This window comes from Ovis aries, chromosome 3, assembly GCF_016772045.2.
Source record: "Ovis aries strain OAR_USU_Benz2616 breed Rambouillet chromosome 3, ARS-UI_Ramb_v3.0, whole genome shotgun sequence".
In the NCBI taxonomy this organism is placed as follows: Eukaryota; Metazoa; Chordata; class Mammalia; order Artiodactyla; family Bovidae; genus Ovis; species Ovis aries.
Genome location: NC_056056.1, coordinates 75,973,537 through 76,085,031, shown reverse-complemented (window position 1 = coordinate 76,085,031; position 111,495 = coordinate 75,973,537). Strand labels below are relative to the sequence as shown.

Sequence of the window (111,495 nt, the reverse complement as noted above, 5' to 3'; positions counted from 1 at the left end):
ATTGTATTTCAATATAGTAGCAACAAGATTTTGGAAAATGAAGTTTTAAAAAAAATTTATTTACATTAGTATGCAAGAAATGAAGGAGCAAATGTAATGAAATGTGCAAGACCCGTGCAATAAAAACTATAAAGCCAAGTTGAGAGAGCTGCTGCTGCTGCTGCTAAGTCGCTTCAGTCGTGTCCGACTCTGTGCAACCCCATAGACGGCAGCCCATCAGGCTCCCCCGTCCCTGGGATTCTCCAGGCAAGAACATGGGAGTGGGTTGCCATTTCCTTCTCCAATGCATGAAAGTGAAGAGTGAAAGTGAAGTCGCTCAGTCGTGTCCGACTCTTAGCGACCCCATGGACTGCAGCCTACCAGGCTCCTCCACCCATGGGATTTCCCAGGCAGGAGTACTGGAGTGGGGTGCCATTGCCTTTTCCTTGAGAGAGCTAAGGACATCTAAATAAGTGGATAGATATACTGTGTTTATGGATCCAAAGACTTAAATATTGTTACAATGTCAGTTCTCTCCAAATTCACCTATACATTCAATATACATTAAATTCAATACCAATCAAAATCGAATAGGCTTTTCTGAGGCAAATGGAAAGCTGATTATAAAAATATATGTGGAAATAGCCAAATGCATTTTAAAAAGTTGAATGGCTTATACTGCTGCTGCTGCTAAGTCGCTTCAGTCGTGTCCGACTCTGTGCGACTCCATAGACGGCAGCCCACCAGGCTCCCCCATCCCTGGGATTCTCCAGGCCAGAACACTGGAGTGGGTTGCCATTTCCTTCTCCAATGCATGAAAGTGAAAGTGAAGTCACTCAGTTGTGTTCAACTCTTAGCGAGCCCATGGTCTGCAGCCTACCAGGCTCCTCTGTCCATGGGATTTTCCAGGCAAGAGTACCGGAGTGGGGTGCCATCGCCTTCTCCAATGGCTTATACCACCTGATTTCAAATTTCAGTATAAAGGTATGATAATAAAGAGTATGCTTTAATATATTTCAGTGAAACAGGATAGTCCTGAAACAAAATCCACATATATAGAGGCAGTTGATTTTTTTATAAAAACTTTTTATTTTGTATTGGGGGTATACCCATTCCAGTATTCTTGTCCGGAGAATCACATGGACAGAGAGGCATAGCAGGCCATGGGGTCACAGAGAGTCAGACACAACTCAGCAAAACAAGGATAGCTGATTAACAATGTGATAGTTTCAAGTGAACAGTGAAGGGACTCAGCCATACTTATACACATATCCATTCTCCCCCAAAGTCCCTTCCCATCCAGGGGGCAGTTGATTTTTGACAAAGGTGCTGAAAGGACTAAGGATAATTTTTTTTTAACAAATCGTGCTGGACAGTTGGATATACATGTAGAAAATGGTGAATCTTGACTCCTCTCTCACCATACATGAAAATTAATTTACAATCAGTATTACTGACCTAAATGTTAAAGCTACCTTGTAAAATTTAGAAGTGTTCTTTTAAAACAGAGGGAAACTTTTTTGACCTCTCAGAACAAGCAGATTTTTTAGAACATACAAACCACAAGAGGACAAAAGGTTTATAAACTCTGCTGCTCTGCTCCGCTAAGTCGGCTGATCTTCATCAAAATTGAAAACTTGCTCTCCAAAAGACACCATTACGGAAATGGAACAGCAAACGCCACACTGGGAGAAGATACAAGTATATCTGACAAAGGATTGTATTCAGGATATATAAAAAGCTCCTACAACTCAATATTAAAGAGACATAAACAGAGTAAAGAATGGGTAAAGATTTGAACAGACTGTTAACCAAAGATATATAGGAACAGCCAATAAGACCATGGAAACATGCTCAACATCATTAGCTATAAGAGAGATGCATACTAAAACCCCAATGAGATGATACTACACATCCAACAGAACGTCTAAAATTAGAAAGATTGACAACACCAAGTGTATTTAAAAATACAAAACCAGTATAAACTTCATAGTTGCTGGCAGGAATATAAAACGGCACAAACACTTTGAAAACCAGTTTGGCAGTTTCTTATAAGTTCAACATACACTTATATAGCCCAATGTACTAGTCGGCTAGGGCTGTTTGCTACAATAAAATGCCACTGACTGGATGGCTTAGAAACAAAATTTTATTTGCTTACAGTTCTGGAGGCAGGAAGTCCAAGATCGAGGTGTGGGCAGGAAGTCCAAGATCGAGGTGTGGGCAGGAAGTCCAAGAGCAAGGTGTGGTTCCTTCTGAGGCCTCTCTCCTTGGCTTGCAGATGGCTGCCTTCTCACTGTACCCACGTGGCCTTTCCTTTGTGCACTTGCATCCCTGGTTCTCCCTTTTTGTCCAAATTTCATCTTTTCACAAGGACACCAGTCAGATGGGGTTAGGACCCATCTTCAATGGTCTTGTTTTAGGTTAATTCCTCTTGTAAAGACCCTATGTCCAAATACAGTCACATTCTGAAGTACTAGGGGTTAGTGCTTCAAGATAAGAATTTGGGAGGGGGGCACAGTTTAGCCTGTGACACTCAGAAATTTTGTTCTTAGGTGTCCCCCCAAGAGAAATAAAAGATTTTTTCCTAAATATTCATGGCAGTAAGCTTTCATAGCAGTCATATTCAAAATAGCTCCAAAAATGGGAAACAAAGCAAATGTCCATCAATAGGTAAATATTTATACATTATGAGTTCCTGCAATAGAGCACTACCCAGAAATAAAAAGAAACAAGCTGCTGATACTAGTAACAGTGTAGATGAAAATAGTCTCAAAAGAATACACACTATGTGATTCCATTTACATGGAACTTTAGAAAAAACTAACTGGGCTTCCTTGGTGGCTCAGCGGTAAAGAATCCATCTGCCAACGCAGGAGACAAGACTTCAGTCTCTGGTCCAGGAAGATGCCCTGGAGAAAGAAATGGCAACCCATTCCAGTATTCTTTCCCGCAGAACTCCACGGACAGAGAAGCCTGGCAGGCTACAGTCCATGGAGCGCCAAAGAGTCAGACAGGACTTCACGACTGAACAATAGTAATGGAATCTATAGTGACAGAAAGTAGATCCATATACCTCCCGACGGGCAGGCAGGCAGGCTGGGTGGACTGAGAGCTAAGAAACATACACTGTCAAGAGAAAAGCTCCTTGACATTCTCATTTCTGTTTTGCAAACCAAAAATAAGCTGTCCTATTTGAACTGCAGAGTAAGGGAGTTAATAAAAATTTGTTAGTAAGGAGCAAATGAGAAGTTGAAATAAATTCAACAGCTTCAGAGCTGAGAGTTGAATAAAAACCCTTCAAGTCAGACAGGTGGCTCCCCTACCGAATATGAGATAGATTGGAGAGAAAGAAATATTCTCTGGGGAGGGTTGGGTGGGTATGGAAAGTCACTTGCTGGGAGTTCAATGGCTTTTTAATTTTAATTAAGAGCTATCTGAATCTGATTTAGTAATCTATGAAGGGTATTACCTGAAATGTTATAACTACTTACTATTTTCTACTTGACAGACTTGGCAAGTACTAAATCAAACATTTAGCTAGCTTATTTCATTTAATTCTTACATCACATCATGAGGTTAATGTTGTTGTTGCTGTGTTTAGTTGCTAAGTCGCATCCAGCTCTTCTGTGACCCCATGAACTGTAGCCTGCCAGGCTCTGTGCAGTGGGATTCTCCAGGCAAGAATACTGGAGTGGGTTTCCATTTCCTCCTCCAGGAGATCTTCCCGACTTAGGGATCGAACCTGTATTTCCTGTATCTTCTGCATTGGCAGGCAGATTCTTTACGACCTAGCCACCTGGGAAGCCAAGGAGCCTGGTGGGCTGCAGACCATGGGGTCGCAAAGAGTCAGACTCGACTGAGCGACTTCACTTTCACTTTTCACTTTCATTCACTGGAGAAGGAAATGGCAACCCACTCCAGTGTTCTTGCCTGGAGAATCCCAGGGACGGGGGAACCTGGCGGGCTGCCGTCTATGGGGTCACACAGAGTCGGACACGACTGAAGCAACTTAGCAGCAGCAGCAGTGCCTAAACTTGTGCTTTAACTGCCAGGTTTTACCGCCTCTAGTTTACAGAACTAATCACGCACAAGAAGAATGCTTGGCCTTTTCTTCATTTATTCAACAAATTTTTGCCTAGGCCCTCATGGTTTGGCAGTGAGCAAAACAGATGAAAGTCTCTCTGCCCTCATGGAGCTTACATTCTAGTGGGAGGAGACTAGCAAAACAAAAACTTGAAATAAAATACTGAAAGTGCTAAGTGCTATGAAGAAAAACAGGTAAGGAAGGGGCAAGGTAGACAGTTGCCGTATGATCAAGCCCCTTAAGATGGCTATTCTCCTGCTCCCTTGCACATCCTGCTGTTTGACTAGTGCCTGCTTCGCCTGCACCAGTCACACGACTGACCTTCTACATACTTGCTCCCTGCCCGCTAGTCATTGTTCTATCAGATCAGATTATCTCCACTAGGATAGCTTATCAAAGGGGTAAGAGGAGCATGCCCCTTGGCTAATTTCCCTGGTAACCAATGCGTCAACATGATGTCAGTTCCCCTGTAACTGGTAACCTCACCCTTCCACCGGGAACGAAGAATGCCACCATGTCCAGCCAGTCACCTGCCGCACACAGTGGGAAGTCGCTCCAGGACCTTGTTTCAGACAGGTAGCCTCCCCATCTATTAAACCAGCCGTATCTGTTGCTGACTCAGAGCTCTTGAGTCTTGAAGCTAGGCAAGTCCAGGACTCGCAGGCCTGCAGGATGTAACCCAACAGTTCGCCTTTTTTAGATGGGGAGGACCTCTCACCTAGGTGGCTCTAAGCAGAGATTAGAAAGGACGATGTGCAGGAGTGACACGCAAGTCTCCGGCAGAAAGGAACAGTGAAGGCTAAATTAGAGGCTGCAGCTCTTTGATGTTTTTACAGCATTAGCAAGAAGAATAGCTATTTGCCTGGAGCATCCCTTACAAAGGAAAGACTGGTAGGAGGTGAGGCCTGCAAAGTATTTCGGTCCCCAGGGCCAGATTGTAACAGAGTTCTGTGGCTACCATGGTAAGAACTTAGAATCCAAGATCTAGACGCAGTGGAATCAAACTGCATTTTCTAAGGATGGCTACCACACCTTGAGATTTGGAGAGTGTCCATAGCAAATTTTTAATACAATACAAATTAACAAATTATTAATCAAATATTTCTGACAAACAGGACATCTCTACACTATCATCTTCTACAGTTACCCTTCCAGCTAAAATAACTCCAAAACCAAGAAATGTACATAACCGTATTGTTCAGTTGCTCCCGACTCTTTGTGACCCCATGGACTGCAGCAAGCCAGGCTTCCCTGTCTGCCACCATCTGCTGGAGTTTGCTCAGATTCATGTCCATTGAGTCAGTGATTCCATCCAACTATCTCATTCTCTGTCATCCCCTTCTTCTCCTGCCTTCAGTCTTGCCCAGCATCAGGGTCTTTTCCAGTGAGTTGGCTCTTCACATCAGGTGGCCAAAGTATAGGAGCTTCAGCTTCAGCATCAGTCCTTCCAGTGAGTATTCAGGGGGTATAAAATCTACGCAGTTAAGAAAGAAGTGGTATTTCTCTAAACTGCTACATAGATTACAGTATCTTATTAATAAGTTTCATGGGTAAAAATCTTACTTCTCATTAGTATAAAGGTCAGGCTGCATTACTGCAGTCTATTAAAATATATATTTACTAGTTTTAAGTGTAATTGGTTCTAAACCATCCACATTTTTTATGGCATTAAGGGAATAGAGAAGAATAATCTTAGAATCAGCCTGTCTGAGGGGTTTCTGCAACACCTAATTCACTGTTGTTTCCAAGCAAAGACACTCTAAGAACTAAGACATTAATTAACACTCTAAGAACCCAGACATTTGGTATCTTTCTGGTCAAATGAGCAAGAACTGTGTTACAGTAGACTCTGCTCCTCAGATCTATTAAGATTTCACTTAAAAGAACTCCTACCCACTTTCTGCTTGCACTTACACACCAATCTGAATTCTTAAAGAAAATTATATTACAAATGAAATTGGTTTTTCCTGAATTTATATTGTTTGATGATAATTCTGAGATGAAGTGTTTCCTTATAACTTGATTCTGTGTAAATACTCTCTCTCCCTTCTTTTAAATAAATTCTCCCCAGGAATGTATGGTCAGCTTTAATTCACTCTAAGAAAAATGTTGATTATTCAAATAAGAAATTGCAATCTTCAAATACTTGCAGACAGCTCTTGGGAGAGGCAGTGGTGTATTTACACATTTTAGCTGACACACTACAGATTCTTTATCAGCGCAGGTAAAAGCAGGACCATATATAATTTATTAGTACTCTCTCTCTAATTGCTTTCCAGGAGAATTACAGAAAGGAATTCTCACTCTCTGTTTCCCCAGGAGGGGGTTGCTTTTGTTACAGCTTAACTCTAAGCTTTATATGGAATTGCAGCTTTCGAAATAGAGCATCAATTGGAAGTAATTATCCAATTATAACAGCTGTGACTATGCTATATACCAAATATTTACCAAGAAAAGAACACATTTAACAGATGATTTAATATAGCAGTCTGGCATAATGAATCTGCAACCGACACTCCAGTCATATAGCTAATGTCTTCGATGGCTGAAATATTCAAGAGTACACACGTAGCTCAAGTCAGTGCAAAAAACAAAGACTTATCAAGCTTGATTTTCAAAGCAGTGCAAATGCATGATGTAAATTTTTAAAAGTGATCAAAGAACTTATGTTTGTTTATTATCTAAAATGCGTGAGAGTTTTCCAACTGCTTGGTTTTAAAAGTAGGTGTGCTTTCCAGTTCAATCGACTTTCAAAAAACTTTTTTGGTGTCTGGTGTTTGTGTGCTGAAGGAGTATTACAGGGCTGTCCTTGAAACTGATGCTTTGAAACTTCTTCAGGTACTTTTCAGATAAGCACCCAGAAGAATCTGCCTTGTGTGAAATTCCACACTGCAACCAGTGGTGTGATAATGAGCTCCGGGGTACTCATTTTCTGCCTGTAATCTGTTCAGCTTCTCAAGTGCTGACCAAGTGCATAGGGGAGAAAAGACTTCAGGGGGGGACAGTGTTGATTAAATGGATGGGAAGATAATCCATACACTATCAAGAAATATCTTTATGGGTAAAAATTCACTACTAACACCTGCAAAATTGGCTCGGCAAGAAAAAAGGAAAATGTTTCATCCAGTTTGTTGGCTCTATATTAAAGAAACAAAACAAAGGAACCAAAACCCTTGGCCACCAACTCTTGAGTCATCTCATTGGTGCTGTCTTGACAAAGAGATGCCGATGCCGTTCCTCTCTGGGCTATGATGTCAGCTTTGTCCAATCATAACCTTCCTTATGAGAGTGGGGGATAATTCTCTGGAGACAAGGTGAGTGACAGCAGCAAGCAACGCAGCAGTCACTAGGCAACAAGATCAGCCTTCAGTGGAAGAGAATTTTCAAACGCTTAACCCTACGCTGTCAGGGCTTCTTGTTGCTGACATGGCAATGATCTCTGGACAAAAGGCCTAATAAGAATACGACAGCTTGTTTTTTAAGCTGTGTTTCCAAGGGCAATGAGAGGAAACTTCCTGTTTAGACCAAGGACCTTACTTGGTTTAAAAAGACCGATACATTTGGAAATTTTTTTCACAGGGGTCATGATTTAACTCACATGATTATCCCCTTGGTGTCTTCAGACTTTATATTCTCTTGCTCACTGTAAGCCAGACTGTCACGCAGGTGTGTGGTCAGTGCCCAACACAAAACCCAGGGGATGAGTGGAGCTGAAATCAGCCCAGCCTCCATGCGTCCGCACACACTCTTGTTGAAGTATTCTCAAGAAATGCGTCTTTATCTGATTTGTTGCCCTGTGGGGGTGCCGTTTTGTAATTTGTCTGCCTGGAGGGGTACTTTTTTCCTGATTTGCACAGAGTTGCTCTCTGAGCTCTTGGGTGGGGAACTTTGCAAGTATATCTTATTTCTCCAAACAGAAAGTTCGGCAAGATTGTCCCTCCTCTTTTGCCCTTGACTCTGCTAGAGAATTTATCATAGGGCTTGACAGACCCACATGTGAACTGGTGGTATTGCTTCCAAACTAGATTTCCAGAATCATCTTGTTCAGACTGCTTCCCAGACAAGCAAATTCTTTTTTAATTTCTCTCATGAAACTAATCTTTTGTTAATTTGAGAGCTCTAATTGTTTAACATTTTTTCTGCCCCCCCCCCTCCCACTTTATACAGTATAATGATTTCCTTAGGAAGGGAAATCTTTCTTTAACTTGAGGTAGAGTTGATTTACAGTGTAGTATGATTTACAGTGTTATCAATTCTGCTATACAGTAAAGTGATTCAGTGATACATGTATATATACTTTTTCATTATGGTTTCTTACAGGATATTGAATATATTAATAGTTTCCTGCACTGTGGAATAGGACTTTGTTGTTTATCCATTCTATATGTAATAGTTTGCATCTGCTACTCCCAAACTCCCAATCCAACCCTCCCCTATCCCCTTCCCCCTGGGCAACCACAGGACTGTTCTCTATGTCTGTGAGTCTGTTTTTGTTTCATAGATAAGTTCATTTGTATTATATTTTAGATTCCACAGATAAGTGACATCACATGGCCTTTCTCTTTTTCTTTCTGACTTACTTCACTTAGTATGATAATCTTTGGGTCCATCCATGTAGCTGCAAATGGCATTTTTTCCATTCTTTTTTATGGCTTAGTAAGTATATTCCATTGTGTGTGTATATATATACGCACACACACACATCATCTTTTTTATCTGTCGATAGACGTTTAGGTTGTTTGAGACGTTCCTATGTCTTGGCTATTGCAAATGGTGTTTCTGTGAACATATTATGAATTATAGTTTTGTCCAGATATATACTCAGGAGTGGGATTGCTGTATCATATGGTAGCTCTATTTTCTAGTTTTTTGAGAAACCTCCATACTGTTTTCCATAGTGGCTGCACCAATTTGCATTCCCACCAAGAGTGTCGGAGGATTCCCTTTTCTCCATGTTTTCTCCTGTATTTGTCATTTGCAGACTTTTTTATGTTGGCCATTCTGATTGGTATGAGGTGGTACTTCATTGTAGTTTTGATTTGCATTTCTCTAATAGGTAGTGATTCTGTGCATCTTTTCATGGGCCTATGGGCCACCTGTATGTCTTCTCTGGAGAAATGTCTATTTAGGTCTTCTGCCCATTTTTTTATTGGGATATTTGTGGGTTTTGTTATTGAGTTAGATGAGCTGTTTGTATATTTTGTAAATTGAGCCCTTGTCGATTGCATCATTTGCAAGTATTTTCTCCTAGTCCATTTTTGTTTTGTTTATGGTTTCCTTTGCTATACAAATGCTTATAGGTTTGATTAGGTCCCACTTGTTTATTTTTGCCTTTATTTCTATTGTCTTGAACTAAGAAAACCTTGGTATAGTTTATGGCAGAGAATTTTTTGCCTGTGTTCTCTTCTAGGAGCATTATGGCGTCATGTCTTACATTTAAACTTTTAAGCCATTTGGAATTTATGTTTGTGTATGCTCTGAGGGTGTGTTCTAACTTCATTGATTTACATGCAGCTGTCCAACTCACCCAACACCCCTTGCTGAAGAGATTGTCTTTTCCCCGTTGTATATTCTTGCTTCCTTTGTGAAAGAGTAATTGACCTATGTGGGTTTAAAGAACAGAAATCTTTATTATTATTGTTTTAGTCAGACAGTAAATGAATTAGCAGACACTTACTGAGTTTCATGAGGACAGTTTGTACCATGTTTTCTCTTGCAGTGCCTGGCACATAGTGAATGAACATATATCTTTGCATAATTAATTAATGGTATTCACTTGGGGGACCCAGTAGAATTATATGTAATTCATTAGCATTGTAAGAAAACGTAGAAGTTAACTAGTATAATACTCATTTTTTAATTCAGGAAACTGAGACTCAAATAGCTAACCAATTCATACATCTAATTAAAAGTGACCAGGTTTCCTTATAACTAGGTCAGTGTGGAGACTAATTTAGATTGTAATCATGCAGAAGGCAAAGTTCATTTTCTACTGACTTGTTCTATGCCTTATGTAGTATTGTTAAATCTGTCCTCAATATGTTGGTGCTCATATATTTAAAGACTATACTGAGGTTAAGAGAATAAACTCAGGTCCAATTCGGAAGTAAACAGGCTCATCAAGGCCACAGACACCAAAACTGTCTTCAGAGTTCTGTGTCTCTAGGGATTGGTGCAATATCTGGCTTATGACAGGTGCTCTGTAGGGCTTCCCAGGTGGCACCAGCGGAAAAGAATCTGCCTGCCAATGCAGGAGATGGAAGAGATGTAGGTTTGATCCCTGGGTTGGGAAGATCCCCTGGAGGAGGGCATGGCAACCCACTTCAGTATACTTGCCTCAAGAATCCCCATGGGCACAAGAGTCTGGTAGGCTACAGTCCATAGGATCACACAGAGTCGGATACAGCTGAAGTGACTATCACGTGTGCAGGTGCTCTATTGTTGAAAGAATAAAAGGGTAAAATAAAAGAATATAAATTAAAAAGTGCTTTTAAATTTTTTAAGCTCTTATTCCATGGGAGATTTGCCTGTATTTTAGTATTAAAGAGTAGCAGACTATAGCCATGTGAACCAGTGAACACAAGGGCCTTTGAAGCCCTGAGAGCAATTTAAAGCAGCAAATGGATATCTAAAGTAGCACTTGTGCAAACCAATCCCAAGGGAGTGTGGAACACTGCCTAAAGGCTATTAGTGGGTGGATCAAATATAGAATATGTTCCAGTTTCATTACTTTGAGTCTGGTCAACTAAACACTCTTAAAAGTGAAATTTGTAAGAAAAATAGAAAAATAAATGCATAAAATGAAATCCAAAATACCAAAACTGATGGGATGCAAACTCACAGATGTAGAGAACAGACTTGTGGTTGCCAAGGAAAAGAGGGGACAGAGGAGGGAAGGAATGGGGGTCTGGAATTAGCAGAGGTGAACTATTACATATAGAACTGTGCTACACAATTAGATCCTACTCTATAGCACAGGGAATCTATTCAATATCCTGTGACAACCATAATGGAAAAGAATATGAAAAATTATATGAAAAAATATAACTGAGTCATTTTGCTTCATGTCTGAAGGAACTAACACATTGTAAATCAGTTCAGTTCAGTTCAGTTGCTCAGTTGTGTCCAACTCTTTGTGACCCCATGGACTACAGCACGCCAGGCTTCCCTGTCCATCACCAGCTCCCAGAGCTTACTCAAACTCCTGTCCATCGAGTTGATGATGCCATCCAACCAACTCATGCTCTGTCGTCCCCTTCTCCTCCAACCTTCAATCTTTCCCAGCAACAAGTCAGTTCTTTGAATCAGGGGCCAAACTACTGGAGTTTCACCTTTAGCATCAGTCCTTCCAATAAATAATCAGGACTGATTTCCTTTAGGATGAACTGGTTGGATCTCCTTGTAGTCCAAGGGACTCTCAAGAGTCTTCTTCAACACCACAGTTCAAAAGCATCAATTCTTCAGCACTCAGCTTTCTTTATAGTCCAACTCTCACAACCCATACATGACTACCAGAAAAACCATAGCTTTTAGATGGACCTTTGTTGGCAAAGTAATGTCTGTGCTTTTTATATGCTGTTTAGGTTGGTCATAGCTTTTCTTCCAAGGAGTAAGTGTCTTTTAATTTCATTGTTGCAGTTACCATCTGCAGTGGGAGCCCCCCAAAATAAAGTTTTTCACTGTTTCCACTGTTTCCCCATCTATTTGCCATGAAGTGATGGGACCAGATGCCATGATCTTAGTTTTCTGAATGTTGAGCTTTAAGCCAACTTTTTCACTCTCCTCTTTCACTTTCATCAAGAGGCTCTTTAGTTCTTCTTCACTTTCTGCTATAATGGTGGTGCCATCTGGATATCTGAGGTTCTGGATATTTCTCCCAGAAATCTTGATTCCAGCTTGAGCTTCATCCAGCCCGGCATTTTGCATGATGTACTCTACGTATATAAGCCGGGTGACAATATACAGCCTTGACATACTCCTTTCCGGATTCAGAACCAATCTATTTTTCCATGTCCAGTTCTAACTGTTGCTTCTTGACCTGCATACAGATTTCTCACGAGGCAGGTCATGTGGTCTGGTATTCCCATCTCTTTAAGAAATTTCCACAGTTTTGTTGTGATCCACACGGTCAAAGGCTTTGCCTTAGTCAATAAAGCAGATTTTCTTCTCTTGCTTTTTAGATGATCCAGCGGATGTTGGCAATTTGATCTCTGCTTCCACTGCCTTTTCTAAATCCAGCTTGAGTATCTGGAAGTTCATGGTTCACGGACTGTTGAAGCCTGACCTGGAGAATTTTAAGCACGTCCTTCTACTCCGCCATTTTCCAGGTGAGGCAGCAGCCGCCGTCGCTCCAGGCAGGGATCAGGACCATCGGCTCAATGGGGTTGCCACGTTTCCTCTCGGACTCTCAGGCCGGGTGGGCAAGTGAGGGGGATGAGAAAGGCACGCGATGCCCCCGACGCTGGGCTCCTCGCTAGCCGCAGCAGCGTGTTGCCCCAGCTGGCTGCCCACCTGTAGCAGCCACGGTCTGGGGCATGTCAGTCCGCCGCACTGTCAATCAACTATATTTAAATAAAAACTTTTAAAATGTCATTTTCCTCTAATGTTCAAATAGATAAAGTACAGATAAACAGAGAAAAATAATTCTGTGATCCGAAGAGAACTGATAGCATTTTTAAATGAAACCTTCAGATATGTGCATTTATTTATTTATTTATGTATTTATTCGGAGAAGGCAGTCTCACCCCACTCCAGTACTCTTGCCTGGAAAATCACATGGATGGAGGAGGCTGATACCTTGCAGTCCATGGGGTCACGAAGAGTCTGACACGACTGAGCGACCTCACTTTCACTTTTCACTTTCCTGCATTGGAGAAGGAAATAGCAACCCACTCCAGTGTTCTTGCCTGGAGAATCCCAGGGGCGGGGGAGCCTGGTGGGCAGCCATCTCTGGGGTCGCAGAGTCCGACACAACTGAGGCGATTTAGCAGCAGCAGCAGCATAATTTTGGCATGTAATAAAAACTATATAACTGTTAACTATTATTTTTCTTAATAATAAGAATACTTACATTCTAACCTGCTTAAAAAAATTTTTTTTCCAAACCTGAAGCTTTTTATTTTGCATTGGGGCATAGCTGGTTAACAATGTTGTGATAGTTTCAGTGAACAGTGAAGGGACTCAGCCATATATATATACATGTATCCATTCTCCCCCAGACTCCCCTTGCATCCAGGCTGGCACATAATATTGAGTAGAGTTCCGTGTGCTATACTGCCTTTTAAATTTAGCAGTATATTTTCATGTTAATAAACACAATCATGGCACATTACCAGAATGTTGAGATCCACATTGTCTGTTTTATTCGCTTATGTTCTTCTATCTACAATAGTGACTGGCACACAACAGGTAATCAATACACAATTGTTAAATGAATCATTTCAAGTGGCTATAATGTATTGTATGAAATGCACTATATTTATTCATTGATCTCCTATTATTGGTTAGAAAACGTTGGAAACAACCACATCTATCATCTTTCACAACAATAGACCAAACTCTAATAAACATCCTTATTTTTGGATCTTCCTCTATATCCTTCATTACTTTCTTGGTTTAAGTTCTTAGAATTGCTGAGTCAAAAGATATGAATGTTTTACTAAAACTTTGAAAATTGTTGCCAAATTGCCCTCTGGAGGGATTCTGAGGCTATGGAAGAATTAGAAATTTCCAAGCACAGAGATTATTTTTATTATCTTTGCATATCACTGATATTTCCCAGTTCAAAAAGGTTTGGCATGGCTTCAACCAAGAAGGCTTTCTGCAAGTTTGAAAAATTAAAGCTATATTTTGGGAACTTTTTCTAGGACATAGCTGACTGAATGAAGTGGAAGAGAAAACAAAGCAATTCAGCTGTGATGAATAACTCCTCAGCCCAGGAAGTCTCAGAAGAGAACAGATTCCTCTCCAAGTATCACAGAGAAGAATTTTAAATAAAAAATACAGCTAACTATTTATTTTCTTTTATTATTTATTTGGCTGCCCTGGAGCAGGATCTTTTTAACTGTAGCAAGTGGGATCTAGTTCCCCGACCAGGGATCGAACCAGGGCACCCTGCATTGGGAGCGTGGAGTCTTAGCCACTGGACCACCTGGGAAGTACCCACAACTATTTATTGAGCATCCATTAGGAATGGCAGGGTGCTGGCTGCTGCAGACACACGATACCCAGGACATGCCTTTCCATAGCACGGACCACTTCAACACTCTCTGCTCCCCCTGGCCTTCCTTCCCTGCCTTCTCCCTCCACACCCAGAGTATAAGATTTTCAGGGAAGCATCTTTGTTGGTTTTATCTTGCATCCCTGTCACACAGCAGGAAAAACAAGTAGATGCAGTGCATGTTTGTGAGCCAGAACAGAACTCCCCTAGGAAAATTTAGAGGGGCTGGCCCAAAGTCTGGAAACACACACGTGTGTTTGAATGGCTAATGCCAGATATGAACAGCTCAACCACTGTCATCTTGAATCCTCACAGTAGACACTCAGGCAGATTTTGAGTTTTGAACCCCTTCTCAGATCTGTCTGCTGACCCAGATTTGTTCAGTGCCAGGATCTAGTCAGAATAGATCACTGTGATGAAGGGTCACACTGCTCCCGCGCAGGGAATAGCATACAAATATTGAAGCCCACATAAGCTTGAGGTCCTGAGCTAAGCAACCCGAAAGACCACATGCCCTTCTCAGCACCTGTGTCTTACATCTGCATTTGGGGTTTTAGCAGGATCTCTGGACATTATCAGTGGGTGATATGGTAGAGATGACTGGCTGCCTAGCCAGTGTCCGTTCACTCCTGCTTCTTCACTATGGAACTCAGTATTATTAGAGACAGCAAAGTGCCTAATTACATTTGTAGGCCTCTTTGAGGACAGGGGTAGCTAATGAGATATAAAGGTAGTTGTTGGGAGAGACTTCTAGAAACATTTCTAAAGGAGCCTTATTCAATTACTACATGGCTTTGCTCTTCCTGACTTTCTCCCTTCTTTCTTCATCTTAACTAAATCATGGATACAGTAGCTGGGGCTCCAGCAGCCATTCTGTGACCATGAACTTAAGGATGGAAATCAGTACTAGGAATGCTGGAAAAGAAGAGATAGGAGACTTGGGAAAAATCAGCCCAAGACTGCCTGCTTCCAGATTTGTTTTACCTGAGAGAAAAACGAATCTCTATAGTGTTTAAATATTGTCTCTTGACTCTGTTAGTAGAGGCTAATTGTAATTGATAATGGAATGACTTGCTATTGAGGGAAGGGCACAGTACTACCCCAGGAGCATTTGGGAATTTTTTGGGGGGTAGTTGTATTTTTTTTGTTGTCACAATAAATGACACTACTTATAAATACAATAAAATAGTAGATAAGAGCCAAGGGATGTCCTGTCTCAGATGCTTATGTAGCTTTAAAATAACAACAACGACAATGTTTATAATTACCTGTGCCTCAAACTTAACTACATTTTACACATAAATAAAATGTATATTTGCATATTTTCAGAGACACTTAATTTTCCAAGAATGCAGCTGCCATATGAAGCAAAGTAATCTGGTACTTTGGTTTTTGGAAGTTTACTAGGATTTGTTTATGGCACTAACTGTGTACAACATGATACAATTGAATTGATCTACATTTATAGTTGTCCCATTCATGGTGAATATATGAATAATTACATTTGACTCCTTCATCTTATCTTCTAAGATAGTTGCGCCCAAGTGTTTCCATACTGAAATATGTATTACTTTATTAGAAATTATCTCTGTCTTATTTCTCCTTTGAATCTTTCCAGTCCAGGCAATATATTGATTTTATTTTTGAGAAGGTAGGGACTTATGTAGATAGGAGCTTCCCAGGGAGTTCAGTGGTGCAGAACTCCAAAGCAGGAGATGAGGGTTCGATCTCCAGAAGAACCCTGGAGGAGATTCCCTGGAGGCGGAAATGGTAACCCACTCCAGTATTCTTGCAGAGAAAATACTATGGACAGAGGAGCCTGGTGGGCTACAGTCCATGGGGTTGCAAAGAGTCGGACACGACTGAGTGACTGAGCCCAGCACTGCATGTGTGTACCCAGGTTATATTATCTTACACATTTCACCCCAGGGGCATAGTATTTATTTCATATAATGGAGGAAGGCACTGAACTTGACCTTGTGTCCATTGTCCTAACTGACCAGACTAACACACATTCAGCCTTTGTCTACCTTCTTTGTTTTCATGCTAAGAGGCAGAAAGGCCTGGCCTTAGAGAGCTGAGTGTTTGCGGTTTGTATGTCAAAGCAAAAGAGGCATGACTTTTACATTCATTGGTCACAAGCCTGGCTTTGGGCATAAATACAGAAGATGCCTCATGTGCAATGTCATTTGAGAGTTACTTATTTGTGAGAAACTTTAAGTATTACTGTTTTTTATGGTAATACTTTAAAGTATTACCATGCCGTTAACCACTGACAACTCTATACATGTTAGTTTATCAGAGGACACAAAATTAGGACAGAACTGTCCATTGATAGGGGAGGAGCCAGGGCAAGGCACAGTTCTGGAACTCCAGGGACTCAGAAAGGAAGGAGCGGGGAGGGGAAGAAACCACAGAGGCCATCTGGGGGTAGGAAGCATGCCAGGGGAAGCAGCACGGCCAGGGGCACCGGGGGACTTGCAGCCAGCATGCAGCCCCCTGTTCGCCCTTGTCACCCTACTGGAGTGACTGAATTAACCACATCTCACACGCCTTAACTGGAGCAGATAATTGGCGAGTTGGCTTTGTGGAGAGGAAATGTGTTCAGATTAACTTGGCGGAGTGGAACAGGAAGAATGGGACCACCTGATTTCATCTTGTGCCAAGAAGGAAGACACAGAGCGGCGGTGTCTCCTATGCAGCCTGTGCCGGGCAAGGCGAGGTGGGGAGACCCCTGTGTGTACTGCAGGTCAGTGGGCTCCTCCTGCAGCAGCGGGTGCTCAGAAGCGCCGGGACTGGGACGGGGGTTAAGCTGCTTTGGGCAAGTAACTTAACCTTTCCAGGTCTGTTTCCTCACCTGTAAAAACAATTGAGGAAAAAAATGTTATGATATCCTTAAAGTCATGTCACTTCATTCCATCTAATCACAACTGTGGCTTGATTGCCTCCTCTGTGGGTGAGGCTATGCCAGGGGCTATGCCTGCTTCTTCTAACCTTATGGGAGTAAAAATGGATATAAAACCAACAAATTTAAGCATTTTTTTCAGGGCAGTGAAAATCTTTACCTTTTCCCCAGATACATCCTAACCACCTTGCACTTCAGGCTGGGCTATATCTTGATCAAAACTCCTGACGCCACCCTTTGGGCAACTTCTTTCTGGGGTGTTTGGAAGAGGAACTGTTTAGAGATGACATTGCCAGGACAACAGAACCCAAATGCAGGCAAAGGTGTCATCGTTTCTGAGGATGGGATGAGTGATGTTTGCCTGATGACTACCCCAGGACTGTCCAGGGCTCTTTTCCAGGTACATTTTGGAATCTTCATTCTTGGAAAACCCTTCGTTTTGAAATGCTCTCAGGTCCAGAAAGGAAGTGAAGATCACTCAGTAATGTCACCAATGTGAGCTCTGGAATAGCACCTTCTTTTGAAAGATGTATCCTTTTTTGCTTTTGGCCTACAATTGGTTTATGATGACTGTTTCCTGGGGATTTCCAACCTGAATGGCAAGGATCCCAGCCCCCAGCTTGTGCCCACATGGAGAGCAGAGACACCTGTATTTCACTCATGACTTTCTCTGTCCAGCCAGAGGCAGACAAAGGGCACCTAGAGACTGAGCTTGTGTGACCCTGAGCAAGTCTCTACTTTTTGGAGTATTAGTATAGCAACTGAGGCACTTAACAACTTGTGTCCTTAAGGAAATATTTAGAGCAAGTTATCAAAGCACACTGAATACCCGTTTGTCATGAATATTATTATTATTTTGCTTTTGGCTCAAGATTTATTCTTCATGATCTAACAGTTACTTAAGTGAGCATTTTCATTTAATAAAATCACTTGACTTAGAACTGTTCACAAATACTACTACCACTCATTAAAAATGTTGAAATCCTGAAATACATTATTTTTTTTCTAATTAAACTTGGTTATCATGCATAACTTAACCTGAATTACAGGCAGCATAGTCCTATAAAAGTGGTTAAGTGGGAAAAAAAATTGACCTTGCTGTAAAAATCTTCAAACATCTCCAAAGAGAAAATGTATCAGAAAGTCTTATGTCATTCCCAAGACTAGTTTGTAACAGATTTATTCATCAGAGGTTCTATAATAACATTTTCCTCACTGGGTTGTGAAGATTTAATGAGAGTATTAAATTATTGGTGCCCAATGGGAATATAACATAGAGTAACATAGTTATTAATAGTTAATAACATAGTTGATAATAATTAATAATATAGATATTAACATGTTTATGGGCTTCCCAGGTGGCTCAGTGGTGCAGAATCCACCTGCCAAACAGGGGACACAGGATCGATCCCTGGGTTGGGAAGATTTGCTGGAGTAGGAAATGGCAACCCACTTCAGCCTTGCCTGGGAAATCCCATAGACAGAGGAGCCTGGCAGGCTACAGTCCATGGGGTCACAAAGAGTCAGACATAACTTAGTGACTAAATGACAACAAAGACAACAATATGTTTATTCTCTCAAACATAGATACACACCTACATTCAGGCACGTGTGCATACAGAAACACACACACACATGCACACTCTTCCGTCCTCTTCAGAGAGCCCAACTCTAGGAGAGACAAATGGATACACTCCTCACAGTCTAAGCATGAAAGGTGGCATCCACTCTTTCCTTTCTGGGGTGCAGGCCATTGTCTGAGAAGAGTAAATACCCCCAAGAGCCTCTGGGAGTCGAGTCCTGAGCTCACACTTGCAGGCTAACTACGAAAACGAAGCTTACTAAAAAACAACCCCCGACTGTCACTGAGGAAGTAATCACTGGTTTTGTGGAGTAGGCAGGCTTCGGGCTGCTGATCTGTTCAGAACAGTCTACAGGTCTGTAGCTGCACGTGTTGTGGAAGGGGTACATGCCTTGTGGAAGGGATACACATGTGCCCTGTGCATGGAGGAGAAGCTATCTGTGGGGTGGGAAGAGATTTGAAGGATGGAAAAGTCAGCTTCCTCCCAGATAGATGGACCAGATTGCTGATGACGAGGCTGTGCTATAAAAAAATGACGCCTTGGGATGATCCTATACAGCCTTGTTAAGGCACAACTTTCAGAATTTTCAGGCAAGTTTGTCTTGTGTTGTTGAGTCAGCCACCAAGTCCTGACCTGTTCTTTCTCCTCCCATCACACACACCTTTTCTAAGGTGTGACGTCAGGGGAAAGATGTGGATGTTACTGATAACCCTGGCCACGTGAATTTTCAACAGCAAACAAGCAGGTAAAGTTATAGTCTCTTGTGTTCTGCACATTCTGTCCTCACCCAATACTCTTGGCCTCTTGTCCCTTCTGGAAACAAGGGCTTGGTCTAAGGAAGGGCTCTGTGTTCTGTCAATTATGGGTAGAGTGAATCATGGCCAACCAGTAGGTATGTACTCATACCCAGTTGAGTGTGCATCCTGCCTTGTACGGCCTAAGGATTACCCACACAGTCACCCCTTGGATTGACACTAAGAATTTCCCAGCCCCCTCAGAGAGGCATGTGCATTTAAGCTACATTTCTAATATAATAAATTCATTTGTCCTCTGGAAAAGATATCTTTGGTTGGGAGATAAGTGGGGGAATGGGAGGAGATTTGTAAAGGTAAGACTCACGTCAATCAGCTGATCAGTTAACTTACTGAACAAACAGGTATGACATGCCCACAGTACTCTGCGGAAGATGTGCAAGGATGGCTTTGGAACCGGTGCCAGGCCCTCCCTCCTCTTCCCTCCTCCTCCCTCCAGCCTCACCACCACTATCCAGGGGAGATGCCAGCTCTCTGCTGGGCTGATCAACGCTACAGCTTCCTAACTGATCTTGCTACTTCTGGATTCTTTAGTTATTTCGTCTTATTATGAACCTAGGCACATGCTTCTCTGTTAAAATCCCATTAGGGCCTCTGCCCTGGCTACAGACTGAGTCCTGGCTCTCTCTGGTGGGGGGCACTCTTCTGTCCAGCCCCAACCACAGCCTCTGCACATGTAACTGGCTCACTAACCACAATCCTTCCTCGTGTTTTTATTTCCCCAAATGCAACATGCGCTCACGACATGACTCTTACGACTGTTCCCTGTGCCTGGAATGCTTTTCCTCTCATCACCCCCAAACCTTCCACTAAACCTCAGCGCCATCCTGTTTTGCTTTCTTTCTCTCACACCCCACAACCAGTCCACCAAGAAACCATGTGGATTTCAATATACTTCCTTCAGAATACACCCACAATCTGTCCAGGACTCACGGTCTCTGCTGTCCTCTCTCAGCTTGATCTTGGCACTAGCTTCCAACGCGGCCCCTGCTTTGGCCTTTGCCCTCCCTCCCACCCATGGGTGCTCTCAATACAGCAGCCAGACTGACCTTCTTAAGACACAAGTCAGATCGTGTCACACTTTTCTGAAAACCCTCCAAAGCAGCGGTGGGCTGGAGGAGCTGGTCCCGGCTGGTGGGAAGCCACCCTCACACACCTTCTCTACTGTGTCACATCGGTAGCTTAGAACAAGCATGGTGGGAGTATTTATACCACAGACATTGGCAGATGCTTAAAACAAAAAAGCGTTTCTTTTTTTGAGACTCAGTTTGCCAGCACACCATTGCTCCAACAGTGACCCGTTTCTCTCAGAGCAAAAGCCAAACTTGTCACAACTACCTGCAAGTCCCCCTGGAAACTGATTCCTCCTCGAAGTTCCTCTGCTTTGCTCCAGGCACATGGGCCTCCTCGCCTTCCAAGACAGTCTCACTTCCAGGGACTGGCCCTGCCTGCTCCGCATGCTTGGAACAGTCCCCACAGAGACCCAGGGGAAGGGGGGCTTATTTCTGCTCTTTTGGAAGTCCTTGCTCAAATCTCGCTTTCTCAGTGAAGCTCACCTCACCCCCTCACCAAACTCCACCCAGCAGCCCTGTGTTCCTTTCATTCCAACCTGGAGGTACTGATTATGTTTACTAATATTTACACATGCTCTGCGTCTCCCACCCCAATGCCACCTCTACAAGAGTATGGGTTTGGGACTATTTTCTTCCTCATGAGTCCCAGTACCCAAAACAGTGTCCGACGCACGAGACCCTCAGTAAGCATTTACTGGTTGACCGGCTGACTGAATCTCCAAATGCCCACTCCTCTGTAAACCTTTCCTAATCTCAGTACTTTCCTCATCTCCATTCACAAAAGGTCCAGATTCTTTTCCTCTGTGTTAGTTCCTTGTATAACACATTGTGTAATACATGTGGCTTAAAACTCAACATTCAGAAAACTAAGATCATGGCATCTGGTCCCATCACTTCATGGGAAATAGATGGGGAAACAGTGGAAACAGTGTCAGACTTTATTTTGGGGGGCTCCAAAATCACTGCAGATGGTGACTGTAACTATGAAATTAAAAGACGCTTACTTCTTGGAAGAAAAGTTATGACCAACCTAGACAGCTTAGTAAAAAGCAGAGACAACAAAGGTCCATCTAGTTAAAGCTATGGTTTTTCCGGTAGTCATGTATGGATGTGAGAGTTGGACTATAAAGAAAGCTGAGCGCTGAAAAATTGATGCTTTTGAACTGTGGTGTTAGAGAAGACTCTTGAGAGTCTCTTGGACTGCAAGGAAATCCAACCAGTCAATCTTAAAGGAAATCAGTCCTAAATATTCACTGGAAGGACTGATGCTGGAGCTGAAACTCCAATACTTTGGCTACCTGATGTGAAGAACTGACTCATTTGAAAAGACCCTGATACTGGGAAAAATTGAAGGCGGGAGGAGAAGGGGGCAACAGAGGATGAGATGGCTAGATGGCATCACCGACTCAATGGGCATGAGTTTGAGTAAACTCCAGGAGTTGGTGATGGACAGGGAGGCCTGGCATGCTGCAGTCCATGGGGTCACAAAGAGTCAGACACAGCTGAACAACTGAACTGAACTGAAGAGCTTATGCTGTATCCCTATGATTTTATGATCTGCCTCCCCCAGCAGATGGCTGTTGGTGGGCTCTTTGAGGTACTTCCAACACCTATCCCAGTGCCTGGCACACACCACTCCCACTAATATCAGTGAACTAGTGTGGGTTGCCTGTTCCAGGGGCTCTTCCTGACCCAGGGATTGAACCTGTATCTCTTGCATTTCCTGCATTGGCAGGCGGATTCTTTACCACTAGTGCCACTTGGGGAACCCCCTCAATGAACCCATGAAGGTATAAGTGAATGGTGACCAGAATGTAATTCCAGTGTAATTACATTCTGGAACGTAATCCCAGAACGGATTCCTCTTCTCATCAGGGACACCTTTCTGCTGATGGCTGTGTTGGGAAGGCCTGCAGGTGAGAGAGAGTCGGCCCTCCTTTTCTCATCCTCTCCCTCAAGCCCCTTGTCCTCTGGGGCCTTGCACAAGGGGCAGGAATGTGGCCTTGAATCCACTGGTCTCTTGGAACGTGGCTGGAAGGAACAGGAGTACCTAGGATGTGCTGGAGAACCTGCTTCCGGGGTTTGTAGAACACATGGCACCACCTCTTCGGGCTCTTCTCCAGCCCAGAGGTTCCTAAGGCTACATCTCCTGGCTCAGGAGGCTGCCAGAGAGGCCCCCTGTCTTCCCACCGAAGCCCTGTCCATGAAGGCCAGCCTACCCAGAACAAAGGAGAGGCTGCGCCCTGTTGAGAGGGGTGACTTGTCTCCTTTCCCAGCCATCAGGTGAGGAGGAAGGGTCCACACCCTAACTCTAAGCCTCAAGGGAATACCGGATGTCCCAACGCATTCTGCAGAAAGACTTAGTAATTTTCCAGTTACTAATTTGCCTTGCCTGTTCTGTTCAAACAGGCTACTTGTTTCCTCAAAAAGAATCAGGTATAGTGGGATGAGGTCACTAGAGACGTGCCTAAACAACTACAAACACTGGCCATAGTTCGTGCGGAAGCACTCATAACCAGCCACTCGGACTGTCTGTCGTCTGATTTTTACCTTTTCTAAACAAATTCGGTGAGGGCGCGCCCCCTGCTGGCAACACGAGATTATATCAGGCAGAAACCTCTGCTGGAACAATTAATTGGGCGTCAGTTCAGTTCAGTTCAGTCGCTCAGTCGTGTCCGACTCTTTGCGACCCCATGGACTGCCGCACGCCAGGCTTCCCTGTCCCTCACCAACTCCCAAAGATTACTCAAACTCATGTCCATCGAGTCGGTGATGCCATCCAACTATCTCATCCTCTGTTTTCCCCTTCTCCCGCCTTCAATCTTTCCCAGCATCAGGGTCTTTTCAAATGAGTCAGTTCTTTGCATCAGGTGCCCAAAGTATTGGAGTTTCAGCTTCAACATCAGTCCTTCCAATGAATAGTAAGGACTGATTTCCTTTAGGATGGACTGGTTGGATTTCCTTGCAGTCCAAAAGACTCTCAAGAGTCTTCTCCAACACCACAGTTCAACGGCATTAATTCTTCAGCGCTCAGCTTTCTTTATAGTCCAACTCTCACATCCATACATGACTGCTGGAAAAAGGAAAGCTTTGACTAGATGGACCTTTGCTGGCAAAGTAATGTCTCTGCTTTTTAGTATGCTGTCTAGGTTGGTCATAGCTTTTCTTCCAAGGAGCATGCGTCTTTTAATTTCATGGCTGCAGTCACCATCTGTAGTGATTTTGGAGACCCCCAAAATAAAGTCTTTCACTGTTTCCGTTGTTTCCCCATCTATTTGCCCTGAAGTGATGGGATTGGATGCCATGATCTTAGATTCTCTGTGCTATATAGTAAAGTTTTATTGCTTATCTATTTGATGTATAGTAGTTTGTACCCATTAATTCCATACCCCTAATTTCTCCCTCTATCTTTCCCTCTCCTTATTGGTAACCATAAATTTGTTTTCTATATCTGTTACTCTGTTTTTATTTTGTATATATATTCATTTGTATTAGTTTTTAGATTTCACATATGAGTGATATTGCTTATATTTGTCTTCCGCTGACATATGTCACTAAGCAGAATATTATTTAGGTCTATCCACATTACTGCAAAAGGTAGGATTTCATTCTGTTTTTATGGATGAGTTATAGTTTTATATATACTGATCTAAGAAAATATTGCCATGATTTATGTTAGACTGTTCCAGTTATGTTCTCTTCTAGGAGTTTCATGCTGTCATATCCTACATTTAGATCTTTAAACCATTTAAACTTATTTTTATGTATGGTATGAGGGAATGTTCTAATTTCATTTAACATGTAGCTGTTCAGCTTTCTCAGCTCCAATTGTTAGAAATTTTTAAAAGGCTAAGGTAAGAAAAGCTTTTATAATTAAGTGCTATTCAAAATGTAAATATAAGAATTTGCTCACCTGGCTTTAAGAAAAAATGTCCCTAATATAGAAGAACATTGATATATCAATGGACTTGGATAGATAGTGGGCTAAAAGTAACACCGTCCATTGGATTTTCCAGGCAAGAATACTGGAGTGGGTTGCCATTTCCTTCTCCAGGAGCTCTTCCAGACCCAGGGATTGAACCCGGGTCTCCTGCATTATAGGGAGACGCTTTACCGTCTGAGCCACCAGGGAAGTCTCTTGCTTAATAATAGTAGCTGCTGCTGCTGCTAAGTCACTTCAGTCGTGTCCAACTCTGTGCGACCCCATAGACGGCAGCCCACCAGGCTCTCCCGTCCCGGGTAGCTACTAACATTGTAATGATAGTAGCTACTAATGTTTATGAAACATTTCCTATTGAGTTAAGTTAATTGTCTAACAATGATAATCTATTAGTTACAGAAGAAATAAGAGTGCCAGTTGTTCTGAGCATGGGCTTCAATTGTGGCATGCGGGATTTGTTGCTGCATGGCATATAGAATCTTAGTTTCCTGATCAGGGACTGAACCCACATCCCCTGCACTGCAAGGCAGATTCTTAACTACTGGACCACCAGGGAAGTCCCCAGGAGTCATTTCTTAAGTGCTCGCTGCATTAGGAAAATAAAGATGAATTAGACCCAGACTCTGTGAGACCTCAGTGGCCTAACAGATGAGTTTTCCTTCAGTAGTTCCTGGGTCTTGCCTCGCACAGTCAGGAGTTCCTGGGTCTTGCCTCACACAGATGTTTACAGTCTTTGTTGTGAAAATAAAAAGAGCACCCTGAAGCTGTAGGGAACACTCCAAAGTTAGGTATCCTCTGTCCTATACACAGGTGGCACACTTGTAACCAGCTGTGGAGTGGGGGGAGCCCACATTTGTAGCATCTGCCTATTTCCACAGTGTAAATCCTCCATCATGGCCAGTTTCAAGCTACCAACATGATGTCACTGAATGCAGAGTTGCCAAGATAGGCATAGCACATCACTGTATTGTATTACATAGATACAGTAAAAGTAAATAATTTCAAGAGCTTAGATAATAGTTATATATAGCAAATATAGTGAAATAAGAAAGTGATGAATTTAGAGTATTTATGTTTGTAATATAACTTATTTAACACTCATATAGTTTAATCTTCAGTGATGGCTGTGTTCAATAACTAATTTGCACAGCTCCTGAAAAGTTAACAAATGGTTCTTTCAAGCTAGTAGGAGCCTGCTCCCATGCACCACTGATTTACCTGTCACAATACTGCAGTGTAGCCACGGTCATATACAACATGTGGCTGGGAACTGGAAGCAAAGTGGGTGGGATGACTTCAACCCATGGATGATCAATGACCTTGGGTCACAGTAGAAGGAAGGAGCTGGGTGTAGCACTATGAGTTACCTCAGTTATGCAGGTCATTTAGTTTCCTGTTAATGGTGTATTAAATTTCTCCAAACTTAGTGGTTGAAAATAACACATATTTGTCATCTCACAGTTTTGGAGGTTATTAGTCAGAAAGGGGTCTCACTGAGCTAAAATCAATCTCTTGGCAGGGCTGTGGTCCTTTTGGAAGCTGTGATCTCTAGCCTTTCACCAGCTTCTAGAGACCATCTGTATTCCTTGGCTTTGTGGACTCCTTCTCCATCCTCAAAGCCAGCAACGTTGGTCTGATTCCTTTTCATGCTCCCATCTCTTTGGTTCTCTCTTTGGAAAGCTGATTAGCAAACTTAATTTCATGTGTAACCTTAATTTATGTAACTGAAGGTATACATACAATATAAATGTGAGAGACTAGAACATGGTTATCTTTGAGAGGCTATTTTTTCTGTCTAACCTAGAATGTTATGTCTGCAGCTAGTTCTGCACAGACAGGGCCCCCAAACCCTTCTGGAGAAGTTGCTTAGAGTCCTAACAGGTGGGATACATGAAGGATTTCATGAAAGCTGCTGATTTGCCTCAGGTAATTTCAAATGGCAATAAGTTTTATGGTGACAATAAAACAGAGCAGAGAGAGATGGGAAAGGGAAATATCTAAGTAGATGCTCAAGAAATGTCTCTCTGAATTGGCAGTGTGTGGGCTAGCACCTGAGTGTTGAGAAGGATGCAACTGTACTCAGTTCTGGGAAAGGCCAGGCTAAATATAATGAGCAGCAGCACCAAGGAAGGGCTGGCGGTATCTAGGGTTTAGCTCGTTTAGCTCCCCCCTTGAGCTCCCTTGAACCATCCTAAATAAGTACAGTGGGTTCACTATCCAAACTCATTTCTACATGTCTCCTATTCCAACTAGATCTAGCCTTGTAAATTCTCCCTACAGAGAAATTCTGGAGTGCCACTGGAAAAAAAACAGGTACAAAGTTTTTGAAGACTGAGGAACTGAAAGTATAGGAGGTGAGGGGTGATCAGTCAGGCGTTCAGTCACTCAGTCGTGTCCGACTCTTTCCAACCCCATGAATCGCAGCACACCAGGCTTCCTTGTCCATCACCAACTCCCGGAGTTCATTCAGACTCACGTCCATTGAGTCAGTGACGCCATCCAGCCATCTCATCCTCCGTCCTCCCCTTTTCTTCCTGCCTTCAATCTTTCCCAGCATCAGTTCAGTTCAGTCGCTCAGTCGTGTCCGACTCTTTGTGACCCCATGAATCGCAGCACGCCAGGCCTCCCTGTCCATCACCAACTCCCGGGTTCACTCAGACTCACATCCAATTGAGTCAGTGATGCCATCCAGCCATCTCATCCTCTGTTGTCCCCTTCTCCTTCTGCCTCCAATCCCTCCCAGCATCAGTCTTTTCCAATGAGTCAACTCTTTGCATGAGGTGGCCAAAGTACTGGAGTTTCAGCTTGAGCATCATTCCTTCGTAGATTGTTCTAATATAAGGCCCTCAGTAAATCAGGCTTCTCTTTGTTCATACTCTTTACAATTGACCTTCCTCCTCCTTCTGTCAAGAGGCAGTGTGTATTTCTCCAGTCCCTTCAATCTAGTCAGCCAGACTGATGATCTGGCCATGTGATTTGCTTTGATTAACAGGATGTGGCAGGAGTGAGGTACAAACTCTAGAGCCTAGACCTTAGGAAGGCTCAAGGCTTGGCTATTTGCCCTTTTGGAACATGAAGTGGGGAGGTCACAGCAACTAGAGTATGTAAAGCCTTAGTAGCATGGTAAGGAATATGGACTTTGTTCCCAGTGCTCTGTGGGTTCTTGAAGGTTTTAATAAGAATGTTATGCTTCAGAGTATCACACTGGGTGCTCTGCGGAGGAAAGATTGCAGCTGGGCAAGGATGGAAGAAGGGATACCAGTTAGAAGCCTTTCTGAGGCATCTAGACAAGAGATGGTAGCAATGGAGGTGAGAAACAGTGGACAATGGATTGGCTTGGGAAGAAAATAGTGAATAACAGTCTTCTTTCTAAAAATGCAAGGCCACATAAGTACATATAGAATAAAGTTATAAACTTTAGAAAACCTAATAGGTTAATATGTAGGTCAGGAAGCAACAGTTAGAACTGGACATGGAACAACAGACTGATTCCAAATAGAAAAAGGAGTATGTCAAGGCTGTATACTGTTACCCTGCTTATTTAACTTCTATGCAGAGTACATCATGAGAAACGCTGGGCTGGAGGAAGCACAAGCTGGAATCAACATTGCCGGGAGAAATATCAATAAACTCAGATATGCAGATGACACCACCCTTATGGAAGAAAGTGAAGAGGAACTAAAGAGCCTCTTGATGAAAGTGAAAGAGGAGAGTGAAAAAGTTGGCTTAAAGCTCAAAATTCAGAAAACTAAGATCATGGCATCCAGTCCCATCACTTCATGAGAGATAGATGGGGAAACAGTGGAAACAGTGTCAGACTTTATTTTTTCGGGCTCCAAAATCACTGCAGATGGTGACTGCAGCCATGATAGTAAAAGACACTTACTCCTTGGAAGGAAAGTTATGACCAACCTAGATAGCATATTCAAAAGCTGAGACATTGCTTTGCCAACAAAGGTCCGTCTAGTCAAGGCTATGGTTTTTCCAGTGGTCATGTATGGATGTGAGAGTTGGACTGTGAAGAAAGCTGAGTGCCAAAGAATTGATGCTTTTGAACTGTGGTGTTGGAGAAGACTCTTGAGAGTCCCTTGGACTACAAGGAGATCCAACCAGTCCATCCTAAAGGAAGTCAGTCCTGGGATTTCTTTGGAAGGAATGATGCTGAAGCTGAAACTCCAGTACTTTGGCCACCTCATGCGAAGAATTGACTCATTGGAAAATACTCTGATGTTGGGAGGGATTGGGGGCAGGAGGAGAAGGGGACGACAGAGGATGAAATGGCTGGATGGCATCACCGACTCGATGGACATGGGTTTGAGTGAACTCCGGGAGTTGGTGATGGACAGGGAGGCCTGGCGTGCTACGATTCATGAGGTTGCAAAGAGTCGGACACGACTGAAGGACTGAAGTGAATAGGTTAATGTATATAAATCTGGATGTTGTATGTGACCATTTCCTCCAGTAAGACTGGTGACAGAGAAAACCAGAAGAGAAATAGTAATTATGAAGCAAAAGCACAGAGTGGAACAGGGGTGAGACATGAGCTCTTAGCAGTAAAGTGTTACTACTTCCCACCTACGCATCCCCTACCTCCTGGACCTTGCCCTTGGGTTCAGTGAGAGAGCTCTGGGTAGACTAGCCCCACCCAAACAGCTCGAAAGGTACCTATTTTGTGAAGGTGCAAGTCCAGATAAATGCCAAGGAACATGACTCACCCTTTGCATCCTCACACCTAATCTAGGACTCATTCACTGTATTTGAACTAAACATTAACGGTTTCCTACATGTGAGTACTTGACCTAAGGGACAAAAATACAGTCTGCAGTGAAGGCTGAAGGACTTGGTTCTAGTTTTGCTTCTGTCAGTGTTTCCCATGTGACTTTGGACAAGCTACATCAGGGCTCTGGGCTTATTCTGTCATTCTTTCTTGCTGTGACGGAAATAGGCAAAGCATGAGTTTGGTCAAATGAAAAGTTATAAAATTTCAAGCCCAGAATTCTGATTTTTAGTAGAGCTCCTCAGCTACAAATCTTTAGATTTCACCTCACTGATTACTCTTTACAAAATATAAACTTTGGTGCTAACTGCTCAGGAAAACTCATGAGAAGGAAAGTTCTTTTCTTTCTTTTATTCCCTCCCCACTTTTTAAAATGTCACTGTAGCACGATATACATTTTCTGACTGGATTAACATAATAAATAATAACAAAGACAATATGTTATCATAAAAGATTCATAAGTTGCTTTCTTTAATCCCTTCCTTATGTCCACTCATATAAACACTCTTTGTTGTCCATTACCTCAATAATCATGTGTGGTGACTGGGCACAGGAGTGTGAAACCAGGCCAGAGAAAATCTTTACTTAGCTTTCGGAATGACTGTATGGGGAGGTGCTAGTGGGGGTAGCTGAGCTCCCAATGTCACTCTAAGACCTGCTGCACATAGCAGGTTATGAAGTAGAATGGGTGGAGCTTTGAAGCTTGAAGGAAGTTCTTGATTTTCAGATGTATGCAAGGACAGAGAGCGCATGACTCTACTCTACCATGAAATGATGTTTACTCAGAGATTGACAATATCATCTAAGTAACCCAACGTCAAGTCTGGTCATTGTCCATATGACCAAAGGAAGTTCCACACTGTTCTCACTGTATACACAATCGATTCGCTTTATTTGGAGAGTTGTATTCTATAAAATCATCACATACACTGAATTAGTGAATAGCATTGCTCCTCGGGAAAACACAGGGTTAGGATCATGAGAGCCTCTGGTCTCACTTTTGTCAACCAAACAACATATAACATAGTTTTCGGTGTGTTTCTATTTAAAAGCACCTTACTTAATATATATTGTTGATTCACTAACACTGAACTAATGGCCAGCAACTCTGAACTTGAGCTCTGCAGCTCCTGTTTTCTTCCTGCTGTTCTCCGAGCTACCCACACATACTTCTAGGAAAGTACTCCTTTGGAGCCAAGATAGTTTGAGTCAGTTCCTGACACCTGCAACTGAAAAAAATTTCTAAAACAGTATGCTGTTAAATGTTTTAATGATCATCACAGTGTTTGCATATTTATAATAATTCCAAGTGACTTTCATTTATGCCACTCCCTACAAGTAAATCATGGTTACAAGTTGAGAACCATCACTGGCAAGCATATGAGTTAACAGAAAAAATAAAAAATTTTGTTATTGTGAAATGTAACATCCATACGAAAAAGGTGCACACAGAAAAATGTACCTCATGAGGAATTAACACAAAGTTAACACCTTTGTAACTATCACACATAAATAGAACATTGCCAATACTACTCGAAGCCCATCTCATGGCCTCTTCCAGTCGTGATCATCCTTTTCCACCCAAAAACAATGAAGCTCCTGACTTTCATGGTTGCCACTTTCTTAATTTTCTTTCTAGTTTTAATACTTAGGCATGCATCCTGAATCTTATAGTTGAATTCTGCCATTTTTTGAGTGATATATAAATGAGGTTATATAGTATATTTTGGGGGAAATTTGGTTTCTTTTGTTCTGTATTATTGTCTGAGATTCATCCAGTAGTTAATTGTAGTTGTAGTTCAGCTTTTTTCATTGCTGTTTAGTATTCCATGATACGAATATACACTTATTTCTAATAACTATCTATTTATTGATAAGCTTTTTTGGCTATTATGACTGATACTGCTATGAATATTCTTGGTGAATACATGCACACACTTTTTGAGTGTATACATGAGAATAATTGTTGGATCCTGAATATGTATCTTTTCAGGTGAGTGGATAATACCAAGGTCTTTCCTAAGTGGCTCTTCCTGGTTATATTCCTAGCAACACTTTAAAATTTTATTTTATTTTTGGCTGTGCTGGGTCTTCATTGCTGCGGTTGGGCTTTCCCTAGTTGTGGAGAGTGGGGGCTACTTTCTAGTTGTGGTGGGCAATCTTGTCGTGGTGGTGGCTTCTCATACTGTACAGCACAGGCTCAAGGCATGCAGGCTTCAGCAGCTGCAGCTTATAGGCCCTAGAGCATGGGCTTCAGTAGTTGGCACATGGGATTAGTTGCTTCATGGCATGTGGGACGTTCCCAGACCAGGGATCTAACCCACGTCTGCTGCATTGGCAGGTGGATTCCTACCCATTGCACCACTAGGGAAGGCTCTCATCAATATGTTATGACAGTTTCTCCTTTTATATTCTCATTCACTCTTGTCAATCTTTTAAATATTAGCCGTTTGTGTGGGTGTGTATGGCATTGCACTGCGGTTTTAATTTCACTTCCTCCTGGTTGCTAATGAAACTTAACACCCCCTTGCACGTTTAATGGCCTGTTTGTGTATTTTCCTTTGTGAAGTGCCTGTTGGAAGTCCCTTGCTCATTTTTCTATCTGGTTGCTGGTCTTTTTTCTTATTGATTTGTAAGAGCTCTTTATATATCTGGATAAGGGACACCTTTGTTGGATACATATATATTGCAAATGCCTTTTCACTCACTTAATGGTGTCTTTTGAGGAAGAGATTCTGAAATGTGTTCAATTTAGCAGTCAGGATTTGGAAACAATTTTTTGCAACTGACAACAACTAGATTAAGCAGTAGAAATATAAATTTCTCAGGTTAGTACATAGGCTCTCTAACCAAAGTTGCACGTTCTTTCTTTGGAATGTTAGTTCTGAAATAACATTTTATTTTTAAATAATTGAAAATTCCATTACATTACAAACTACAGAAATACGCTTAAAAATATTTAATTCTGCCGCTTGGTGGTGCCATGGAAAACTAATAATAATAATTTTAAAAATTCTGCAAGTTTGCTGGATAGTAGGGCTTGGCTGTTAGTCAACTGAAAACTATAAACAACATTTTTAAGTTTGTAATCCTTTCCTTACATTACAGTGGCTGAAAAGTGCACATACCAGCTCATGCTTTCACTTTAAAATTCCAGGCATACTCATAGTCGAATGTCAAAAAGGAAAATAGGAGGTGTTTTTTAATCATGGAAAATAACAAACATTTTAAAATAACAATATAACTAACATCCCTTTCCCTATTACCTGGATAATAAACGTTAACTTCCAGTCACATTCACTTCAAAAAATTAAATAAAAATAAAATGTATGCTTCTTTGTTCTTTTTCATTCCCCTTTCTTCGTTTTCTCACTGGAGGCAATCACAAGCCAGAATTAGATGTGTATCCTTCCAGTTCTTGTTTCTCTATTTTTAGTACATGTTCATGTGTCCATGAGCAGCACAAATGTTGCTTTATATTCTTCAAATGTATCTTTTCATGCTCTAGTATACTGCAATTTGCTTTTTACATTTAACAGTGTTTTGTCATGTTGATAGACACAGATTCATTAGTTTTGTTAAACTGCAATGCTTTAATTTATGGCAAACAAGTATCCTAAATTATTTATTCCTCTATGAACATTTCAATGTTGCAATAAATGCAATGCTTAGAATATCTAACATATAATACGTCCTCAAATCATATTTAATGAGCAAAGCGGCATAAAGTATTTCAGGCAGACTACTATTTGCTTCAATTGTCCAGTTACATGTCGTTAACGTCCACCCTATATGCATGCGTGGCAGGGATCATTCCCTGAAATTTCCTAAAAGCTTTTTACCCAATTCTCTGAGAAAACGCTCTGATGCAGTGCCAGTATGGGGGCAGGGCTGGGCGGGTGGAATGGGTAGAGAATGGATACAAAGACATCCCAACGTCAAAATATAAGACAAAGAGGTTTGTCTGGGGCATAACAGGGTGACAGCAGCGCGCGTTATAAAAGTGGGGGAAAGTTTACAATGCAGGCCATGTCCGGTGCTACCATATCCGGATAGCAGGTAGTGGAATACAGAGGTCTTTCTCTCCGAGCACCTTCTGAAAGATGTAACCATCAAACGACAGACGGTTGCCATGGGAACCAGTGGGGGAGGACGGTGTGTTCGACCAGAATTCTTGATGCGCTTAGAATGTTTCTTCTTCCGGTCCTCGATTCTTCGCACCACCGCCCCTCTCCGTCGTCCCCCGCCCATTCTGTGGGCTCTTATCATTTCCCCTTTTAATGCTCTCCTTCCCTGTTCTGGGTCGCCATCTTGGGCCATGCGTCAAGATGGCGCCCCCTGCTCCAGCCAGAGGTAGACCCCAGGAGCGCCAGCGAGTCTGCGCGCGTACGTGCTCGGGCGCGGGAGGGTGGGGCGGTGATGTCAGACGTCGCCCCGCCCCCGGTGGTCGCTCCGCCCCTGGCCCCACTCCTCCTTCCTCTCACCCGGCGAACCCGGAAGTGGAGGAGGAGGCGCGGCGGCGGTGGCAGAGCGGGCAGGAGCTGGTGGATCCATACCCGGCAGCGTGTCTGGGGTTGGGGGCGGGGGGTGGGGCTGAGTGGCCTGGGCAGTCTGGCCTGGACAGGGCGGGGGAGGCCATGGCCTCGGCAGAGTTGCAGGGGAAGTACCAGAAGCTGGCTCAGGAGTACTCTAAGGTACCCGTCGTATGCGGGGAGTAGGGGGTCCCCGGTCCTGCGGCCCCGGGTTGCCTTGGCAGCGACTTGTCGGGACAGAGGGAGAAGGCAGAGGGGGCACGCGAGCGCGCCCCTCCTGTCTCCGCCTTCTGTATCCACCATTACCGAGCTTCCACCTGCAGTTCCCAGGAGATGGGGCCGGGCGGTGTCTGGTCGGTGTGCGTTTCTGCGGGAAGGAGCAGGAGTTTGATTCTTCCTTCTCATTGAACTAGCGGGCTTGGAGAGGGATGTCAGAAATCCTGGCTTCCGCCTCTGGTGCTGGTCGGGAGGGGCAGGGAAAGGTGAGGACCATCGCTTTCCTGCTGCTTCCTCAATTTTCCCAGCCTGGCGATGGGAAGGATCAAGCTTTCTCCTTTCCCACAGGGATGATATGAGGATAAAGAGATTTATCTGCCTCCCCCCCACACCCCCCCCCCAATTAAATTAAAGTGTGAATAGAGTCATGCGTGTAAACTACTTCACCAGAAATAGGTGGTTACGAATGGATTCAGTGCTTTGGAAAGACGTTGTCTGAAAATGATTTTGAAAGCTGGAGTGCTAGGGCTATGTCCTTTTCTCTCTTTTTCTTGGGTCACCTGGAGTGGGGCAGAGCACCCAGAAGATGCTCAGGACATGTTGAATTAAGCAAAATAGTGACCTTTCCCTTTGTCATATTTACGGCATCAGTCTTTTAACTGGTGGGACCCTTTTCTTGGAAAAGGGCGGTGCTGCTTTTCTGTGTAGTGTGGTTCTGCCTCAAGAATATTCTACGGAAGTTCTAAAAGCAGAATCTTGCATCTTTGGAAATAGATTCAGTAGTCATTAAATTTGGTTTTCAGTGATCTTGGCATTCGAGAGAGCATGGGGAAGCTTAGACTCCTTTTTACTTTGGAGAAACTGAGACACACTTTAAAAAATTTCATATAATGGATATGCAGCAATGTGAAATGCATTGTTTTGTGAAAAATAAAACCTGTGCCTAAACATACACACTTAAGTCTTCAGAATCACATGGAGGCCTTTTGAGATACTATTATTCCAGTGGTACTACTATTGGCAAGGGCTTCCCCAGTAGCTCAGAAGGTAAAGAATCCACCTGCAATGTGAGAGGCCTGGGTTGGAAGATCTCCTGGAGGAGGGCATGGCAACCCACTCCAGTATTCTTCCCTGGAGAATCCCTGTGGACAGAGGAGCCTGGTGGGCTACAGTCCAAGGGGTCGCAAAGAGTCGGACAGACTGAGGACCGACTGAGGTCTAAGCACGACCACTGGCAAAGCTTCTGCATTTCCATTTGAATTTGTCTCTAAGAGCCTCTGGCAAGATGTTAGTGATGGCAAGTTTTTATCCTTTGAAGGCATTTTTTGTTTGTTTGAAAGGTCCAGAAATTATTTGGAACAAATCCATGTGATGAAGTGTGGTGGGTAGAGGATGGCAGTCCCGACACTTGGCTCTCCTATTTTGGGGTGAAAATGTTTCATGAGTATAAAGTAAGGGGATTGATTTTCTTTTCCAGAGAGTAAACAAGCTCAGAAGGCAATTCCAAATGGCAGAAGAGAGTTCCAGAAATATTTTGAGCAGTGACCGCACTGCTGAAATAACAGCCTCGCAAAAGTAGGGGAAACTTTGAAAAGATTTTATTCTTTTGACTTTGTAAGCTCTTTTGTTCAGCAGACAGTTATATGCCACCTGTAAACAGTCTGCCAGGCCCCACTGAGTGAGGCAGAGTTCCACCTTAAGGAGAACCCTTTAATAGAATATTCAAATGTTGTACGTAAAATTAATACAAGAGGACAAGTGTTAGATCAGTAGGCGGACAGAAGAAATGGCAGGTAAGAGTAGAAGTTACTCAGATTGGGGAGTAGTGGATAGGGAGGAAAGGATGGATGGTAGTATTCCAGGCAAAGGAGACAGTCTCTGCTGACATGAAGACATGGTCAGATAAATGACAGAGAGTGGTGAAGTATGGTTGGAGGGATAATTTGGACCCGTTTGTGAAGAGTTGTGGATGTTGAGTAAGAAGTTTGAACTTTGAATAAATGGAATAGACACTAAAGGTTTTCAAATGGGAGAGTGACAGTGCTTTAGAAAGATAACTGGTAGCTATGAGGAAGATGGACAAATTGGGAAAGACTGGTGAAAAGGAGACCAGACTGCAGGCTCTCTGAATAGTATCAGGGGGAGTTATATAGGGTTAAATAAAATTTGTGACTGTTAAGATGGAAAGGGCTTAAATTTAGGAATTATGGTTGACAAATATGGTTTAGTTTATCTGTTTTTTGAGTGCCTGCTTTGCACGTAGCTGCAAACTTATGAAGCATATGGAAGTGTCAAGGCACTCATCCGTGTGTCTCATTCATTCTGTGGGATGTGATGAGTGAGGGAAGACTGAGAGTTGACCCTGAAATTAACCCACGGACTGCTCTGACAGAACACCACTGCCAGCTGACAGAGGAGGGTGGGTCAGAAGGCACGCCAGTTTGCCGTGAAGGTTAGATGTAATCATAGTATTATGGTTGGAAGGCATGCTGAGGCCATCTGATTCACATAGTAGGTTGAAGTAATGTTGGGGTCACTGTTGAAAATTTCTAGTGGAAACAGACTGGCTAAAAGTCAGGACAAAGGCCAAAACTTTTAAAATAATTCCCCTAAAGATGATAGTTGAACTTTGAGAGTTAATCACTTTAGGTAGATTTTTTGGGGAACACCTGTGGGAAGGCTGTGACAACAGGAGGCGCTAAGGGTACTGTAGGGGGTCTGCCAGACTTGAAGTTGTCTCCCTGTTGGGCCAGACCATTTTTCATCCTTTTAACTGCAACGTGATGGAAATTTCAGAATGTGAGAACAGGGATTGGTCAAAAGATTTCATGTGCTTTTTGTTCCCTGTCGATTCTAGGGCCAAGCAATTTCTAGATAAGATTTGTGCTACCAACTAAGCCTACTAACTTAGCGGTAAAGAATCCACCTGCAATGCAGGAGACCGGGTTTGATCCTTGCATCAGGAAGATTCCCCTGGAGAAGGGAATAGCTACCCACTCCAGTATTCTTTCCTGGAGACTCCCATGGACAGAGGAGCCTGGTGAGCTGCAGTCAATGGGGTTGCAAGAGTCAGACTCAAGTGAGTGACTGAGCGTGCAGTATACATGCTTCCTTCAGCCCTGTGCCTATGGAAGGGGGGTATTTTACCTTTTTGTTAGCTTCCCTGGTACAGACTTAGTGGGCTGATGTTGAATTTCAGTTATGTCTCCCTTTTTCCTTATCTAGGATACAAAGAAAAATGATGTCCTTTTAAGCTATAGAAGGAGGCCTCAATATCAAGAGAGCAGCAAGGATGATCCCTCAACCAATGACACTTACAGAATCTTCTCATTCTTATTTAATGCAGATCTCAGTCTGTGTGCCAGGAAGGGGCCCATTTCTCCCTCTATAACTTCTGTCATTATCTTTTTTCCCCCTGAGAAAGAGCAAAATCAGTCTGAGGAGCTTCCATTAAAGAGACTGAGAGTTTCGTTAGATAAAAGATGAACCATGGAGGCTGAAGCAGATGAAAATTTCTGAGGCAGACAGGTTGCTAAAACATAAATTGTAATGGAAAGGCCAGTTAAAGTGGAGATTAAGACATTAGTGGTTTGGGCAATTAGGCAATCATTGCAGGCTTTTAAAATTTCTGGTTTAACAGTTTGGGGGCGGGGAAGGGGTTAGAAGCTGGTTTTCAGAGATTTATGAAATTAGTAGGTAATAGATGGAGGCTGCCTCTTTGAGATTTGAGGGAGAGTTAATCAGGGCCTCAGTTTGACTACACTGTTGACTTAAGAATCAGAGACCATTTCTTACTTGGTGTGTATCTTTCTGGAAAAGAGGCTGAGGGCACACAGTCCTGACCCATTTGATTTCAATCTGCTTTCTCTGCACAGGCTTCTGCACTCTTGCCTGGCACAGTGTCCCTGTGGAAACAAGTGTCAAGTCTAAGCATCTTTCCATTGTTTGTGTTACCCTGGGTCAGTGGTTCAGTGTAGCCCCGGGATCAGCATCATCGGTGTTGGGAATGGGTTGCATCTACCTTGGATTTACTGAATCTGAAACTGGTGGTCAGGCCTGGGAGTCTATGTTGTAACAAACCTCTCCAGTGATTTGCGAGCACACCAGAGTTTGAGAACCACCAAGAAATGGTGTCAGTATAGTAGCTTTTGCTCAGATAAAGGTAATCTTTTTAAAGCTCTTTTCAAAGCTGTGAAAACCAGTGGGAAAGCTGGATCCTATTTCCCTAATGGTTTACCTTGCAATTGATGCTTCTTGTAGTTATGAAGGAGATTGCCTTTGGAAACTTTTTAGATTGATACTCTTAGATCTGCTCGTTTTAGGAAAGGATCAGTTTTGCTTACCGGAGAGCAGGGCTTGGCTGAGCCTGATAGCTTCCTCTTGTAAAAGAAGTAAGACTCAGGAGCTGGACTAAAGTAAAGCGGAGTATCAGCTTTTTCTACCCTAATGTATTGGGTTCACGACTAAAGGTGGATTGAAAAACAGCCTGTGTTCAGTGCTGTGGACTGGAGCTTTTCAGGAGAATGCAAATGTTCTGCATGTTTGCTGTCCAGTAGGGCATCCACTAGCATGTGGGGCTGTTGAGTACTTGAGACATGGCTAGCTCAGCTGAGGAACTGAATTTTGGACTTTATTTAAGTCATTTAAATTTATTTTTTATTTTATTTTTGATTGCATCCGATCTTAGTTGCAGCATGCAGGCTCCTCTTTGCACCTCAGAGGCTTTTCTCCCATTGTGGCATGGGGGATCCCAGTTCCCCAGCCAGGGGTTGAGCCCTTGTCCCTTGCACTGGAAGGTGGCTTTCCATCCACTGGATCACCAGGGAAGTCCCAGTAATTTAAGCTTTAATAGGAGCATGTGGCTATTGACCACCCTGCTGAACTGTGCTAGGTTAGCCCCTAGGTCAGTGCATCACAAATGTAAATATCCATGTGACGCACCTGAGAGGTGAAAGTGGTAGTCACTCAGTCACGTCTGATTCTTTGCGACCCCATGGACTGTAGCTCGCTAGGCTCCTCTGTCCATGAAATTCTCCAGGTAAGAATACTGGTGTGGGTTGCCATGCCCTTCTCTACGGGATCTTTCTGACCCAGGGATTGAACCTGGGTCTCTTGCATTGCAGGTGGATTCTTTACCATCTGAGCCATCAGGGAAGCACCTTGTTAAACTGCAGATTCTGGTTCAGTAGGTCTGGGGTGGGGCCTAGATTCTGCTCCCAGATGATCCTGCTACAGCTGTCCCTAGACCACACTTTGAATAGCAAGGCCTTAGAAAGTCAAGGGGTGTCCTTCTCTTTTAATTCAGCTGAATTGCCAAGCAATCACTGATGAGGCAGACTGTAGAGTTGGAGTGGGGGTTTTATTCTACTGAATTTCCCTACATGGGCGCAGGGACAAGACAGAGTTTTGTTTGAAGGCAGGTCTGAAAGAAGGTTTTTTTCCCAACTCAGTGACAAAAGGATCTCAGCCTTCAGTACACAGTATGTAGCCTACAGCTACTTTATGCTTTTCCAGGGCAAGGAACAAGTTAGTAGGCAGAGAGAAAGACTGAGTGGTATTCCCACAGCTGTAGAATACCTACAGTGTTACAACTAGGAGTTTTTAAAAAGCTCATCCAGGCTAGAGACACTGAAACGGTGGTCTGCTGGTGACTTAAGTATTCTGAAATCAGGGTTTTTGGTGAGGCGTAGGAATGGGCTTCAGGTTGCCTTCTGCATACATTATTTTGTAATAGAGAAAAGCTAGATGTCTGAAGATTGTTTTATAGGGTTGTAAACCAGGTATAAGGGCTCCCCAGATGGCTCTGTGGTAAAGAACCTGCCTGCCATTGCAGGAGTTGCAGGTTTGATCCCTGGGTCAGGAAGATCCCCTGGAGGAGGAAATGGCAACACACTCCGGTATTCTTGCCTGAAAAATTCCACGGACAGAGAGGCCTGGCAGGCTGTAGTCCATGGGGTCACAAAGAGTTGGACTGGGCGCGCACAAAAACATGTATAAACGTCACAAGGCCCATTGTATGGAAGCAGTTATGTAAGAGTGAACACAGTCTTGTTGAGGATTAGATGAGAAACAGCATATAGGCTATTCACCTCTTTCCGCACAAACTCTTCTAGTAGTTTGTGATAGAACGTAGTAAATCTCTAATCTTGGGCCAGTTATTCTACCACACGTTGGCAGAGTGGCATGAAAGAGGTCATAGGCGGCTCACCCCACTCTCTGTGTCCCTGGAGAAACAGCTTTGTGGTAAGTCTGACTGAAGCCAGGCTGTTCCAGAAGCAGAGTCACACAGAGCAGTCCGGGCACTGGTTGTCAGAGAGTTAGGCTCAGGACTTTAGAAGGTGCTTGGTGTCCAGTAGGGCCATGAGGTTCAGATCATTTGCAGAAGGGCTTTAAAGAGGGACTGTTGACGTAATGGTGGTCTCTTGCAGAATGCATTACACTTATTGTTTATTTTTGGCTGTGTTGCGTCTTAGTTGCCGCATGCAGGCTCTTGCTGCATGAGGGCTTCTGTCTCGTTGCAGCGCCCAAGGCTTAATGCCCCCGCGGCATGTGGGATCTTAGTTCCTCGACCAGGGTTTGAACCTGTGTCTCCTGCACTAGTGGGTAGATTCTTGACCACTGAGCCACCAGGAAAGTCCCTACGAAGGATTACATTTCGACCCCTTTTAGGTACATCCGCGGTCCTCAGCCTTTTTGGTACCAGGGATCGATTTTGCGGAAGACAGGTTTTCCACAGACTGGCAGAGGGGAGGGGTGGTCTCAGGATGATTCAGGCATATTACACTTATTGTGCACTTTGTTTCTGTTGTTATTACATTGTGATATATAATGAAGTAATTATATAGCTCACCATAATGCAGAATCAGTGGGAGCCCAGAACTTGTTTTCCTACAAGTAGACGGTCCCATCTGGGGGTGTTGGAGGGCGATGCGCAACAGCTGTAAATATGGCCACAGCTTCACTCCCTATCATGCAGCTCACTCCCTGCTGTGTGGCCTGGTTCCTAACAGGCCACTTAGCAGTAGTGGAAGGTGGCCTGGGGGTTGGGGACCCCTGATATACAGCATTTAATTTGATAATTAAACATATATTGAATGCTTTCTGTGTCCATAGCATTGATCTTTCATTGTAGGCTGGAGATATAAGGGATTATACTGTAGTCTCTACTGTGAAGGACGGTTTAATTGGCAGATGGGACTTGAGTGTAGAAATCATACATAAATTAGTGAATGTAAAATGTACTTAAAGACCGAATACTTTTATAAGTGATGTCTTGTTACTAGTAAGTGCCCAGGAAACTGAAGGCATGGTCTCTGTGGACCATAGGGGCACTATAGAGAATGGCTGGGAAAAATTTATGGAACTAGGATCAGAGTAGGAAGTAGTCTCTAGAAGAACAGTTGGGGTTTGGTTGGTCAACATGTGAAAAGGCTGTGTTTTTGAGTTAAGGGAAAGCTGAGCGCTGAAGAATTGATGCTTTTGAACTGTGGTGTTGGAGAAGACTCTTGAGAGTCCCTTGGACTGTGAGGAGATCCAACCAGTCCATTCTGAAGGAGATCAGCCCTGGGATTTCTTTGAAGGGAATGATGCGGAAGCTTAAACTCCAGTACTTTGGCCACCTCATGTGAAGAGTTGACTCATTGGAAAAGACTGATGCTGGGAGGGATTGGGGGCAGGAGGAGAAGGGGACGACAGAGGATGAGATGGCTGGATGGCATCACCGACTCGATGGACGTGAGTTTGAGTGAACTCCAGGAGTTGATCATGGACAGGGAGGCCTGATGTGCTGCAATTCATGGGGTTGCAGAGAGTCGGACACGACTGAGCGACTGAACTGAACTGAACTGAAAGCTAGTCAGAAGATCACAAGACCATGAAAAATGAGTTTGAAAAGACCAAGAGGGTTTCTGAGTTGGGATTCAGAGGACCAGTTTTCTACTGAATGGAACAGTAGTGCATGGCACAGCTGCTGGAAATAGGCTTTATCATCTCCTGGAGAATTTCCCTGTTCTAATGGAGACTTCAGGGCAGTTGTTTCTCAGTTACGTCCACGTCCACTGGAGTCTCCACACTCGTCTCCTAGAGGCATTAGTGACCATCTGTAACTGTTTCTAAGACAAGCACTGCATTTGCCTTCCCACTGTGGTGAATGCTGATGAGGAGAAAGATAAGATTCTGAAAGACCAGACTGGTCACAGCAGTATCTGCGTTTGACAGGATGCTGGTCAGTAATGCAGAGATGTGGCAGTGGCTGAAGTGCAGGGAGATGCCAAATGCCAAGTGTAATTAACAAGCAGTGGAGTCGGCCGAGCTCATCCTTTTCTACCTACCAATTACTAGAAGGGGATTTTAGATAAATATTTCTAAAAGCTGCATTTTTCTGTTGAGTGGTACCATTGAAACACTGTATTTGAATTGTTATCAATTCAGCCAATAGTATTTTGCAAAGGAAAATCAAAATCATTGTTCTTGATGATCAGATTAACTTCCAAACAGCAGTAATTTGAAAAATTTAATTTTGCTTTTTTTGACAAAGTAGGCTGTTTGGTTTGCTTTAAGTAGCTTCTAAGTGTGCCTTAGAAATTACAGGGAGGTTTTCCTGTTTGCCCACTTGTTTTAAAAATGGATGCAATTCTGGTCCTATAGAGAATTGTCAGTTCAGCAAATTTCAGACTTCATCCCTAGTCTTTGAGGCAGTCAGTAAGAGGTTCTAAAGACCGCACAAAGGAGATGATCATAGATCAAAGTTAGAATGGGGGTATGAAATGAAACCTAAGCCCTCAAGTAGTACTGCTGTCCTTTGGCCATATGAGTTTGAAGGATTTTGAGCCTTACCTGGCTAGCATGTGAAGTGAGTACAATTGTGCGGTAGTTTGAGCATTCTTTGGCATTGCCTTTCTTTGGGATTGGGATGAAAACAGACCTTTTCCAGTCCTGTGGCCACTGCTGAGTTTTCCAAATGCACTGGCATACTGAGTGCAGCACTTTCACAGCATCTTCTTTCAGGACCTGATGATCTGAACCACAGTTAGCTCCTGGTTGTATGGCAAACTAGAAGTGTATCTGTCGTCCCTTTGATTCTGCTTTCTTAATAAGAGCTCTGTTACTGCTTGTGGAGCATGATATCATTTAAAAAGTGCTTTGACATACATTTCTTGTCTGATTCTCACAACCACCTCAGAAGAATGAAGATAGGGTAGGTGTATTGCCCCACTTTGTAGACCATATAACAGAAGATTAAGTGAGTATCTCTAGTTTACATTGTCTAGGAAGTGACAGAGCAAAATTTGGATCTTCTTTTGTGGTAGTGAACCCTGATCTCTAACTTTCTAAAAACAGAAGCAGCTCATCCTTTTAGTCCGTCTTGCTCAAACTGAATATCCTGCAGTGTTCCTGTTTTTCTTAGAATCTTAGCTCAGTTTTCTCTTGAGTGTCAAATGCTCAGTTTAAAGTTTAGCATTCAAATATTCCTATTCTTTTGGCACAGAAAAGGGTCATTTCTGTTTTCAAGACACAGATGTGAGTTGCATGGAATTAGAAATAGATTTTTTTTTTTTAAGCTCATAGATAAAATCATCCCATTCATTTAGTTTCTCAGAGAAGAACCTGGTCTTTCATGGTCTTCGTACTGAGTCCTGAGACTGTTTGTGTGTAACCCTTTGGTGTCAGCTACTCTGTGCTGGTGTATTTGTACTTACATGCTCTGTGTTGTACTTGTTGATAATTACAGAAGGGGATTACTACAGAAGATTTATCTTTCAAAACCCTGCTGGTGATGGTGATACAGATGTAACCATGAATAAAAACTCATCAAGCTGTATAATTTTGCTTTGTATATTTTAAGATAAAAGTCGACCCCAACTTAAGAAAGTTAACTACAAAAGAAACCCAAGTCCTGCCTCCCCCAAAACTTCTTCCATCTCACCAGCCTACTACTGTTCTCATTTCTATTTAGCTTTATAAAACAATAGCCAGTATTGTCTAAATGGCATTACGCCTGGAGTCAAAACTACTGGAGTCTGACTCTCAGCATTGCCACTTAACTTCTCTGTACCTTAGTTGGCTCCTGTGTGCAGCGGTGGTAGTTGTAGCAGCTATTTCAGCAGGTTGTGAGGAATGTTGAGGTAGTATATGTAAAGTGCTTAGGACAGTGCCTGGTATGTAATGAGGATCCCAGTGCTAGCTGCTGCTGTTATTAATTTCTGAATTAAATTTGCTTCTCAGTTGCTTTTGTACACTGCTTCCGCTGATGGCTGATTGTAAGTCCTCCATTCCTGAGGCTGAAGTGAGTGATAGTTGCATGGCTAATATCAGGCACAGTATCCTGCTGGGTGTGTTGTTGCCCTACACTTTGGTTCTCTGTAGAATTCTTATTCCATACTTAGTCAAATTGTATGTATTTTACAGGTGAAGGGTATGTCAGAGTTACAAGGAAAATGGCATACTTAATACCCTATTGTATACTGTATAGTTTTTATTTAGGGAGGTGATTGGTTTCATGGAAAGAACCATGAATATGGGAAGTCAAGAGACCTGGATTTTAGTCTTAATTTTGCATTGCTTAGTTTTATGTCATTGGGCAGCTCAGCCTCTATGTCTTTATTTGTTGAATGGCACACTGGTGATCTCTGCTTTCCTCTTGAGGGCTCGTTTGTATGTGAGCTGATAGTTATACTCAGTGTACAGGTTCCTATAAAGTAATGGTAAGTGATTTCCTTGCTGTAAGTGGTTGCTTTATATTAAAAATTAATTATTACTTCCTCTGTTTTCAGCTTCGGGCTCAGAATCAGGTCTTGAAGAAAGGTGTCGTGGATGAACAAGCGAATTCTGCTGCCTTGAAGGTAGGCTACTGAGTGTTTGTGTTGTGAGAGTTAGGTTAGTGTTTGGTGAAGCTTACAGCAGGGAATTCAGCCCATTTTGTGGGTTAAACTCCCAACTCTGACACTGATTCACTAGGGATAGGGGAAGGTAATGGAATTTTTTGTGTGTTTAACTTTCTTACTTATTTAGGTATGAATGTGATGTGCTTTGACTTCTTAACTGGAGATTACAGAAATGTCTTATTGGACTATATCTAATGCATTTCTCTCATACCCAGCTTCTTTCATAGCTGAATTCATCAGGATTAATGGGACTTCTTATCTGGCTTGATCTGATAGCATTCTGCAGGGACTGGGTCATATTCATGTTTATATCCCTAGCATTCAGCAGATTGTCCCCTAATAAATGGATCTGAAAGTGTGAATCATTTAGTGCCTTAGTCTTGCTTTGGGTTGAGCTGGTTAATAGTAATAAACTGTGTTAATGATGACTGTTTGAGTGATCCATCAGCACCTTTAACTGAGAGGAGACATATGATGGGAGAAGAAGAATTTGTTTCTACCTCATTGTAGCAGGCGTGTAATAAATACTGCTTGAAAGTGTTAGTTGTTCAGTGAACTCAGGCCAACTCTTTGTGACCCCAGGGACTATATAGCCTGCCAGGCTCCTCTGTCCATGGGATTCTCCAGGCAAGAATACTGGGGTGGGTTGCAGTTCCCTTCTCCAGGGGAGTCTTTCTGACCCAGGGGTCGAACCTAGGTCTCCCACATTATAGGCAAATTCTTTACCATCTGAGCCACCAGGGAAGCCCAGATATTGCTTAGTGATACTCTTAATTGGATAAATTGATTCTAGGATGTGGATTCCTTCTTGGCCAAGTTTCAGTAAAATATACTGCCTGCCTCATTCTTTCACTTCCTCCCTTGCTCCCTCTTCAGAGAAAAGGGCTTAGGAGTCCCTTTGCTTTTCTGTCTTTCTGGAGTAGCCCGCAACCAGTGACACAAGAACAGTCACCAAGGTCGTGAGATGCGTCCTTGCACTTGGCTAGTGTTGGCCCCTTCTGCAGAGAAACCTGTCTCTTGAGTGGTGCTCCTCCTTGGGTGCTGTTCCACAGACTCAGGGCTGAGATGGTTCAGAGTACCTTACCCTAAGCTGTCTGCGCTTAAGCTGAGATGATTAAAATTAAGCTTTATAGTCAGGATTTGTTAGCTAAGTTACTGTTTTGTTTAAATCACTGAAGAAATTGATCATTATCTATCTCCTTATGATGTTTAAAACCTATCCCTGGGGAAAGGATTTCCTAACTCATCTTAGTCTCCCACACTGGTATTTCACACCCTCCCGTGGCTGATTGTGTTTGATTAACGCTGATAGTGGCTGTGGTGGTGACTGCGGTGGCGGGGTCAGCAGGCCCTCTCCATTGAGTGCTCGCTGTGTGTCAGGCAGGCATTGCACTCAGCACCTTACGCCCATTTTCCCAGTTTTCACAACAGCCCTGTGAGGGCACATGCCACCGTCATCATTGTCATCGCAGGAACTAGGATTTATAGAGAGATTGGGATGGATGTCTTCTGAAATCAGTGATTGGTTAATGGGATTGGAGTATTAGTCACCTAGTGATTAATGTGGAGAAGGAAATGGCAACCCACTCTAGTATTCTTGCCTGGAGAATCCCAGGGATGGGGGAGCAATTAATTATAAGGATGTAAAAAGATTACTTTTAACTGAACCATTCATTGCAGTCAGCATTTTGATTATATTAGGTTTGTCTCTTCAATGAGTTGTTAGATACAATGAGCATTTATTGATTTGAATTTCCTTAAGTTGAAATATATAATAATTTAGACATGGGCTGGGCCTAAGTTTACCATTGAACTGCAAGTAAACATTAAGGATTTACTAAACAAACAACAGAAAAGGAAATTTTTTTTCTCTTCAATGGAAACATGTTCTATCCCTCTAGCCATGCCCTCAACATGCAAATAATGTCAGCAGATTGCAGAACCAGCCTCTGGTTTTTAGGTTGCTGTTTCAAAATCCACTGTTCAAAATTGGGAAAGTAGCATTGACATATATATACGCTATCCTGTGTAGAGTAGGTAACTAGCAGGAAGCTGCTCTAAAACACAGGGAGCCCAGCCTGGCGTTCTGTGACAACCGAGAGGGGTGGAATGGAGTGGGAGAGGGAGGCTTACGAGGGATGGGATATGTATATGCAGTTATGACTGATTCAGTTGATGTACGGCAGAGACCACCACAACATTGTAAAGCAATTATCCTCCAATTAAAAAAAACCCTGTTCATTAAAACTTGACCTCTTCTTAGCTTATAGTGGTTTTTCAGTGAAGGTAAAGTAAACGTATAGATCTTTCAGTTTATGGTGGTGTATGGCCATTTGTGTTTGATTACCAGTGGACACAAAGTTACCAGAATATCGTAAGGAAAATATAGTTAGAATAAGAATAATATTATTTTTAAAAATAGAGTGAAACTAAATACTTCTCTTGTTTCCCATTTTCTTGCCCTGTTGTGGTGTAAACAGTACGGCATGGTCAGTAGAGGACATGTTGTTTACATTTCAGATTTTGTTCCTATTTTCACTTTAAAGTGAACTGAGAATATTCTTTGATATCTGGAAAATACTCTTTGTTAGGATAACATTGATTTTTATCTTTGACAGATCAGAATAATTTAAAGTTAAGGGTATTGAAAAGACTTCATTTTGACTGACTTAAATTCAAGGAGGGTTTATAGGAAAAAGTGAATACAAATATATTTCTTCCATTCTTGCTTACCTGAAGGGCATCATCAGTGAATCTGAGGTTCTCTTTAAAATTTCAAATTTATAAAATTGTAGCCTCAGACTTTGTGACTCCTTACCACCAAACACATGAATAACAACAATCTATAAAAACATGTTGATGTGGGTGTTTAAGTTGATCAGTGTTACTTCAGTAGTGTACTCTTTAGCTTTATATTTTAACTTCCTTGGTTGGACCAGAAAATGATTTTGTCACCAAACAGAGCTAAAAAACCATAGGAACTGGAATTATGAACATATAAGTTTAATTCCTTAAATAAAGAGGTTTTGATTATATTTTGGTGAAACAAAAACATTTTTTTTTATTATTTTTTAAGTGTTAAGACTAAATTACAAGGAATGGTCTGTTTCCACTTTGATGTAGGAACAACTGAAAATGAAGGATCAGTCACTGAGGAAACTGCAGCAGGAAATGGACAGTTTGACATTCCGAAATTTGCAGCTTGCCAAAAGGGTCGAGCTACTTCAAGATGAACTGGCTCTAAGTGAACCCCGAGGCAAGAAAAACAAGGTAGGTCAAGTCAAAACAAGGTAGGGTGACCTTGCCATTAGGTGCAGACATCTCCAGGCCATCCTGGTTTTAGCAGAAGACCTCACCTCCAAATACTCTAAAGGTCTATTTATTACACCTGGTTATTGGGTCCAGAAAGCAAAACATTTATTATTAATATATACTAAGTATTTATTAGAGCCATTTTCACATGAAAGTGAGTTTTCAAGAGTTTATGAGAAACCAGCATGCACATAGTTGATTTAGTGGCCAAGAAAAATGAATGGTGTATCTCATGTTGGTAAAAATTAAACTGTTGTATTTATAGTAAGTTGCCATTTAACTCAAGGTACGGCAGATAGAATGAGAAGCACTATCCATATGAACCACTGTCTATGGAAGTAGCAGTTGAAGTACTCATACATGAGGCTTGTAAGTTTGCTACAGATGTATTTTCTTTGTTTTTATTCTTAGGAGTTCAGTTTGTGTGTGTTTTGTTTGTTTGTTCGTTTGTTGTTTTAGAGAAACATTGTATTTAATGGTAAAGCTTAGCACACTCCAGCACTGGGGATGGCCTGGAGTCTAAGCAACAGGGATGGGTAGGTGACCTCCATGGAGGTTCACATGGCAAAGATGATGAGAAAGGCAACCATTAAACAGAAGAGCTCCTCACACAAGGCAAAGCCCAAAATAGCCTAGGAGAAGAGCTGCTGCTTCAGAGACGGGTTCCTGGCATAGCCAATGATCAAGCTGACAAACAGTGCTCCAGTGCCAGCCCCTGAGCCAGCCACACCAACTGTGGCAGCCCCAACGCCAGTAAACTTGGCTGCTGTGTCAATATCCCAGGAGAAAACACTGGTCTGGTACTCCTGCCTGGCCACCTGGAGTGGGACACTGCTGTGGGAAGGCTGTTCAGTTGAGATCTCTGGCCTACTCAGGAAAGAGGCAGACAAAGGCCTAATGGGACCCCTGGTCGAAGAGTGGATCAGAGCAGGAGGAATGCGTGGTGCCCTGGTGCTCTGTTTTCTCAGTCTCCTGGCTTTGCTCTTCTGTCTGATGCTCGTTTTACTCATCCTCTCCACTACATGAAGCTCCATGGAGGTCACCTACCCACGCCTCCTGCTTCGACTTCAGGTCATGCCCGATACTGGAGTGTGCTAAGCTTTACCTTTAAACACCATGTTTCTCTTAAAAAAAAAAAAAAGTCCCAAGGTGTAAATATAAGTTTCTTTCCCTTCTGGTTTTGTGTAGTGAGGTGAGATTCTGATTGATCTAAGATGGATGATCTGATACTTTTGATCATTCTGTGGTTAAGAAGTTACTGCTTTTTTCAAGGGCATAAGCTAGTGATTGAGTCTTTAAAAGTCCTGTGTGTTTGTTGGACAGCACCCCAAAAATGTGTGGACTGAGGCAATGATGACAAAATGGTTGGAGGGAAGAAGGGTCACAGCAACTGAAGCGGTGCGTAAGGAGGAAAGAGTGCAGGCTTTGGAGCTGAGCCCAGATTTCAATTCTTTGTCTTCCATTTATAGGTCTATGACCTTAGGCAAGTTTTTTTAGCCTTGCAGCCTCAGTTGTGGGAAAGACTTTCATGGTTGTTGTCAGGATTAAATGAGATCATATAAAGTACCTAGGACTGTATGTGCCTACGATGAACATGTTGACTTAATTGTGTCTCATTTCCCCTCCATGGAAGAATTCTCCAGAGTGGTAATTTTTCAAGTAAGTGGGGAACAGTTCAGTTCAGTCACTCAGTCGTGTCTGACTCTTTGTGACCCCATGAACTACTGCACGCCAGGCTTCCCTGTCCATCACCAACTCCCGAAGCTTACTCAAACGGATGTCCATTGAGTCGGTGATGCCATCCAACCATCTCATCCTCTGTCATACCCTTCTCTGCCTGCTTTCAATCTTTCCCAGCATCAGGGTCTTTTCCAGTGAGTCAGTTTTTCATATCAGGTGGCCAAAGTATTGGAATTTCAGCTTCAACATCAGTCCTTCCAATGAATATTCAGGACGGATTTCCTTCAGGATGGACTGGTTGGATCGCCTTGCAGTGCAAGAGACTCGAGAATCTTCTCCAACACCACAGTTGAAGAGTATCAATTCTTCAGCATTCAGCTTTCTTTATAATCCAACTCTCACATCCATACATGACTACTGGAAAAACCGTAGCTTCGACTAGATGTACCTTTGCTGGCAAAGTAATGTCTCTGCTTTTTAATATGCTGTCTAGGTTGGTCATAGCTTTTCTTCCAAGGAGTAAGCACCTTTAAATTTTATGGCTGTAGTCACTATCTGCAGTGATTTTGGAGCCCAAGAAAATAAAGTCTCTCACTGTTTCTATTGTTTCCCCATCTATTTGCCATGAAGTGATGAGACTGGATGCCATGATCTTAATTTTCTGAATGTTGAGTTTTAAGCCAACTTCACTCTCCTCTTTCACTTTCCTCAAGAGGCTCATTAGCTCTTTGCTTTCTGCCATAAGGGTGGTGTCATCTGCATATCTGAAGTTATTGATATTTCTCCCAGAAATCTTGATTCCAGCTTGCGCTTTATCCAGTCCAGCGTTTCTCATGATGTACTCTGCATAGAAGTTAAATAAGCAGGGTGACAATATGCAGCCTTGACGTACTCCTTTCCCGATTTGGAACTAGTCTGTTGTTCCATGTCCAGTTCTAACCATTGCTTCTTGACCTGCGTGCAGATTTCTCAGGAGGCAGGTCAGGTGGTCTGGTACTCCCATCTCTTTAAGAATTTTCCACAGTTTGTTGTGATCCGCACAAAGGCTTTGGTAAAGTTCATAGAGCAGAAGTAGATGTTTTTCTGGAACTCTCTTGCTTTTATATGATCTAATGGATGTTGGCAAATTGATCTCTGGTTCTTCTGCCTTTTCTAAATCCAACTTGAACATCTGGAAGTTCACAGTTCATGTACTGTTGAAGCCTGGCTTGGAGGATTTTGAGCATTACTTTGCTAGTGTGTGAGATGAGTGCAATTGTGCGGTAGTTTGAGCATTCTTTGGCATTGCCTTTCTTTGGGATTGGAATGAAAACTGACCTTTTCCAGTCCTCTGGCCACTGACATGTTGCTAAATTTGTCATGTGTTTTATAAATTTGCTGGCATATTGAGTACAGCACTTTAACAGCATCATCTTTTAGGATTTGAAATAGCTCAACTGGAATTCCATCACCTCCACTAGCTTTGTTCGGGGATGCTTCCTAAGGCCCACTTGAGTTCACATTCCAGGATGTCTGGCTCTAGGTAAGTGGTCACACTATCGTTGTTATCTGGGTTGTGAAGATCTTTTTTGTATAGTTCTGTGTATTCTTGCAACCTCTTCTTAATATCTTCTACTTCTGTTAGGTCCATAGCATGTCTAACCTTTATTGTGCCCATCTTTGCATGAAATGTGCCCTTGGTGTCTCTAGAGATCTCTAGTCTTTCCCATTCTATTGTTTTCCTCTATTTCTTTGCATTGATCAGTGAGGAAGGCTTTCTTATCTCTCCTTGCTGTTCTTTGGAAATCTGCATTCAGAAGGGTATATCTTTCCTTTTTTCCTTTGCATTTAGCTTCTCTTCTTTTCTCAGCTATTTGTAAGCCCTCTTCAGACAACTCTTTCGCTTTTTTGTGTTTCTTTTTCTCGGGGATGATCTTGATCATTGCCTCTGTACAGTGTCACAAACACCCATCCATAGTTCTCTGTCTATCAGATCTAATTCCTTGGATCTATTTGTCACTTCCACTGTATAATCATAAGGGATTTGATTTAGGTTATAAAGCTCAACATTCAGAAAACTAAGATCATGGCATCTGGTCCCATCACTTCATGGGAAATAGATGGGGAAACAGTGGAAACAGTGTCAGACTTTATTTTTCTGGGCTCCAAAATCACTGCAGATGGTGACTGCAGCCATGAAGTTAAAAGATGCTTACTCCTTGGAAGGAAAGTTATGACCAACCTAGATAGCATATTCAAAAGCAGAAACATTACTTTGCCAACAAAGGTCCGCCTGGTCAAAGCTATGATTTTTCCACTGGTCATGTATGGATGTGAGAGCTGGACTGTGAAGAAAGCTGAGCACTGAAGAATTGATGCTTTTGAACTGTCGTGTTGGAAAAGACTCTTGAGAATCCCTTGGACTGCAAGGAGATCCAACCAGTTCGTTCTAAAGGAGATCAGTCCTGGGTGTTCATTGGAAGGAGTGATGCTGAAGCTGAAACTCCAATACTTTGGCCACCTCATGTGAAGAGTTGATTCATTGGAAAAGACTCTGATGCTGGGAGGGATTGGGGGCAAAAGGAGAAGGGAACAACAGAGGATGAGATGGCTGGATGGCGTCACCGACTCGATGGACATGAGTTTGGGTGGACTCTGGGAGTTGGTGATGAACAGGGAGGCCTGGCGTGCTGCGATTCGTGGGGTTGCAAAGAGTTGGACATGACTGAGCGACTGAACTGAACTGAACTGAACTGAATGGTCTAGTGGTTTTCCCTACTTTCTTCAATTTAAGTCTGAATTTGGCAATAAGGAGTTCATGACCTGAGCCACAGTCATCTCCCAGTCTTGTTTTTGCTGACTGTATAGTTTCTCCATCTTTGGCTGCAAAGAATATAATCAGTCTGATTTCGGTAATGACCATCTGGTGATGTCCATGTGTAGACTCTTCTCTTGTGTCATTGGAAGAGGGTGTTTGCTATGATCAGTGAATTCTCTTGGCAAAACTCTGTTAGCCTTTGCTGTGCTTCATTCTGTACTCCAAGACCAAATTTGCCTCTTACTCTAGATATCTCTTGACTTCCTGCTTTTGCATTCCAGTCCCCTATAATGAAAAGGACATCTTTTTTGGGTGTTAGTTCTAGAAGGTCTTGAAGGTTTTCATAGAACCATTCAACTTCAGCTTCTTCAGCATTAGTGGTTGGGGCATAGACTTGGATTACCGTGATACTGAATGGTTTGCCTTGGAAATGAACAGAGATGATTCTGTTGTTTTTGAGCTTGCACCCAAGGACTGCATTTTGGACTCTTGTTAACTATGATGGCTACTCCATTTCTTTTAAGGGATTCTTGTCCACTGTAGTAGATATAATGGTCATCTGAGTTAAATTCACCAATTCCAGTCCATTTTAGTTCACTGACTACTAAAATGTCAACGTTCACTCTTGCCATCTCCTGTTTGACCACTTCCTTTTTACCTTGAAATTGGAACAGAGAGTGCAAAACAGATATGTATCGGAATCGCTTGGAAAACTTTGTCAAAATACACAGGCTGTGTAAATTCTGGAAGACGCATGGGGAGGGGAAATAGCCATCTGTATTTCATCGCCAGGTTAGTGAGATCCTCTCTCAGGGCTGTTTTAGTAGACTTAGGTGTAATTACTTCTGAATTAATTTTAATAAAAGCTTTCCAAATTTGGAATTACTGAACAACCAGAATATGTCATTCAGCAGTGTTCCTTGTGTGAATGTACGTCTTGTGTTCACATTTGGTGTTTATGTATTTGTTTATTACATAGCTGCTCCATTTTCAGAGGGCTTTCTAATCGTGGGTTCACGTTGGATCAGTAAGTGACTTCATTTTAAGTGAGGAGTGAAGTACAAGAAAGGCAGAGGAGGGTGGTGACTGATGTCTGAACAGTTTCATTGTTAGGCTGTCCCTTGAATAGTGTCATTTCTGTGTGTATTCCATGAAAACAAATGTTCATTATTGGCTCTTAAATAGTGCTATTCTTCCTATGTAGAAAAAGTTAATATTGGTATAAAGGCAAAAAGGAAAGTATTTTTCATAGTTTTGTGCTTTTTTTCTTCTATTTATTTGTAATAGCTTTATATTATATTTTTTTAAATTAGAAATGTATGTGAACTTTTGTATAAATGTAGTTTTGTGAATGCTGTTAATTTCTTAAAGGAGTTTAACAACTCAGACTCATGGAATTGCTAAAACTGTCATTTTTTAAACTGGGAGATCAATTGTTGAAATGATATTTATCAACATATTTATGTTGCTAACTTTCTGGGTCTACTCTGTCTTCCAGTAGAACTACTCCCAAATTCATCTGCGAAGAATAGTGAGCCTTATCTGTTCTTTTTGTCCTCTCTCTTTTAAGCTTTTATGTTCATTGCACTATTTGCATTTCCAGCTTATGTCACATAGGAAAAGTTAAATGATGGACTGTGTACCTTTTACAGGATTGTTTGACAGTCGTGAACACATAGAAGAGACTAGCTCCTAAGGTGATAGAGAATCTGTGTACCTTAGAATGTTTCTCTAAAGGATGACAGTTATGTGGACATAACTTATTCTTTCCATCAGAAAAGTGGAGAATCTTCTTCTCAGTTGAGTCAAGAGCAGAAGAGTGTCTTTGATGAAGACCTGCAAAAGAAGATAGAAGAGAATGAACGGTTGCATATACAAGTGAGAAAATCTTGTGTTTTCCTGTATGAATTAAAAAATGGCTGTGTGATCTGGAATGTGGAAGAAACAACTCACGGTAGAGTGTTTTGTATGTGGGTGGGTGTGATACCATCTCCTGTGGTTGGTGGGGACATATGTCACCGTCATTCATTCATTTCGAAGATCTCACATTTTAATACGGGTGTGTGCTTTCAGTATGCATGGGTTCAGAGGACAGCTGAATAGCTTTATAAGTTAATGATACAGAAGTATAATGGGGACTCCTCCTTTTCTATAGAACATGTTCAGATGGGTTATTTAGATGGGGCTTATCATTTTAATTTGTGACAGCTGGTTTTTGTCTGTTTCCCTTTGAGTCTGTAAGGTCTCACTAGGGTACAGACCATGTCATTTTTTTCTGCCCAGCCTCAGAACAGGGCCTTACTCATGGCATGCCTTCAGATATTTATGGAATGTTCAGTAATCAATGTCTGCTCCAAACCAGTCAGCATATTTTAAGAGTCATAGTATAGTGTATTCAACTGTGCCTCCTGATTTTTCTTGTGTGAAATGGCGAGCATAATCAAACAGTGGAAAATAAATCTTCATTCTTAGTGTTTGAAAATGTTTTCAAAATGAACTTTTGACCTCATGAATTTTGTATGAAATAGTCATAATTCTTAATTAGTGTTGAATTCTCATTGGGCTTTCCTGACAGCTCGGTTGGTGAAGAAACCACCTGCAATGCAGGAGAGCCCGGTTCAATTCCTGGGTCAGGAAGATCTGTTGGAGAAGGGATAGGCTAGGGTTCTCATTAAGGAAAGGAGCTTTACCTGATACAGGAGTAACATCTGTTTGAGTTTTGATTATTTAATTGTAGAAGTTCGCATAACAGTATAGCAAGAATTGTACTCAACTGGTCAGTTGAGTTAGTTCTCCGTGTGCCAGAGGTAGTTTGTAATAGAAGTCCTTGAGATAGGTTGGGGAAGGAAATGTAGGCTTTGAAGTCTGTTTGTGCCTGTGAGACAGTTGACAGTTAGGTAGCCCCTTGAAGCTTCAGGTTCCCCATCTGTAAAGGAGGGTCTGCAGGTAACACTGCCTCTGACCTTCTGTGAGGATCCACTGAGCTCTTGCCTGTGCAGTTTCGCACACTGAGCATATGGAACCTTACGGAAGTCACTCAATGATTAGTCAGTGTGTATATCAGGAGGTTGTGAGAAGAAGGCGTGATCTTTTCTTTTCAGTTTTTTGAAGCCGATGAGCAGCACAAGCATGTGGAAGCAGAGCTTAGGAGTCGGCTGTCCACTCTGGAAATGGAGGCGGCTCAGCACCAAGCCGTGGTCGATGGCCTGACGCGGAAGTACATGGAGACCATCGAGAAACTGCAGAATGACAAGGCTAAACTAGAGGTAAGTTCAGAAATAGTCTGGGCTTTTGTAAGCCGTCTGCCTGCTTTGGAGAACAGAAGTTAGCTACTCAAGGCGGGACTGCAGCGTACACTGTCTACTCAGCGTGTTGTCATCTGTGGCCTGATTCATCTGCTTTTCTTTTTTTCTCATAGACAGATATGCATATAATTTTGGTAATAGTGGTTGTCATACCACATTCCTAGCAAACAGAACACAGTTTCAAATAAATAGCTACATAAAATTTATAGGGGAAAGCCAAAAAGAAAAAAGAGTAGAAAAATTTTTTTACCACTTTCAGGATTTCAAAATGGAAAGCCAAGCAATATAGTTTGGCATAGTTTATTTTTTATTTTAAAAAAATTTTATTGGAGTCTCATTGATATACAATGTTGTGTTAGTTTCAAGTGTTCAGCAAAATGATTCAGTTATGCATATACATATATTCATTCTTTTTCAGATTTTTTTCCCCGTATAAGTTATTACAGACTATTGAGTAGAGTTCCCTGTGCTATGCTTTTCTTTTCCTTCTAAAATTTAGGTAAAATCTCAGACTCTAGAAAAGGAGGCCAAGGAATGTCGACTTCGGACAGAAGAATGGTATGTGGAAATGTGAATTCCAAGGGGCCCTGAAGTGAGAATCAGAAGACCTGAATTTTGGTTTAGTAGCTTCTCTGTCTCAGTTTTCTTACATTGGCATTGAGACAGAAGTAGGTCATTTCTAGGGGCCTTTTCAGTTATTGTATCTCTGGGACCTTACAGATTCTTGGTGGAGTGGCTCGTGCAGCAGTCCTCAGCCTGCAGATGTTCTGGCCTACGGCAGATGCCATGCTGGGGCTCCTGTACTGAGGGCTGGGTGCTTTCTGTGGCAGACCACTCCAAAGAGATGGTCTTCTCATAGTCCCAGGCAGGAAACCTGACTGTTGATCGCGGTGTCAACCTTCTAATGTTTAGTTGCTAAGTCGTGTCTGACTCTGAGACCCAGGGACTGTAGCCCGCCAGGCTCCTCCATCCATGGAATTTCCCAGGCGAGAATACTGGAGTGGTTTGCCATTTCCTTCTCCAGGGGATCTTCCTGACTCAGGGGTTGAACTCACATCTCCTGTGTCTCCTGCATGTAGGCAGATTCTTTACTGCTGAGCCACCAGGGAAGCCCAACATTTTAATAAAATGGTACCTTTTAAATAAAATGAGGTTGTGTAATCTAATGTGGAGATATTTACCTGTTAAAATATTACTTATCTCTGGATGGTAAGAGCATGTGCCAACATTTATTTGATAAATGACATATTTTAGTTTTTGATAGGCTCAATCAAGTGAATTTCTTCAATTTAGTTGTACTGAAAATGCATGATGTACCTACTCTTAATTGAATCAAAACCAAAAATGATCAGATTTTGAGCTCAAGGGAAAAATCTACTATAATACTTTAAAAAATTTTACTGTTATATTTGAACAAATACTTGTGTTATAAAGAGAAAAATCTATGAGTTTGAAATGGCTCTAAGATGATTTTGAGCTTGGGGAAATAAACTTAAAATTATTTAAGATAGTGGGACTGTGATAAATTCTTTGCAACTTCTAGTTATTCAGCGGGAGTCTCAAGGGCTTTAAAATCAAGACTTAGTATTTTTCTTATATCTTCTTTTTTTTATTTAAACAACTCTCTACTACCAAGGGTATACAGATGTCAGATAAGCCTGTCAGTCTGAAAACCTGATACCAGCTATTGAGGTAACATGCAAATGTTGATCCATATGGTTTTGTATTTTTTCTTTCAGTCAGTTACAGTTAAAGAATCTTCATGAAGATTTGTCAAGTAGATTAGAGGAATCCTTATCAATCATCAATGAGAAAGTACCTTTTAATGATACAAGTAGGTATTATGTACAGTTTTCATTATTTGCAACTCTGAACTTCTTTAGGATAGGCATCTTATTAAAACAGTTTGTAATGTACTTGGCTGAAAACCTCACTCGCCCAACAGAGGGTTGCTTTCTTTTTGTCCTTTTGATCAGCTTTGGCCCTCATGTCTCATAGGGAGATTTTATGTTGTAACATAACTATTCTGAAGCTAGTCTTCTTGGAGAAAGCCCAAAGCTACATTTTTCAATTGCATGTATTTAACATATCCCAATGGGAAAACCAGCCTGTACACATAAAGTACCTGAATACTTGTACAAAAAAAGCTGATCACAATGGATGGCAAGGTGGAAGAGGAGTAAGGGGATGGGTGGGAGGTGAATCTTCTCTGTCAGATATCTCCTGCCTTTTGGACAATGTGCAGCACTAGTTCCGGAGCTGACTTGTGTATTCCTGCTTCCCCCCCATCCTGGGAAGGATCTGGTAATTTACATAACCAAGAGCACCAAAGAGAACTTTAAAAAAAAATTTGACTTGTGTGTATGTGTTTGAAAGTGTTAGTCACTTTGTCGTGTTCGACTCTTTGCAACCCCATGGACTATAGCCCACCAGGCTCCTCTGTCCATTGAACTCACCAGGCAAGAATACTGGAGTGGGTAGTGTTCTTCTGGGGAATCTTCCTGACCCAGGGATCGAACCCAGGACTCCTGCACTGCAAGCAGATTCTTTACTTTCTGAGCTACCAGGGAAGCCCAAGTATTAAGTCAAAATCTTAAAGAAAACAGTTGTTTGAAACTTAAATTCAATGTGGTATACATTTTCTTTTTTACAATTATATGATTGAAATTAATTTTTGACTTCTCAATTTTTCTTAGGAAAGACCTAAAAAAAGAGGGAAGAAAAGACAAAGAAAAAGAAAAATAGCAGTTTGCTCTAAAACTGAAATCAGCATATGTCATTATCATATCAAAAACCTAAATTCCTCTGAAAACAACACCTGTTACTGCTTTCTACATTAATGTAAATAGCATCAGCATACTTTGATCCTCTAGACTTGAATCCTTGGCATTTCATTGGCTTCTTAATCCTTAGTCATCAGGTTCTAATCAGTTCCGTCTGAATCTCTTTGGGTTTGTCCTTTCTTTTCCAATACTAGTTGTCACCCTATTTTAGGTCCTTATCATGTCACAAGTAGAGTTACTACTTTTAGTTCTGAAATATTTAGAGATTATTTGCTGAAGGTCTAAATTTTGCGTAAGATATGCAAAAATGTATAAGACAAAAATCTCTACCCTCAAGGAATTTATAGTCCAGTAGGGGGAAAATAAGATAGAGAAATATCTGAAATATAAGCTAAGTTATTCCATGAAGAACTTCCTGGGGTTTCAGAGGAAGGGTGATTACTGCTGGTGGGGTTGTTTGGGGAAGGCTTCTGGAAGAATTGTGCTTTGGGCTGGGCCAGGGTGTGAAAGTAGGTTTCATTGGTCAGAGAGGTGAGGGAGAACCAGCCAGGGAATTGCATTGAGTGTGGTATGTAGGATAAAGGTGCTGTCAGGGCCTGACAGTAGTAATTAGTGAAGTATGACTGGAAGCTAGCGTGGATGGGATGTGGAAGCCAGTGATAGGTACATTCTGAAAGGGTGGGTGGGACTGGACCCTCAAGTTCTGGGCAGAGGACTTGGGATTTCATTCACAAGGCAGTAGGTTGTTGGAGAGGATTTTAGAAATGTCCCTTTTTAAACAAAATTATTTATTTATGTTTGGCTGTGCTCGGTCTTCATTGCTGCGTGTGCTTTTCTCTAGTTGTGGCGAGTGGGGGCCACTCTCCAGCTGCGGTATGAGGGCTTCTCATTGCAGTGGCTTCTCTTGTTGCAGACCACAGGCTCTGGGGTGCACGGCGGCAGTAGCTGCGGCACATGGGCCTAGTTGCTTCTTCCAGGCTCTAGAGCACGGGCTCAGTAGCTCCGAGGCATGTGGGATTCTTCCGGATTAGGGATCAAACCTGTGTCTCCTGCATTGGCAGGCGGATTCTTTACCACTGAGCCACCAGGGAAGCCCTGGAAATGTCTTGATGAGATCTGAGCACTCGCTTGGTTAATCAGGCAACAGAGTGTAGACTACACTGGAATGGGAGGAGGAGACTGATGCTATTGTGGTGATAGTCCTAGTGTGCTGGGATGGGGGCTGGAGCCTGAGATGTCAGGAGATGCAAGGAGGCAAGGCAGAGAGAGCAGGCAGCGTAGGGAAAAGACAGGGTGCAGTTGACACAGATCAGTGAGGCAGATGAGGAGCAGGTTTATGGGAGAGGTGAGGAGGTTAACTTGGATGTGGCTTAACAGTCTAACAGATTGGTGTACATCTCTTTACCTGCTGGTGTGCACATTTGTAAATAAAAGTCTAGAGCTGGGGAGAGAAGCTGATGTTGACCCAGTTGGGATGGATGAGCCCCTCTGTTGGCAACGGTGGGAATGAGGGTTATAGAGTACAAGGAGGCCTGTGCGGAGTGCACCCCAGTGATCAGGAAGGGAAGGGACTGAGTGGAGACGAGCTGGCAAGTGGGGTGAGCATTTATTATTTCTTAGTTAAGCTCTTTTTCTGTAAATGTAAAAATGACTTAATGTACATCCATTTTTGTTTTGTAGAATATAGCCAGTATAATGCTCTGAATGTTCCAGTCCACAATAGGAGACATCAGGTAAAGATGAAGTTTTTATTTTCAGTAATGTACATGTCAAACTTTTCAGAAACACTAGTTAGTTGTTTGGGCCTCTGTTTAGTGCACCAAACCACTGCATGTTACTTTTACTTTCTTTTCTCATACATTTAAAAAAATTGTGGAACACGCTTTTTTTTGAATTTGTAAATAATACAGATTTTTGCTGTCTCTTGTCTTATAACATTAAAACTGAATTGTGGGCTGCACTGATTTTTGTCATACCTTCCTTTTAGGTTGGTAGGCTTTGCACTTTAGGTTAAGTAGGAGAGGTGTATTAGCCAATATGGACAGCTTTCTAGTTTACTTAAATGGTAGTATTAAAATATAAGTGGGAGCAAATGAATTTAAATTAAGGAATAATTCTTTTAGAGTTCAAATGTTTTCTCCAAAAGTAGACTTAATAAAGTTGTTTGGGTGTAATAACCTGATAGTTGACTTTAACTGGGTCTTTTTCATTTTAAAGCTGAAGATGCGGGATATCGCTGGGCAGGCCCTAGCTTTTGTTCAAGATCTTGTCAAGGCTCTTCTGAACTTTCACACCTATACAGAACAGAGGATTCAGATTTTTCCTATTGATTCTGCCATTGACACAATATCTCCATTGAATCAGAAGGTACGTTTAACTCAGGATGCCTTTTGTCTGCCCTGAATAAATCTGGAGACTTGCTATTTATTAGACTAGTTCTGTGCTTCAGCCAAGTACTGTAGAGGACATGGGGAGAAACTCTGAGTCATAGTCTTTACCATCAAGAAATAGGGTAAACATGGAGATTCTTATGAAATGAAATAGTGAGGGATATGTTAGAAGACCTAAGTGTGAACAAGTGGTCAGGGCAGTAAGTGAATATGATGTCATCAAGGAGGGGAGACTGCTGTTGGTGGTAGTGTCTGGGAGACTCTTTGGTGATTTGACTGGGCTTTGAGAAATGAGCATGGTTTGCATAGGAGGAGAGAAGTGGGGTAGGTGTTTTTTCCCTACAAAACTTCACAACAAACCTTTTGACGTTCATAAAAATTAAAGTTTGAATCTTTGAAATACTCTTTAATATCACCTTGGGAAAAAGCTTTCAGAGGACCTGGGTAAGGAAAATGGAACTGTAGCATTTTAAGGCAGTTATATTTTCTTTTACACTTCCTATAATATAAAAGCATTTTTTCCCCCCACTGGTTCTTTGTCCATTATTTTATTTTTATTTTTTTTTGTTTTTGGGGCCTTTTTTGGCCATACCATGCATCTTGTGGGATCTTAGTTTCCCAACTAGGGATTGAACCTGGGCCCCAGCAGTGAAAGCACTGCGTTTTAACCACTGGACTGCCAGGGAATTCCCACCATTATTTTACTTAGCTTGTTACCATGTTGTGCTCACATGGTGAGAATCAAATATGTTAATCATAATGGAAATATTTCATTACTCTGAAGAATTAATATTTTTCTCAGTATTTTACCTTTGGTACTTTCATCTCTGAGAGACCCTCTGTGACTTTTCTGTTAAGTCTCTATTATTGAAGATTCAGTAACCATTTGTTAAAAGATGACCGAAGCATTTAGACTTGTTCATAAAATCATAAAGTAGACTTTTATACCTGAGCTTAGAGTTCCCTGGTGGCTCAGAGGTTAAAGCGTCTGCCTCCAATGCGGGAGACCCGGGTTCGATCCCTGGGTCGGGAAGATCCCTTGGAGAAGGAAATGGCAATCCACTCCAGTATTCTTGCCTGGAGAATCCCATGGATGGAGAAGCCTAGTAGGTTATAGTCCATGGGATCGCAAAGAGTCGGACACGACTGAGCAACTTCACCTTCACCTTCACCTTCACCTTAGAGTTCCTGGTGGCTCAGATGGTAAAGCATCTGCCTACAGGGCAGGAGACCCGGCTTCAATCCCTGGGTCGGGAAGATCCCCTGGGAAAGGAAATGGCAACCCACTCCAGTATTCTTGCCTGGAAAATTTCATGGACCGAAGACCTGGTAGGCTACAGTCCATGGGGTCGCGAAGAGTCAGACGCGACTGAGCAGCTTTCTTTCTTTCTTTCTTAGAGTTCAACTTATTTTACAGCCCAGAGAGACTGAGTTTCCCAGGGCCATATATCTGTGTAGTTTGCAGCTGGACTAGTTGAATCACATTTCTGCAAAATGAGATTTTACATTTGTATATGGAGAAATCAAAATTTGGGCCATTATACAATATTTAAAAAGCTGAGATATTTCACATGTGAAAAATTAACTTCTTGTTTCTCAATTGTCTCAAAGCTTGGGAGATCTTTTTCTGAATCTGTTCTTCATACTGAATTAGTTCTTCATAAGTATTACCGTATCCATGACAGTTATAAAAATTTTTATATTCTGATTTAGATGATAGTTACATTCCTAGAATGTGTTAACCTTGAACATTGTATGCAGTGAATATAAGCTGTACTCAAAAGTCTTGTTTTTAAAAAATGAGTTCAGTTCAGTTCAGTCGCTCAGTAGTGTCCGACTTTTTGTGACCCCATGAATTGCAGCATGCCAGGCTTCCCTGTCCATCACCAACTCCAGGAGTTCCCCCAAACTCATGTCCATCCAGTCGGTGATGCCATCCAGCCATCTCATCCTCTGTCGTCCCCTTCTCCTCCTGCCCCCAATCCCTCCCAGCATCAGACTCTTTTCCAGTGAGTCAACTCTTCACATGAGGTAGCCAAAGTATTGGAGTTTCAGCTTCGGCATCAGTCCTTCCAAAGAACACCCAGTACTGATCTCCTTCAGAATGGACTGGTTGGATCTCCTTGCAGTCCAAGGGACTCTCAAGAGTCTTCTCCAACACCACAGTTCAAAAGCATCAATTCTTTGGTGCTCAGCTTTCTTCACAGTCCAACTCTCACATCCATGCATGACCACTGGAAAAACCATAGCCTTGACTAGACGGACCTTTGTTGGCAAAGTAACGTCTCTGCTTTTGAATATGCTATCTAGGTTGGTCATAACTTTCCTTCCAAGGAGTAAGTGTCTTTTAATTTTGTGGCTGCAGTCATCATCTACAGCGATTCATGTAAACAAAAAAATCTGTCCTACAGTTTTGACTCAAATATCAAATCTTTTTTATCTTAACTGGCACCCCTATGAAGAAGTGGTTGTTTCAGAAAGAAGGCATATTGGTGGTGTGTTGTTAATAGTATCCCCTCCCCACTTGCCTCATGCCTAGTTGTTAATTATGTCATCTGTCTGCTGGTTTGTCGCTTTGCCACGGAATAGGCTCTTGGGTTTAGTATCTGGGATTGTTAGAGGGGAACTTTGTGTAAAAGTCAAATTTCCCAAAAAAAAGTTGGCAAAAGAATTAAGGTTTGTAACTCAATGGGTCCACTTACAGATGTTTTGATATCCTTTATTTTCCAGTGATTTAATTCAGAATTCTTCCCCTTCTATTTAGTTCTCACAATATCTTCATGAAAATGCATCTTATGTCCGCCCTCTTGAGGAAGGAATGCTTCATTTATTTGAAAGTATTACTGAGGATACTGTGACCGTCCTGGTAATTTTCTTCTGTTTTACTTCTGGAAGTGGGAGTGCTGCTTTTTCAAACAAAATTATTAATCTTGAAATTGTTTTTCTTTTCCAGGAGACAACTGTGAAATTGAAAACTTTTTCAGAGCATTTAACCTCTTACATATGTTTTCTTAGGAAGATTCTTCCTTATCAATTAAAAAGGTACTTACTCTGGGCCAGGGAGCTTGGGGAATTGTAAGGTGTCATCTGAGCTGTGCTGGAGTTAATAAAGTAACAATGTGTGCCTCTTGAGCTCTGCCTGACCTTTTTGCACCGCAACCAATTTGGACGTTTGTGAAAAAGGAAAATCATGGCTTGAGCAGCACAAACTTATATTTAAGAAAACTGAATTATAGTTTCTCAGCTAGAGTTTCTTCAATAGTTTTGGACTGTGATTAGTGCTATAACCATGTAATGTAACATGAACCAGTATTTTTAGTGATTGAGAATAACACATTTATTAAAGGAACTATTTTAGTTTTGGGTATTTGTTATCCTTTTCCTGAAAGCATCTAGATGGGAGTAATAATAGTTAACCTCTATATTTGAATCTGTAATCCTCAGGTTTCTTTTAAATAGTATGTTGTTTTTATTATTGGTGATTGAAGTAATAAAGTAAAAACTGTATACATCCTCCAGCCCTCAGGATGAGTCATTTAGTAACCTTAAATATTCCATCTTAAACATTCCTGAAAAGGCAAGAGAAAATTGTACATTTTGATACTTTTGATCTAAAACTACAAAGACTCCTAGTTCATCTAAATCTTTTCATCCTAAGATTTAGTCTTTAAAAAAGGTAAAGAATAATGCAACTGGAAATAAGAGAAGTAAGAACGTATATGTACTATCACTGGTATGTATTATTATTGTTGTTGTTTATTCCCTAAGTCATGGCTGACTTTTTGCAACCCCATGGACTGTAGCCCGACAGGCTCCTCTGTCCTTGGGGATTCTCTAGGCAAGAATACTGGAGTATGTTACCATTTCCTTTTCTAGGGCATCTTCCTGACCCAGGGATTGAACCTGTCCCCTGCGTTGCCAGGCAGATTCTTTACTGCTGAGCTACCTGAGAAGCCCATAGATATTATAGTAGATTGCAAAATAAGGTTTAGGAAAAATACAGATGAAAAGCTTACAGATACTGAAAATATACAAGTAACTGTAGTTTTTTAGTCCTTATAAACTAAAATAGTAGGTTTTAGCTTTTCAAAAATATGAAATTTTGTTATTAAAAAATTTATATATGTTAAGAACCATCTTATTTCCTAATTCTAACCTAACAAGGTATTTTAGTAACTGAATTCTGTGATTTGTGCACATGACAGAATTTTAGGACTCAGGGAATTATGACCTCATAATTGTGAATTATAGTTTCTTTCAGATCCTTAAATGTTTTAGTTCAGTATAATTGAAGGTTTTCTGAAAATTGACTCTGAAAGTTTAACACTGAATTGAATACACTTTATTGATTCAACTTATGTTTAAAAGATTGTAAGAATCATTGTAAAAGTGGTATTTACTACTTGAAAGAGTTAATGCATTTTTATTTTATCTTAATTTATTTTTTCACTATTACATTTTTAGAAATACTGGGTAAGTCCTTTCTTGATCTAAGATTCCTATTCTTGGGAATGTTCTGTCCCATATGCTTTCAGCCCTACCTTATCAGATTTTCATGTATTTTAGGCAATTTTTTTTGCCATTGGTTTAAATACTACTCTAGTTGGCAAGATGACATGTTCATTAGTAGTAAACGGTTTTAATATTGAATGAAGCTGTCTGCAATAAATAAATAGAGCAGAAGTGTCAAGGTCAAGGGAATGGATGTGATTCTTGATATCACATCACAAGCATATCATTCTTGTGCTAATAACTTTTCTAGCTTTGTGTAAAAAGCATTTTCCTTGATTATTGCACATTTTAATAAGTACTGTTAAGAGTCTACATAGTTTTTAACCTTATAATTAAGTTTCTCCAAGCACCATTTAAAATGGAAAATGATTATATTTTATGAATGTTAAACATTTACTTTTATATTGCGCTTATAGATTGGTTTTTCCAATCTGTCTGACTTTTGAAATTACATACACTTCCCTGGTGGCTCAGTGATAAAGAATCCATCCGCCTGCTAATACAGGAGACAGGTTCAATCTGTGGGTGAGGAAGATCCCCTGGAGAAGGAAATGATAACCCACAACAGTATTCTTGCCTGGGAAATCCCACGACAGAGGAACCTGGCGGGCTACAGTTTATGGGGTCACAAAGAGTTGGACATGAGTTAGTGACTAAACAACTCACTGAAGAAGGTTTCTTATTGATTCTCTCTCCCAGTGCCTGTTTAATTCTCTTCAGAAATTCAGCCTATGAAGTATTTTTCTCCTGAAAGTATTTTAAAGGAAGCATTTTGGTGCTGCTCTCAGGATGGAAGACAGTGGGCACTTTTTTTTCCATTTAGTTGTCTTTTGCTTCATTGGCATTGGAGGAAGCCAGTGTGTACATGATGATATAACAAAATGGAACCTTGTCAATGAGCTCAAGTTTCTTTTTTGGGTACATTCTCTCTTCAGATATAGATGTTTGAGAATTTAGGTAGTTTCTTATAGCTGATTGAAAATCATTCGGGATGCTCACTTTCATAAACTCTGCCCATGCCTAGCCTAGAAGAAGAATGTGAAGCTTCCCTTTGCACGTCTGCGTTACGAGCCAGGAATCTAGAGCTGTCCCAGGACATGAAAAAGATGACAGCTGGGTTTGAGAAGCTGCAGACGTACATTGCTCTTCTTGCCTTGCCAAGTAAGTGTCTTTGTTACTCATGGTTCAATGTGAAGAACTCAGAGTACAAGAAGTTGGAGAAGGGAGGTGGTTTGGCATGTTTGAGAAGAGCCCAGGATCTGGGACCAGAAAAACTTGAATTCATATCCTGCAGCCCTTTATACACTTATGGCCTTGGACAAATCAGTTTTTACTTTTCTGCTTCTGTTTTCCCACTAATAAAATGAAGGTGAAATGAAGGTAAATGAGTTAAATTAAGAATGTACAGGGACTTCCCTGGTGGTCTAGTGACTAAGACTTGTTCAGTCACTCAGTCGTGTTGTGACCCTATGGACTGCAGCGCGCCAGGCTTCCCTGTCCTTCCCTGTCCCATCTCCCAGAGGTTGCCCAAACTCATGTCCATTGAGTCAATGATGCCATCCTCTCATCCTCGGTCTCCCCCTTCTCCTCTTGCCTTCAGTCTTGCCCAGCATCAGGGTCTTTTCCAGGGGGTCAGCTCTTCACATCAGGTGGCCAAAGTATTGGAGGTTCAGCTTCAGCATCAGTCCTTCCAGTGAATATTTAGTGTTGATTTCCTTTAGGATTGACTGGTTTGATCTCCTGGCTGTCCAGAGAACTCTCAAGAGTCTTCTCCAGCACTATGGTTCAAAAGCATCAATGGTTTGGTATTCAACCTTCTTTATGATTCAGCTCTCATATCTGTACATGACTACTGGAAAAACCATAGCTTTGACTATACAGACCTTTGTTGGCAAAATAACAGCTGTGGTTTTTAATACGCTGTATACGTTCGTCATTGCTTAGAAAGCTCTCTTATCTCTCCTTGCTATGCTTTGGAACTCTGCATTCAGTTGGTTATATCTTTCCCTTTCTACTTTGCTTTTTGCTCCTCTTCTTTTCTCAGCTATTTGTAAGGCCTCCTCAGACAACCATTTTTCCTGCTTGTGTTCTTTTCCTTGGGGATGGTTTTGGTCAGCGCCTCATGTACAATGTTACAAACTTCCTTTCATAGTTCCTCAGGCACTCTGTTGACCAGATCTAATCCCTTGAATCTGTTCATCATCTCTACTGTGTAATCCATAAGGGATTTGATTTAGGTCATACCTGAATGACATAGTGGTTTTTCCTGCTTTCTTCAATTTGAGCCTGAATTTTACTATAAGGAGCTGATGATCTGAACCATAGTCAGTTCTAAGTCTTGTTTTTGCTGACTGTATAGATCTTCTCCATCTTTGGCTGCAAAGAATATAATCTGACTTCAGTATTGACTGTCTGATGATGTCCATGTGTAGAGTCCTCTCTTGCGTTGTTGGAAGAGGGTGTTTGCTATGACCAGTGCATTCTCTTGGCAAAACTCTATTAGCCTTTGCCCTGCTTCATTTTTGTATTCCAAGGCCAAATTGGCCTGTTACTCCAGGTATCATTTTGTACTCCAAGGCCAAACTTGCTTGCTACTCCAGATGTCTCTTGACTTCCTACTTTTGCATTCCAGTCCTCTATGAAGAAATGAACATCTTTTTTTGGTGTTAGTTCTAGAAGGTCTTGCAGGTCTTCATAGAACCATTCAGCTTCTTTGGCATTAGTGGTTGGGGCATAGACATGGATTACTGGGATGTTGAATGGTTTATCTTGAAAACGAACTCAGATCATTCTGTCATTTTTTCAGATTGCATGCAAGTACTGCATTTTGGACTCTTGTTGACTAGGGGGGCTACTCCATTTCTTCTAAGGGATTCTTGCCCACCCTTAGGTTTTCTTTTGTTTTATACTTTTAGCTCTTACATTTAGGTCTTTGATCCGTTTTGAGTTAATTTTTGTATATAGTGTGAGGTAAAGGTCCAGCTTCATCTTTTGCTTGTGACTATCCAGTTGTCTCAGTACCATTTATTGAAAAGACTGTTTCTTCCATATTGAATGGTCTTGGCACCCTTGTTAAGAATTGATTGATCACCGTTGTCTGTTTACCCTATATTTCCAATGAACCTACCAATTTCCTCCTAATTACCTTCAACACAGGTGCCATTATTTTTGAGGGTACCCCTGGGCTTGAACTTCTCCATAGTCTGTTGTGAATAAAGTCAATTCCTTTGGGAAGAGATTCAGAGTTTTCTGTTTAAATAGCTGTTTCTCCCTTGGGTTAAATCTCTGAGCCATAGTTCTGTGCTGGTGGTGAGGACAATGATATACTTCTCTTAGAGTGACATCCCTGTAGGTATAGCGGAATACTCCATGGAGAGGGTAGCAGCCCCCCATCGCCTCTACTTGCCTCTTTCAGCAAGGAACTCCTGTTACTGAGCTGGGGCCAGGGTGTTCATGGCCACAGATTCTCAGCATCCCACAAGTCAGGGCTGGGTGAAAGAAGAGAACCCCTACCCCTGAGTCATACTTAACTAGAATTTAGCCTCAGCAACAGGGCGCTGAGAGCAGGATTAGGAATGCGGCTCTCTACTGAATTAGGGGTGAGGGAGTCTGATGTTCTTTGCTGCACTCTCTGGACTGGGGTTTCCAGCTCACTGATTGGGCGGGCAGGGGTAGGGGTTGGGTTCTTGTTCAGGTACCACAGACTGTTGCTGTTGTCACTGAATTGATACAGATTTTCTTGAGTAACTTTCTTCATTAGCTTGATGCCCTTAAGATAATTTCCAGCATTTTCAGTGGTGGTTTTTAAATAATTTTCCAGTTGGGCTGGAGAGTGGATATGAGGAGCTTGCTTATGCTGTCATGCTGGAACTAGAATTATGATGTTTGAATAATAGTGCTTTTAGTGATGTTCAGCAAACGGTAATATGTAGGGAAAAGAACAAAATGAGAAATGTGTTCTGTAGTAACAGGTGAAATTCACAAAGACTTCATTTCATAGAGAATTATGAAAGACATAATCCTGCCTAGCAATTTAATTTTGATTCTTAACCATTACTAACTGTGGACATGGGGGATGCAAATCCGTTTCAGTTTAGTTCAGTGGCTCAGTTGTGTTGGATGCTTTGTGACCCCGTGGACTACAGCACGCCAGGCCTTCCTGTCCATCACCAATTCCTGGAGCTTACTCAAACTTATGTCCATTGAGTCGGTGATGCCATCCAACCATCTCGCCCTCTGTCGTCTCCTCCTCCTGCCTACAATCTTTCCCAGCTTCAGGGTCTTTTCAAATGAGTCAGTTCTTCACATCAGGTGGCCAGAGTATTGGAGTTTCACCTTCAGCATCAGTCCTTCCATTGAATATTCAGGACGGATTTCCTTTAGGATGGACTGGTTAGATCTCCTTGCTATCCAGGGGACTCTCAAGAGTCTTCTCCAACACCACAGTTTAGAAGCATCAATTCTATGATATTTAGCTTTCTTTATAGTCCAACTCTCACATCCATACATGACTACTGGAAAAACCAAACCTTTGACGAGACAGACCTTTGTTGGCAAAGTAATGTCTCTGCTTTTGAATATGCTATCTAGGTTGGTCATAACTTTTCTTCCAAGGAGCAAGCGTCTTTTAATTTCATGGCTGCAATCAGGATCTTCAGTGATTTTCGAGCCCCCAAAATAAAGTCTGTCACTGTTTCCACTGTTTCCCCATCTATCTGCTATGAAGTGATGGGATCGGATGCCATGATCTTAGTTTTCTGAATGTTGAGTTTTAAGCCAACTTCACTCTCCTCTTTCACTTTCCTCAAGAGGCTCTTTAGTTCTTCTTCGCTTTCTGCCATAAGGGTGGTGTCATCTGCATATCTGAGGTTATTGATATTTCTCTCAGCAGTCTTGATTCCAGCTCGTTTTTTATCCAGTCCAGTATTTCTCATACTGTACTCTGCATAGAAGTTAAATAAGCAGGGTGACAATATGCAGCCTTGACGTACTCCTTTCCCGATTTGGAAGTAGTCTGTTGTTCCATGTCCAGTTCTAACCGTTGCTTCTTAACCTGCATACAGATTTCTCAGGAGGCAGGTCAGGTGATCTGGTATTCCCATCTCTTTCAGAATTTTCCACAGTTTGTCGGGATCCACACAGTCAAAGGCTTTGGCGTAGTCAATAAAGCACAAGTAGATTTTTTTTCTCTTGCTTTTTCGATCATCCAGCAGATGTTGGCAATTTGATCTCTTTTCTAAATCCCTGGAAGTTCACGGTTCAAGTACTGTTGAAGCCTGGCTTGGAGGATTTTGAGCATTACTTTGCTAGCGTGTGAGATGAGTGCAGTTGTACAGTAGTTTGAGCATTCTTGGGCATTGCCTTTCCTTGGGATTAGAATGAAAACTGACCTTTTCCAGTCCTGTGGCCACTACTGAGTTTTCCAAATTCGCTGACATATTGACTGCAGCACTTTTACAGCATCATCTTTTAGGATTTGAAATAGCTCAATTAGAATTCCATCACCCCCCACTAGCTTTGCCCACTTGACTTCACATTCCAAGATGTCTGGCTCTAGATGAGTGGTCACACCATCGTGATTATCTGGGTCATGAAGATCTTTTTTGTACGGTTCTTCTGTGTATTCTTACCACCTCTTCTTAATATCTTCTGCTTTTGTTAGGTCCTTACCATTTCTGTCCTTTATTGTGCCCATCTTTGCATGAAATGTTCCCTTGGTATCTCTAATTTTCTTGAAGAGATCTCTAGTCTTTCCCATTCTGTTGTTTTCCTCTATTCCTTTGCATTGATCCTGAGGAAGACTTTCTTATCTCTCCTTGCTGTTCTTTGAAACTGTGCATTCAAATGGGTATATCTTTCCTTTCTCCTTTGCCTTTGGCTTCTCTTCTTTTCACAGCTGTTTGGTTGTCCTCAGACAACCATTTTGCTTTTGCATTTCTTTTTCTTGGGGATGGTCTTGATCACTGCCTCCTGCACAATGTCATGAACCTCCATCCATAGTTCTTCAGGCACTCTGCCTATCAGATCTAATCCCTTTAATCTATTTGTCACTTCCACTGTATAATCGTAAGGGATTTGATTTAGGTTATACCTGAATGGTCTAGTGGTTTTCCCTACTTTCTTCAATTTAAGTCTGAATTTGGCAATAAGGAGCTCATGATGTGAGCCACAGTCAGCTCCCGGTCTTGTTTTTGCTGACTATATAGAGCTTTTCCATCTTTGGCTGCAAAGAATATAATCAGTCTGAATTCAGTGTTGACCATCTGGTGATGTCCATGTGTAGAGTCTTCTCTTGTGCTGTTGAAAGAGAGTATTTGCTATGACCAGTGCATTCTCTTGACAAAACTTTATTAGCCTTTGCCCTGCTTCATTCTGTACTCCAAGGCCAAATTTGCCTGTTACTCCAGGTATTTCTGCACTCTTGCTTTTGAATTCCAGTCCCCTATAATAAAAGGACATCTTTTTTGGATGTTAGTTCTAGAAGGTTTTTTGGTCTTCATAGAACTGTTCAGCTTCTTCAGCATTACTGGTTGGGGCATAAACTTGGATTACTGTGATATTGAATGGTTTGCCTTGGAAACGAACAGAGATCATTCTGTCATTTTTGAGACTGCATCCAAGAACTGCATTTTGGACTCTTTTGTTGACTATGATGGCTACTCCATTTCTTCTAAGGGATTCTTGCCCACAGTAGTAGGCAAGTAGTAGTAGATATAATGGTCATCTGAATTAAATTCATCCATTCCAGTCCATTTTAATTTGCTGATTCCTAAAATGTCAACATTCACTCTTGCCATCTCCTATTTGAGCACTTCCAATTTGCCTTGATTCATGGACCTAACTGATTTTCCCTGTAGGCTCAAAGGGTTAAGAGTTCTCCTGAAATGCAGGAGACCACAGTTCAATTCCTGGGTCATGAAGATCCTCTGGAGAAGGGAATGGCAATCCACTCCAGTATTCTTGCCTGGAAAATCCCATGGAGAGAGGAGACTGGTGGGCTAAAGTCCGTGGGGTTGCAAAGAGTTGGATACGACTGAGCAACTAACACACTATGGACCTAACGTTCTAGATTCCTATGCAATATTGCTCTTTACAGCATTGGACTTTGCTTCTACCACCAGTCACATCCACAACTGGGTGGTGTTTTTGCTTTGGCTCTGTCTTTTCATTCTTTCTGGAGTTATTTCTCCACTGATCTCCAGTAGCATATTGGGCACCAAGCAACCTGAGGAGTTCATCTTTCAGTGTCTTATCTTTTTGCCTTTTCATACTGTTTATGGGGTTCTCTAGGAAAGAATACTGAAGTGGTTTGTGATTTCCTTCTCCAGTGGACCACATTTTGTCAGAACTCTCCGCCATGATCTGCCTTGGGTGGCTCTACACAGCATGGTTTATAGTTTCATTGATTTAGACAAGACTGTGGTCCATGTGATCAGATTGGTTAGTTTTCTGTGATTGTGGTTTTCAGTCTGTCTGCCCTCTGATAGAGAAGTATAAGAGGAAGCTTATGGAAGCTTCCTGATGGGAGAGACTGACTGAGGGGGAAACTGGGTCTTGTTCTGATGGGCAGGGCCATGATCAGTAAATCTTTAATCCAATTTTCTATTGATGAGTGGGGCTGTGTTCCCTCCCTGTTGTTTAACCTGAGGCTAAACTATGGTGGAGGTAATGAAGATAATGGTGACCTCCTTCAAAAGGTCGTGTGCACGCACTGCTACATTCAGTGCCCCTAACCATGCAGCAGGCTACCACCGACCCACACCTGCTCTGGAGACTCCCAGACACCTCCGGGGAAGTCTGGGTCAGTCTCTTGTGGGGTCACTGCTCCTTTCTCCTCGGTCCTGGTGCACACAACGTTCTGTTTGCACCCTCCAAGAGTCTATTTCCCAGTCCTGTGTAAGTTCTGGCAGCTCTATGGTGGGGTTAATGGCCACCTCCTCCAAGAGGGCTTATGCCATACCCAAGTCTGCTGCACCCAGAACCTCTGCCCCTGCGGCAGTCCAGTGCTGACCCTGTACCTTCTCCGGGGACAATCAAACACAGTTCTGTCTCAGTCTCTGTGTGGTCTCTGGGTCCTGGTACGCACAAGGCTTATTTGAGCCCTCTGAGCATCTCTGGCAGGTATTGGGTTTGATTCTAAACACGATTTTGCCCCTCCTACCATCTTGCTGGGGCTTCTCTACCCTTTAGTTCAGTCACTCAGTCCGACTCTTTGCGACCCCATGGACCACAGCATGCCAGGCCTCTGTGTCTATCACCGACTCCCGGAGTTTACTTAAACTCATGTCCATTGAGTCGGTGATGCCATCCAACCATCTCTTCCTCTGTCGTCCCCTTCTCCTCCTGCCTTCAATCTTTCCCAGCATCAGGGTCTTTTCCAATGAGTCAATTCTTTGCATCAGGTGGCCAGAGTATTGGAGTTTCAGCTTCAGCATCAGTCCTTCCAATCACCCAGGACCGATCTCCTTTAGGATGGACTGGTTGGATCTCCTTGCAGTCCAAGGGACTCTCAAGAGTCTTCTCCAGTACCACAGTTCAAAAGCATCAATTCTTTGGAGCTCAGTTTTCTTTATAGTCCAACTCTCACATCCATACATGATTACTGGAAAAACCATAGCTTTGACAGATGGACTTCTGTTGGCAAAGTAATGTCCCTGCTTTTTAATATGCTGTCTAGTTTGGTCATAACTTTTCTTCCAAAGAGTAAGTGTCTTTTAATTTCATGGCTGCAATCACCATCTGCATTGATTTGGGAGCCCAAAAAATAAAGGCTGTCACTGTTTACACTGTTTCCCCATCCACTGGCCATGAAATGATAGGACCAGATGTTATGATCTTAGTTTTCTGAATGTTGAGCTTTAAGCCAGCTTTTTCACTCTCACTCATGAGATACTCCACGTCCAAGGTCAGAGAAGCCTCAGCAAGACAGTAGGTGCTGGAGTGGCGGCTACGCAGCACTGGAGCAGCTGTGAGAAGATACCTCATGTACAAGGGCAAAGGGGAAGCCCCAGCAAGACGGTAGGAGGGGTGAGTTCACATTTACAATCAAACCCCATTCCCGCCAGAGATGCTCAGAGGGCTCAAACAAGCCTTGTGTGCACCAGGGCCCAGAGACCACACAGAGAGTGAGGCAGAACTGTGTTTGAGCATCGCCTGAGGAGGTACGGGGTCAGCACTGGACTGCTGCAGGGGCAAGAGATGTGGGTGCAGCAGACTTGGGTATGGCATAAGCCCTCTTGGAGGAGGTTGCCATTAACCCCACCATAGAGCTGCCAGAACTTACACAGGACTGGGAAATAGACTCTTGGAGGGTACAAACAGAACCTTGTGTGCACCAGGACCGAGGAGAAAGGAGCGGTGACCCCACAGGAGACTGACCCAGACATGCCCGGGAGAATCCACGAGTCTCCGGTGGAGGCATGTGTCAGCAGTGGTTGGCAGTGCCTGCTGTATGGTTAGGGGCACTGAGTGTGGCAGTTCCTGCCAGGGACCTTTTGAAGGAGGTCACCGTTATCTTCATTACCTCTACCATAGTTTGCCCCCAGGTAAATAACAGGGAGGGAACACAACCCCACTCATCAACAGAAAATTGGATTAAAGATTTACTGATCATGGCCCTGCCCATCAGAACAAGACCCAGTTTCCCCCTCAGTCAGTCTCTCCCATCAGGAAGCTTCCATAAGCTTCCTCTTATCCTTCTCTGTCAGAGGGCAGACAGACTGAAAACCACAATCACAGAAAACTAACCAATCTGATCACATGGACCACAGTCTTGTCTAAATCAATGAAACTATGAAACTATACCATGTATGGGTCATGGTGGAGAATTCTGACAAAATATGGGTCACTGGAGAAGGGAATGGCAAACCACTTCAGTATTCTTTCCTAGAGAACGCCATGAACAGTATGGAAAAGCAAAAAGATAGGACACTGATAGATGAACTCCCCATGTCGGTAGGTGCCCAATATGCTACTGGAGATCAGTGGAGAAATAACTCTAGAAAGAATGAAGAGACGGAGCCACAGCAACACCCCATTGTGGATGTGGCTGGTGGTAGAAGCAAAGTCCAATGCTGTAAAGAGCAATATTGCATAGAAATCTTCTTTGTTAGGTCCATGAATCAAGGCAGATTGAAAGTGGTCAAGTAGGAGATGGCAAGAGTGAATGTCAACATTTTAGGAATCAGCGAACTAAAATGGACTGGAATAGGTGGATTTACCTCCGATGACCATTATATCTCTGCCCTTGGACGTGAAGTATCTCCTCACAGTTGCTCCAGTGCTCCACCGCTGTTGCTTCAGATCAATTTAGGCATCTATAATCATCACCATTCTGTCTGCGTGTGTCTGCAGGAATTTTGAGAGCCATTATGTTCAGCATGTCACAGGTGGTACTGATTCTCTTCCCAAAGGTGGAGAGGAGATGGTGGGCTCAGTGTTTTGGATGAAGTCTTTTGGGACGATGCTTAGGTCTGTGATCTTGGTTTCCTAGGTACACAGCCAGATGGACTCCTTCGGACAAACTACAGTTCTGTGTTAACAAATGTTGGTGCTGCTCTGCATGGATTCCATGATGTCATGAAAGGTGAGACTTGAAAAAGAACATAAATAAGCTTCATCCCTCTTCTGAGATCTGCCTGAATGAGATTTAAACAAATACTGCCAAGGCTAATAGACCCTAGATAAAGGCTTAGTAGCATTTGGCTTACGTTAAAGTACGCAGCTTGTTGCCTTCTGGTTTTCCCATCTGCTTCTTTCCTGAAGGTAAACAAAGTACTGATGAGAAACCCTTGTGTGCAGAACTTTAGCCAAAAATACATTATACTGATTTAAGGCAGGTGTATGAATTTTATCAAGTCAGACATGCTATTCAGAGGCATTTAGCAAAATACTGCACTTGTTAGAGCCCAAGCATGAAGGGACTGAGGAAACAAAGGTGTAAAGTCCCTAGAAATAATGTACTGGTTTTCCACCCTCGTGCATTTTTTTGTTGAGAGTACTCATGAATCCTGTTTTGTTCAGGAGAAACTTACAGACTGAAGGTCTGTTTTTAAACTTCCGTCAGTTTTCGCTTGCCGTGTGCTCCTAAGAATATGCTTGTCGAAAGGCATTTCCTTTGCTTCTTAGCATATGATTCTGAGTCCTGACTTTTTGATCTATATCTCTGCATGGCTTTTGGTTTCTTTCCCCTCTGTCTTTTCCTTTTGGTGGCTATTGGAGTAGGAGCAGAAAGAGAGAGCAGAGCAGTTACTAAGGACTACTTGAAGTAGGGCTTCCCTTGTAGCTCAGTAGGTAAAAAACCCGCTTGCAATGCAAGAGACCTGGGTTCGATTCCTGGTTTGGGGAGATCCCCTGGAGAAGGAAATGGCAACCCACTCCGGTATTCTTGCCTGGAGAATCCCATGGACGGAGGAGCCTGGCAGGGTACAGTCCACGGGGTCACAAGAGACGGACATGACTTAGTGACTAAACCACCACCTTTGGAAGTAGCCCAGGTACCTAGATTTTTCACTGTGGTGTTTAATGTATGGTTAGTGACCAATTAATGGTTTCACAGAAAATATATTTTAAAGACTTAAGATTTTGTTGGATTGCGTGTATAAAATGTGTATATTGGGGGCCTTTCTATAAACTGACACATAACCTGTGTTACTGGGAATCTATCTTAGTCTCAGTAGTATTATTACCCAATAGCACCTTAGTCTTGAGAATGGTCATTTTTGAGGCTTGTCTTCAATTGTAAGGAACTGTAGAAGTCGCTGTACTTCTGGAGCTAGCTCTGATCGCAGAAATCACAGCTTGCATAGACAGATTTGGTGGCAGGTAACAATAATCAGTCCCAACTCCGCAGAACCTAGTCTGATCCATAGAAAACCCTAGGGACTAGTACTTTTTTCCTGTGCAGCTTTTGATTTGGGGAGCTCAGACTTAACCATAGTCTTCTATTCCAGAACTAGGCCACTGAAACCACAAATTGCTCTGTAGCTACAGATTTTTTGGTTTTATTTCCTAAGTTTTCCTGTGCTAATATTGCGATTTGTTCCTACTAGTATTTTCTCTAGAATTTTAATAAGGGAGGGGCTAGAGCCATGGAGGGGGGCTATCCACTGAGAAGGATCTTAAAGCTTTGTTTACATTAAAAAATCTTGATTTTATTTATATTTGTATAAATAATAATAATGTGTTTCTAAGTTTTCTGAAGATGCTTTTGTTCATATGTGGCATTAGATGCCAAGTGGTCCAAATCAAAGGATGCTACTGTTACTATTTGTCAAGAGCTGGTAGAGATTATGGGAGGATCAGAGGCCCCCTAAGCCCTCTTTGTGCCTCTGCTTATTTCTGTTCTTGAAAGTATACATGATATAAATTAAAAATATTGAGAAACATGAAGAATGGTTGGCAAGGAGATTATGGGCTCTTGTTGATAGGTTTACAGTTCAAATCTGTCTTCTTACCTAGTTGGAACAGTGTTGTGTATCTCTCATGAAAACTCAGAGTCAGCATTAACTGGCATTAACAGAATAAACTTTGTTTTTAAGAGAGCTCTTATTTCAAATCTTTTCCCTTGATCCTTTGCTTTGCATAATTGCTTGGTCCAAGTTGGGAAAAAGGAAGGAAGTAAGGCAAGCAAGCAGGCAGGCTGGTGTTAATATAAAAAGTGAGAGAGAGAGATTTATAAAAATGTGTGTCCTACAAGGAATTAAAATGGGAATGAATTGATCTTTTAACAAGTGAGAATTGTTTGATCTTTAGTCTCAAGTCTAAAGCAGGTAGACTGATAGGAAACATTAGACAAAAATAAATCTCTGGTCTAGGTCACATGATTTCCTTGTTCTTTTTGAAGTTAAAATTTAACGTCAAGGAACACCCTAAATAATTAAAATATTTGGATTCAATAAATATAGAGTAAACAGTTGGATGGGGAGAATTATTACAGTCAGACTACAGTAGCTTTGATCCACTAAAAGCCATGGGAGGGTTCTTAGTATTATACATCTTTTATAAGTATTTTAATTACCTATACAGTCAGCCATGACTGCCTGCCAACTCAGTTGTATTATAGCATTGTATACAGACAGTAAAATATTGAGTAAAACTTTCTGTGGTGTGTAGAAAGATGATGTCTGCTTTGGGAGCTAGCAAGTTCAGTATACCAAAAATGTCCAGCGTTCCAACTGAATTTTTATTCACTTGGCTGTCTTATGAATTTATAGAAGATAATCATTTATTTTTAAAAATATATTAGACATAATAGTAATGTACCAATTAGTTGGTTTCTTCACTGTGACAGCTGTACCATATTAACATAGGATGTTAACCATAGTGAAAACTGGCTAAGGGTATCTGGAAACTCTGTTAATTTTTTTAATAAATCTAAGACTATCCTAAAAGCTTTTGTATGTAAAAGTTTACATATATTTGTATATATACATACCATGTATATAAATAATACCATTTCTTGACTTTAAATTTTAGTAAAAGAAATCTTCATAAAACTGATTTTATGCTAAAAAATTATGATCATACTGCGTTAAATCTCTTTCTTTCTAGTCTTTAATAAATAAATTTAAGTTGTGCTGAAATATCATGGTTATACCACGTTAAATCTCTTATTTCTAAATAGTCTTATTTCCTCTTATTTATCTGTAGTCTAAAATCAACTAAATTTCTTGATTCTGAATAAATGAAGGTCTTCATATACATGCCTCCTGTAACAATTAATTTCCATGTCTTGTGATCTATTTTTCGCTTTGTTGTTAGTGATAATGCTGTTGTAACTGAAGTATTCTAAAAATTCAGAGGAGGCTGTATTGTAAGCTCTTTATTATTTACAAATATAGTTGTCCTTCCTCACATATCAGTGTTGTCTTGCTAATTCTGTTTTCCCCTTATTTCCAGGATGAAATTATTTTATTTCTCAGAGACCCAGAAAACCCCAAGTTTAGCTGTTTGGCGAGTTTACCAGTGCTGTGTCTCTCAACATGTTTCTGTCTAAGCCTCTCTTCTATGCTTTTAGAACCACAGGCCTTTGTTGTAATTTTCTTGGACTGGAGGCAGTAGAATGTGAAGCCAGACACTGCAGTGTTCAATCCTTATTTGGCTGTGCAAACCTTTCTTATTGTTAAAGTATGTTCTGGCAAACTGGTTAAGATCCAATAAGGATTGTGGGTCACCATGCCTATGTTGGCTGTTCTTTTCCAGCCTCATGGTTTGTTTATATAAGCACAATAAAAATTCTCATTTGTGCCTACTAGACTGTCAAAACAAAGTTTTTAACTAGTAAATACTGGTTAGGGTCATTCTAGGCCAGCACTAGAATAAGGACTGACTCTCAAATGAAGGAGACCGAGACCCACATGCTCTAGGCTAAGAGACCCTCTCACTACTCTCTATTCTTTGTAAGTTGACTTGAGACCTAATTGAGATTCAGCCCAATTATGATATTTAGGACCATTTTTTGTCAGACTTATTTTGTCAATTTGTAAACGTAGATATGAGAGATCAGTGGGTTGGTTAACTGTATCCAACTTGTATATAGATACTGATGAGTTTTCATTTGATTGGGTTCATAGATATTTCCAAACATTATAGTCAAAAGGCTACAATAGAGCTTGAACTTCCAACAACAACACAGAAGCTCATAACAACTAATGACTGCATCCTGTCATCAGTAGTGGCATTGACAAATGGAGCAGGAAAGGTAATTCTCTCTGGTTTATGTTGATGTCAAATTCTTAAATGCGCTCTTTTTTTTTCTTGATTGACATAGTAGAAGAATCAATCTGTAAAAGGATTTTAGATTATCAGTCTTTTTCATAAAATAAAGTTGTCTCCCTTTTCCTCCTTCCTACCTAATATGTGACACAATACGGAATGCTGTTAAATGTTTGTGATGAGTACTGGGTCCACTCACTGTTGATTTTTTTTTTTTTTAACTGTTGATGTTTTAATGAGGTATTTGCTGACTCAAAGATACCAGGTGGTTTCACTATATAGATCCTGGTGTGTATTCAAGGTCTGCTCTACAGAAATTGGGGTATAGAAAAAGATTTATAAGACTTTTATTAATATTTTGGTTTTTTTCCACCAAGATTTTTGTTTGTACCTTTGTGGTTTTGTACTTTAATTTATACTTTTAAAGTGACTTAAACACATGTCTTCTCATTGACTTCTTAATATTAGATAATGATCATTTGGATCATTAAGTACTTAATTACTGTCATAAACTGACTGGAGTGCAGTTTCTTTAAAAATTGTTCTATATGGGCTAACTGCTTTCAGTCGATGTCATATTCTAATTGCACATTAATGTAAGTGAAAGTTGCTTAGTCGTGTCTGACTCTTTGCGACCCCATGAACTGTATAGTCCATGGAATTCTCCAGGGCAGAATACTAGAGTGGGGTAGCCTTTCCCTTTTCCAGGGGATCTTCCCAACCCAGGGATCGAACCCGGGTCTCCCACATTGCAGGCAGATTCTTTCTTTTTTTTTTTTTTTTTGGTGTTGATTCTTTTTTTTAAAATTTATTATTTACTGAAATATTATATTGGTTTTGCCATACATTGACATGAATCTGCCATGGGTGTACATGTGTTCCCCATCCTGAACCCCCCTCCCACCTCCCTCCCCATCCCATCCCTCTGGGTCATCCCAGTGCACCAGCCCCGAGAACCCTGTATCATGCATTGAACCTGGACTGGCGATTCATTTCACATGTGATAATTTACATGTTTCAATGCCATTCTCCCATATCATCCCACCCTCGCCCTCTCCCATAGAGTCCAAAAGACTGTGCTATACATCTGTGTCTCTTTTGCTGTCTCGCATACAGGGTTATCGTTACCATCTTTCTAAATTCCATATATATGTGTTAGTATACTGTATTGTTTTTCTTTCTGGCTTACTTCACTCTGTATAATAGGCTCCAGTTTTATCCACCTCATTAGAACTGATTCAAATGTGTTCTTTTTAATGGCTGAGTAATACTCCATTGTGTATATGCACCACAGCTTTCTTATCCATTCATCTGCAGATGGACATCTAGGTTGCTTCCATGTCCTGGCTATTATAAACAGTGCTGCGATGAACATTGGAGTAACAAGTGTCTCTTTCAATTCTGGTTTCCTTGGTGTGTATGCCCAGCAGTGGGATTGCTGGGTCATATGGCAGTTTTATTTCCAGTTTTTAAGGAATCTCCACACTGTTCTCTGTAGTGGCTGTACTAGTTTGCATTCCCACCAACAGTGTAAGAAGGTTGCAGGTGAATTCTTTACCAGGTGAGCCATAAGGGAAGCCCAAGAATACTGGAGTGGGTAGCCTATCCCTTCTCCTGTGGATCTTCCCGACCCAGGAATTGTGCTGGGGTCTCCTGCCTTGCAGGCAGGTTCTTTACCAACTGAGCTATCAGGGAAGACATGTTCCTATGGCTGTCATGAAAGCCTTTAGTGACTAAGATTTCTCTGAGAACTATTCAGGACTATCTTAGCCCATTTATTTCAACAGATCCAACATAATTTCTCAAGAAAATGCTAATCTCTCTCTGTGTTATATACCATTATTTTTCTGACAGGTTTACCTTAGTAGGAGGGAGCATACTTTTTTCAAGTGGTTTAACCACTTTTTTCAAGTGGTTAAAGATTATGTTAGATATTCAGTGTTATCTTTCCCAAAGTTAGGCTGGTCTTCGTGACAGTTTGCTCTTGTTTAGGGCTGTAGTTAAAGAGTGTTATGAGATTCTGTCAACTCAGTGCCTACAGGACTCCTTAGCCAGATTATCCTCACTGCCTCCTCTGTATTGCTTTCATCTACAAGCATTCTGGAAACTTTCTGATGATGATTTTAACTTTGATTCAATTAAGGAAAATTCTGAGAAAAAGAGAATATTGATATTTTACAGGAGTCTTTGTCACTTTTTAATGAGAACTCTGGAATATTAAATTCCTGAATACTTCATAGTTTATTTTAGGTTTACTTTGCCTGAAACCTTAACAGTTGTCTCAAGGAAAGGTTTTGATCTTCATTCAGAAATTTTTCTTAAAATGGTTTTTAACTAAAATAATTATCTGAATTAAGTATTAGCTGGTGGCAGCTGAATACTTAGCTAATGTGATTTGATTAAACTAAATTTTATCATTTGTAATTTTTAAAAAACCCACTAGGAAGGTATAACATATACATATTAAAGAATACATGGGGAATACAGAACTATTAGAGAAGAAAGAAAGTAAACTTTACCGTATACTACCATGACATAAATGCAAATTCTTGGTATGTCTCGTTTATATCATATACATGGAATATACAACTCAAGATTTTTAGAGTTTTGATTTTTCTAAATACTATCTAACATAGAATTTCATTTGATACAGTCAAATATTAATGAAAAAGATAACCTTTTAGACCATTAGTGAGTGCTTACTTTTTGAGCAGTGTTTGCCAAGGTAAAATACTCGTTTCACAAGTCACTTTTTCTTATATATTGAAATTGAATACTCTTGAATGTATCCAGAACTTTAATTTTTCTGGCTAATAACTTTCTTAGACATTTTAGTTTATATCACCATTTCATATAGACTTTAGATTCAAAATCATGGCTCAGAAAAAATATGGTCATGGATCTTTGTTGTTGTAAGCAAATGTTAAATCTGTAAATGATAGGGTCTACTGAATTTTCAGTCATTTTCTTTCCTATTTTATTTGTAATGCACAGCTTGAGATTTACAGAGTGAAATTTAAGTAGAAATTATATATTCATGATGCTTGTGTCATTTCTTGTGTTGCAGTATGAAACAAGTCAAAGTTAAGATGCAAATGGAATGTATAAACCCAAACATACATATTTTGAGCACAGGCGCAGGTTTGGTGAGGTAAACAGCTCATAAACATTGTCTACAGAATAAATCAGAATCAGCTTTGGTTTTCAGGAATAGTAGAATTTTTCTAGATTAAGACATGTCACCAGTCTGGACTGAAAATCTAAACTGATGTTGTGTTTATTATAAATCATTGCCCTAAGTATTCTCTTCAGATAAGTAGATCGTGGGCTTTTGAGCATGTGTTGAACTTTCATTTCCATTCTCAGTATCCTTAACTGTGCTCTGAAAACTGTTAGATATGTATTTTAAATATATTATTGGAAAACAAAATCGATCTTCTTGTCACACTTGGTTTAGATTGCATCTTTCTTCAGCAACAACGTGGACTACTTCATTGCTTCCCTGAGCTATGGGCCCAAGACAGGGAGTGGATTCATCAGTCCTCTTTCAGCCGAATGCATGCTGCAGTATAAGAAAAAAGCTGCTGCCTATATGAAGGCTTTGAGAAAGGTTTGTGAGCTCCTGTTAACATTTAAACCAGAGGGAAAATCTGAAATAATTCCAGAGACTGGAAATAGTTTCCCCACAGTTTATATTTATGCTTTATACAGTTTGGGGGAGCAGGTGCTTGGTGGGTGTTACAAGGGTGGGAGGACTTTGGAAAGTAGGATATGATGGAGACCCAAACCTCACCTCTTAGGCCGTGTTAGATTTCCGTTTCCAGCGCCTGATAGAGTGTTTAGGGTGAGATAACCAGGCAGCCAATAAGCGTCGAATTTCAGGAAATCTTAAGCTTGTAGAAACAAACAAAAAAATTGAAATACGTTTATAATTTTTTCTCAGTATAATGCAAATACATGATCATTACAAAAAGAAATCAGAAGAAATATTTCTGTACAAGAAGAAGGCTATGGTTACATCAGATTTCACCACCTAAAGGTAGCTACTGTTAACTTGGTTAGAGCATATCTCTAGCTCCCTAAAATGTTAAAGTATATACATGCATGCATGGGCACACACACTATAAAAGCAGTTTATCTGGACACATAACACTGTTTTAGAATTGTTTTTTTCCTTTTAATGCATTGTGGATATCTTTATATATCAAAAAATATGTATCTATAAATTGCTATCATTTTAATGCATCTAGTATGTTATATATAGTATTTCACACTCTATAAATGTGTAATAATTTAATTAAGCCAAGCCATCATTGCTTATGGAGTTTTAGGTTGCTTCCTGTTTTTCACTGTTATATACAACACTACATGGCATATTCTTGCACATGGAACTTGTGTATTTGTTTTTACCTTCTTCTCATTTCTTTTAAACTTTTAGTTATATATAATGCATAAAATTACATGAGAACATTATAGGTAAATTACAGTTCCTAATTCCAGTTCCTTTTCAGTGGTAGTTGTAGTTATCAGTTTTATGTGTAACTTTGGAATATTTATAGTCATCAGTATAAATTTTGAACTATATATAATATAAAGACATTTCTAAATTTGTTTTTTTAAAAAACACTTGTATGCATGTTTCATTGTATAGCTTTTCTCATTTAAAGTAAGTTTTAGAGATCTATATCAATACATATGATGGCTACTGTATTCATTTTAAACACAGCATGGAATTCTATAATGTAAATGTTCCATGATTCATTTAGGTATTCTCCTTTTGGAGGGCATTTAGGTTGATTCCAGTTTTTCACTGTTAGAATTATACTTCAATGGATAACTTTGTAAATGCCTCCTTGGGCATATGTGTGGAATACTGAGAGGTGGAACATTCTGATGATGTGATTTGCCTATTTTAAATTTTAATATTTACTGCCAGATTACCCTTAAGGGTGGTTGTATACTCCTAACAATGTATAAGGTGACCTAAATGTTTTAATTATTAATTCCTAAAGATAGAATTGCTTGTTCAGAGTGTGTAAATGTTTCACATTTTGATAATGTATTTTTCCTGACTACACTTCGAGAAGGTTACTTGTTTATAATTTACCGGCAATAGAGGTATAAATCTAACCCGTAAATTTCATTTGTCAATCTCAGAGACAAGAGGTTTTTTGTTATTATTTTAATTTGCATTTCTTTGCTTATTATTGAAATGGAATGTCCTTTCATAAATTACTGTTTATATTATTCTATCAATTCCCTGTTTAAATTGTTCACCTATTTTTAAATAAATGTTCCTAATTAGGTTTGAAAAGAGCTCTCTTTGTGTTAAGGATTCTAGTCCTTTGTTTATATTGGAAATATTTCCCCTCAGTTTGCTGCAGTAATTTTTCAATATTTAGAAGTTTCCATTTCTTTTATCATCAAGCCATTCTTTTTCTTCATGGTGATGATTCTCAGGGCAATCTTGGAAAGTCAGGGTACTTTTCAGAGAAGGCAGTGGCACCCCACTCCAGTACTCTTGTCTGGAAAATCCCATGGATGGAGAAGCCTGGTAGGCTGCAGTCCATGGGGTCGCTAAGAGTCGGACACGACTGAGCGACTTCACTTCCACTTCTCACTTTTATGCTTTGGAGAAGGAAATGGCAACCCACTCCAGTGTTCTTGCCTGGAGGATCCCAGGGACGGGGGAGCCTGGTGGGCTACTGTCTATGGGGTCGCACAGAGTCGGACACGACTGAAGCGACTTAGCAGTAGCAGCAGCAGCAGTCTATATAGACACACACCTGAATTTTATTATTAAACTTCATTTAGCACTTTTATTTGTAAGATCAGGGAAATCACGCAGCTTTTTTCTTTAATTCTTATGATGCTTTCTCCATAGCCCCTCTTGGAATCTGTGCCTTATGAAGAAGCTCTGGCAAACCGCCGGGTCCTTCTCAGCTCTACTGAAAGTCGAGAAGGCCTTGCACAGCAGGTATGGCATTGGGAAAATCATGATGCTTGCTAAAGATAATGAATGTTAAATCCCCTGTGGAAGGTTTTTAACATACATCGAGTGATTTAAAAGACTTTGTAAGTAAACATCTAAAATTAACACATGTACCATAAGCATAATTCATTGAAAAACACTTGTTGACTCTAAATAAGTCATCCTGATTCAGTTGGTGTTACAATTGCCAATAAAGATATATCAGCATACTTTTGCTATGCTGATTAATAATTTAGGCTAGACTTAAATGTCTGAAATAATAAGGCAAAAAAGGGAGAAGGCTAGAGAGTCAGTGAGTTATTTTTATTTCTTAAAGGATCAGGAATGAAAAATTTCCAGTACTCAATTGGTCAGTTGAATTTAGAGGCAGGTGGAGGTAGGCAGTACTGGTTTTTTCAGAAGTTGGTACAAACTGACACCAGTTTAGCATTTGCCAGCAGTTTATTTACTTTAATACCTGGCTTGCTTTTATTTATTTATCTATTTTTTCAACAGTTATTTCTTTAATGAATATATCTGAACATCTTCCAATTATATACTGGGTTGTAAGTGCATATTTTAACTAACATCGAATATTTTTCTCATCACTAAAAAAAAAAGTGTTTAAAAGCTATTTGTGCACTTGTTCACATTTTAGCTGGCAGAGTTCAGGACTTGATGGGACCATAGTCAAGGGCTCAAAATGTACTCGTTGCAGACTGGGTCCTTATGGTCAACAGCGGGGAAAGAATTCTAAACTCAGGATGCTCCCTGGCTTGCTTTTAGTTTTGGAAATATTTCTTTTAAAGAGGGTACAGATTTATCTGAGAGTGTTTTGCCTAAGCTGACCTTGTTTTCATTTTTGGATATGTATCACTTATCTTTTCAACATTAATCTGAGAGGATGTTGAAACTGAAAATTTAATCCACATAATAATTCCTAAAAAACAAAATTCCTGAGACAAACAGTGAAATGTGGAGTATCTTAATTTATTTTGGATTTCTGTCTTATTTTATGTGAGGAAGGTTAAGGCTCAAAGCAATTAAGAAGTTTTTATCCAAAGTATTAATAGCTAGTAAGTGGCAGAATGGTCTGACATCAGAGCTATTGCTTTTCGCACTCTGGCACAGACCAGCTGCAGGCTAGTCTGATAAGAACTGCAGTCTAAATATCTACCTTGCAGGGTCTCTTAAGGATTAATTGAGCCAGTAGGAGGCAGTGTAACATGGAGAAAAGAGTCAGACTAATGAACCAGACACATGAGGTCCCCAATCCTGGCTCTGCCATTAGCTTAGCAAGGATTCCAGCTCCTGGAACTTCAGGTCTCCTCTTTGAGAAGTGAGAATTGTAGGACTGTTAGGAGGCTTCACTGGGATACTGGCAGGAAAATACATGAACAGTGTCTGGTACCTGGTAATTGCTCAATCATTTGGTAAAGCATTTGGAATTCACTCAAAGGTTGCTTTTATTTTTATTTAATTCTCAAGCTTTTATTTGCCTTGAGAATTAGCTTTTTAAAAACTCCTTATTTAAGTACAACATAAAGAAAAGTATATAAATTATTAATATATTCCAGTGAATTTTCACAAGTAAACACTTTAACCAGTAGCTAGATGAAATTTTTGGAAAAGATATATTCTTACATGAAGAAATGTATTTTAAAAAATACTTGCTGGGACCCCAGAAGCCTCCCTCATGCCCCTCTCCAGTTGCTGCTCTCCTCTTTTCCAAAGATAACCATAATCCTGCATTCTTTGTTTTCATGATACTGAACTTTATATTAAAAGGGAATTATGCTGCATCTCTTTCAGATCTGGCTTCTTTTGTTCAACATTATATATGTGATATTCCATGCATGTTACATGTAGTTGTGTTTGGTCCATTTTCATTCCTATTGAGTATTCTATTGTGTGAATTACATAATTTATCCATTCTTATAGCTTATGGAAAAGATCCATTTTCATTCCAGTCCCAAAGAAAGGCAATGCCAGAGAATGTTCAAACTACCGTACAATTGAATTCATTTCACACGCTAGCAAAGTAATGCTCAAAATTCTCCAAGCCAGACTTCAACGGTACGTGAAACGAGAACTTCCAGATGTTCAAGGTGGTTTTAGAAAAGGCAGAGGAACCAGAGATCAAACTGCCAACAAACATTAAGTCATAGAAAAAGCAAGAGAATTCCAGAAAAGCATCTACTTCTGCTTCATTGACTATGCTAAAGCCTTTGAGTGTGGATCACAACAAACTGAGGAAAATATTTAAAGAGGTGGGAATATGAGGCCACCTTACCTGCCTCCTGAGAAACCTGTATGCAGGACAAGAAGCAGCAGTTAGAACATGGAACAACAGACTAGTACCAGATTGGGAAAGGAGTATGTCAAGATTGTATATTGTCACCCTGCATATTTAACTTATATGCAGAGTACATCATGAGAAATGCTGGGCTGGATGAAGCACAAGCTGGAATCAAGATGGCCAGGAGAAGTATCAATAACCTCAGATATGCGGATGACACCACCCTTACGGCAGAAAGCGAAGAAGAACTAAAGAGCCTCTTGATGAAAGTGAAAGAGGAGAGTGAAAAAGTTGGTTTAAAACTCATTTAGAAAACTAAGATCATGGCATCTGGTCCCATCACTTCATGGGAAATAGATGGGGAAACAGTGTCAGACTTTATTTTTTTGGGCTCCAAAATCACTGCAGATGGTGACTGCAGCTGTGAAATTAAAAGACACTTGCTCCTTGAAAGGAAAGCTATGACCAACCTAGACAGCATGTTAAAAGGCAGAGACATTTCTTTGTCAGCAAAAGTCCATCTTGTCAAAGCTTTGGTTTTTCCAGTAGTTATGTATGGATGTGAAAGTTGGACCATAAAGCTGAGTGCTAAAGAATTGATGCTTTTGAACTGTGGTATTGGAGGAGACTCTTGAGAGTCCCTTGGACTGTAAGGAGATCCAACCAGTCCATCCTAAAGGAAATCAGTCCTGAATATTCATTGGAGGGACTGATTGAAACTGAAGCTCCAATACTTTGGCCACACGATGCAAAGAGCCGACTCATTAGAAAAGTCCCTGATGCTGGGAAAGATTGAAGGCAGGAGGAAAAGAGGACAACAGAGGATGAGATGGTTGGATGGCATCACTGACTCAATGGACATGAGTTTGAGCAAGCTCTGGGAGATGGTGATGGACAGACAAGCCTTGCATGCTGCAGTCCATGGGGTCGCAGCACAACTGAGTGACTGAACAACAATAGCTTATGAGTATTTTCAAGTGTTTAATTATCATAGGGCTGCTATGGGCATCTTATACCTGTCTTTTGATAAACATGCATATTTTTCTGTTGGGCATATATTTAGAAGTGGAATTGCTGAGTCCACATGGTGCTACTGGTAAAGAACCCACCTGCCAATGCAGGAGACAGAAGAGACTCGGGTTCGATCCCTGGGTCAGGAAGATCCTCTAGAGGAGGGCATGTCAACCCATTCCAGTATTCTTGCCTGGAGAATCCCATGGATGGAGGAGCCTGGTGGGCTACAGTCCATAGGGTTGAAAAGAGTCGGACACAGCTGAGGCAACTTAGCGTGATGCACAGGATATAAGTTCAATTTTCAGAAATCCTGCCAAACAGTTTTCAAAGTGTTTGTCCCGAATTCCACTCCTCCTGGCACTATGTGATAGTTCCAATTGCTCCATAAATATGTCCGTCTTTGTATTTTCTGTCTTTCATTTTAGTCATTTGGGTGGTCTTAAATTGCTTTTCTTTGATAAACAGTGACATTGAATACCTTCTTTTTTATGTTTATAGTAATATTCAAGTGCATATTCAAGTCTTTTTTTCCTGCTGTTTCTCTGTTGGGTTGTCTGTCTTTTTGTCATTGATTTACAGAAGTTCTTCATATATTCTGGATATTAGTCCTCTTTTGGATACATGCTTCTTTTTATTTATACCTTGTGATGAATAAAATTTTAAAAAAATTCTATTCTTGTTGAATTTCTCAATTTATGGTTGTGCCTTTTGCATCTTATAAAACTGAAAAATCAAAATTTTCCAGTATCAAGTGGTTTTGTTTTCACACCTGTAAAGTAGTTTTGGTTTGCATTCCATAAAGTGCTTTTTTGGCCACTAAGTTTTGTCCATATCATCCTCTAAGGTTCATAATTCTCTCTTGCTTTTAAGGTTCAGCAGAGTTTGGAGAAGATTTCTAAACTGGAGCAGGAAAAAGAACATTGGATGTTGGAAGCACAGTTAGCTAAAATCAAGCTGGAGAAAGAAAACCAGCGAACTGCAGATAAACTGAAGAGTACAAGTAGTGGGCAGGTGGCAGGGGTGGCCCAGGAGAAGGCTGCTGCGGTGACTGCTACGGGCCAGGAAGACGCGTCTGCCAAGGCTGTGCCAGATCCCGTTCACAGCACCAGTGAGGTAAGTGTCTTTTTTTATAATGGTAACTAGTGGGGATCCCCCTGAATATTCAGAGTTTACCACATGAATTAGAGGAATTTATAATAGGAATAATCCATGTGCTATGGAAAACTCAGGTTGGTGGAGCAGGATGCCCCCTTCAAAACACAACTTTATTCCTTTCTCTTTGATTTTACATGCAAGAGTTCCCTACGGTAAGGGCTGTGTTTCTGGTGAAGATAAACTAAGTCAAATTATGATGATTCTGTTTTTCCATTGAAACGTTTGTGATATGGGGCTTATGTTTCTGACAAAGGACTAAATGACTAACTTTTCACAGAAATGACCATAAATACGTTTTAAAACCAATTATATGGTATATTCCTAGGTAATATAAAGCTTTATGATTTACATATAATACAGTTAGACTTCCTAAGGCAATATAGTGATGTTATTTTGCAGCTTTGTATTTCTTGCCTTATATTTAATTGCAGTGATTTAGAAGGTAAGGAAACATCTCTATTGGAATTACAGAATTCAGAGTTACATGGAGAAAAATTTTCTGATTATAGTATTTTGCCCACTGTAAAACAATAACTAAAAATCTAGAAAAATGAGAAATCAGGGAAGGAAGGGAAAAAAGACCCTCAAATTAGAAGGATCTCATTAAATGTATTTTTGTTAGCATTTTTTGGAGAAACTTGAGGACAGCCGTGGTACTTGCTGACGGCCCTGTTCTAAGGCGTGTGATTCCTCTTATAGCTCACGGATGCCATTGAAGAGCAAGTCATGGTCCCTTTCACGTCTACCTGTGTCTGATTCAGAGCATACTTAATAGTAATATATACAAATTAACTTTTATTTTCAAGATGTATACAGACCTCACTACACCTTAACAGTGTCAGAAACCTGGAATTATTGTTAGTTTTCTTAGATGTGATAATGATATTTTGATTATTTAGGAGAGTATCTTTATTTTTTGGAGGTAAATGTCAAAGTACTTAGAGTAAGATATCATCATATTTGCAGCTTACTTTCAGATGCTTCAGGAAATGTACACACACAGACAAATAAAGTAAATGTAACAAATTGTTCTTTATCAAATGTATTAATGTATTGATAATTGTATTGATAATACATCGATAAATGCATAAATGTGTTAATACATTGTGGGTGCACAGGTGTTTATTATCCTTTTTTGCCCAAATTTACTCTGTGTTTACATATTTTCATAGTAAAATATAGGACAGGAAAAAAGAATTAAAATTCTTAGAAAAGTGAAAAACACACCAGACTTCCCAGAGCAGTGACCTGAATGGCCAGTATGCTCACTGGAGGATCCTATGTAAGCCCGATGGTGAGGTTGAATCCTAGCCACAGGTGTTGCTCTCTCCCCCTGACAAGGGAAGATGACTGCCTGGAAGGACATTTAACCAACAGGACAGAATTCTGGCATCAGTTTAGGTACCATTTGGGGAAGTGCAACATTGCCAGCACTCATCTGTGGACTTCCCTTCAGAGTCTGTCTCATTGATCAGATCAGACTGAATGTTTTCATGATTTTTATTGCTAAATTATTTTCTAAAGGACTGTATTAGTTTATACTCTTTATCAGCAGCATATGAGAAAATGCCCACAGCAGTGAGAAAATGTTTAGTTATTAGGGTCACCATGAAACTATCTTTAGGTCTTGCCTGCTTTGGAAATAAGCGTAGAAATGACTCAGAGTTAAAATCTGTTCTTCCTCTTTTTCTTCTCAGACCATTTGTTGGGTTTCAGTAAAAATGGCTAATAGCATTTGGATAGAGGAAATAGTGATGGTCATATCCATTACTGCCATATGACAGAAATCATGAATATGGTTACATATCTGAAGGGCCAGCTTGTGTTGAAAGATGATTTGTATCGAAAGATGATTGATTTGAGGGTGATCTTCCAGAACTCCACTGCTAGTGTGCTTTTATTTATTTTTTTCAATGTTGCTTGTTTCATTTTATTTTTTGGCAACACCACACAGCTTATGAGATGTTAGTTCCCCAACCAGGGATTGAAACCAGGCCCACAGCAGTGAAAACACCAAGTCCTAACCACTGGCCCACCAAGGAATTCTCGTTAGTGTGCTTTGAAACAATGTGAACCCAGAAGAGAAAAAATATTACAAGGATTTAAGCTGTTGTGTTTAAAGTATAAACAGTCTGTTCTAAAGCTTTTCCTCCCTTGTGTTCTAGATTGGAATTTTAACCAGGACGTCTGACAGTGAGGTAATGTGTGCTTAACATCATGTTGTTTGTTGGTAAATATCTGATGACATGTTTGTTGACAAAGTCCAGCAAAAGTCAGCTTCATCTAATTACATTTCTGACAAGTCTAATCATTGTGGATCCATGTTGCTTTGCTTGGGTCAGTGTTAACTGTCACCAACAAATCACAGCCTGTTTCTGTAATTGTCTTCTTGAATGACTTGACTTGGCAGTTTGACACGGTGTGGCATGAGCTCGGCCATCAGCTTGCTGGTACGTGGCTGGAGGCTGCAAGCCATTACCTTCCCAGTGGGCCAGCTGGCAGAGCAGGGCTTTTCAGGGCCTTGACCATCAATGGGCTTGTAGTTCTTTCCAGCCCTCAAGTGACTGAATCCAGGTCAAATTTGGCCTGTCAAATAGGTTTGCATCTTTTCATTTTGAAATATTCCAAGTGTAAACTTACAAATAATCATTAAAAGAACACTGAAGTCATTCAGCCTAACAGTCAGAATGGTGAACTGGCAAACATAGTTCAAGTAGGTTGGTAAATTCTTTGGTTTCTTTATTGGCCTTACACTTTAGGTAATCTTGAACTTATGCATATACTTCTAAACTCAACTGAATAGGTGCCATTGCTAGAGTAATTAGAAAACTAGTCTGGAACAAGGGCTATAAATTGTTCATTATAGAAATAGTTTAATTTGTTAGTATGTTTAGAAGCATTAGAGCTTCTTAAGATAATGTGGGGGGAAAGAATGTTTATATTTTTAGGAATGCCAATAAATGCTCCCCTTCTCCCTGTTCTCCAGTTAGTGGAAGACATAGGAGGCAGGTAGATAGAGATTTTGAAAAGTTAGGTGTGCGGCACCTAACTGAGAGACATGGCCCCATGGCTGGGGGGCCTCCCAAGACTTCACTTCTGCTTTCTGCTCTTGAAGCCACACCTTCACTGTGAGATGGGCAAGGAGCTGAATAAAAGCATCTGTCTTGTTTAAAGTTTTTCCGAAAAGTGGGGAAACTATGATTTCCCATCAAAATTCAAATGAAAATCTAGGAAATGTCTTCTTTTTATTTGGCTAAAGTGATAGTAATCTTTTTTTTCCCCCGTCTTAAAACTGCTTCATCCCACTGGCGTTTATTTACTCAGTTATGTGTGCTCTCTTTAGGCTCCAGATGTGGAATCTCGGGAAGACTTAATCAGAAATCACTACATGACAAGGATAGTGGAACTGACGTCTCAGCTGCAGCTAGCTGACAGCAAGTCAGTGCACTTTTATGCTGAGGTGAGTGGAGAGTCAATCGGATCAGGTGGATTTTCCTAACCTCTTCAGCAATTAGGTCACTGTCTTGGCCTCCTGCTGTTCACCACAAAAGAGAGATCAGAGTCAGTGTGTCTGCAATGTGGATTTGGTTAGAGTTCATGTAGATTGGTCCACATGCCAACGAAAAATCTTTATCCATAGACTTTCTTAGGGTTATATAACATGTTTTGGAACATTATTATTATAGATTCCTTGTTTTAGAGAGTTATAAGCTGGTAACATTCATAGGTGAAGGAATTTTCTTTTAGGGAAATTCAAAGTAAAGTATGCCTTTGTTTCTCTTTAGTATTCTCTTTAGTTACTAAATGACAACTTGTGGTAATGAGTTTTTATAAATGATAAAATGCAAAATGTAACCTCTTTCAACCTTTAAAAAATATAAAATGTTGCCTTTTGTTAATTTTCTTCTTCCATCACCATATAATTCATTTTCTTAAGAGGGTTAGAAAAAGGTTATGCAAGATAATAAAATTATACAAATTCCTTGATGAAGAGGAGAAAATGAAAGAAGAAATTACGGATACCAAGAAGTGAGAAACAATTTATAAGATAGAATGGATATCGCTCAACATATAAGGATACTTGTAAGGTCTCTGATTAGAAACTTTTTCTTAAAAGGTTAGTTGTAGATGTCAGACAGAGATGTATAATCCTTTGAACTGTTAAGGAAATTGACAAATGAAAGATCACACCCTTTATTAGAATGTGACTTTGTGATTTTCTCCTGTTCTGCAGAGATAGAGAGGTTGATAGGAAGCCAGGTGCTACGAGTGAAGAGAGGCTTTGCTTCTCTCTTCTTGCTGAAATAAATGATATGCATAGCTTATTGTTGCATACCTGTTTGAGAAGATGATCAGTAGTGATAGCTGTTGGATTGTAGGAAAATGAGGACAGCAAGTTGGATGCTGCAGTGCCTTACTGTTTGAACCATGTGGCACAGAACTTTATCTTGTCCTGCTTTGGATCCCTAACTACCTTCTGAGTTACTCTCCCAGCCTTGATTGTCATCCTCACAAGGACCTGTGTTTTGCAGAGCTCTCTCCCTCTTTCTCTGGTTCAATGGCTGATCACATAGATGTGTGATTAATAGAGAGTGGTTGATTTGGTTGGCTGAACTTGCCTGAAGTTCTCTTATGAGGAATGAAATTAGTAACTGGGGAATTTCTGAGGATTTCCAAGAGATTTGCTTATGTTAGTAAATTCTTTTAGCGCAATTGTGATACAGGAATTTTAAAATGGTTCTAGTTTTTCCTTGTCTGTAAACAGGAAGTGGTGACCCTCAGTATTACTCTACTGGAATGGTCAGTCTGAGCATTTGATGTTGACACAGCATTCAAATGTGTCTCAACAGATTCTCCATGTCAACCTCATGGTTTATCAGAAAATTTAGTGATCCTTTTAATGGCACGCCTTCTTTGAACAATAGCATGAAATAGAATTTTTCTTTTTTCTTCTTCATGTACTGTCTCCAGATAGCCTCAGTTTAGTAGACCCCGCCCCCCCCGCAAAAAAAGCCAACTGGGGTCTTTAAACTGCTCTCACATCTTTTTTCCCCCATCGACAGAGTGAGGCTGTGAAGATTTTATTGTTCCTGTGATATGGTCTCCAATAAAGAACTTAAAACACAAGAAGAAAAGTATCTTAGAATTCGTACTGCTCGATGGCATTGATCACTTTTGAAATAACCACTTCCTTTCTCATCCCGTGTACATGAATCTTGGGTAAATGTAGAAAAGAAACTTCTTATGCTTTTTGTAACCTGTGGTCATTAGGCTAGAGTTTGGAAAGAAATACCGATGAACCTGGATTAGTAGGTGTTTTTTCCCTCATTAAACTGCTGTGAGTGAGGACCGCTCACATTTCTTATGTGTGCTCCAGGGTTTATGGTACAGGGCCTGTGGATATTTGGCAGATGTTTGTGGAATGAAGGAAGGAAGTGTGGTCTTGGGGATTGTTTTCTAGTAACCTTCCCTGAAGTAAGTTCGGTTTGGGGAAATGCTTCCTGAGATTATGGTATGTTTTCTGATTTCACAGTGCCGAGCACTCTCTAAAAGACTGGCCTTGGCTGAAAAGTCTAAAGAGGTACTGACAGAAGAGATGAAGGTAGCTAGTCAGAACATTAGCCGACTCCAGGTGAGTTTCATGTTACCTACACAGTATGTTTTTTCATTGAAGGTTCTTAGGCTGAAAATCAGCATTTCCTTTCTAAAATGGTGACATTTGACCTCTAGATATAATATTTTTCTTACCATTTTATTTCTAGCTTATTTTCAAGTTACAGCTCATTTATGGCAGGCAAGAAGTGGTTGTATTATTTGTTTCTCTAGTTTAATTTTAATTAGAAATAGTTTTGTAGTCAGCAGTTCTTTAAATAATACTTATTTATCCATAGTCCTTCCTTTTTCTCTTCCTCCCAGTTGATAATGCCTGTCATGGCTGGCCAGAAGTTTATTTTGTTCATATGATTCAATTCCTTCTCTTTACTGATTCATAAAACTGACATAAACTGAAAGATAGGGCTATAAAATATTCCTTCTTACTCACTGCTTTGTTTTCAAGCCTTGTTTCTAGAAGCCTTTATTAAATATACACGTGCTACAAGCAAAGAAATAACTCATTAATAGCAATACATACTTCCTTCTGGTTTCAGATTCATTTATAGATTTTCTAGAATCACAAGATTAGATGTTAAAAGGCCAAAGAGAGCCTGAGAGATGAGAGGGGAGAGGAAGGTGCTTTTTCCAGGGAGAGTCCTGCCCAGAGGGCTGTGGGATCCCCATCAAGTGTGGGGTGGTGGGAATGTGCCAGAGACCACCTTCCCCACCTCACCAAAGGCTCAGGAAAACCTGAGGGAAAGAGCATGAAACCCTCTTGTTTTTTGTTTTTTGCTTTTTTTTCTTTGTGATACTTTTATACCTGGCATAGAAGGAAACTCATTTCTGCAAAAAGAAATTCAGAACCCATTTTAAAGGTTGAGAAAAACTTCTTCCCCATTTTTGCTTATTCTCTTGTTAGACCTGTAGCTTAACTTGCTTCTTAATTGATCAGATAGGCCATCTTGATAGGTTGCTTTTCCAACATTTTTTTTTTTCTTTTCTTTTTTTTTTTAAAGAAACTTTCAAGTTGTATAACTGGTGGAGTTTTGCTTTCTCTTTTCTTTTTTCCCTGGCCATTCAGGATGAGCTGACAACTACCAAGAGGAGTTATGAGGATCAGTTAAGTATGATGAGCGACCACCTGTGCAGCATGAACGAGACGCTATCTAAACAGAGAGAAGAGATTGACACACTAAAGATGGCCAGTAAGGTAGGGGAAGGAAGGGTCTCTCTGAGGAGTAATAGTTAATATTTAATGTATTTCATATAAGGTACTTCATTGCCGTTTGTTTCAGGAGCAAAGGATTAAGAGATTTGAAGTGTTTATAAATCATTTCACTTGTCCTCTTATCCGAAAGTATAATGAAGATTGTTTGATTAGTTACAAGTTGAGAGAAGGTCTGACCTCTAGGCCCTAACGCTGTGTTGCTTGCTTTTGGTTTTGGGGCAATTCTGCTACTGTTCGGTTAGTTAGGAGCACTCTTAAGAGGGTTTATGATGGGGATTACTCTTTATTTATATGAATCTAAAATGGTCTCATTGAAAAGTAACCTTCTTAGCAAATTTATTCTCATAACATATCCATATAACCATATAAAAGGACTATTTTGTCCTTTTAATTCCAAAGACTTCTTAAATTTCATTTCCCATAAAGCCTCTGCTTGTCCAGGCTGGGGTCAGTAGATATGGGTAGTGTTTTTGTGTTGAAGGGCATGTCCATGTATCATGTATCTTTGTTGTATCATTACACACACACACACACACACACACACACACACACTCTCTTAGCATGAGAGGTAGGCTTCAGGAGGCCAGAGAGCTGGTTTCATGCATGATCTCAGATGCTTGGCATATTTTGATAATTCAGACAACACCCTGCCACCAGCAGCTTGGTTCTGCTATCTCCAGCCTGTGCTGTTTGCAGTCCACGCTGCCCCTCACTGATCTTGCAGGCATGTGCTGAGTTCCTGTTGCGTGCTGGCCCCGGGAAGGACATAGAGATGAACAGACCATAGCTTCATTTTCGCATCTGCCAGTGGTGGTGCAGAGCTGCATCCCGCTCAGTTGGTGTCTCCTTGGAAGTGTATCATGTCAATGCACTAGAATCTGCCTTACAGAATTTTGTTTCTCCGTGTAATTGGGTGGTATCGATTGGCCTATGGCTGCTTCAGAGAATGTTTGTGATGCTTTTCTGGGACATCTTGTGATGGTTGTGACCAGCCTATGTGGTGCTGATTAGGGTTCTCTGGTTACCGGTGCTTGGGGAAACTTGAGCTTGTAGTTAGGGGTAGGGTACTGGCCTTTTTGAAGAATGCCTCCTTAACCCTTTTGGCCTCTTGGTATTCCATCAGGGCAATAGCGACTCATGTAGAAAGCACATGTGTTAGTGGGAGTAGCAGGAGAAAGCCTGCTTTTAGCACCTAACATTTGAAGAAAAGTGACAGTCATTATAGGAAAAGTTTTCAGACCTCAGAGCTGCAGAGGGCATTTGGTTCTGAATTGAGGAGGGTTAATGGTGGGTATAGGGGCTTCCCTGGTGGCAATTGGGAGACCTGGGTTCAATCCCTGAGTCTGGAAGATCCCCTGGAGAAGTGAATGGCAACCCACTCCAGTATTCTTGCCTGGAGGATTCCAGTGACAGAAGAGCCTGGTGAGCTATAGCAAAGCTCATTGTCCCAAAGGTAATCAATTGTATTGCAGTCACTTTGTAAGTAAGGAAATTTTTAAGCCCTCTTGGAAATTTTTAATCTAGTCCTTAGAATATCTGTGATTAATAAAGCGTAGAGTTAGTGATCCTTCTTTGCTTTCTAGTTTCTGTTGTTAACCTTTCTTTGATCTTTCTGCGGTCCCTATATTTTGTCCCCCCCACCCCACTCCCCATTTATTAGTCATTTAAATTGCTATAGCATCAGATAGCTGAGTTGACATGGTCTCCATTGGATACCAAGTAAACATCCTGAAGCCATTTGTTTGCTATTATCTTGTTCTGAACTCCAGAAAAAAGAAAAGTTACATAAAACTGGAAAGTCCAAATCTCTGTATATGAGGGAATTGGGAATTAAGTTAAGACATCTTCCAAGTTGCTCTCAGCTGGTATCTGAGCTTCCTTTTATCCTGAGATTATCGTTGCCACTGAGATATTAGCTGGCACATATTAAAAATAAGTGCCTATTAAGACCTTTTGAAAGGTGTTCATTTCAACAGCAAAGGAACAAGTTTAGGCTAAAATATTTTATTCAGCTTTATGAAACCATAAAGTACCTTGTCTTTGAAACAAAATGAATATATGAGGTTTGATAAATCCAAGATATGCTTTCTTTTCTTTATTACCTGTGCTCAGACACCAGGGAAATAAGGTAGATGGAGAAAAGTGGAGAGAGTGAAAAGGAACAAACTGCTCTGTGATTCCTAAATAAAAGTTAGCAATGGAAGGTTATCAGCTCTTCTCCTTCTTGGAAGCTAGTTTTCCACAGTGAACTATGGCTTCCAGACAGCTTGATCTCTAAGTTGTGTGGATGATTTTTCTAGAAGTTGGTATTCTTATCGTTGATATTTTTCTTTGCACAGGGAAATTCTAAAAAGAACAAGAGTCGATAGTTTACGGATAGCGGGTTGGCGACTTCTTTCCAGAGCTGCTACTGCTGAGCGGAGCTGCGGGGCCGACCCTCCACGTCCAGTGCTGGCCGCCTTCAGGAAGCTGGAGTGTTGTTGGACCTAGTAAAGTAGTCAGTGTTGTAAATGGCCCTGAAATATTTAAAATATATTTGTAACCGGTAAGGCAAATACAGAATTTGATGTTGACAGTAAAATGGAAAACAATACACATACCTTGGATATTGTAGGTTTCCTTATGCTGTTTTTACTGTGCACTTTTTAAAATTAGGTTTTAATTTCAGTATGTAAGAACAACAAATATTTTGTATATTTTCAGACTCGATGATATGGTAATCAATTTGGTATCTACGGAATAGATATATGTTTCTGGATAAAATGCTTACATTGTCAAACTGTCATTACTTCTCGCTATAATTGAAAACAGTCTCCAGTTCCTTTTGAAGACTTATTCATTCTCTCTGTCTCTCTTTCCCTGTTCTGGAGGGATTGGGCCTTGAAAACTCCAGATCTTGTGGTTTATTATCATTGTCTTCAGCTCTTCAGTACCTTCTCTGTGTTGGAATAATAGCTTAAGGAAATTGATTCAATAAATTCATACTTATATCAAACTTTCAGTCTTCTGAGAATCTGATGAAGGAAACGGAAACGTTTTAAAGTAGGCTTCACAGAATTACCAAATCCCAGTTGATTTAGATATAATCTTTCTAATCCTTCAAATTGGAATAATTGTACAGTTAATCCTTTATTAAGTCTTTGAGTACCTCTCAAGGTACTTGTAACTATACTTCAGGCAAGGTTGCTAAGCCCTTTTAGGCTCCTATTGGTTTATTTCATAAACATTGTGTCATTTCAGTGTACATTTCAGAGGTGTCTCTCCCAGCACCTCCCTCCCCAAGTCTTTAGTTTCTCCTTCCCTCCGAGTCTCCTGCACATGCCCATTTCACTCCATGTCTACATCCCCAGACTGAAACTCCTCCCTCCTCACCTCCCTGCCTGCAGCTTCATCTCTTGTGAGCCTCTTCACTGGGCAGTTGCTAGTCACCCTCCAGAATGCTTTACTCTGTTTCACCTGAGTGCTCAGCACCAGCTTCCCTCTGTGCTCAGCGCGAAGGCCAACTCCTTGGCCTCTACCCCCTGTTCTTGGCTGCCTGCTATAGAGACAGACTGGCTGTTGTGCTCAGTCTTCACAGTAATGGAAGTATTTGAATCCTGCCTCAGGGATCTCTGGGTGAGTCCAGCTCAGTCCCATCCTCCCTAGCCCCTTGGCCCTTTCTGTTTTGTGTGATCTGCTCATTTTCATTCTCTGTCAGCTGAACCTAGCGGTGTTCACTGTGGCTGCGCCTAAGCCCCCAAGCACCATGTTGCTTAGCTCCACCTTAAACCTAGAGTTTCCAGCCCCTGCTAGACCCTTAGTGTTCTGTGACCCTGCGTGCTGAATTTCTCATCCATTTCTGTTCCTCCTTTGGAGGGTTTGGGACTAAGGAGTGATGTCATCTGGCCTATGCTTTAATGGAATCATGGGTTGCTAGGCTGAAAATCCGGAGAAGGCAATGGCACCCCACTCCAGTACTCTTGCCTGCAAAATCCCATGGACGGAGGAGCCTGGTAGGCTGCAGTCCATGGGATCGCTAAGAGTCGGACACCACTGAGCGACTTCACTTCACTTTTCACTTTTATGCATTGGAGAAGGAAATGGCAACCCACTCCAGTGTTCTTGCCTGGAGAATCCCAGGGACCGGGGAGCCTGGTGGGCTGCCGTCTGTCTCTAGGGTTGCACAGACTGGGACACAACTGAAGTGACTTAGCAGCAGCAGCAGGCTTAAAATCAATTGTAGGGTAGCAAGGGTGGAAGTAAACAGAAGAGTTAGGAGGCTATTCAGTAGCAGGAGGCTGTTGAGAGATGATGGTGGCCTGGTCCGTGCTGATGGCAGTGGAAGTTGTGTGAAGGCTATTTCTGGATTTGTTTTGATGAGAGTATATAGGAATTGCTGAAATCGCAACACTTTCCTCTATACTTCTATTACTCTTTATACTTCTATTACTCTTCTCTGCTTTTACTCCTAATACTTATCATAATGTAACCTACAATATGTTTTGCTTATTTATCTTGTTTATTGCCTGTTTCTCCCCTTTAGAGGTTACAGTTCCATAAGGGCAGGTTTTTGGTCTGGTTTGCTCACTGTTGTCTTCCCTGTACCTAAAACACTACGTGGCATTCAGTGAATGTTTGTCAAAAGAATGCTTCCTGGGCAGGAACGTGGAGTGTGAGAGAAAGAAGAGTCAGTCAAAGGTGAAGCCAGGGATTTTGACCTGAATGCACCTGACTGCAAGGGGAGATCGAGGGAGTAGCATCTTGCTTCTACCTGGCTATGAGTTAAGCTGAACATCTAGGAGTCACCCTGACTTCCTCCTCACCTCGCACATCTCGCTTTTTATCTTGTCTTGCTGAACCTTCCTGCCTTTTCACATATCTCGGCTCTAACTTCTTAGTTGATGCCTTAAATTGAGCCCTGGCTCCCTGCTGCCTGGATGACTCACTCGTCTTCCTGTTCTCCAGACATCTCTCTCTCCACTTAGCACATTTCTGCAGAGCCATCTCCTGGATGGAAAGAAAGCCTTCACAGTGGCCCCTCATTGCGCTCTGGCTGTAGTGTGTACACGTGAGACGTGTATACTGTCCCTCACTTTTTCCTTATTCTCTTCCAAGCACCCCCGCCCCCCACCCTTGCTATAGTCTCTGTAGAAGGAAATGGCAGCCCACTCCAGTGTTCTTGCCTGGAGAATCCCAGGGACAGGGGAGCCTGGTGGGCTGCTTGTCTATGGGGTTGCACAGAGTCAGACATGACTGAAGTCACTCAGCAGCAGCAGCAGCAGTGAAAGTGAAGTCGCTCAGTCGTGTTGGACTCTTTGCGACCCCATGGACTGTAGCCTACCAGTCTCCTTCGTCCATGGGATTTTCCAGGCAAGGGTACTGGAGTGGGTGGCCATTGCCTTCTCCAAGTCTCTGTCTACCTTTATGAAAATCCTCAGACCTCTGGGTCAGGAAAAGTGTCACTTCTGAGAGATGGGCCTGCTTTTCTCTTAGAGAAAATGTGAATCTTGGGTTGTGTCCTTCTTTGCTTTGGTGGCCGAGACTTGTATCTCTCCCCACCTGAGAGCTGCCAGAGCTCCCAGACCAGCGGCCCCTATCGCCCAGCATGGTGCCTGGTCCCACAGACCTGCTGGCAGTCCTTGTGAAGTGCTTGACCTTTGCCTAGGGGTCAGTGCCTCTGGGAGGTTTCCTCGGTCTGAGGAACAGGGCAGGACTCTAGAGGGTGCAGTTGGTTTCCTGGTAAAATTGTCCCTTTTTAACTTAATTGCTAAGATCTTTATTCTTTAGGCAGTCTCTTGCCAAAGCATATAATGACCACCACTGGTTAACCATTTATTTAAGTCAGGCATGGTAAAGACTTGACTTATTTCATTTAAATTTCCAATAACTGTATCTCATTGGTGCTATTACTGTCCCTGTTTTACAGTTAGAAAACTAAGGCTTAGAGAGGGTAAGCAGTTTGTCCATAGTCACACAGCTAGTCCATGTGGGGCTGGGATTCAGATCCAGGCTTGTCTGATTTCCAGAGCCTGGCTTATTCACTACTGTAGTATGAGCCTTTTGAATTGAAGACATTCAGTTCTCTTCCTACAAGTACTATATATTTGGAGGATAAAATATTAAATGTCTCTGTAACTCCTATACTTCATGCAACTTTCCCTTTCCATGTCTTCAGTAAGTATTCTGACCCCTTCTTTCAGCATTCATTTAGTTTCTTGAGCTTATGGCCTGGGTACAAGGTTTGCCTTTGATACGATTTTTTTTCTTCTCTGACCCTGTTTTTACTTACGTATTCCTCGTTACATAAACCTTCCCAGCTACCAAATTCTGAATTTAATAAATTTATGGCATGAGTCTCCCCCTTCCTCATAATCCACTTTCTGTACAAACTTTGTTGTTATTTTTTTTTTAAAGGAATTTTGTGACCACAGAACTAGAGATTAGTATGAACCCTTTTGTCTCCATCACTTCTTACAAACATTTTGTCAATCTTGTTTCATCTTTTTTTCCACATGGCTTCTTTTCCGGGAATATTTTAAGGCAGGTCCCAGACATCGGACCGTTTCCCCTGTGAACACTTGAGTCATGCATACCTTTTGTAAAGATGAGAACGCTAACTTCTTAATCTGCCTTACCCAGTGCTGCTGAATGCTCGGGTACAGATGAGACTGTGATAAGCAAAGCAGTCCACCGGCTGCCCTTGAGCTCACAGTCTGCTAGTGAAGCAACAGTGATCCTGTAAATGCACAATTACAATCTGCCATATGTCCTGTCTTGCCCTGGGCTTGTCTCAGACAAGGCGGCAAGTGAGAGAGAAAACATAGAGGCTGCTGTTTCCTTGATTAAATGTCTGTATTTTTACCAAAATTATAAACTCGATTTGAGTCAAGCTGTTCTGAAATACTTATTACAAGAATGTCCCTGGTGGTCCAAGACTCTCTGCTCCCAATACAGGGACCCCAGTTTGATCCCTGGTCAGGAACTAGATCCCACATGCTGCAGCCAAGAGTCTGAATGCCACAGCTAAAGATCCTGCATGCTGAAACTAAGACCTGGCACAGCCAAATAAATATTTTAAAATAGTACTTATTATAAAGAGAAAACAAGGCAAAAGAGACAGAATCTCCTCATTTTCACCCTCATTTCATGCTCCCCAGAGAAAAGCACTTTCACTCACTGTTTTGATATATCTCCCTATTTCCAAATGACATGCTACTGTCGCTTTTCCTGTTGGGCATTGTCAGTTGATTTTCCAGTTAGAAGATGAGGATTTGTCTCTGTTTCATCTGCCTCCCTTTCCCTACTACTCACATACATATACATGCTTTCTGTTTTCCTGTTGTCTCTTTCAGACTAGTTATATCAACATTTTGATTAGATCGATACTCCATGTATATTTTAGTGTGATCATTTAAATGCTGTTGGTAACTGAGTCATGTAATGTACTATGATGCCTTTTCCTTTCTTGTACAACTTTTTTTGTTTTCCCTGGAGTTAATAACTGTATCCATCTGTCTTCCATGGTGCTTATCACTAATTTATTCCTAAATTCTCTCCCAGGTGCCCAGGTGTATAATTCTCATCTCAGTGTGATCAGATTCAGCTGGTTGTTTAGCCAAATTTATCTTCTTCAAGAAGTCTCTCCTAGGGAATTCCCTGGCCATCCAAGGGTTAGAACCCAGTGCTCTCAATGCCAGGGTTCTGGGTTTGATCCCTGTTCTGAGAACTAAGATCCCACAAGCCATGTGGTGCAGCCAGAAAAAGGAAGGAAAGGAAGAAATCGCTCCGAGAGTCCTTTGATCTGTGCCAGGCTATCCTGGTTGATCTCTAGGCCAGCTGTACTGCTGCTGTCTTGGGATCTCCTTTCCTTATCATCCTGGGCATCGGGTCTCCTCTTAAAATAACTCTCTCCACAAGCCTTTCCAGTGAGTGTCTTTTGTCTCTATTTGCCATTGCTGTGCCCTCTCAAAGAGTCATCTGTTCTGTCTAGGCCTCTTAAAACATGGAAAGTGAAAAATGAGAGATAATTCTCAGTCCAGGCACAGATAGGGACTCAGTTGACTGAAGTTCACATAGGAGCAAATAAAAAGGACTTTAATCATTCATTGCTTCCTGGAGGTGATGGAATTTTCAGAACTTACTGAAACAACATTTCTGACTTTTTCTTCATTAGATACTATATGCTTATTGTGAAAAATTTGGAAAATGAGGAAAAGTGTTGAATACATATCTTTTTGGAGATTCAGCTATTAATATTTTTGTTTATCCCTGTTCTTTTTTCATGCATATATATGATACATGTTTTCAGTAAAAACTGGGATTATAAGAAATTCCAAATGAGAAAAAGAGGCTCTTTAATATGAAGTAGCTGGCAAGGGGGTGTAGGTTTGCTGGCTGCACAACCCCAGGGGGCACTGTTCACATTCTGTTCTGTAGCAGGCCTGGGTGAAGGGAGAAGACGCTCCAGGTTCAGCCTGAGCAACTGTGATAAATAGCATGTATTTTGTTAGGTCATTTTACACATCACCCCCCATTATGCTTGTTATAAGCAATACTGTTCACTTTTCAAAGCTGATAAATATAACTGGATTCTCCACTGCTTTCGGGAAGAGACCATCACTTATGCTAACAGATACTTTTTAGCAACACAACCATTTTCCAAGTTCATTAGCCACTAAAGCAAAACAAAAAAATCATCTGCACTATTTCCAAACAAAAATGTGAGAGAAAAAAACAAAATGAGGAACCAATTAGCTGAGAAAGCCACCAACAATGTTGGAGCAAAAGGCTCTCTCCAAATGATCATGAATTAAAGCTTTCTTCATCATAAAAACCCTCAGACAGAAGAATGACCAGTTTATAGTTTTGTTCTATGCAACATTGACCCTGGAAGTTGTTCCCAGCTCTTGAAAGGCTGGAGATAGCAACTTGGTTGATGAAGGCTAAGAAACCATCTGGCAGAGCCACACTGACAAGGAATAGTCTGGGGACAGAAGAGAAGCTTCTGTTCTCGGCTAAGGGCCACGTTCTCAGACACTGTGGCGATAAATGGAAAGCTTGTCAGTAAGTTTAGCCTGTGCTATACATTTTTAAGCAGTTTGGTAATTAGCTCCAAAATAGGAAACTAACTGGCAATCAGAGCATTAGAGCAGGAAAACCCATTACATTTCTTCCAAATCTTTGAAAGAAAAGGTCATAGAGCAGGATTAGAATAACTGTTTTTGTAAAGAGAGGATCAGAAGAATTGACTCCTGGGTTGGAAACATGCTGGAGGCTATTATTGTTAGGCCCCTCCCCCACTTAAATCCTTTGTATTGTTTTAAATGATCTCTGCTCCTTCAGTGGCCCGCTGCTTCCCAAACACCAGTGGGATAGCTGGGTGGTAACACCTCATAGGTCCAAGAATAGAAAAAGCATGGTTCAGTTAACTAACAAAAAAAAAACGTTGCTTACTATCTCACTTAGACGCTGAAGAATATTTTCCCTTAAAACATGGAAAGTGAAAAATGAGAGAGTCCAGGCAGAGTAGGGACTCAGTTGGCTGAAGTTCACATAGGAGCAAAAAAAGAAAAAAAAAGGACTTTAATCATTCATTGCTTCCTGGAAGAGATGGAATTTTCAGAACTTATTGAAAAAACATTTCTGAATTTTTCAGCTTTCCTCTATTTCCTTAGGGTACCTCTTCTGCTGTGTTGTCGACACATCTCATGTTATCATTTTCACGTATGCCATCTCCCTCAACAACTACAGGTGCCATGAAGCAGGAACCATGCCTTATACTTACTCCCTGACAGTGCTTAGCAGAATGTCTTGTACACAGTAGGTGTTCAGTTAATGCTAACTGGATACATATTAGGAAGCAGGCCAAGGTACTATATACAACTGTAGCTCAAGCCATGCCTAGGGGTGACCTATCTCCAAAACAGGATAGCCAGTCTCAGGCCCTGAGTTGATTAAGTGATCATTCCTCTATGTATTATTGATTTCATTTGGCATTCTCAGTGAGGATGTATGCTTTTTATTTATCTCTGGAAATTGCTTTTGAAAGAGTATTTTAGTTTCCTCATGGATAAAGTTGTTTAAAAACATCAGTCCAGAATGTATCATGTACCTAAAATGGTGTGTTTTTATTTTTTTCCTGTTTCTTTTTCACTGCTGTTGAAGCCATCACTGGTTAATTTTTTTTTAATACTGTCTTCTGCAGGGCTTTACTTTATCTTGAATGAATGTTGTAATATAAACAGACTGACTCTTGTAAAGTTTTTAGAGAGGGATGTTCTTATCAAGCATTTTGGGCTAAGACTGTCCTAGATCTGAAGTCCTCACTTTCCAATAAAGTCCACCTTCACATTGGGCATTTCCAAAAGCTGGTTTGAATTTATATTGATCCTGACAGCTTCAGCTAATTCGAGATTTGAGGAATTCCAAGTTAATCTTCTAGATCGTATTTATAGACAACTTGGGGACTGTCGCTCAACAGTGTGGAAATTCTAAATGGGTTCTATAAAAGGCTGCCAGGAAAGGGAAACCTGCTAATGAAAAGAATGATATAGCCTGAGGGTCTCTTTACTGAAGAGCAAAGAAAAGGACAGGAACTGGAGGAAAATGAGGTCACAGCTGGCCATGAACAGCTGTGGGCGCCTGGCTAGTTAGGCCAGACTGAGCTGTTTACCACCAGATTTTGACATAAACGGACACTGCCAGAAAGGGTCCTTTGAAAATGGTGGAAGTGTTACAAGAAATAAATCTGCATTCGTGAAAAAGGCAACCTTTTGGGCCATGCTGAGTCACACAGAAGAGGAGTGCCTGTCCCTTGCAAAAGATAAATGGTTTTCAGTCAACTGCATTTGCCCTTTAGAAGATTATGGGCCTATTTGCTTTGCAAAAGTGTCAAAGTTTCCAAAAGAGATTTCTTTCACTGGGTGGGCTACCTACTAATCAAGATCATAATGCTTGGAATTAAAAAGAAGATGGAATTTAAAAGGTGAACTCAGGACTCTTTTTAAGCCAATGATAATTACTGGTTTGTCCAATGTGTTGTTTCCTTTCTGTAGTTATAGGTGGCATTTTCTGTGATGGGCTGGCCTCTTGGATGGCCCAATGGCTAGACACAGGAATTTCAGTTTGGGATTTCAGCCAGAATGCCTGGAGTCAAGACATCTCTTGATTATACTTAAGATTGTCTTTTCTCAGATCATGAAATAATCATCACTTAGCTTCATTATTTAATCTTGTTTCATATCCCCACTATTCCCCTCAGTTTTCTTGCATTCAAAAGGGATGATGATATTTTATCATGTTTTTTTTCTGCTTTGTGTTGCCATCATGTAACTTTTCCCAGGTCTGTTAACATCTGTTTTCTTTTCTTCTGCCTCCCTCTTCTTTGTCCTTGTTCTGCACTTCGCTCAGCTCCTTACCAGAAGGCTTGGGCCCAGTACCTGTCTGGGTACTGGAGCTGGCTTGGGCCCAGTACCTGTCTAATTCCACAGAAGAGTCTCTGAAAAGTTAACAGTCATCTGACTTCCTATGTTTTAGACTCCTTTTTCTCCCTCAACCCTTGATCATCACAGGGATGGTAGCTGGAGGACAGGGACTATGAGGAGGACCTGATGTCTTTTTCTGTTTGCCTAGGGTGTCTTAAGCTTAAGCACAATTAGAAATTTGATCTGAAACTAAATGTCTCCTAAACAGATCCCAGCTGTGTGACATGAGGCACTCCAGTGCCCTCTCTGAATATTTCCTTCCTCCTCAAACCCCTCAGGTTCTAACCACTGGCTGCTGGTTGAATAGGATACTGATTATCTTTTCCATTTCACCAAGGAATTCCAAGGTCAAACACAAGACTACACTTTAAACACCATTAAAAAGAAAATCACACTGCTGTGCAAACACAAGGAAGTGTTCAATCAGAATTCCCTCATTTCCTCTCTATCATCCAAGCACTGCATTTCAAGTCAAGATACTCACTGGTGTGTGTGTGTGTGTTAGTCGCTTAATCGTGTCCGACTCTTTGTGATCCCATGGACTATAGCCTGCCAGGCTCCTCTGTCCATTGGATTTCCCAGGCAAGTATACTGGAGTGGGTTGCCATTTCCTTCTCCAGGGAAATCTTCCCAACCCAGGGTTGAACCCAGGTCTCCTGCACTGGAGGCGGATTCTTTACTGTCTGAGCAACCAGGGAAGCCCATACCAGCCTGGAATTCAGGCTGTTTCCAACACAGACCCCAGGTGGGACCATCGAGAGGAAGACAGCCAGCAACACCTCACTCTCGGGGCTGTGATTTGTAGGGTTCCTGGAATGCCTCAGGGAATGCCTTTGCATGTACATGAACGTGAACCTGGGGTCAGTGGATGGGCAGGCCATTCTTAACAACTTACTGACTGCAGGTGGATGAATGCGTCTTTTGTTACCTGAACATTATCGACTGGAGACGTTTCAGTATTCACTTACATGACAAATCACTGGCCACAGACGTTAGTTCCTGCAAAAATCCCTTGGTCAATAATGTGCAAAGTCCCACTTCACTTTCCAGAGCATCCCAGACATTAGAACATTACAGAAGCTGGAGACAGGGGCCCCCATGCCCACTTCCCGGGGGTGGAATCAGCATTTAGGGTGTTCAACAACTGGGATTTAGAGGCAGATGCCAAAGAAGACAGATGAGTGGAACCAACAGCCAGTAACCTGGCTTCAGTGATTTGGCCCCCTCAAAGGGACTATGTGATATCAATGAATTGCCCTGGCTTCCAAAGACCACAGTGGGGAGCAGAACTCAAAGCCAGTCATTGTGCACAAGGCCTGCAGCAGGGCCGCCGGAAGGTGGATGACCCAAATGTCTTGAAGCAAGCCCAGGGGACCACCGCAACCTGGTTCATCCTTGCCGGTTGCACACACTAAGGCCTCCTAACTCCTCTCCTTGGACCCAAGCCCTGTCTTCCCAGGTAGTTCATTTTACAGACCATTAAATCAATATTCATCAGTCACCATTTTGAGCCCACAAAGATTTACTGGGTGCCTACTGTGTGCCAGGTTCTAGGGATACAAAAGTGAATTTTATATATATATATATATATATATATATATATATATATACACACACATATCAAAATATTCCTTTGCTTAAGAACTTTCATGAATTTCCCATTTCCTTCTCTGTATATAGTTTCATCTTCTCATCCAAACATCTCACCTTTCCTAAGATTTTCCAGCCTTGCCGTCCCAGGGCCTGGAATGCCCTCTTTTCTCACCTTCTGAGTCTGTTCAAAGTCCACCCAAGTCTCCCATCCTGGACTTCAGTGTCTCTTCAGTGAATCTTCTTTTTCTAGTGAGGTAGCTACATTTGTGAAAGAGATTCAGACGTCAAGTGACTTGCCCAGAGTCACCTGCTTGCAAGTGATGGATCAGGGACTAAATGTCAGCCTCTAACCTTTCCTCGGAGGACAACTCTCCTCTTCTGCGTTCTGCAGGGGGCCTCCTGCTGCATCCACACAGCCTGGCCCTTCACTAGGCATCTCTGTCCTCCTCTTTTTCTTAATGGGCCTATTGATGGGCCCTGGAAGGTGGGGTTCCATCTTAGCCTCTGAATAGGGTCGGTCTCACCTTAGGGGAAAAGAAGGAGGCATTCCACAGAGGCTTAAAAAATAATTCTTAGTCAAAATATGGACACAACCCAGTGTCCATTAACAGACAAATGGATAAAGAAGATATGATGAGATATAAATATATAGACTAAAGCCTTTGACTGTGAAGTCAC

The 111,495-nt window shown here is 41.3% G+C and overlaps 1 protein-coding gene and 1 pseudogene across 4 annotated transcripts; one reads left to right on the top strand and one right to left on the bottom strand.

Moving 5' to 3' along the window:
• The first annotated feature begins 33,670 nt into the window (after window positions 1-33,670).
• PPP1R21 (protein phosphatase 1 regulatory subunit 21) lies at window positions 33,671-100,757 on the top strand. Of its 4 annotated transcripts, none has more exons than XM_004005964.5 (22): window positions 33,671-34,069; window positions 44,896-44,964; window positions 48,130-48,276; window positions 54,572-54,673; window positions 55,897-56,061; window positions 56,600-56,658; window positions 57,840-57,934; window positions 60,564-60,616; window positions 61,101-61,250; window positions 64,038-64,139; window positions 64,227-64,315; window positions 66,810-66,946; window positions 76,278-76,370; window positions 80,359-80,486; window positions 83,958-84,110; window positions 86,385-86,477; window positions 90,655-90,897; window positions 93,105-93,137; window positions 94,283-94,399; window positions 96,473-96,571; window positions 97,616-97,744; window positions 100,102-100,757. In XM_004005964.5, exons 1-22 carry the CDS (start codon window positions 33,704-33,706, stop codon window positions 100,129-100,131), a joined length of 2,652 nt encoding a protein of 883 aa, XP_004006013.4. In that variant the 5' UTR covers window positions 33,671-33,703; the 3' UTR covers window positions 100,132-100,757. The 4 variants fall into 4 exon arrangements, with proteins under 4 accessions (XP_004006013.4, XP_060269878.1, XP_060269879.1 ...); XM_060413896.1 differs by adding an exon at window positions 36,981-37,202 and having other exon boundaries at window positions 33,874-34,069; window positions 97,616-100,757; XM_060413895.1 differs by having other exon boundaries at window positions 97,616-100,757.
• LOC121818964 (ATP synthase F(0) complex subunit C1, mitochondrial-like) lies at window positions 48,876-49,352 on the bottom strand (annotated as a pseudogene).
• Window positions 100,758-111,495: the final 10,738 nt, after the last annotated feature.

Excerpts from the sequence above, each read along its gene's own strand:
- PPP1R21 (XM_060413895.1), top strand. The coding sequence starts at position 33,704 with ATGGCGCCCCCTGCTCCAGCCAGAGGTAGACCCCAGGAGCGCCAGCGA. Across the intron at positions 54,674-55,896 it reads ATGAACGGTTGCATATACAA|TTTTTTGAAGCCGATGAGCA; the intron begins GTGAGAAAATCT and ends TTTTCTTTTCAG. Across the intron at positions 76,371-80,358 it reads ATTCCATGATGTCATGAAAG|ATATTTCCAAACATTATAGT; the intron begins GTGAGACTTGAA and ends TTGGGTTCATAG.